At 43.1% G+C, this 122678-nt stretch overlaps 2 protein-coding genes across 4 annotated transcripts; one reads left to right on the forward strand and one right to left on the reverse strand.

The window, feature by feature from the left end:
• The first annotated feature begins 1733 nt into the window (after nt 1–1733).
• Nucleotides 1734–83419, forward strand: EIF2AK4 (eukaryotic translation initiation factor 2 alpha kinase 4). 3 transcript variants are annotated; one of them, XR_010793215.1, is made up of 40 exons: nt 1734–2043; nt 8611–8714; nt 10254–10356; nt 11140–11313; nt 11855–11935; nt 13252–13400; nt 14211–14323; nt 14420–14577; nt 16284–16819; nt 16924–17033; nt 20780–20937; nt 24358–24785; nt 26529–26592; nt 26734–26832; nt 28322–28444; nt 28827–28931; nt 34844–34904; nt 37750–37829; nt 38007–38108; nt 41570–41620; nt 43418–43654; nt 44019–44094; nt 46211–46332; nt 49109–49158; nt 51043–51211; nt 54111–54227; nt 56469–56534; nt 59972–60148; nt 62263–62397; nt 65497–65607; nt 67147–67269; nt 69017–69103; nt 70714–70826; nt 74133–74188; nt 75755–75852; nt 78761–78829; nt 79738–79782; nt 81799–81914; nt 82882–83016; nt 83259–83419. XR_010793215.1 is itself a non-coding variant. In XM_066608419.1 (39 exons), the coding sequence occupies exons 1-39, from the start codon at nt 1843–1845 to the stop codon at nt 82937–82939; spliced, it is 5025 nt and encodes a 1674-aa protein (XP_066464516.1). In that variant the 5' UTR covers nt 1734–1842; the 3' UTR covers nt 82940–83419. The 3 variants fall into 3 exon arrangements, 2 of the variants coding, with proteins under 2 accessions (XP_066464516.1, XP_066464517.1); XM_066608419.1 differs by having other exon boundaries at nt 82882–83419; XM_066608420.1 differs by lacking the exon at nt 56469–56534 and having other exon boundaries at nt 82882–83419.
• A 6938-nt stretch (nt 83420–90357) lies between these two features.
• On the reverse strand, nt 90358–115769 carry FNTB (farnesyltransferase, CAAX box, subunit beta). Its single transcript, XM_066608421.1, has 12 exons — nt 115617–115769; nt 112495–112559; nt 105328–105400; nt 103707–103798; nt 102371–102517; nt 100453–100536; nt 100058–100144; nt 99677–99806; nt 94939–95071; nt 93821–93932; nt 93372–93486; nt 90358–90699 (listed from the first exon to the last, which is right to left on the reverse strand). The coding sequence occupies exons 1-12, from the start codon at nt 115716–115718 to the stop codon at nt 90592–90594; spliced, it is 1248 nt and encodes a 415-aa protein (XP_066464518.1). The 5' UTR covers nt 115719–115769; the 3' UTR covers nt 90358–90591.
• Nucleotides 115770–122678: the final 6909 nt, after the last annotated feature.

The following is a 122678-nucleotide window of genomic DNA, read 5'->3' on the forward strand; positions in this document are numbered from 1 at the left end:
GCTGCCATTTCTGTGTAGCAAACTGTAAGTGAGGCCAGCCTCTGAAAGGACTTTAGGTTGTGCACACTGATAGAAACCGATGATAACTTGCCTGCTGGTCTTGGGGTATTATCTGGCATTTGGTGAGGAGATTGAGCTGTAAACAATTTTTGGGTTGTTGCTCAAGCTCCTCAGGGTTACAAGGATATTGGAGGAGCATATCCCTGTTGCTGGATTGAGATACCCTACATAGAGGAAGTTGAAGCGGGAAGGCGCGCTCACCGCTAAGGAAAACTATGTTCCATAAATTTATATTTTTATTAGAATGCCCTAGTAGTAATCACATACTATTACACCGAAGCTTCTGCTACATTATAGTCAATAGCATTTAGTGTCTAAATAAGTGATAGTGACTATCCAGTTGTTTAATCGCTGTTATTGGATCATTTACTTTTATCGCTGTTTTCTCAAATAAATATATTATACTTTGGTTACTCTGTCTGCTGCATCCTATCCTGAGCCTTGTGCCGCCAAACCCCGACCCATGAGACAGAGCAATAACATTCTGTTCTACTGGCTACGGTAACACAGTACCAAACTTTTTGCTTTTTAAAGAGTACCTGTGCTTTCACTTCGGAGGGCCCCCGCTCTGTCCGCCATTTTCGGCTCCTTCAGACAACTGAAGATGGTTCCATATATAAGTGCTATATGGGGCTCTCTTCAGCTGCAGGAAGGAGCTGAAAATGGAGTGAATGGCTCTGAAGTTAAAATACAGGTACTCTTAAGGCCTTATTCACACGAGCGTTTTATCGCAGCTATTTCGCCATGATAAAACGTCGTGCAAAAATCACGACTATCTGAGGCATTGGATTTCAACGCATTTGTTCAGATGGGTAATGTAAAGTAAGCGCATGCGCTGCCGATTCTACACGCGCCTGGAAAAGATAGGTCTTCTGGCTGCGATCAGCCGATTAGGTCAGTTGAAGGATTTCTCCCTGGCCGATGGATTTCAGGGCTGTGGCATATATACGCCGAACGGCAAGCAAACGCGAGATTTAGCCACGACTTGGTTGCAGCCTTCTCTTGTACATGCGCTTTTTGGCCGCGATGCAGCTGGCCAGAAAACACGACGCCTGAGTTAATGAAGCCTCAAGAAGCCATGGCATGGTATGATAATCCACAGTAGTGCACCCCCAGATGTATCCTCGAAGTGCCAAATAACACAAAGCAACGTGAAAATAGGACAGATTTTAATACAATTAAAAAAACTGTATATAAAAGCCTTTTACGATTATCGTTAAAAAAAAGTGAATGTGAGTAACAATCGTTTAGTCTAATTGCAGCCATTGACAAATGATAAATCATTCAATGTTTGTTTATTTTGTGCGGACATATTAATCATCGTTGGCTCGTTCAGCTGCTTATACAGCAAGTGTGAGTGACTTCTCGTCTGAACGCACCAACGATGTATCTGCTGTATAAACAGGCTGCACGAGCGAACTCTGACATCGTTCACTCCTTCAACAATATATCATTTGGTGTAGACGGCCCCTTGGCTAGTAACTGACTCCTCTACAATATCTCTTCACAGTTATCACACAGTGAACATCACTATCTAACTGAACATGACACAACTGTCCTGGTCCCTCAGCAGTACCTCCACCTATTCCCATTTCAAATATGGCGGCCGCAGCCTCGCTCCTCTTCTGCGAGCCCACGTCATACATTACACCATACACTGCCCGTAACAAACATGGCGGAAATGAATCGGTGAACGTGTGGGCCGTGCCCTCTGCAGGCTGTAGTGGGTTGGTCGCTGCTGAGCAGTCGGTGGGATGAGGAACACGATGTGTCCTGTGTAGTATGGCATGTAGTCGTGGCGATGCGGGACTTTCTGCTGACCTGGCCACCTCGGGTAGCCTGCCCGGCACTCGGGATCAGCGGCGCCCCCTGCAGGCAGACCTGATGGAAACCCATTCTTCTCGGCAGGAGAACGAGCTGCAGGTCCTGGAGGCCATCTATGGGGAGGACTTCACTGATCTGCGACAATCTGCTGCGTGGAAGGTAGAAACTGAGAAGTGTGACACGTGGTGGGAAACGTCAGCACCTGCTGCAGGACTTTAGGAGCGGTTGTCCATAGCAACCAATCGGCGAGCAGCTTGTTTGTTCTTGAGCAGGTTACAAAGTGAAAGAAGTCACGTGATTGGTTGCTATGAGCAACTGTTTCTCATGTGCACTAGTGGAATAGTAAAATGTCACACAAGCTTTGTATTCCCTTCTGTAAAATGCCCATGTGAATAGCTGAATAGGCTGTAACAGGTCTGTCCTCTGCTGTCTATGGAATTCACAGACTGAAAATACACGTCTGAATGGGCCCTAAGCCATGCAGTAAATGTACATTAGGGCTCATTCACATGGCCGTATTTGCGCTATGTAATAATGCAACTCCAAACGCCAACTCTCCGCGCGGATACACTTCCCGCCTGGTGCTGCTACACAGTAAACCGCAATAGAAACAACGCCGGCACTTCCAGAATCAAAGTAGCATTTTATTAAAATTTCATGACTAAAACTGCTCGCAAAATTGCGCTCTTAATAAGCAGTGCTGTATCCCCATGGATTTGCATTAAGGTATTCAGACGAGCGTATTTTTAACGCGGCTTTCAGTTAAAACATGGCTATTTCAAGCAGTGTGTCTGGTTTGCTGCGCGAATGAATATGCCCCACAGGTGGCAAAAGTACAATACGCACGCAAAAAAGCATTCGTATCACAAAAGCGCAGCGCTGAGGCGAGCACAAATGCACATGCGCTCGTGTGAAGTCGGCCTTGGCCTGCATACACACACGTGTTGTGTCCGGCCAGTTGGGTCATGCCTGAGGCGGACAGAACTGCTGATGGTTTTGTGCATCGATCCAGAGTCAATAGCTGCTGTTGTTTTGCTGCCTGCTGCAGAATAGTCTCTGTGCTGTCCGATGTCGCACCCAAGATTCTCGGACGCTACTTGCACTCACCTCTGCGAATAACGCTCATGGCCAGTCACGCAGGCGTTTTCTTACAGCGTTTTCACGCCCGCTAAAAACGCTGCCTCCATTTATTTCAATGGGGCTCCTCAGACAAGCATTTTAGCGAAGCTTTTCTAATGCGCGCTTGGTCCCGCTTTTATGACAGCGCTAAACGCCCCAGCTACACCACCAGGGAAAGAAAAGAAAAGCAATAATCACCTAGCAGGCGCCGTCCGGGTCGCATATTAACATCAACACTTCTGCCCTAATCACCAATCAGGTTGCTGGAATTGTGAATTAGAACCAATCAGATTGCTGGAATTGCTGAGTAGGGCAGAAGTGTTGATGATGTTAACCCCTTAATGACGCTGCCTCTTTTTTTTCCATTTTCATCCCCCCCCCTCCTTCCTTAAAAAAATCATAACTCCTTTATTTATCCATCGGCGTCGCTGTATGAGGGCTTGTTTTTTGCGGGACGAGTTGTAGTTTTTAATGGTACTGTTTAATGTTCCATATAATGTACTAACAAACTTTTAAAAAAATTCTAAGTGCAGTAAAATGAAAAAAAAACGACATTCTGCCATCTTTCAGTGCGTCTTGTTTCTGCGGCGCCCAAACTGAAACAAAAGCGACATAACTATATTCTATGGGTCAGTACAATTACTGCGATACCAAACTTGTATAGTTTTTTATTTTTTTTTATTTTTTACTGTACTACTCTTTTTTTTTTTTTCCAAAGACATTTAATTATTTTCTGCCGTCATCTTGTGCGCGCAATAACTTTTTAATTTTTCCGTCGACGTAGTTGAGCGAGGGCTTATTTTTTGCGGGATGTCCTGTAGTTTCCGTTAGTACTAATTTGGAATACATACGACTTTTTGCTCGCTTTTTATTGCATTTTTTCTGGGAGACAGGGTGACTGAAAAAGTTCATTTCTGGCATTCTTTATTTATTTTTTTTTCGGACGAGGTTCACCGTCCGGGGTAAATAATGTGCTACTTTGATAGAGCGGACTTTTACGGACGCGGCGATACCAGATATGTATTTTTATTTTATTATTTAGATTTTTTAAATTATTGATATGGCAAAAGGGAGGTGATTTAAACTTTTATTACTTTTTTTTTACAACTAAAAAAACTTTACTGATCCTTTTTTTTTTTTTACTTTACATTCAAGTCCCCCTGGGGGATTACAATATGCGATGCTTTGATCGCTCCTGCAGTATGACGTAATGCTACAGCATTACGTCATACTGCAATTTCACAGGCAGCCTATCAAGCCACCCCACGGGGATAGCTTGATAGGCAGTCTCTCAGAAGGCCCCCGGCTGCCATGACACCTGCAGGGCTTCCCCGATCTTTGACCTGGCCTGACGGGTCACTCAGTGTATCAAACTAACATTTTAAGGGTCAAAGTGTGGTGCAAGAAAAAACTCAGGAACCGTTAGCTGTAGGAACCTAAAACTTTGGGAAATTTCTAGTGATACCGTGGGTGTGCAATACACAAATTTTTGAACAAAATCTGACATCTGAAGGTGGGGAGCGTTGGACCGTTTGACATGGAATGACTGTAGGCCTTTTTTTATTAAATGTGGCAGACAGGAAATAGAGATATCACATTGTAATGTCTGTCATGGGTGCTGCACCTCCAGCCTCAAAGTAACAGAATTTCTAATGCAGCTTCCATTTTCTTTTTAGTTTTGTAGAATTATAGGAGTCACTTTGTCACTGTAATTCTCGTATATGTGTGTCTTTTTTTTTTTTTTTAAAGGGTTTTCTAGGATTTAGAGGGGTTGTACCAGAATTACAAATAATTCATTCAGATTCAGGATAGAGGATAACTTGTGGATCAGTGGGGGGTCCCTAGCTGTTCTCTCCAATGGGGGCCCTGTGATGCCCTTGGTCCTCACTGCGAGGGTACTGCACTCCCTGCAGTGAGGAAGAGACTGAATAAAGTGCTCATCACGTGAGACACTCACCGATCAGCATGTTTTTCCCTATCTTGTGGATGGTCAATGGCTTGAGATTCTGCTGCAACCCCTTTAAATATTGAAGACTTATCCTGAGGATAAGTTGTCTATATCAGATTGGTGGTGGTCCAACTCCTGGCACCAGTCAGCTGTGGCGCTCTGATAAGCGCTGCAGTCGTCCTCCGCGTGTGACGTCACGTTCATCAGTCACACACCCTTTCTACAATGTAGTCCCATTCATAGGGTAGAGATGCAATGCCAGGCCAGCTGCTATACAATAAATGGTGCTGTGCATGGCATGCAGTGGAGCCGCCGCAGTAGCATTCACTCAAGCACAATGACCCCTTCAAAGACTTGAGCAGCCACAGTGCCAGGAGTCAGACCCCGGTAACCTGATATGGGTGACTTATCCTAAGGATAGCTAATCAATATTAAACTCTTTGAAAACCCCCTTTAAGGCTGGGTTAACACTGGGCAGATTCCGGCCAAAAATCTCACGGTTTGACCGCAGTGAAAAACCGTGAGATTTCCGCCCGGAATCCGCTGCTTCAAAACCCGTGGCACCTAGCCGCAGGTTTTGAAGCGGCTTGGCCGCATGCTCTTCCGCTGCGGCCGGTGCTCCCATAGGGAAGAGTGCGGCCGCAGTGGAAGAAAAAAAAATGAACATGCTGCAGCTGTGAATCCACCCCAAGGATCCAGGTGAGATATGCTCTTTGTAGAAGGCAGTGCAGGATGTGACGCCTTATAGTGGTAGGGCCACAGTGCTAACCACTGAGCCATTTTGATTAAAGAGGCAGAATCGCCACCACCACCCTGGTCTGAACAGCATAACGGAAAAGAATAAACTAGTGTGAAAAGGCCCATTATTTGGTACAATGTATCAGTTTGGAGACCAAGCTAGTTAGCTCACAGAGCATTGTCTACACTGGATACAATTGTATCCATTTCTCAGCTGAGAGCAGGACTTGCGGCCTTTGAATGGAAACAAGTATTCTCATTCACTGCCAACAAACCAAGGCTCCGTTCACATGTGCTTCGCAGGGTTTTTCGCAGACTTCATTAGATTTTTCAGTAAGAATAGAGAATGCAAGCAGCACTGTTTTTCTCAAAGCAATGGAAGCCACAATAGAGTCTAATGGACTCCGTTGTAAGTTAATGGAGGCTGCCGGGCATCAGTGGTATGCGTCATACACCACTTGGCTGCGGTTACTGTTATTAGTGGAAACCATAACACGGATGTAAGCAGAACCTATTATCTTGAATACTATGGTGACCTGAAACACAAAATGTGCTAGAAAGTTACAAAACTCTATAAACTGATAAAGATCTATTAATATAAACCAAAATCCCCTTTAAAGCTTATCCACATTTTTCAGCATAAGCTACCATGAGTGTACATGAGGCATATCAGAATTTCTGACTGTCAATGGAAGCTGTCCGACCAACCCACAGCCCTTCCATAAATTGACATTGTGGAAAGGTCACAGATTCCACATCAATGCTAGGCGATAAGGTGGGAAAAGCAGGGGTTTAAGAAAAAAATCTGTACTGTGAATGTCCGACGGCCAGACCATCCGCAGTACAGAAGACCGCCTGCACAGGAAAAGAAATGCCAGGTACGCAGGGGTCACCGGCCGAGTACAGGGTCAGATTCCGGTGTGGGGGATCTTGCATCCGGAATCCGACCCAGTCATGTGTAGCCAGCCTATATCTAGATAGTAGATAGTAGTTGGTGGGAGGAGCCTGATGTGTTCTATATGCTTCACAGAGTAAATGCAGATTCTGCTTCCTAAGGCCTCTCTAACACAAACATATGGTCACTGCGTATATGCCCGCAGTTTTTGCATGTGAAATACGCAATACCAATCTCCAATACACCTTAAATATGCCTGTCACACACAGTGTGAGAAATGTGTGCTCAAAAAAAAAAAAATGGCGGCATGCACTATTGTGGTGCTTATTACGCGTGCATACATGCCAAGATAGTGTGTGAGGGTTATTGGCATGCAGCAAGTACGCGTGTCATTGCGTACTTGCTGCATGCTCGTGCTTGAGAGATGCGCTTGAGGCAACTTACTCCCCTCAGAAAGAGGCCTATCTCTCTGTAACACACATGCACAGACATAATAGCATCAAGAAAGAGATGTACTGAGCAGTGTAGATGTGATACCAGTAGCTATGAGAAAGAAAACAATCACTAATTACTACAACCGTATCTGTGAGGCTCCCTGTTCTTCCAGCAGCTTATCACTCCCCATCCTCTGCCCATAGACTTCTGTGGGCAGCATGAGTCATTTCCCTCTTTCACTCCCTGTTTTCCATCTTCTTATTGCTGTTAGTAGAGACAGATTACATGACAACAGGCAGTGGACAGCACATCAAAGGGAGATCCCTAGTGGTGAGCACTTGAGATGGATTTTTCTCTGCAGAAACTTTAATTTTATGTAAATATGGTTAATTGCCTGTTGGGGCACATAAATTGTTCCTCTTTGTAAGGTTAAAAGCTAGCTTGCAAACATGGGGCTACAGACAGGTGCACCACCTTTAAGATTATTTTTTGACAAATTAGCATTTTTATCCAAGATGGATTGGACTTTGGCATCTCTTTACAGCGCGTAGTGAAATCTTTCTTTGCTACATGGGAGAGTTTCATTCAGATCAGGGACAAACTCGAGAACTGTTTCTATTTAGCGGCCTGGTTTTCAGAACAAATATTAGTGGGAGATTCGCCTCTTTGACGATGCTCTTCTGAGACACCTTGGGGAGATTCGCATCAATATCTAGAGGCGTGGAAGCAGGTCTGACTTTGTTTTTATTTCTGTTCTAGTTGTTTTTGCTTGCTTTTATTTGTGTTTTTGCTATGGTCTTGTTAGTTGGAACGGCAATCTATAATTAGATCCATTGGTGAACTAATCTATCTATAGCCTTTCAACTGACTAGGTCGTCAGCATTATCTTGGATTATAACTACAATGGGTTCAGCGAACCACTAAAGAAAACAATGGACTACAGTGTTACAGAGCGCAACTAAACTCGACAGAAAAATGTGGGTGAACACTGCCACTACTTTGTTATATGCTATAAAAGGTTAATAAATACATATTAAAAGAAATGCATAGTGAATTGCACGTTTGCTAGTTATCACATTGGTTATCAAAAAAGCACATGTAATTGGAAATGTCATTGAGCATTCCTGTGTGGGTGAATTATTTTACCAATGTCCTAATTTAGTTGAAGCGTTGCTTTCACAGTAATGTCTTCTGAATTATAACACTAAGGATTTATTTTACGGTCAAAGTAGCTAAGCGAAAGGGACTTTCATAGCAGATTAATTACAAGGCGAGTACTGTAGTAAATTATCGGTAATTATGAACTTATCCTAATTTTATGGACTCTATACTCTCTGAATGACACACCTTGACAGATTTTATGTGTAAAGGTTGCTCAAAGGGTACGTTCTTGTGTGGCGTACATGCTGCTGAATTTCTCCGCAGACTATCTGCAGCATTTATAGTATGAGCCATATGTTAACAAATCTCATCCACGTGGTGCAGAAAAAGGGCACGGAATTGAGATACTGTGCGGATTTGAAATTGTATATAAGCATTAGTGATCTGATCTTGGGTATGTTCTTACTATTGTTGTTTTCGTTTTTTGTAGATCAAGCAGCCGCCTGAAGTTAACCTCTCGTTACGCCCTCAAGGCAATGAGTTTCATGTCCAATTGGACCTTTGGGTGAAATGTCCGCAGACGTACCCTGATGTGTAAGTATTTCTACACCAGTTTTCTAGTACGCTTCAAAATCTAAATGCACAAGTTAGGCCTCCCTCACACAGGCATTGCTGCAGCGCTTTGTCACGTTTTACTTTACTTACATTGATGAGGAACATTAAATTCCCAAAAATAGAACATGCACAGCTCGAAAATCGTGGCGCTGAAAAGCACTGCAATCGAGCAGCTGTCTGAGCAATCTCATTGAAAATAATGGGAGCGTTGTACCATGATTAGCAGGGTGCTGAAAGCGTCGTGCTAATCACGGTAAATCGTCCCTGTGTGTGGGGGGGCCTTACTTGTAGACAGTGATAGCTTGCCCTAGTAATAATAGATTATTCACTGGGGTTTCAGCATGGGAAAACCCCATTTAAGGCCAAGGATACAGGTTTTGGATCTGCCTGCCATTTCAAATACTGCACCAAATTCAGCTTTTTTTATGCAGATTTCGATGCAGAAATGCAGCAGATTTGTCACTTTGTATTCCAAAAATTGATATGTTGCAGATTTTAAATCCGCACCATGTGTCAGTTTTTCTGCAATGTGTGGATGAGATTTCTGGAAATCTATTCCAAACGGCTTGTACTATAAAATGCTTTGGAATTTTCTCATGAAAATCTACTGTAGAAAATTTTCAGCATTTACAGTACGTGTAGTCATACCCTAAACAGCATAACCCCTTACTGACGGGGCTTATTTTGGACCTAAGGACACAACGACTTTTTTTGGACTTTCATCTCCAGTTTTCAAAAGCCGTGGCTTTTTTATTTTTCTGTCGACACGACCGTATGAGGACTTGTTTTTTGCATGTGAGCTGTAGCCTTTAATGGTACCATTTTTGGGGTATATATAATAAAAGTTTTATAATGCACTATTTTTTTGGAGGGCGTGGATAAGAAACATCTCAATTTTTTTTTTTTTTTTTGCTGCAAAACTATACAAATTATATATCAAAACGTACAAAACAAAATGAGGAACCCCTTCCCATATTTAGCATAAATATACTGATTTACAAAAATACAACTATAAATTAAAAAGAAAAATCTTTTTTTTCCCTAGCTTTTTACCCCCAATAAAACAAAAACAAAAACAGGGAAAAAAATAAGTGAAGAAAGATATAAAAAATAGCGCTATGCGTCACGGGCAAAAAAAACACTGCAAAAATAATTTTGGTAGCTAAAGAAAAAAAAATTGTAAAACCACCACATGGGTAAAATCCATAAATATTGTCTGGTCCTTTATGACCAAAACAGCCTGATCCTTAAGGGGTAAAAGGAGTGCTCTGAAAAATGACTTATAACATCTGTAGGGTATGCCATAAATGTCTGACAGGTGTGGTTTCCATCTATGGGTTTCCTACCTAGTCGACATTTATGGAAGTTCTAAAAACAGCTGGGCCGTACCCTGAAAGCCAGAATAAGGATCGTTCCACAACTGATTTGTTGTCAAGGTCTCATAACTATCACATGGTCTGGCAGAAAATAATTGACTTGATATTAAATTATGGCTAAAAACCTGTTTTCATATTACAGGCCACCCGAATTAAAGCTGAAAAATGTGAAGGGTTTGTCAAATGAAAATGTGAATTCCTTAACGTGCAGTTTAGAGGAAATTGCCAAAACACTTTGTGGAGAGGTAAGAAACTGTTCTAAATGTCCTTACCTTCTTGCACTGTCTGCACAGATCAGGAAGTAGGACAACCTGCTGAATTATTTAGGAATACTGGGACAGATTTAGTAATACTGTCTAATAGAAAGTGCAGACTTAGGCCGCCTGCACACGAGCGGGTCGATCCGGCAGCGAGAATTCTCGCCGCGGGACCCGACCCGAGAGCCTGCAGGGACGAGCGCGTGCTCTCCCGCGCCTGGCGGCCCCAGCTCTTTCATGTGTCGGATGCGGCGCAGCCGGCGCATGCGCAGACCGGAGCTGGCGGCCGGGTGAGTGCGTGCCCTGCACAAAAATAGGACATGTCGCGGTTTGTTTGCCGCGCGAGATTTCGCGCGGCCAAACCGCGGCCGTCTGCATAGGAGTGCGTATTGTAATGCACTCCTATGCAAACTTTCAGTGGCGGAAATCCCGCGGCAGGATTTTCGCCTGTGTGCAGGCGGCCTTAGGCTGACAAACTTATAGAAAACAACTCATCAGATTTGTCACAGTTGACCGTGCAGGATGACAAATGTGACGCATTTTTGTATAACTTTTTATTCTATCTATTAGTTGGCTTAGTTTACCCCAGGTCTTGCACCATATTTTTGGCAGTGACCGTACGCACAAAGCCACATCCATTTTCTAGGCTTGACAAAATTATTGTGTAAAAGTGTCTAAAATACCAAATAAATGTGTAATTATTCTTTTACTGTTCAACTGAACCTATATTGTGGCCACTCACAGTTAACCCTTTCTTTGTCTTCTGTCTAGGTGATGATTTATCAGCTTGCGGGCCATGTGGAATCTTTCCTAACAGAACATAACCACCCGCCTCCCAGATCATTTCATGAAGAGATGTTAAAGAACCTAAAGATACAGCAGGAGAAAATCGCTTTGGAAGAAGAAAAAAGAATTGAAGAGCAAAAGAAGAAAGAGGAGCAGACTGTAAGCCAGTGAAAGTGAATGTCATGTCTAAAAGTGCATTTAGATACAAAGATGATTGCTCAAAAGATGGCTTTTGAGCGATCATTTTTGCATAAACTACTACTGGGTACTAATGACTATTAGTACCAATTGGTAGCACGTGAACCCTTAGGAGCTGTAATCAGGGAACAGACCACCCACTGTTCTCTGAGTAAATTCCCTTTGTTCTGCCAATGTGCTGACAGCTGAGACAATGTAATCAGCTGTTCTCAGCATTCCCCGGGCAGAGCACAGCGTGTGGTCCGTCTTATCAGTTGTTCTGCTGAACAATGGATTTCAGGCCTTAAGGGGTGATGTGTTATAGACAACCTTTTTTAAAATGGCTTACTACAGTTTTGCTCCTTCATTGAGTACTCATTATGGATGTTAGCTGTCAAATGCTACATTATTATCAAAGCTATTGATGCTTTGGTAGATCACATCCAAGATCCATTGTTTCCTTTTGTCTGTCCTAACTAGTCGTGCTATAATCTGTTTTTCTTTCTTTCTTTTTTTTTGACAGAGGCGTGAAATTCTTGATGAAATCAGGAGGAGGGAAGAAGAGAAAAAGGAGGAGAAAAAAAGGAAAGAGATTGAAAAGCAGGTAAGCTTTTGAACATGATGTAAAATTGAAAGAACTTGACAGCATACTTAGGGCCTCCTTACACATTAGGGAAAGCCAGCTGATTCTGCCAAATATGGTATGTGTATGGGAACCCCCCAGCTTTCCCTGACAGCTTACGTAGAACAAAAGGATCGGGCACATTGAATTTCAACATCTGATCCTTTTGTTTCTTCTTGAGACAAGCTTCCATCAGAGCTATTTGGCATTGGTTTTCTCTAGGGGGAACAAAAGGATCTGGTCGCGTCTTTTTTTTCCCCATTGTTCCTGAAGAAACTAAACCAAGCATTCATGTGTATGGAAATACCTTGTGAAAGAGCTGTTGGTCAAGCAAGGTTTCGGACAGCAGTTATTGAAGGTGTGTGAGCACCATTAGTGCAGTAAAAATGGGGAATCTGCATTGAAGTCAAGTTCTGATGTCTTCCTTGCAGTTCATGAAAAAGGTAGCAGCCAGCAGCCCTCACTTTGTAGGCAATATATATTGCTGACTCAGGTGTTGAATTTGTCAACAGGTTACAGGGGGCAAATACACTGATTTGTTTTCTCCACATCCTCCTCCTCTAACTGGCGATACCTCTTGCTTACCTTGGGAATCGCAGATAATGCTACTCCCATATACTTCTATACCTAATTTAAGGCCCATTTAAATACAACGATAATCGCTCAAAAGATGTCGCTCGAGCGACTTGAGCGATCATCGTTGTGTCATTTACAGCACAAGATGATCGTTCAAGATAAGCGATCACCTTGCGCTGCCAGCTAAGGATGCAGAAGACAAGCTGGGACACCCCGCTTGTCTTCTGCATCCAGCTGTTCCCCGCTCCGGGCGCCCGGCTGTTATACAGCCAAGCGCTCCAAGCTGGAGAATGCAGAAGACACGCAAAGTTCCCCGCTTGTCTTCCGCATCCAGATGTTTTCTGCACGGAGCACCTGGCTGTTATACAGCTAAGCGCTCCGTGCTGGGTATTGAGAACAGAGCTGGACCGCTCTGTTCTTCATACCCAGCCTGTTATCGGGGAGCCGGATACAGCTGAAACAATAGTATCAGCTGTATCCCGCTGTGAATCCCTGATAAGGCTCATTGTCGTCTTTTAGCATGCTGAAAGACAACGATGAGCGACGGGAGAACAAAGACTGCCTGATGTCAGTGCAGTTACACACAACAATTATCCCTGAAAAGACGGCTTTTGAGAGAATTTTGAGCAATAATCATTGTGTCTAAATGGGCCTTTACACTTTATCAATATTATGAATTAGAAGGATCCTTAATTTAATTAAATTACTTTTGTTTGTTGTAGGAACGGCTTGAAAGTGCCAATCTAACTTGCCAGGAAAGTTCGGCCAAGACTGTTAATAATGCAGGTCCTAAGACACTAACAACTAACGGATGTCTTGCTGATCATGGAGGAAATAACAGGACTCGCACTACGTCAATTGGCCGATCCAAGTACTATGTTTTTTCCTTATTCTGCCAAGCTAAATTAACCTTTTTATCCACACACACTACAGTTTTTGGTACAATTTGTATAGCGCATATTAAAACTATTCACTTTTATGGGAGTCACGAAAATGCTTAGTTTCCACTATATGGAGTTTGTATGTTCTCCCTGTGTTTGCGTGGATTTCCTCCAGGTGCTCCAGCTTTCTCCCACATTCCAAAAATATACTAATCGGTTAATATAGTGTGACCCACCTCCATGACGACAGGGCCCAGTGTGAGTGATGAGTCTGTGTACAGCACTGTAGAATATGTATGTACTATATACTGTAAATGAGTAAAATACATATGCCATAGTGGAATCCCATGGTGGCCAGTGGGTCAGAGCAGTCAGGTCAGAGGGTCGGAGCAGTGGAACGGACGAAGGCCCTGAAATAGAAGTACCTGTTTTATGTAAACTTTGGAGCTGTTATGCTACTACTCACCTTTCCAGCTAGGGGGTTCTACCTGAGCATGGCAGGTTCCTCTATTGGGCCGCACGATGTAAGTCGACTCGTTGCTCACTGCTTCCTGTTGGCTATGCCTCTACTGAGACACTATACAATAGATTTAGGTTTTGGTAACTTCAGTAATAGTACATTTAATTGAAGCTGTGATGTCCTCCATATACAGTACATGATCTTAGTCATTCCTGCTACCCAGAGTTGTCTACATGTTGCTACTTGATTACTGTATACATATAGCCGAATTAAGTAATGTAAGGTACAAGACAGGCTGTCATTATGTTGTGTTTTTTCCTTTTTGTTTTTTTTAATGAAGACGAGACCGACAGTATTCTGTGTGCAGTGATGAAAGTGCATCAAATTACGAAGTGCTGACATTTGATATCGGTTGTAGCGGTCCGTTAGTCGTACACAGGGGGAAGTGCCTAGGTGAGTTACAGTGGACCAATGCAAACTGTGTTTTCTGAACCTATGATTGATGCAATCAGTAGTGTTACTTATACTGTACTAATGTGTTACATACAGGAAAGGATGAGCAGCTGGGCAAATCCATTTATAATGGCTTAGAAATGGTATCTGGACAGTTTGTGGTGGTTTATGAATGGGTTCTACAGTGGCAAAAGAAGATGGGCAAGTTTCTTACCAACCAGGAAAGCGAAAAGGTTGACAAATGTAAAAAACAGGTAATCGGGATCTTTACTGCTCTACAGAGGCTTCACAGCTCTCTGGCTTCTTCTTTGTTTGATAGCCAAAGCCAGACGTAGATCCAGAAGTAGAAGTCCTTCCGTTATGTTTACCATAATTCTTCAATCAATGTCTCGATTTGGATCCAGAAACTGCATGAAAATTTCCACTTTTTGGCATTTTGGCACAGTGACTTTTTCTGGCAAAAAAGCTGCTGCAAGTCAATAGAAATATGAAACGCTCTAAAAACATTTTTTTTTTTTTTTTGGAGTTTCCTCATAGGCATCTCTGTATGAAAAAAATAGTAGTACAAAAAAAGCAGGCATCATTCAAATAACAGTTTGCAATTTCTCTACTTTTTTGCACTCAAAAATGCCAGAAAAAAGACCATCTGTGGGTATATGTCAATTATTGGCGAGGTTTCTGCACCCTCATGCAGATCTGTGGCAAAATTCCAAGGCTCAGCTTCAGAGTTCTTCTGTGGATTAAACTGTCAGATGCACAGTAGAAACATCTGATGTGGAACTGATCATTTAAGGGCCATTCGTTTACAGTTTGTTGGTTGCTCACTATGAACCAGCGTGGAAATCCTCACTGTATCGCTGATGTCTCGCTGAGTTTAAATGCTCCCCTCTCAGCGGTTCACATTGAATGTGAAGTGCTGAGCGAGAAGCCAGCGGTCATCTGTCTAAACGCTCTGCAAGAGTGCCAATAACCTACGGGTGAGGATAGCGCTTGTGCAGTTGTTTAGCCGACTGTTGTCCCGTCTAAGGGCTCATTCAGACGAGCATGTTTATGTGCGTACATACCTCCTCACATAACCGTGTGTCTATTAGAACCATTGGTTTCCTATGGTGTGTTCACCTGTCTGTATTTTACAGGCGTGCAAACGCGCGCACCTGCCAAACATAAGACATGCGTGCACCATAGGTCCATGGTGCGTGTCAATATTCTCCTCGGGGAGTCCCGTTGTCACTGAACACTGCGACAGCACTGTCACAGTGTTCAGTGACAAAGGGACTCTCCGTGGGGAGTAAAGTACCCCCTTTGAAAGCTGTGGCAGAGGATCGCGAAGCCCTCCCATTGTTTTCAATGGGGATGCCGCTGCTAGCGGCCCTGTTGAAAGCAATAGGATGCTGGCACCCCCGCAGAGATTTTCGGGGAAGGGCTTTAAATATAAGCTCCTCCCTGAAAAATCATTCCTAGTTGTAGTAAAAATTAAAGAAAATGTATATACTTCTCCTCCGCTGCCGGGACTCAGGCACATTTAGCTGCTTGGGTCCCGTCACTGTAAATCTCCTGAGGAAGAACCCTGAGAGGTTGGAAAGCTCGCTATAACATCATGTATTTTTGTTGGCCATTAAAAGGTATCCTATCTACAAGATTACTTGGTTTCTCTTGCTGGGAACAATGGCACTTTGACATCTTCAAAGAGACACTCTTAGGAACTTGTCACTGTGTCTCTTCAAAACTTTGAATTTGCAGTGATAGTTGACAGTGCAGTCCAATTGCTAGGCCATCCATACAAAAGCCAGATCTGCATTCATAAGTGGCATATAGCTGCTTCCCCAAATTATCCGTCCTGTCTGACGCTGCGGCTTTCAGCGATGACAAATTTTTCCGAGAGATAGCACTAATACTAGTTCCTGACAGTCACTTAATGTCTGTAGATTTTCAAATTAATCCTGTTTTGTTTCACTAATAGGTTCAAGGTACAGAGACAGAGTTTAATTCCCTGACCAAACTGAGTCATCCAAATATTGTACATTATCTCGCCATGCGAGTTAAAGAGAATGAGGATTCCATTTCTGTCGGAATCGTAGCGGAGCACGTGAATGGTTCTAAGCTTTCCAGCTTCCTTGATCAGGAAGTTCCAGTTCCTATGGATCAGCTCAGACGCTATGCAACTCAGCTTCTATATGCTCTGGACTATCTGCATAGTAATTCCGTGGTGCACAAAGCGCTATGTGCTTCTAGTGTACTGGTGACCAGTGATGGGAGAGTCAAGCTAACGGACTACGGGCTTTCTAAGCGGCTTGCAGATATCTGCAAGGAGGATGTTTTTGAGCAAACCAAAGTCCGTTTCAGTGAAGATGCTTTACCAAGCAAAACTGGCAAGAAGGGAGATATATGGAAGCTTGGACTCTTGCTGCTGTCACTGAGTCAGCGGAAGGTAACCAAAGAATATCCCGTCAAGGTACCTAGTGACCTGCCTGCCGATTTTCAGGATTTTTTGAAAAAGTAAGTGGGGTTTAAATTGATGAACTCCCAGCCCTTCAAAATTATACTTCCCTAAGGTCCTCTGAATCTTGATGGAATCTCAATTTCTTTTTTACTCACATCAGCTGTGTTTGCTTGGAAGACAAGGAGCGCTGGAGTACTCAGCAGTTACTGGGGCATGGCTTCATCAATCCTCCTCCACAAAAATGCCCCATGAGTGAAGAAAGTCCAGAAGGTGAGGACATCGGGAACTTATGGTTTAAAAGGATTTGTTTTATAATCTTGCATAACTGTTTTAACCCCTTAACAACTTATAACACATATGTTCGGAGGTGGTATGAAGCTATGTTTCTGATGGTAATGCAGTGATCACAGTTAGCTCTGATTGTGGCTGTTTAACTACTTAAGGGCTTATTCAGACGAACGTATATCTGCCGGGTATTCACGCCGCCGATTCACGGCGTCCCTCTCTGCAGGGGAAGGAGGCTGGAAGAGCTGGGAGCAGTGCTCTGAGCTCCCGCCCCCTCTCTGCCTCCTCTCCGCCCCTCGGCAGTATTTGCAATGAGAGGAGGCGGGGCAGGGCACCTCTAAGTTCCAGGACTTGGCTCTGCCCCATCCAGCCCCCTCCCATTGCAGATAGTGCCAAGGGGCGGGAGCTCAGTGCACTGCTTCTGGCTCTTCCAGCCTCCCTCCCTGCAGAGAGGGACGCCGTATATCGGCTGGCGTGAATACCTGGCTGATATACGGTTGTCTGAATAAGCCCTAAAGGGAATCTGTCAGCTTGTACTTGCTCTCCAAACTGCAAGCTTCATGTTATGGAGCAGGAGGAGCAGATTGTATATAGTTTTATGGGGAAAGATTCAGTAGAACATGTATTTTATTCATTTATATCTCTGCACATTTTTGAACAGTCTAATGGGCGGAGCCATCAGTGATTGACCACTACTTCTGTATAGTCATACACAGATTGTTGTCAATCACTGATGGCTCCACCCACTGGACTGTTCAGCTCAGAATGAGCAGAGATATAAATGAATAAAACACAAGTTATATTCAAGTTGAATCTTTCCCCATGAGACTATATACAATCTGCTCTGCTCCTCCCGCTCTATAACATCATGCCTGCAGTTTGGACAGCTTATTTGAGCTGACCTATTTCCTTTCAATACTGCAGTTATTGCTGACTGCAACATCTAAGCAGCTAACTGGAGGGAGGGCTCCCTCTGGCTCCCCCTCGCTTACCCTGCAACGCAATAACAGGTGCCCATAGGTTGGCTTGACAACCCAGGGCTCGTACCCTAACCTTTAATTGACTGCTAGTAAATATGCAATAAGTAGCAATACTGAAGTATTGCAGTGTATTGTACAGGTGATCAAACAATCGTGTCCCCTGTGCCTACAAAAAATAAACAGAAAAATAAAGTTTAATAAAGACTAAATAAAAATATTAACTTAAAAAAAACAAAACCTTTTTCCCAGTTTTCAGGTGAAAAAAAATGATAAAAAATTAACATAATTAGTATCACTGAGCCCAAAAATTTTGGACTTAATCATCACGTACGGTAAACGGCATGGAAGAAAAAATACGCAATGTCAAGAGAGGAAGTTATGATTTCTTGAAATTAGGGAGAAAAAAAATACATAAGGGGGGGGAAAGTAGCTGGTTGTAATGAAAGGAAAGAAAAAAATTGAATATAAATTCTACAGCATGATTGTGTAGCTGTGCTTTAGATAAACTCTCTTGATTAGACTGGATGCACTTTGTAATTTTTTCCTTTCTCAAAATAGTTAAAGGGGTTGTCTCGCGGCAGCAAGTGGGGTTATACACTTCTGTATGGCCATATTAATGCACTTTGTAATGTACATCGTGCATTAAATATGAGCCATACAGAAGTTATTCACTTACCTGCTCCGTTGCTGGCGTCCCCGTCTCCATGGCTCCATCTAATTTCAGCGTCTAATCGCCCGATTAGACGCGCTTGCGCAGAAGGATCTTCTCCCTTCTGGTCGGTCCGGGCACGAGCGGCGTTCTGGCCCCGCCCCCTTCTACACGTCATCGCGTAGCTCCGCCCCGTCACGTGTGCCGATTCCAGCCAATCAGGAGGCTGGAATCGGCAATGGAACGCAAGGAAGGAGAAGAAAATCCACGGTGCACCGTGGGAGAAGACCAGCGGCGCCATCTTTAAAAGAAGAAGCTGCAGAACGCTGATGCAGGTAAGCGCAATGCTATTTTTAAAAACTAACCAATGCTTTCTTTTTAACAGAGCAGAATGTGGGGGTAAAGTGAAAAAAAAAATTTCAATTTCGCCGCGGGACAACCCCTTTAAACTACCCTAATTTTGGGTCAAGAAATGTGAATATGACATTAGACTTTTTGTTTTTAAGATACTAATCTCAAATCTAAATACTAAAAATACGCTTTGAAGTTCTTTCTTTTCTCAAAATAACTAAACTACCCTAATTTTGGGTCGAGGAAAATTAATGTGACATTAGATTTTGTTTAGTAGGCCTAAGGGTGCCTTCACACGAGCGTGTTTATGTGCGTACAGTTGTGCGCACAAAAACACGCTCCTATTAGAAACATTGGTTCCCTATGGTGTGTTAACATGTTCGTGTTTATAGGCGTGCAAACGCACGTACCTGCAAAACATAGGACATGTGTGCACCATAGTTCCGTGGTGCGCTTCAATATTCACCAGCGGGGAGTCCCCTTGTCAGTGAACACTGTGACAATACTGTCACAGTGTTCAGTGACAAGGGGACTCCCCGCGGGTAGTAAAGAATTCCCTGTCACAGCTGTGGCAGAGGATTTCTTCGTCTCCGCGGGAGGTAAAGAAACCCCCGCCACAGCTGTCACAGCTGTGGCAGAGGATTTCTTCATCCCTGCAGGGAGTAAAGAATCCCTTGCCACAACTGTCACGGCTCTGACAGATGACCGCGATGTTCTCCCATTGCTTTCAATGGGACCAGCACTTCTGCAGTCCCATTGAAAGAAGTGGGCTGCTGGCAAGCACTGCAGGGATTTTCGGGAAAGGACTTTAAAAATAAGCCCTTCCCTGAAAACCATCCCTAGAATGTGTTAAAAATTTTAAAATCTCATAGTCTCCTCTCTTCAGCTGCCGGGACTCGTGTGCGTCTAGCCTGTCTTCTCCCTGCAATGCTCTGAAACTCTTTCAGCAGGTGGGGATTGAAAATGTATCTGATTGGCTGAGCGCTCAGCCAATTACAGGCAGCTCTCAGCCATTCATTAAATGATAGCTGAGTCCTGCCTGTGATTGGTCACAACACTCAGCCAATCACAGGCAGCACCTGGCCATTCATAGAATTCAATGAATTCCATTCACATGGCAGTGGCAGAGAGGCGAGTGTGTATATGTGTAATATATGTATCATTTTTTTTTACACCAACAGGGATGATTTTCAGGGAAGGGCTTATATTTGAAGCTCTTCCCTGAAAAATCACTGCAGGGGTTTGCCAGCAGCCCTTTGCTTGCAATGGGGCCGTCGGCAGAAGCCGCGGCCCCATTGAAAGCAATGGGCACCTACCTGCATTCATGCGTGTTTGTGTGCGCACCTATGTACGGCACACGCTCGTGTGAAGCCACCCTAACTCTGGTTTTATACATACACTAACTTCGAATCACGTAAACGCATTCTCTTTGCTAGTCACCTGTACTCCTTTTTTTGGGATTTATGATTGGAGTAATTCGACATTTCTGAGCAGAAAATGTCACTTCATCACACGTAACCAAACTTTTCAGAAGATTTTTTACAATTATTTGGCATCCTGGATTCTAACCTGAAACTTCGAGAAAAAGAAACAAGTTTGAGAACACTTAATTGCTTTTTAAAATTGTAATATATACTTATCAATTCTAAGATTTAAGCATTAAGGTATCTGATTTATATTGTAGTAATTCAACTATTCTACTATATACACTGTAGTTCTGGGATAATGAACATGTTGCTTTTTCCCCCTAGATTACACAGGTGTCGATTGCACAGAGACTGTGATCCCCAGCACTTCCATAGCAAATGCTGCATTCCATATAGAATCCCAGAGGCAGCTCTCTCGCTACTTCAGTGAGTTTGAAGAATTACAGATGCTCGGAAGAGGAGCATTCGGAGCAGTTATTAAGGTAATACGTCTGTTTTAATTTGTGTCGAAGTGAAAATTCATTTTTAAACCTCTCTTTGGTCTGTAGGCTGGCAAGATATGAAAATATTCCAATTCATATATGTTAGGTTCTTGACTATTCCTTCGATCACCAATAAAATCTGCATTTTATCATCCTTTCAGATGGGACTATTGTTGGGCTTAAAGGGGTTGTCTCGCGAAATCAAGTGGGGTTATACACTTCTGTATGGCCATATTAATGCACTTTGTAATATACATCGTGCATTAAATATGAGCCATACAGAAGTTATTCACTTACCTGCTCCGTTGCTAGCGTCCTCGTCTCCATGGTTCCGTCTAAATTCGCTGGCAGCTTGCTTTTTTAGACGCGCTTGCGCAGTCCGGTCTTCTCCTTTCAGCACGAGCCGCTTCAGTGTGCTCGCCGCTACAGCTCTTCTGCGCATGCGCAGACGAGCTGTCACTGCTCGGGAGCGCGCTGGAGCGGCCATTCTGTACCATCCTCTGTTAGAGGAAAGTGCAGAGCCGCCCAGCTGTCCCGAGAAGCCGCCCATTGTCCCGCCGTCCTGCCGCCCAGGTAAGTGATGGGCCGTGGGGGCTGCAGCTGTGCTGGGGCCGGGGGGGGTCTGTCGCTGTGCCGGGGGGGGTCTGTCGCTGTGCCGGGGGGGGGGGTCTGTCGCTGTGCCGGGGGGGGGGTCTGTCGCTGTGCCGGGGGGGGGGTCTGTCGCTGTGCCGGGGGGGGGGTCCTGTCGCTGTGCCGGGGGGGGGGCTGTCGCTGTGCCCGGGGGGTTTGGGGCTGCGCCGGTTACCTGCTGCCCGGCGGTGGGTGACTGTGTGCCGTGGTCGGCCGCGTTCAATCCAGGGGTCCGGTCGGCGGCTGCGGGGCGTCTGGTTGTCAGGGAGACACAGCTGGTAGCGTCTCGGGAGCGCGCACGTCGGGCTACAGCAAGCGATGGGAAAAGAGCTGGCGGCCATCTTGGGAAAATTTTTATAAGTTGCTGAAACGCTGGAACGGTAAGTACAAACCAGCTAGAAAAGTCATTTACAGGGGGGCTTAGTAATGTATGCTTAATTAGGGGGACTGGGCAAAAAATAAAATTCACTGCTTCCTCGAGACAACCCCTTTAAGCGCCCAGCAGTCGTCCCAGCAATGATTACTCCTTTGCTTTCACACTGGACTGATAATTGCTCAGTGAATGAAGGTGGAGCGGGCTGGAGATCTCTCGCGGCCGCCTGCCTCTATTAACAGTAAACAGACAGTCGTTCATAGATGAATGAACGTCTGTTTACTTAAGCCAATCATCATTTGATTTTTCTGCCTGCATAGACTGAACGATGAATGATAAGTGAACAAATTATCTTTTTATCTGCTCATGCAGAGTTGTCCCGTGTAAATGAGGCATTAGTAAACTAGAGCAATTTGTATAGAAATCCGGGTGAGTATTAAGGCCCTTATACACTGAACATTTGTCATTCAGATTATCGCTGAATCATGAAAAACTGCATCATTCAGTGTAAATGTTGCCAGCGATTAGATGACAATAATAAAAGATAATTCGTTCACTTATCATTCGTCATATAGCATTTAGACAGGCAGATCATCGCTAGCATTTGCTCACTTGTTGCTAACTCCTCGCTCTGTGCTTCACATTCTTTGCGGAGCGGGGAGCGTTTAGAAGCAGCAAGAAGTCACTATTATTGCATTTTTTTGGGGGGTTAAATCAATTTTATTAAGTTTTCAAATAAACATTCACGGTGCGGTACATCAATAATAAATACTCAGTTCTGTCTGCTTTTTTTTTTGAAGATGAGCCATTGCATTAAAATGACATTCAAAACTAACATATAGATAATCCTCCGCTATCTATAATTTTTTTTTTTTGTACTAATTTTGCGTGATGATAGTCACATGTAAATGGCGCTTAAGGTAGTCTAGGAAATGAAGAAAATAGCCGCTGTCTGCAGCCTGGGTGGAACCCATCCTAGAATCTAACTAGAACAGGTTAATGAGATATGAGGTGCAGGGGTGGAGCCGCAGATGGGGGAAGAGTTTAACACCACATTTGTTCCTGTCAGGTTGATGGGAATGAACGGTGTTGTTATGCTCCACCCCCATCCATGGGTCCTGGTATCATCTATACTTGGAGAGATCATTTAACCCCTTAGTGACCAAGCTTTTGTTTTTTTTTCAATTTCAGTTTTTTTTCCTCCCTCCTTTTGAAAAATCGGAACTCCTTTATTTATCCATAGATGAAGCTTTACGAGGACTTGTCTTTTGCGCTTCGAGTTGTGTTTTTTAATGGTACTATTTAATGTACCATACGATGTACTGATAAACGTAAAAAAAATTGTAAGTGGCAAAAATTAAAAAAAATTAAATTCCACCATCTTTCGGTGTGTCTTCTTTCTACAGTGCACAAACCGCAACAAAAATGATATGATAACTTTATTCTATGGGTCAGTACAAATCCTACGATACCAAACATATAGGTTTTTGATTTGCTGTACTACTTGTAATTTTTTTTTAAAGATTTTTTTTCAACTATTTTCTGCCACTATCTTTTGAATTCAATAACTTTTTTATTTTTCCGTTGACGTAGTTCTGCAAGGGCTACCATTTTGTAAATACATTTGACTTTTTGATCGCTTTTTATTGCATTCTTTTTTGAAAATAGGGTGACCAAAAAAAGCGCATTTATGGTGTTCTTTATTTTTCCAGACAACGTTCACCATGCGGGTTATATAATGCATTACTTTAATAGATCAGACTTTTAGAAAAGCAGCAATACCAAATATGTATTTTGGTTTTATTATTTTGATTATTTTATTATAAATATGGCAAAAGAGGTTTTTTAAAAACTTACTTTATTTTTTTTTATAATGAATAAAACTATTGATTTTTATCTTTAATTTTTTTGATCCCCGCAGGGGACCACAGTTTGCGATGCTTTGATCACTCCTGCAGTATGATGTAATGCCATAGCATTATATCATACTGCAATCTGACAGTCTATCAAGCCACCCCACGGGAATAGCTTGATAGGTATCCTGCCATGACAGCCCTGGGGCCTTTCAGAAGGCCCTGGCTGCCATAACAGCCGCACGGCTCTCTGCGATCTCATCACGGGGGGTACGGGTTAACAGCCCCGATCGGCTGCTTGGCTAGTCGAAGATGTTGCCCACGGGTGTCAGCTGTAAGAAACAGCTGGCGCCCGCGATATATGGAGAGAGATAGCCGAGCGATCTCTCTCTATACATGTCCTACAATGGCAGGACGCAAAAACACTATAGGGTTAAAGTCTTCTTCGCTCTTTGACAACACTTTTTAGAGTGGATCTAATTAACCATCTATTTCATTTTACTTTCAGTGAACCAATCTTGCTTTAGCATACAGAAGTCACAGTTTTCCATATTTGTGTTTTAGGTTCAGAACAAGCTTGATGGCTGCTATTATGCTGTAAAACGAGTTCAGATTAATCCCGCCAGCAAACAGTTCAGGAGAATTAAAGGTGAGGTGACGCTGCTGTCCCGACTCAACCATGAAAATATAGTGAGGTACTACAATGCTTGGATTGAGAAGCATGAAATTCCATCTTCTAATACTCCTAAACATGCAACGACAGTAGATAAGAAAGTGGTAGTGAAGCCGGAGCAGGTGGTGAAAAATGAGTTTGGCCTTGCTGATGATGTAGAGACCAATGCTCCGGCCCCCATAATGACCAGCTCAGTGGAGTGGAGCACATCTTGCGAACGATCGTCAAGTGCGCACTGCAAGAATTCTGATCAGGATTCAAGTGATGAAGATGAGGATGACGATGATGATGAAGAAGGGGTTTTTTCTCCATCATTCTTGTAAGTTGATAAGCAAATATTAAAATGATTAGTTGTCATTGCTTTCAGGGGAATTCCAATGTTTAACTGTTACGGTACAGTATTACTAGGTAGGGGATCTGATCTCTCTGTTCCACAGCTGTGATTTGTGGGAAAACCTGGTATTAAGTGTTCACCACTTCTGCCATGCCACCACAAGGGCAGTTGGGCATTACACAGTATCCATTCACATATCAGCTGTGGGTTTTGTAATACAAGGCAGGACAGACCTTCCAGAGTGAAAGATGTTATTAAGCAACCTCCTTTCTTAATTCGGGTATATAAAATGTGTTTTCTTAAACTGGGCAATCCCTCAAGGTCCTAAGTAAATAGTAGATCAAACTTGGAGCTGATTTAAAGGTGCTTTTGCGTGGACCGATTATTGGGTCTGAATGTTCCACTGAATGCTTATTTATTCGGGAATCAGGCTGACAAACAAGCGAACGCTTGGTCATCCGCTGATCATTCAATTTCAGCAAGTATAAAAAGGCTCGCTGATTGGCGGGCGTTACATCTCGCAGGGAGAGACTCAGCCGACCTATGGGGACAATGATCATAGTAGCGATTGTTCTCCCCATAAGCCAATTCTCGGTCTATATGAAAGAAAACAATGTGAAACGATCAACTTGTGTCGATTGGCACACTCCTTACATCAGGTGGAAAACTCAGTTTATCTAAAAAGCTTAAGTGGGCCAGAAATAAGATGATTTATTGGATATATCGCTGAAAGGTGGCTGGTATTACATGTATAGACTTATTAACTGCTGGGATCAGCTATCATGAACATGATATGGATCATTGACGTGACATTGTGGGCCTACAAACATAGTGTCCCATAAATAATTCACCCAGATGTCTACATTTATGATATTTGTGTGTATTTGAATAAATCAGGCAGTTATCAGCGCTTTCAGTCTGATCCGCTGTGGATTACTAGCTAGGTTCCCTCCGTTTAGAATGCTAATTCATCCCATGGCAACCATTGTCATGTGAAAATATTGTGGATTGACACCATGGCAATCGAGAAATTCTAAGGTCCCTCAAATAATAAAAAAAGTAAGTACAGAATTAAGAATTAGTGTATCTTGACGCCACCAGGAAGTCCTGGGGGATTAAAGATTGACGTGGTTGACGCCCCCTGTAGCTGATTGGCTGCTGAGCTGCTTGTGCTGCAGGTCCTGAAATGGCCACAAAGGATGAACTGCAGCAAGTGTCTTCTCCGGGGTGCTGGTAATAGGGCAGCTCAGAGCTGCAAGTGGCTTCCCTGGCGGTGCTAGAAGGGCAGCGCGGGAGACGCCAGAAGTGCATTTACATTTCCCCTGCAGTGTGATTTGCCGGCAGCCGTGGGGCACAAGTGCGCGCGTAATACAAGAAGTAATACAAGATAACGTAAGTTGCTATAGGAGTCTGAAGTAGCTGCTGGAGTCTGTAAAACACTTTGTGTTGAGAATAAGAGTTTCGTCAAACTTGACGTGTAAAAATGACTGCTAAAATGAATTGAAGCCCTTTCCCAGGTGATACAAGTGCTGCTCTTCCCCGCACACATGGAGAGCGATATAATACATACAACACTCACTGTACTGCAGACACACTTTCAAAATGGACACATTTCCAAAACTAAACCCTGGTTGTAATTGTGATTACTTTATAGTGTGTAGATGACTGATTTATACTGCTATTAACTCAGACAATTGGATTTTCACTATCGTTTTTCTTATTGAACAGGCCGGGAACGGACTCTGATAGTGAGATTGTCTTTGAAAATGAGGATGACAGCGGTCCTAATCAGGTAATGACTGCATTCTGGCCCATATACATGTAATGATGATCGCTCAAAACTTGTTCAAACAAACGAATTAGAACCATAATGGTTCAGTGTAAATGCAAAAAAATCACTATTCGTTTGCGGTTGTTTATCACTGATTTTCAGGATGAACAGGATGAAGAGCGTGCTGTGGATAAGTCAGAAGGGCTCAAGGAATCCCCATCTGAACTACCCATTCAGACTGTGCATTACCTCTATATACAGGTATGCTTGTGCAGTTCTTGGTTTATATATTGTATCTATTATAAAATCTGTCAGAATAAACAAACATACAATTCCACTACATCTGAGCTGACATTTGGTATCCACATTTTTTCTCTTTAAGGCCTCCTTCCCACGAGCGTGACGGGCTCCGCAGCGTAATATTCCGCTGCGAAGCCCGTCACGGCGCCCCCCAGAGCCCCTATACTTACCTGCGGGAGATAGCGTGAAATCGCTTCCCCGCCCACCGCCGCCGCGTCACCGCCCGTCACCGCCCACCGCCGCGCGTCACCGGCCGTGTCACGTGACGCGGCCGGCCGTGTCACGTGACGCGGCCGTGCGCGTCATTTGGCGTCATATGACGCGCGGCGGTGGGCGGGAAAGCGTTTTTTCACGCTATCTCCCGCTGGTGACAGCGGGAGATAGCGTGAACGGACGGCTTCCATTGACTGCAATGGAAGCCGTCAGTGCGTACAGCCCGTCCTCACCCGCAGAAAATAGAGCATGCTGCGGGTGAGGACGGGAGAAATCGCGGTGCGTAATTCCGCGGTGGAATTACGCATCGTGAGCATTGTGCTATTAGGTTCAATAGAACCTAATAGCTGCGGGCAACGCAGCGGATTTTCGCCGCGAATTACGTGGCGGAAATCCGTTCGTGGGAAGGAGGCCTAATAGACTAGCAGACATTGCAGTGCTACTTGTAGATTTAGAACTTGTGCATTATTGCTGGGCAATCCGCCAAACTGATATTACGTCATTAATAGGTTGCTAGCCTGCATGGTACACTACATGTATCAGAATGGTCTAGCACACTGTATCTACTACTCTGTGTAGGAGTGTACACCAAGCAGCCACCCCTCTCTATATTAGGAGGCTGTGTGAGTGGCTGTCTCATTGGTGTCCTCTACAGGTGTAATTGGTTCCCTCATTTGGCAGTTTGGCTGCCTGCATGCTGAGGTCTGTGCAGACAATTGCCCTCCTATATCAGTAATTATCTGTCCGTTTTCAGTGATTGTTTGTTTTTATATTTCCCTTTCTGTGATACATTTATATTGGTGTAGGAACTCTCAAAAAGCAAGGAGCCTTGACGATTGGCTTGTGAGCTCAAGTATTTTGGCCATTATTGCTGGGCTTAGTTCACACTTGTGTTGTCTTTCTGTTTTCTTGTTGCGTTATGGAAACAGGAAAACAGAATTCCAGCCAGGAATGGATCTGGTCTGTCCTGGAAAAGAGCAATACCTGACTGACTCCATTGAGTATAATTGGGGCTGTTGGGCTTCCATAAAGCTGCCTGGCATTGTCTTGGATGCTGCACTGTTCCGTCTAGAGTATTGTTACAGGTTTGCGAATGATGCTCTGAACATAGTGTCTGACACAGATGTGGACAGAGCCTTACCCTGAACTGGAGGCCATCTTGTATTATGAACTGCATTGCTTACTAGTAAACTTCATATTTTTTGGCTCAAAAATGTTTGTTTTCCACTGTTTTCAGATGGAATATTGTGAGAAAAGTACTTTACGAGACACAATAGATCAAGGATTATATCTGGATAGCAATCGCCTTTGGAGACTGTTTAGAGAGATATTGGATGGATTGGCATACATTCATGAGCAGGTATGTATAATTCTACAATGTAATGTTAGTGTGTAAGGGGTAAAGCCACCAAATCTGTAATTCTGGCATGTTTATTATTTATTTTTTTTCACTGCATTTTCTGAGCAGTATAAATCATATATTAGAATATATAATCATAATATATTAGAATTCTTAGATCTTTTCCATCGGCTTCCGCCCTGGACTCAAGAAAGGAGAAAAAAAAACATTAAAAAATTGCAAGTGTGATTCCAGCCTTAAAGGGAAATGGCTATTGGCTCAGTCAACATCCGGCTGGCATCTGTCTTGGGTGTGGGAGTGTGTGGCCTACTTTATTACATTTACATGATGGTTATTAGACTTGGCAGTGATGCCAGTAAATACTTACTGCTTTGACTTGCAGGGGATGATACACAGGGACTTAAAGCCCGTTAATATTTTCTTGGATTCAGAGGATCATGTAAAGATTGGAGATTTTGGCCTGGCTACAGATCACCCAGCCTATAAAGTAAGTGGTTATACATCGGCAACTCTAACGCTGGACATTATGGTGTTATTACACTGATTGCATTTACAGATGAGTAAAACCATTAGGAGAGATTTCTGAATTATAGGTGCTCTGAGTTGGGAAACTGGTGCAAAGTGTGGTAGATTTTTGAAAAATGCATATTTGGTATATCGTTTGTGTATGTTTATTTGCTGCAACTTAGTAAACGCTTCTCCACATTATATTATGTCTGGTGTACATACACACCAAAAAATAACACATCGTAAATGAAAAATTGGCATTTTATGACTCCTGCCCCTTTTTCTAGACACTTTTACTCTGTAATGGTAGGTGGAAAAGTGCCTAAAACAGAATTAATTTGGTTAAAATCATATTCTTCATTAAAAGGGTTTTTGGAGTTGAGTTTCATTTCTGGTGTTTGTAATGGAAAACCCCATTTAACTGTTTCATGACGCGGCCCCTTTTCTCGTCCATATCATTGGGGGACCCAGCCAGACCATGGGATATAGCCACTGCCACTAGGAGGCGACACTAAGCAAAAGTGTTAGCTCCTCCCACCAGGCTATATCACCCCTGCAGGCACTCAGCTAATTAGTTTTTAGCTTAATGTCTGCAAGGAGGCAGACAGGTCAGGTACAGGAGGACTTTATGGCGGGCATACGGGGAGTCCGGGCTTTTCCTTGGCTTTCCTGTACTCCCGGGGAGGGCGCAGGCAGATGGTGTCTCCACCACTCTGCGGCGCCCTATCCAGCGAAGAAAAGGTGGAACGACCCTGCCTATGTGCATTGGCGTCGTTGGCCCGCCAGCAATAGGGTTCCCCCCTCTGGAGCAGCGCCCCTCTCGGACGGCGAGCGCATGGGGGAACACTGCTGGAACGCAGATGGAGAGAAGGGAGCGTATCCGGGAGAAGGGAACGGAACTTCAAGCCTCCCTCCAAGTCTGCGGTCGGCTGCCAGGAACCCCTTCAGAGGACCCCCACCACCTTGGAAGGTCCTGGGGAAAGGAGTTCAGGTGCATTCACTCCTTCTCTTTACCTATCTCCCCCTCTCTCCTCTGCCTAGTTCAGTGCATATGGGGTTATGCCCTCCCCCTCTCCCCCCTCCCCCCTTCCCCCCCTCTCCCCCTCCCCCCTCCCTCCTCCCCCTCTCCCCCCCCCTCCCCGCGCAAAAGGCGGAGATCCCGCAGCTCTGAAGGGGTTTTTTCTCACAGGTCTTGTCAGTACAGAAGGTCGTCCAGATCTTCTAGGTCGCAACAATCTAGAGAGTCTTTTCACGCTCCTCTTGGTTCCAGGGAAGCATCCCGGACGTATCATAGGTCCAGGGAAGCTTCTAAGCGGTCTCGGCATACAGGGAGGCCGGTTAGATCGGATCCCTCACTGGCCTCATGCTCCTCAACACCTCAAGCTGCAGACCAAGATCAGCCTCCGCAAGGTTTTTCGGGGGGTAGTAGCGGTCTGGAGGAGAAGGAAGCGTCCGCAGTGTCATCACTGTCAGACAAGAGATTGTTTGGCCCAAAACTCGACGATATAATTAGGGATGTTACGGACGCAAGAATGGCGCCACCTAGGAAGGAATCCGTTTTTCATTCCTTTCGGCAGGTTACATCCCGGCCCACATCAGGACACAGTCTAAGAGGGCCCCAGCAGAGCAGAGGAAGAATCCTGCCGTTAAGGCCAGGCCAGCCTGGTGAGCTCGCTCCAAGGCACCTAGGGGCGCAAGGACGGGAGTATCAGTTTGAGGGTCTTTCCCCACCCGCTATTCACAGGGTGGGGGGCAGGCTCTTAGGGTTCCAGAATGTATGGTTAGCCCGCGTGACAGACGCCTGGGTACAGGAGGTCGTCTCACGTGGGTACGCCATCGAATTTGCAACATGTCCACGGGAGCATTTTATCAGATCCAGGATACCGAAGGACCCAGGAAAGGCAACACAGCTGCGCCAGGCAATAAAACAACTGTTGGCGCAGGGAGTAGTGGTGCCGGTGCCGGGGTGTCAGCACGGAAGGGGTTTTTATTCGAATCTCTTCATAGTTCCCAAGAAGGATGGCAGAGTCAGACCTTTCCTCGACTTACGAAGGCTAAATCATTACGTCAAAGCAAGACATTTCAGGATGGAGTCCCTCAAGTCGGTAATAGCGTCTATGGAACCGGGGGAGTTCCTGGCGTCAGTGGATATCAGGGATGCGTACCTGCATATTCCAATTCGCGACTCTCACCAGCAGTTTTTACGCTTCAAGGTCCAGGGGAGCCATTACCAATTTGTAGCGCTGCCGTTCGGGCTCTCGACAGCCCCTAGAGTCTTTACAAAGGTGCTGGCAGCGGTAATGGCACTACTCCATACAAGGGGGGTGATAGCCATCCCTTACCTGGACGACATACTGGTGAAGGTTCCAGACCAGGAAGGCAATCTAGAGAGCCTGAGACTCACACTTCAGACTTTGGAGAAATTCGGTTGGGTCATAAACCACGAGAAATCCTGTCTAGTACCAACCCAACAGTTGGAATTTCTGGGGATGGTGTTCAACACCAAGAAGCACCAGATTCGCCTGCCGCAAGCGAAAGCAGTAACACTGGTCAACAAGGTGCGCCCGCTACTTCAGGGGAGGCAAACGACCATTAGGTATTGCATGAGAGTACTGGGCAGGATGGTAGCCTCCTTCGAGGCCATACCAGTCGCACAGTTTCATTCCAGGGAGTTCCAGCATTTCATTCTGGCACACTGGAACAGGTCGCAGTGGATGGTAGACCAGCGAATCTCCATAACACCAAAGGTTCGCCTTGCCCTGAGATGGTGGACGAGTCTCAGGAGAATCCAAGGGGGTCGGTCACTGTTTTCAGGACAGTGGAGGATACTGACCACGGACACCAGTTGTTACGGCTGGGGCGGAACTTTGGAGGGACACTCCACCCATGGGAGGTGGTCACAAGACGAGGCAAGGCTACCGATAAACGTCCTGGAGCTGCGAGCCATCCGGCGAGCACTGCAGTTTTTCCATCCACGGCTCAACAGAAAGGATGTGAAAGTCCAGACAGACAATGCCAGGGCAGTGGCATACGTCAACCGGCAGGGGGGCACAAGAAGTGCGAGAACAATGACGGAGGTATCCGGCATACTCAGTTGGGCGGAGAAACATCAACAGTCCATATCGGCAGTTCACATCCCGGGGGTAGAAAACTGGGTAGCGTATTTTCTCAGTCGAAAGACAGTGGACCCCGGTGAATGGCAGCTGCATCCGGAGGTCTTTCAAGCGATACGTCAGCGCTGGGGCACCCCGGACGTGGATATGATGGCTTCCAGACTAAATTACAGGGTTCTCCCTTTCGTGGCACGCTCAAGAGATCCTCAGGCGGTAGCAGTGGACGCCCTACTGGTCTCGTGGGCAGGGTTCAGACTACCATACGTGTTTCCTCCTCTTCCACTCATTCCGAGGATATTGAAGAAGATCAAGAGGGAAGGAGGACCAGCAATCCTGGTCGCTCCGGATTGGCCAAGACTAGCATGGTATCCAGACATAATCGAAATGTTGGCCGACGCTCCTTGACCACTCCCAGAACGGGAGGACCTACTATCACAAGGACCAATCTTCCACCCGAATCCAAAGTCATTTCGTTTGACGGCCTGGCCTTTGAGACCACGACATTGAAAACAAAAAAAAACGGGTATTCTCGGAAGCAGTTATCCGAACTATGGTCCAAGCCAGGAAGCCGACATCATTGAGAATTTATTATCGCGTATGGAGACGCTTTTTTCAGCTGGTGTGAAGACCGCCATATACATCTCATGCGTTTTTTCACTAGCAAACATTCCGGATAACGGCCCACTCTACAAGGGTGGTGGGAGCTTCCTGGGCGGTTCAGCATGGAGCCTCAGCATTACAGGTATGTAGGGCAGCCACTTGGCGTCCCTGCATACATTTGCAAAATTCTATACGGTCCATACATATGCGTCAGCGGACGCTGCCCTGGGTAGAAGGGTTCTACAGGCGGCAGCCCCCTGACTACTGGGACCTTTTTTTCTGGGAATTCCCACCCTTTTATTTCCAGGACTGCTTTTGTACGTCCCATGGTCTGGCTGTGACCCCAATGATACGGATGAGAAACGAATGGTATAACTTACCGTAAAATCTCTTTCTCGTCACGTTCATTGGGGGACACAGCACCCTCCCAAGGATTAATTTCTTTGTAGCAGGGCGGAGCCCTTTGGTCTCGGGTCACAGATGACGAGATATATATCCAGAAGACTGGCATGTCTTTCCTTGGTTTATGTTAAAGTGTAAATAATGTTGTGTACTCCCACTGGCTGTTCCTACTGCTTGCATACAAACTAATTAGCTGAGTGCCTGCAGGGGTGATATAGCCTGGTGGGAGGAGCTAACACTTTTGCTTAGTGTCGCCTCCTAGTGGCAGTGGCTATATCCCATGGTCTGGCTGTGTCCCCCTATGAACGTGACGAGAAAGAGATTTTACGGTAAGTTATACCAAAAATATTTGTTTTTGTTCCATTTTCCTTTTTTCCTCCCCCCTTTAAAAAAAAATCGTAACTCCTTTATTTATCCATCTACGTCGCTGTATGAGGGCTTGTTTTTTGTAGGATGAGTTGTAGTTTTTAATGGTGCTATTTAAAGTACCATAAAATGTACTGAAAAACTTAAAAAAAATTTTAAGTGGAGTAAAATGAAAAAAAAAAAGAAGACATTTCGCTATCTTGCAAAGCATCATTGTTTCTACGGCGCACAAACTGCAGAAAAAATGGCATGATAACTTTATTCTGTGGGTCAGTGCAATTGCTACGATACCAAACTTGTATAGTTTTTTTTTTTTGTTTACTGTATTCCTTTTTTTTTTTTTTTTTTCAAAGACGTTTAATTTTTTTAAATTATTTTCTGCGGTCATTTTGTGCACGCAATAACTTTTTTTATTTTTCAGTCGACATGGTTGAGCAAAGGCTCATTTTTTGCGGGATGTCCTGTAGTTTCTGATAGTACCAATGTGAAATACATACGACTTTTTGATTGCTTTTTATTGCGTTTTTTTCTGGGAGACAGGGTAACTAAAAAAGTGCATTTCTGGTGTTCTTTATTTTTTTTTTCTGACGACGTTCACCGTGCGGGGAAAATAATGCACTACTTTGATAGATCAGACTTTTATGGACACGGCACTACTAAATATGTATTTTTATTTTATGATTTAGTTTTTTTTATTATAGATTTGGCAAAAGGGGGGTGATTCAAACTTTTATTACATTTTTTTTTTTTTTTTTTTTAACAATTAAAAAACTTGATCTAAAATCTTTATTTAACTTTACTTTTAGGGCCCCCTTGGGGACTACAACATGCAATGCTTTGATCGCTCCTGCAGTATGATGTAATGCTACAGCATTACGTCATACTGCAATTTGACAGGCATCCTATCAATCCACCCCACGGGGTTGGCTTAATAGGCAGTCACCTAAGGCAGCCCTGGGGCCTTTCAGAAGTCCCCCGGCTACCATGACACCTGCACGGCTCCCCCGACCTCACTGCAGTCCTCTCATAGGCAGTCACCTAAGGCAGCCCTGGGACCTTTCAGAAGTCCCCCGGCTACCATGACACCTGCACTGCTCCCCCGACCTCACTGCGGTGGGGGCGTACAGAACCCCCGAACATCGTTCAGGAGATTTAAATGACGGTCAGAATTGACAGCGGCATTTAAAGGGTTAATAGCCGCAATCAGCCCCACAGCCGATTGCAGCTATTGCCCGCGGGTGTCAGCTGTAATAAACAGCTGACGCCCGCACTGTATGAAGAGAGGTCGCCCCGCAACCTCTCTGCATACATACCCTGATGCTCCAGAACGTAAATGTACGTCCTAGAGCGGGCAGGGGATAATTGTGCAGTTGGTGTTTTAGACTTCTGAAATCTTTTATTTTTCTTTTAGACTGAATCAACACAAGATGAAGACCAAGGTCGTGGTGATTTTGCTAAGGTTGACCCTGAAGGTAAGTTCCTGGTTCCTATGGGCAAACCTTCCATGTTTCATTAGGATCAGTTTTAGACGTGTGAAAATATAATTCACAGAGGCAGAGGGATATAGAAGAAAGGCTTTCTCAAAATATTCACTGGGTATATCCCTTAAAATATCACTTTTATTAATCAATAAATATAAAATGATTGGGCCTCACAAAAAACAGACAAACTGGAACTAACAAACACAGAGCAAGAATTTTAAACCCTGGAAAAGGACCAGAGAAAATATATGCAATTGACACCTCTATTACAATGCAGAAGTATCCTGCAACGTGAGACACTCTAATGCACTCTTTTTCAGTCACCATTGGGGATGGATGTCACCCAAAGATTAGAGGACCATATTAGGATGCGTCCTTCACAAAAAGATGAAAGGAGGATGATCGTTCCATCAAGGTTAGTGGTTTACGGAACACCTCCAATGGTGACGTACATTCGGGCTCCTATTGTGTCTCATCAACAAGGATCAGAATTATTAGAGGTGAAATGACAAGAGGCCACCAGGCCTATGTCTTCTTAGTACACAAACCCTCTTAAATAAGAGATAAAATCTGGTTCTTGACCAGGTAACTGCCCTATCTGGATAATAGCACCGGGCTAAAGATGCTGAAACAGTAGGACACCAGCAGCAGCCTATGATAGGTCCTTGTCCATGATGAAAAAAGAACTGTATATAGTTTCGTTTAGAATGGACAAACCACAAGCAAAGCTTCTGCTGATGCCCCCCGAGAAAAAATACACACACGTGGCTGATAGATTATCAACCACAGGTTATCAATCAATGAAGAATCAAATTCTGCTAGAAATAACCAGAGAACCACCATTAAGGTACTGATGCGTTCTCATGCAGAATATAGCTTCAATAACCATTCAGGACGAGATTCAGAAAAACCTTCTGAGAGAATTATTAATGCAGAAATGGTTCGTACTGGTTTAACGCGTTTCTGTCATACACAGACTCATCAGGAACCGTAATCTATGATGGTGTCATCAGACACGAAATTGTCCTTGGTAGTTATAACGTTTCTCTAATCTATGATACAAAGGTGCCATACACTGAAAATAATGCTGTTATCAGGCAATGAATATGAAACCCTGAACTTCCCTAAGTAGTTAAGTCCTCCTAGATGAGAAAAGGAGGAATTCGCTCCTCTAGATAAACCTAACCAGATTAAAAGGGACACTAAATAGAAGATAGCGCGTCCCAAATAACCCCCAAAATTGATTAAACCCCTAAAAAAGGGGAGTTTTGGGATAGAAATGACAAACTGGGAACAATATCCACAGAAAACCAGCAACCCCACGATATGTGGAGAAAGCTTCTAACAAAAAGGTAAACCCTAATCCGGTAGGAGACAGAGCAAAAAGTTGGAAGGAAAGAGTGAGAACAGCAGCTCCTGTCTTTCCCTCCTGTCTACCATCAAGACAGGAGCTGCTGTTCTCACTCTTTCCTTCCAACTTTTTGCTCTGTCTCCTACCGGATTAGGGTTTACCTTTTTGTTAGAAGCTTTCTCCACATATCGTGGGGTTGCTGGTTTTCTGTGGATATTGTTCCCAGTTTGTCATTTCTATCCCAAAACTCCCCTTTTTTAGGGGTTTAATCAATTTTGGGGGTTATTTGGGACGCGCTATCTTCTATTTAGTGTCCCTTTTAATCTGGTTAGGTTTATCTAGAGGAGCGAATTCCTCCTTTTCTCATCTAGGAGGACTTAACTACTTAGGGAAGTTCAGGGTTTCATATTCATTGCCTGATAACAGCATTATTTTCAGTGTATGGCACCTTTGTATCATAGATTAGAGAAACGTTATAACTACCAAGGACAATTTCGTGTCTGATGACACCATCATAGATTACGGTTCCTGATGAGTCTGTGTATGACAGAAACGCGTTGAACCAGTACGAACCATTTCTGCATTAATAATTCTCTCAGAAGGTTTTTCTGAATCTCGTCCTGAATGGTTATTGAAGCTATATTCTGCATGAGAACGCATCAGTACCTTAATGGTGGTTCTCTGGTTATTTCTAGCAGAATTTGATTCTTCATTGATTGATAACCTGTGGTTGATAATCTATCAGCCACGTGTGTGTATTTTTTCTCGGGGGGCATCAGCAGAAGCTTTGCTTGTGGTTTGTCCATTCTAAACGAAACTATATACAGTTCTTTTTTCATCACGGACAAGGACCTATCATAGGCTGCTGCTGGTGTCCTACTGTTTCAGCATCTTTAGCCCGGTGCTATTATCCAGATAGGGCAGTTACCTGGTCAAGAACCAGATTTTATCTCTTATTTAAGAGGGTTTGTGTACTAAGAAGACATAGGCCTGGTGGCCTCTTGTCATTTCACCTCTAATAATTCTGATCCTTGTTGATGAGACACAATAGGAGCCCGAATGTACGTCACCATTGGAGGTGTTCCGTAAACCACTTACCTTGATGGAACGATCATCCTCCTTTCATCTTTTTGTGAAGGACGCATCCTAATATGGTCCTCTAATCTTTGGGTGACATCCATCCCCAATGGTGACTGAAAAAGAGTGCATTAGAGTGTCTCACGTTGCAGGATACTTCTGCATTGTAATAGAGGTGTCAATTGCATATATTTTCTCTGGTCCTTTTCCAGGGTTTAAAATTCTTGCTCTGTGTTTGTTAGTTCCAGTTTGTCTGTTTTTTGTGAGGCCCAATCATTTTATATTTATTGATTAATAAAAGTGATATTTTAAGGGATATACCCAGTGAACAGTTTTAGACGTGCGCTGCCACTATATATATTTTTCTGTAACATTTTATCATTAATCCGTCCTAACCTTTTTCTTCAGAGAAACTCACAGGCATGGTGGGCACAGCTTTGTATGTGAGTCCAGAAGTCCAGGGGAACACCAAAGCTTCCTATAATCAGGTAATAGACATCTGAACGCTTGAATGCCCCTGAACTGACAGCAGTGGAAGAAGAATGGGGGCTAACGGAATCAATCTCTGTCTACATATGCGTGTTTAGCACTTGGAAATGTGCAGCTCTGGCTATTGCAATATTTACTATTACGGTATTTCTAACAATGGTATTTTCTTTTTTTAGAAAGTTGATCTGTTCAGTTTGGGGATAATCTTGTTTGAGATGTCTTACATACCTATGGACACGAGCTCTGAAAGGATTTCTGTATTGAGCATGCTAAGACAGGTATCTTAAATTATGGATATAATATTAGGTTTCACGTGGCTGCTGTGTGATAAATATTACACATCTATATATATAAAGACGAAAGCCCTCACTGACTCACTGACTGACTGACTCGCCAAAAGTTCTCCAACTTCCCGATGTCGTAGAAACATGAAATTTGGCACACGCATAGATTATCTCCAAAATAGGAAAAGTAATTGGGTCCCAACTCGATTATTCAATTCTAGCGCAAAAGAATTGGCGTCGAAATTTTACATACGTAATCTAAATCTGTCACTTTCCAATGTCATAGAGACTTAAAATTTGGCCCGAGCATTGATTATGTCATAAATGGGAAAAGTTAATGGGTCCCAACACAATTATTCAATTCTATGCGCAAAAGAATTAGCGTCCAAATTTTACGTACGGAATCTAATTATCTCACTTTCCGGTGTCATAGAAACGTGAAATTTGGCACGAGCATGGATTATGTCATAAATAGGAAACGCTAATGGGTCCCAATTTAATTATTCAATTCTAAGCGCAAAAGAATTGGTGTCCAAAATTTTACGTACAGAATCTAATTTTCTCACTTCCCAATGTAATAGAAACATGAAATTTGGCACGGGCATTGATTATGTCATAAATAGGAAAAGTTAATGTGTCCCAACTCGATTATTCAATTCTATGCGCAAAAGAATTAGCGTCCAAATTTTACGTGCGGAATGTAATTTTTTCACTTTCCGATGTCATAGAAACGGGAAATTTGGCACGAGCATTGATTGTCATAAATAGGAAACGCTAATGGGTCCCAACTCCATTATTCAATTCTATGCGCAAAAGAATTAGCGTCCAAATTTTACGTGCGGAATGTAATTTTTTCACTTTCCGATGTCATAGAAACGGGAAATTTGGCACGAGCATTGATTATGTCATAAATAGGAAAAGTTAATGGGTCCCAACTCGATTATTTAATTCTAGTGCAAAAGAATTGGTGTCAAAATTTTACGTGCGGAATGTAATTTTTTCACTTTCCGATGTCATAGAAACGGGAAATTTGGCACGAGCATTGATTATGTCATAAATAGGAAACGCTAATGGGTCCCAACTCCATTATTCAATTCTATGCGCAAAAGAATTCGCGTCCAAATTTTACGTGCGGAATGTAATTTTTTCACTTTCCGATGTCATAGAAACGGGAAATTTGGCACGAGCATTGATTATGTCATAAATAGGAAACGCTAATGGGTCCCAACTCCATTATTCAATTCTATGCGCAAAAGAATTAGCGTCCAAATTTTACGTGCGGAATGTAATTTTTTCACTTTCCGATGTCATAGAAACGGGAAATTTGGCACGAGCATTGATTATGTCATAAATAGGAAACGCTAATGGGTCCCAACTCCATTATTCAATTCTATGCGCAAAAGAATTAGTGTCCAAATTTTACGTACGGAATGTAATTTTTTCACTTTCCGGTGTCATAGAAACAGGAAATTTTGGCACGAGCATTGATTATGTCATAAATAGGAAAAGCTAATGGGTCCCAATTTAATTATTCAATTCTAAGCGCAAAAGAATTGGTGTCCAAAATTTTACGTGCAGAATCTAATTTTCTCACTTCCCAATGTAATAGAAACATGAAATTTGGCACGGGCATTGATTATGTCATAAATAGGAAAAGTTAATGTGTCCCAACTCGATTATTCAATTCTATGCGCAAAAGAATTAGCGTCCAAATTTTACGTGCGGAATGTAATTTTTTCACTTTCCGATGTCATAGAAACGGGAAATTTGGCACGAGCATTGATTGTCATAAATAGGAAACGCTAATGGGTCCCAACTCCATTATTCAATTCTATGCGCAAAAGAATTAGCGTCCAAATTTTACGTGCGGAATGTAATTTTTTCACTTTCCGATGTCATAGAAACGGGAAATTTGGCACGAGCATTGATTATGTCATAAATAGGAAAAGTTAATGGGCCCCAACTCGATTATTTAATTCTAGTGCAAAAGAATTGGTGTCAAAATTTTACGTGCGGAATGTAATTTTTTCACTTTCCGATGTCATAGAAACGTGAAATTTGGCACGAGCATTGATTATGTCATAAATAGGAAACGCTAATGGGTCCCAACTCCATTATTCAATTCTATGCGCAAAAGAATTAGCGTCCAAATTTTACGTGCGGAATGTAATTTTTTCACTTTCCGATGTCATAGAAACGGGAAATTTGGCACGAGCATTGATTATGTCATAAATAGGAAACGCTAATGGGTCCCAACTCCATTATTCAATTCTATGCGCAAAAGAATTAGTGTCCAAATTTTACGTACGGAATGTAATTTTTTCACTTTCCGGTGTCATAGAAACAGGAAATTTTGGCACGAGCATTGATTATGTCATAAATAGGAAAAGCTAATGGGTCCCAATTTAATTATTCAATTCTAAGCGCAAAAGAATTGGTGTCCAAAATTTTACGTACAGAATCTAATTTTCTCACTTCCCAATGTAATAGAAACATGAAATTTGGCACGGGCATTGATTATGTCATAAATAGGAAAAGTTAATGTGTCCCAACTCGATTATTCAATTCTATGCGCAAAAGAATTAGCGTCCAAATTTTACGTGCGGAATGTAATTTTTTCACTTTCCGATGTCATAGAAACGGGAAATTTGGCACGAGCATTGATTATGTCATAAATAGGAAAAGTTAATGGGTCTCAACTTGATTATTCAATTCTATGCGCAAAAGAATTAGTGTCCAAATTTTATGTACGTAATCTAATTCTCTCACTTCCTGATGTCATTTTATATAAAGTAAACGTCACATGGTTACCTCCACGTGGTGTTTCCTGGGTAACGCAGAGAATTATGCAAAATGGTGAACATATGTTTTTCTGGTATCTGTAAAGTAACCACGACTTCATAAGATTTTCCGTGTGAACACCAGATAAACACCAGTACCAAATTAACTTGGGCGAAGCCGGGTATATCAGCTAGTATCTACATATACGGAAGAATAGGAAGGTAACACAGTGTACAAGGCAGAACATGGTTCTAATCAGGTTTATACACTACACATTATAGAACTTTATGAACAGATTTTTCCCTTACATAGTACTTGTCTATTGATGATTTATCATCGGATCAGATTGATTGGGTCTGATTCTGAGCATCCCCACTATCAGCTTTTAGATGGGGCTATGGCACTCAATACGAGCAGAGAAATCAAATAATCAGAAATTTGTAGTGAAAACCAGTTACAAAAAGTCTTCATTTCCAAAAACACATTGATTAAAAAAAATAGCTTTAAGATTAGTAAAATGAAGTACTAGTAATTAAAGGTGTTCATCTGTTTATGTAGATTTATATAAACCACATAAAATGGTGTTCAAATATGAGCCTAAATGCTATTGTATAGTGCGGAGTATGGTTATTGAAAAGAAAAAAAAAAGTTTTTCATATTTTCTTTTCTTTCAGCCTTCCATAGTATTTCCAAATGATTTTGAGAAGCCAGAAACTGAGAAGCAGGTACAGTATTCTTGTTCTATTGATAGTGTAGCATTTTAAGATCACCCATATAATTAAAGCTGATAAATGAAGCTGTTGTTTGCGGAGACAATGATACCTGGCAAGGAGCGGGATAGACTAGTCATCAAGTGAAGAGTCTATTCTTGAAATTGATCTGTTGGAAGCAGAAAAATTGGACAGATGTGAAGATCTGAGGAACTTTGATGAGGGCAAAATTGTGATGGCTGCACGACTGGTCAGAGCATCACCAAAACAGCAAGTCTTGTGGGGTGTTCCTATTATGTAGCAGTTAGTACCTACCAAAAGTTGTGCAACAAGGACAACCAGTGAATAAGCCAATGGGGTTATGGGCATCCAAGATTTATTGATTTGCACAGAGAGTGAAGGCTAGGCTTTCTGGTCCGATTCAAACAGAAGAGCTAGTATAGGACAAATTGCTAAATAAAAAAAGTTAAATCACACACAGTTCATCAGAGCTGGCTGTGTATGGGACTGCGTCATGGACTGGTCAGAGTGCCCATGCTGACCCTATCCATCGTTGAAAGTGCATACGATGCACACATGAGTACCAGAACTTGACCATAGAGCAGTGGAAGAAGGTGGCCTGGTACGATGAATCATGTTTTCTTTTACATTATGTGGATAGCTGTGTGTGTGAGCATCGCTTACCTGGGGAAAAACTGTCACCAGGATACACTATAGGAAGAAGATGAGCAGGCGGAGGCAGTTTGATACTTTGGGCAATGTTATTCTGGGGTAAACCTAGGGTCCTTACATTCATTTGGATGTGAATTTGATGTTTACCACCTACCTGAACATTGTTCCAGACCTAGTACACCCCTTCGGAGCAGCAGTATTCCCTAATGGCAGTGGCCTGATCAGGATAATGCGCTCCGCCACACTGTAAAGATTGATCTGGTCCAAATATCTTTGAGAAGTGCTGGAAAACAAAGTCGGATCTTTGGAGGCCCCAACTTGTAAATTATATGATTTAAAGCGGTGTTTCTCAACTCCAGTCCTCAGGCACCTCCAACAGGTCATGTTGCACAGGTGATATAGTAATTGTCGGTGCCTCAGACATTGCCACATGTGTTCTTACTATAGGAAACCCTGAAAACGGGACCTGTCAGGGGTCCCTGAGGATTGGAGTTGAGAAACACTGATTTAAAGGATCTAGTACTAATATTTTGGAGCCAGATGCCACAATTCCCCTTCAGAGGTCTTATGGAGTCCATGGCTCGATGTGTCAGAGCTGTTCTGGCGGCTCAAAGGGAGGACCCTACACAATGTTATGGCTGATCATTGTATACTGCTAGCAGATGCTGCTTATTTCTGACACATCAACTATGGTTATAGCCATATAATCAAATTTTATAAAGTCTGCTGTGCAGCTCTTTTATAGTTTATTTATTTATTTATTAAGCAAACCTAGAGTTTTGGGATAAAATTCTGCCTTGGACAGGAGTGGCATGGGGGTATATTACATGTGATTGTTCTCTGTGACCCTTCAATCCGCCAGTTTTAGGCCCTGCTTGCAGCTATCTAATATTGCTGCAGTACTGCTCTCTGATTGACCAGTGCTGATTTACATGAGCAGCTCTGGCCATTCGAAGAGCAAGTATAGTACATTGGTAGTCCTACCACCATTAATGCACTGGATAACTGAAAACAGGACCCGAGAACCTTCAGAGAAGTAGAACTGCAGGCAGTATACCCTCTTCCCCATATGGTCTAAGGACAGAATTGTGCTCTTAAACCAGAAGGTGTCTTTAATAAGACATATTCTGTACTTTTCAGAGAAAAGTCATTACCTGGCTGCTGAACCATGATCCAGCAACCCGGCCCACAGCAATGGAGCTTCTGAAGTGTGACCTCTTACCACCACCACAACTAGAAGAGTCGGAGCTCCATGAAGTTCTCCATCACACCTTAGCCAATATAGATGGAAAAGCATACCGCACAATGATCAGTCAGATACTCTCTCAGCGCATTTCACCTGCTATGGATTACACATACGATAGTGACATATTTAAGGTACCGGTGTAATCTTTATATTCATGCATTTTCTTTACTCGCTTGTCAAATGCCATAGTTTTCCAGGTGTCCCCCAGTGTGCTCTGGGTTCACTTGTCGTCTACCAGCCAAAGCCTAGGCAGGAAGCTCATCTTTGTTGTATTTCTCTTTTAAAATGTAAGTTCTTTTTATGACATCTGTTGATAGGGAAATGTGTTTGTCCATTTTATATTAGTTTGTGACTTAGATTTAATTAATATTATATAACTTGTGATGGGTCAGCTTGTCAAACTTTGCAGCACAGAAAAACACATTAACTACAGAGCCATTAGCAAATTATTACCAGAAGCAATCTTTCATTTAGGATTATCTCATTATTTTTCAGGGTAGTTTCTCTGTCCGATCAGCTAGAATACATCATCATGTTTGTGAGACAGTCTGCCGTGTATTTAAAAGACATGGTAAGTTCAAAACCCTATGGAGTTCACTTTACTAATTCTCCAACAATTGGGGACCTTGAAAAGTTGGAGAATAAAGACTTGAAGTGGCTGCTTCTAACCCTTCCACCATCAAAGACATACAGATTTGTCGGTGGTGTAAAATTTGAATATGCTCTAATGGGGATGAAGAAATGCACCTACTTCTCCAAACCAAGGGTTTAGCTTTTGATACCAATCCATTTTCTAGTTGTACCCAATTATGCATTTCAGCATGCTGTGTTAATGTAGGATCCAACTTATGCAATAGTTTTAAAAAAATTCCACATAATTCAGTATTTCATACTGGGGTTAAATTAGATTTGACTGGGAAGTTTCTGGCCTTTCTGGGATAAATTTCTCAACTACTGCAGCTTTGTATAATTACTGTAAAACTATTAAAATTGCTACAACTACAACCCTACAAAATTGCAAGCAGTGAGGAGTTTTCATTTGTGATTGTTCTCAGCAAGATAAACCAAGTAATCTTGTAGATAGGATACCTTTTAATGGCTAACAAAAATACATGATGTTATAGCGAGCTTTTGAACCTAATTCGGATTCAGCCTCAGGCTTATGGAATAGAGCTGAAGAAACATGCATTTATATATACATATGACAAGGCACAGACATGGTGTGATTAATTTGCACTTAAAAAAATACCAGAACAGTATGAGTAGAGAAGTAAATACGTAATTAGTAAATATTAGTAATTAACCCCTTCATGACGCGGCCCCCTTTTTTTTTTCTTTTCAATTTTCGTTTTTTCCTCCCCCTTTAAAAAAATCGTAACTCCTTTATTTATCCATCGACGTCGCTGTTTGAGGGCTTCTTGTTTGTGGGACGAGTTGTAGTTTTCAATGGCGCTATTTAAAGTACCATATAATGTACTGAAAAACTAAAAAAATTCTAAGTGGAGTAAAATGGAAAAAAAACGACATTCCGCCATCTTTCAGTGCGTCTTGTTTCTACGGTGCACAAACTGCAACAAAACCGACATGATAACTTTATTCTATGGGTTGGTACAATTACTACAATACCAAACTTGTATAGTTTTTTGTTTTTACTATACTACTCTTTTTTTTTTTTTTTTTTTTTTTTCTTTTTTCAAAGACATTTAATTTTTTTCAATTATTTTCTGCTGTCATCTTGTGCACGCAATAACTTTTAAATTTGAGTGAGGGCTCATTTTTTGCGGGATGTCCAGAAGTTTCCGTTAGTACTAATTTGGAATACATACGACTTTTTGATTGCTTTTTATTGCGGTTTTTTTCTGGGAGACAGGGTGACTGAAAAAGTGCATTTCTGGCGTTCTTTATTTTTTTTTTTTCTTCGGACGGCGTTCACCGTGTGGGGTAAATAATGCACTACTTCGATAGATTGGACTTTTATGGATGTGGCGATACCAGATGTATTTTTATTTTATTATTTCGATTTTTTAATTATAGATATGGCAAAAGGGAGGGGATTTAAACTTGTATAACTTTTTTTTCTACAACTAAAAAAAACTTTACGGATCTTTTTTTTTTTTTACTTTACATTCAAGTCCCCCTGGGGGACTACAATATGCGATGCTTTGATCGCTCCTGCAGTATGACGTAATGCCATCATTACATCATACTGCAATTTCACAGGTAGCCTATCAAGCCACCCCCTGCGGATAGCTTGATAGGCAGTCGCTCAAGGCAGCCCTGGGGCCTTTCAGAAGGCCCCCGGCTGCCATGACACCTGCACGGCTCCCCCGATCTCACCGCGGAGGGGCCGTGCGGGACCCCCGAACATCGTTCGGGGCATTTATAGGGTTAATAGCCGCAAACTGCCAATCGCAGCTATTGCCTGCGGGTGTCAGCTGTAATAAACAACTGACGCCTGCGCTGTATGAGGAGAGGTCGCCCCGTGACCTCTCTTCATACATACCCCGACGCTCCAGGACGTAAATGTACACCCTGGAGCGGGAAGGGGTTAATACTAATTAAGTATTTACTTCTCTACTGATCCTACTCATAAGAATGACATTTACTGTAGCCACTGTATGAAAAATACCCAAGTGTTAAGTGAAGTGGTACTATAGTCACATTATCCCCTTGTGACTCTGGTTTAGGAGCTGTAAAATTACATACGCCATTGTTAATGCCTCGAAGCAAGATGGTATCAGAAAGTGGTGAATCTGCGTGTTTCATGGACCACAGTGGCATGCTGGTGACACTGCCATATAATCTCAGGGTAAGTATTGGGTTAGCATTACTGTAATCTGCATCTCATTCAGCACATTTTTAGATTTACACATATTGATTGATCTCTTCGTTATCACTTAAAGGGGTTGTCCTGCAGATAAAGTAAAAAAAAATTTCTGCAGAGGCCACCTGCAAATCAAAGTGCTTAAGTTACATTAAAAGCTATTTAAATAGCACTTTCCACTTACCTGCAGCAGCTTTTTCTTTACTTTGTAAAAATTCTTTTTAAAGATGGCGCCGCGGGTCTTCTCCCATGGTGCACCGCGGGTCTTCTCCCATGGTGCACCACTGTATATGCTCCGACATGCGCGCTCCCGATGACGTCGGTGCCTTTCGCCCAGCAGCGGCAGGCAGACACTCACTCCGCTGGTATCTGAAACCAGGAAGTGAGTGTACTGCGCATGCGCCGACCGGCGACCGTGTGTCCCCTGCAAGGCTTCCAGAAAGAGCGCGGTCCCGGCTGAAGAAAGAACTACTGCACATGCGCGGATGAGAAGAGGCTCGTTCCCGTGCTGACGAGAGCTGCTGTCGGCCCGACAAGAAGAATAGAAGAGTTCTTGTCGTAACCAGGGACGACCGAGGAGCAACACGGGGGGGGGGAGTCCAAAACTTCTGTTTGCATCATTTTCCATGCACAATGTATATTACAAAGTGCATGGAAATGGGCAAACAGAAGTAATGAGATTCAATGTTAATGGCCGGACAACCCCTTTAATGTAAACCTATCCGATCTCTAATTGTTTCTGGACTGTGGGCACTATAGTACAGCGAACGATAAGCTGATTTCAGCAGTCTGTCACTTATAGTGATTACGTCAGGAGTTTTAGAAAACTTAAGGCCCATTTACACGCAAAGGCAATCTTTCAAACGATTAAAAGTTTGAAAGTTTTAGCAATCATTTTGCATAAAGTGTTAATGGACAGTAATGTACACTAACACTTTATTATCTTCATTTGTGTGTAAAAGGGTGTGGGCTGGGCTCTGCACACAGCTGCATTGTTCTCACAAGGGCTGCCAGCAGACTACAATGTAATCTCCCGACTCCTGCTGAGAACACAGTGTGCAGTCTGTTGAGAGATACTTTATCTCTCTGCAGCTGAATGATGGATTTTAAGCTCACCTTAAAATCATCATTCAGATGAAAAGTGCACGATGGCCACGTTTACATGCAATGATTATCACTCATCTGTGGTCATTTGAACGAATTTTGAGCGATAATCGTTGTGTGTAAATGGGCCTTTAGATTTAAATTCTTACAGCAAGCCGCAAAGATACTTCCCGTGCAACTCACTTAATATTCATATATTTGCTGTTCATCCCGCCTCTGTAACTCTTGCTGCTGATTGATCTTTCGGCATTACTGTGCATACAGTAGAGACCTGTCAATCAGTGGCAGAGGGGTAGGGTTGAGCAGTGAATACATGAATATTAAAGGAGTTGTGCAGGACTGTCACTATTGATGAACTATCCTCAGGATAGGCCATCAGTAGTTAATTGGTGAGGATCTGAGGCTCAGGATCCCTGTAGAACAGCTGATCACCTGGCCCCCTGTCAGTGCGGATAACACTGTCTGTATTGCAGCTTCCTGGTTAGGTACTACTGACACATCTCCCACTGAATTCAATAGGAATTCTGCCTGTCGTACCAAACCAGGCCGCTGCAATGTTGACAGAGCCATCTACTTCCAGTGCTGTCCATACTAACAACGTTGAGCAGGTGATGGGCAGGGATTTCAAGTGTGAATTCCTGTCGATCAACTATTGATGTTCTTTCCAATAGTAAATGTCCCGGACAACCTCTTTAATGAACCAACCAGACTATCTCTGTGACTTGCTGCTAACTTTGGAATATAAGTTTTCTAACACTTGAAGTGATTGCTATAAATGAAACCAGCGTGTCTGTCACTATGCTGTAGTGTCTGTAGCCTGGGAACCACTGGCGTAACTATAGGGGATTGCACCCAGTTGCACCCGGGCCTAGGAGCCTTAGGGGACCCATAAGGCCTCTCTTTTTCATATAAGGAGCCAAGTACTATGAATAAAGTATTATAGTTGGGGGCCCTGTTACAGGTTTTGCATTAGGGGTAAAGGAGCTTCAAGTTACGCCTCTGCGTTAAGGGGTTAAGAGAAGTTAGGGGGCCCCCAAGATAAACTTTTGCACCCGGGCCTTTAGCTACGCCCCTGTGGGGAACCTTTAGGCACCTAATGGGTTCCCATTAAAGAGTTGTCTTATGGATATTAAATTGCTTAGATCATGCAAAACATTTTAATCTATTGTCAACTTAAAAAAAAAAAATATATATATATATCTGTTTCTAGATATTGTAGATATTGCTGTTACATACTTGTTGCGACAAGCCCTGATGATCATCTTCTGATTGCCTCTCCTTCTACAAATGTGTGAGAGTGATTTCTGATATTGTGCAGACCTGCCAATAACAATTGGCACTGTGAAAAAAAAGTTGCTTTACAGTGGTACTGGACACATTTGGCAGACATACTGAAAATAGAATCATAAAAACACCAGGGGGCGCCATAACGAATGTGCAAGTGATACCTACACATAGAAGCATTGGTTTTAATGATACCCACTGAAAAAATGTGATGACGTGTGACCTAACAGAGTCAATGAATCTTTATTTGTGGGACAACCTTTTTAATTGACTTGTATAGAAAACCTATTGTCTTATGCAATCTGATAGGAAAATGTTATATTTAATCGCAGTGCAACCTCTTTATTACTCCTTATTTTTCTGTCTCTTCTAGATTCCATTTGCACGATTTATTGCACGAAACAACATAACCAACTTGAAAAGGTGACACTTTATATCAATTTATAAAGCCAAAATCGTCACAATCTGTCTTGTTTCATACCAGTTCTCATGTCTAAGAAGCCATTGCCCACAGCAGCCAATTCTATTCCAACGTGGTGGCAGCATAGGGGCTCAGTGGTTAGCACTGTTGCCTTGCCATACTGGCGTCCTGATGCAAATTCAACCAAGGACGAGATCTTCATGCATTTGTACGTTCTCCTCATGTTTTATGTGGGTTTCCTCCCACACTCAAAAAAAAATACTAGTAGGTGAATTTCATAAAAAAAAAAAAATATATATAAATCACTTCAAAATAGCATCAGTTGTTCAGTGTACACTTGCACACAGTTTTTGAAGGAACTCTCAGGAAGGTTGTTCCAAACATCTTGGAGAACTAAGCACAGATCTTCTGTGGATGTCTACTTGCTCAAATCCTTCTGTCATTTATGCAATCCCAGAAAGACTGGATGATGTTGAGATCAGGGCGCTGTGGGGCCATATCATCACTTCCAGGACTCCTTGTTCTTTCTTAGGCCGGGCTCACAAGGGCATATGTTTACCATGTATTACGCAGGCTCTACGCCCGTGTGATACATGTAACTCGCAGGCAATCGTTTGCATTGCTGTACCCAGTTCCAATCACATTAGCTTGTTAGAATCGCAAAATTAACAAGCACAGAAAAGAAAGCAGCATGTTCTATTTAGCCGCATACATACGCGAGATAGAGCCCATTGTTCTCTATGGTTATTAAAATAAAGGGGCAAATGGTAGCGTGTTTTCGGCAGCATTAAACGCACGCCGATTTTATTTTTTTTGGGGGGGGGGGTGTGTTTGAAAAATAAGCCCTAGCTACACTACATGAAAAAAGGCGATACCTAGCAGGCACCGTCCGGGTCCCTTCCACTGTTCTCCAGTGCTCCGGGCAGGCTTTCGTGCGGCTGTCAGCACCCACAAAGCATCTTTTGCTGCTCTGATAGGCTGAGTGGCCGTGCTCGAGAACCAATCAGAGCCAGCGCTCGATGAACCAATGAATGAATGGCTGTGATTGGTTCATTGATTTTGGTTTTCAAACCCTGTTACCAGCAAGAGATGTTTTGTCGGCGCTGACAACTGCATGGAAGCCTGCCCTGAGCTCCGGAGAGCAGTGGGAGGGACTCGGACGGCGCCTGCTAGGTGAGTAAACGCAGCCAAAATGCATGCCAACCCTGCTGAAACCGCAGTAAATGCAGCATTTTTGCAAATGCCTGTGCGAGGGAGGCCTAAAACATAGGTCTGGATGGCCAACTTCCAAAAGCTTATATGGAAATGAATAAGCCAGCACCACCAAAACCCTACTAAAACCTAATCTATAGCCACCCCTTTTGACATGTTTCATCTTGCGGCGTCCTCAGGGGGAGCAACAACCAGGGCTATAGTGGGCCTCTTAAATAGAAGAGAGGCAGAACATTCTTTCGAGTAGCCAATCCAGACTAGAGACAAGACAGCAACAAATAAGCGAGAAAATCTTGACAGACAGCGAATGGAGCTATAGTTTGACCAATCATTTTATGCTTACGGCTGTGTGAGCCCTGCCTTACGCTGAAGATCATTCTTAATGACTTTGGCTGTAAGTTTGTTGCAGAATAAATTTGGAGCCAATCAGATGCCTTTTATTTTTCCCAAAAGTTCTCTTTACAGCACTTTCCCCACACCTGCCTAACACTTTTACACAGCACTGTATATATTTATAAGTAATGTGTTGCATCAGTGGGCACATAGATATTTGACAGGTTGCTTCCTAATGCAGATGTAGGTAACAATCTCCTGGCTGAATGCATTTAGCTATCCTGATCTGACATAGGTTATAGCTTTTAATGTTGAGCCTTAATTGATGTTTATATTTACAGATACTGTATCGAACGAGTATTTAGGCCTCGAAAACTGAACCGCTGTCATCCAAAGGAGCTTACAGAATGTGCATTTGATGTGATCACCTCATCTAGTAATAGTTACTTGCCAGTCACAGAGACTATGTATACTATATATGAGATTATTCAGGAGTTTCCTGTTTTACAGGTATGTCTTATAATTAGAAAATCTGCTCTTATTAAGAGCATTCTATCTATCTAATAATTAGAGCATCAGCAGGGTATCACTAGTGGCATTCATTGGGTCTGAGTTGACCTAGGTAGGCATTTAAATTGATAAAATACATGGTTCTCTTGGTTAGCACCGCCTACCCCACTGATTGTCAGCTTTCTCACTATGAACAGTAATGGGGAGAAAGCTGTCAATCAGTGTTCGGAGGGTGGGGATAGGTGGAGAAAGCCCCACACTTCATAAATATCCTGGACTACTTCCTCCCAGCATTATGTGAACATAGCTACTAGCAAAATATTTTTCTGTTTGGCACAACGAAGCATTCTGCATAAACGAATGTGCTTTAAGCCATGAATGATCCCATGGAAAACTGTGAGATAATTTCCAGTATCAGTCTCTCTATGGAGTTTTACTACCACACTGGAGGGAAATAAATAGTGGCTGGCCAGAAATGTAGGGACCTGGCTCAAGTTCCTCAGAAAATGTTTAACAAGTACAGTAAAGTAGAGCAGACATATCGCTGAAATCAGTGTGCCTGTCACTACTTTATCCTGCCCTTAGAGACAGCAGCATAAAGGTGGTAACAATTCACTTTAACTTTCAAACATGATCACCACTAATAGCAATAGCAGCCATTACTACTCCAAATTTTCCAAATGGCAGATCTGCAGTTTTTTCCCTACAGATACATGGGTATATACGTGTATGACTGGGCATGCTAGTCCATCCTGTCACACTCAATAACGGTGTGTTGCGATAATTTGGTCATTCCCACAAACCACCATACTATTATCGTCACTGAAAGCCAGCTGTGATAGCTTACATCCAGCTGCAACGGCCAGGATAAGAGGCAACACCATGTGGGGTGTCAACTAAAAGAAAGGACAACCCTTGTGACATCATTACATGGCTCAATGGTAATTTTAACTTGTATCCTATCAATTACATTTAGAATATTTCTCTCCTTTTTTTTTTTTTTTTTGCTCTCCCTCATCATATTCTGCAATAGCAATGCTTTTGCTGGGCATTATAATGGATGAAAGTCCTTATAGTACATTGCAGAGTTGAACAGTAGTCCTAAGGTGACCAGACAACGTGATATAAGCGGGACAATCCCGCTTCGGGACCCTGTGTCCTGCTTTCCAGCGGGACAGCCATTTGTCCCACTCTTGTCTCGCTTTCGGGATGTTCGGTCACCATTGTAGTGATTACCGTCCGGGGTGCCGCAGCTCCCCGGACGGTAATTGCTGTGCTGCGCTGTGGGCTGGATACACACACTGACGACAGTGTGTGCATCCGGGATCTTCGTCCCCTCCTCCTCTCACCTTTCCTCTTTGGTTCCTCAAGAGAAGGGGGAGGAGGCATTGCTGTAGGCAGACACACTGGCAGCAGCGCTGAGAGGAGCTGCAGTGCTGTGAAGACCAGGACGAGGGTACGTATATTAGTCTTAGGCAAATCGCTAATACCATGAGGCTTCTGTGGGGGGTCACTACTATTGCTACGGCTTCCGTGAAGGGTCGCTATTATTGCTGGGGCTGGTATAGGGGGGCACTAATACTATTGGGCTACTGTGGGACTCACTATTGTTGCTGGGGCTGGTATAGGGGTGCCCTAATACTATTCTGGCTACTGAGGGGGTTACTATTATTGCTGGGGCTGGTATAGGGGAGCACTAATACTATTGAGGCTACTGTAGGTTACTATTATTGCTGGGGCTAGTATAAGGGAACGCTAATACTATTGGGACTACTGTGGGGTTTACTATTATTGCTGAGGATGGTATAGGGGGCACTATTACTACTGAGTCCACTCTGCATGTGGCAGAATAGCTCACGCTGGCTTAGCGTTTGTTTACATGTGGCAGAAATGCTGCGGAATGTCTGCAGCAAATTCTGCTTCTAAAAAGAAACTGTTTAAATCTGTACCATAGGTGCAGATTTTGACTGTAAATCAGTTGCATATCCACAGCTGATTTCATACTATGCGGCGCTCCCCCTCACCGCTTCCGAAGGCTTCCCGCAGTCAGCACTCCCCGGCTTCCGGTTCCCAGTGGCCTGGTCAGGTATGGAGCTGCTGGGAGCGCTGATAGCGTGAAGCCTTCGTAGGAGGTGAGGGGGAGCGTCTCATAGTATGAAATCAGCTGCAGATATGTAGCCGATTTCCAGTCAAAATCCGCACCAATGGTACAGATTCTGACTTTTTTGGATGCAGAAATGCTGCAGAATTTGCTCCCTGTGTTTTTTTTTGTTTTTTTTAAAATTGGCTTTGTACTTTTTATAACGACTGAGGTAAAATCGTACGTCGTGATAAGCCCCGCCCCTGACCACACCCCTTTGCCCTGCTTTGACTCTGGGGATATCTCGTAACCTTAGTAGTCCTTTGACTCTGGCCTGCAGTGAGGTTAGTCTTGAGCCAGGCTCACCTTTCTGTGATGTCCTAATGCAGTATGTGGCCGTCTTATTAAAAAAGCCCTGCTAACAGGATTTATAGTTACTAATGTCTTTTAACTAGACATACTCTTTAAGGATATGGAGTATTTCGGTGTGGAATTGGTACAAGACTTCATTAACATTTTACAACTGACATAAATTTGATTCCCATTAATATCTCTTTTTAAGACTCGCACGCATTAAGATGTTCCCTGTAGATCTGGGCTCCATTAAGATTCATTGCAGTATATAAACAGTAATCCTCCTTGGGATTAATCAGTTACTGGCCGTGGCTCACGGACATCATCGAGGCCATCCCAGAAGTGGAGATCAGTTGATTTTTGCGGCTTTTGATGCCGTTCTACTATTTGACAGAACTGTAAGTGATTATGACAGTTGGGTTTCAGGCTTGCATATTGTGCTAATTCTGACAATATCTTTTATAGGAGAGAAACTACAGTATTTATGTAAACCATACATCTTTATTAAAGGCCATTTTACTCCATTGTGGTGTGCCAGAAGACAAACTTATGCAAGTGTACAACATTCTTTACGATGCAATGGTAAGCATTTTTGAAAAATGTTTTATTGATAATACGTTTACTGATAAAACACTGATCTTAGACTTCTTAATTTTTTTTCATGTATTTAGGATACTAGTTTGATGCGATGCTCGCTACATGAGCATAAAATGGGTTCATTCACATTTGCAAGGTTTGCCTGCATGGCCCCGCGTTGCGATGCTATGCAGGGGAAAAAACGCTGCATGTCCTTTATTTTTGTGATATCGCCCATTGTTTTTAATAGGGTCGGCGGCAGCGCCGGCCCCATTGAGAACATTGCGACCCCCCCCCCCCCCCCCGCCTCGGCTGTGACAGCCGTGATGGCTGATTCTTTCAGCCTCGCAGGGATGCGAGACTGTTTTCGTGTGAAAATGCCTTGCATTCAGGGGTCTCCACATAGATTGTGAGGGCGATAGCAGCCCATGATTCACTGCCTAATATAGCCCTCACCCCTGTGAAAGGAGCCCCGACTCTCCCTAGCGGTGCTGTTGGCTGAAGCACAACAGCGCCGCTAGACTTAACATAGTAAATTTGACCTGGCCTGATGGGTCACTCAATATATCAAACTGAAATTTCATGATTTTACGGCGGTGGTGAGGATGTCGCAAATCTAATGACTTAAAAATCATCTGCCAAAGGTCACACGCAGGGGTCAAAGTATAGTACAAGAAAAAGCCAATAGGCTTTTTTTATATTAGTTGTACAGTATAACAAAAAAAGAAAAGTTATTGTAAAACAACCAGTAGGGGGCAATATCCAACTAGATTGTGTACTACTGTGATAAAACTATAGCATTTTTTGAAAGCCACCAGAGGGGTTTTGTTGTGTGTATATAAAGCTCATGTAAACTGATTTGTCTAAGTATGGTTGTCTTTTATGTATGTTATACTATTTTAGGTGGGTATACACTCAGCATGTTATTTAGGCTCCTTTCACACTTGTGTTTTGGCTTTGTTTTTCTACTGTGTTGCAGAATCAAACAGACCCCATTGACTGTAATACTGCTTGGTTTCTGTCCGTCTTTTTTACTTGGCAAAATAGTGCAGCATGCTGCGCTATTTTGTCCAGGGGTTTTGTGGCAATCGGTGACAGAGGCTTTAGACGCCGACGTAAAGGGAGTGTTACAGCACAGAAAAAGTGTGCTATGGTATATATTATGGCTCCTAATAAGTGTTATGTATACTAGTACCAGTGTTTCTGGTGGCCACTTACTAATATAATACAGTGAAAGGGATTGGAGTTGGTCACAGGTCCTAAACCAGCAGAGCCGGACAGCAGCCGTGTGCTCACAAGGCCTGTGATGATATCACCATCCTATGATCAGTCACTGGGAGTCTGAGCTCTGCCCCTGATCACATGACAGTGAGCATCATAGGTCCTGTAAGCACATGGCTGCTGTCAAGCTCTGCATGTTTTAGGACCTGTGAGGATGTCACCGTCATGTGATCAGGGGTGGAGCTCAGAGTCGGTGACACATGACGGTGACATCATCACATGAAACTCACACAGTCATTCACAGACAGGTAGCCATTCGTATTTTGATGCGAGCAGTTCGGGGAAGCAGCACATTAAACAAAGGAAAATCCCTCTCTTTTATTGGATGCACCTTATTTTTTATATAGACCTTAGAAATCAGCATATATGATGCTTCAGTCATGCGCAGCAGTAATCCCTGTTATGTACAAAAATATACATTTATGTGGTTTTAATTGCTATCACGTACATAAAATAATATTGTTCATTGTTCTCTTAGCAACTGGTTAAAGGTGTTTTCGTTACGGCTCATAATGGGTTCTGTTTTACATAAGAAGGGTCCAGCCACTTCTACATTTCTGCACGGTTGTAGGAGAGTTCCTCTGTTTAACTTTCAGATTCTTTCTCTAACATTTGCTATAGTAAACCACAACCTGTAAACTACTGATCAGGCCTACAGACTTTTAACTTACATTCCAGGGCAAAGATATAATCTACAATAAAAAATGAATTCTCATTCCGTACTGATTAATTTATAAATGGATACAAGATTGCCAGATAGAAGATAGAAATATAAAACAATTATTGGCTTGCATTCCGATTGCTCGATCAACAGCCTCTAATCAAGTAAATGGAGCTGAACTGTAATACTAGACACAGCCCATTTTAACAGATATGATGCGGCTTCTGCAAAACACAGCAGACATTTTTCTAGTCTGAACAACCTATTTTACATTCTGGTACTCATCTTCGCTTTATCGTCTTCAGATTGAGAAACTTACTAAAAGGGAAGTGGAAGCCAAGTTTTGTAACCTCTCACTTTCAGAAAACAATGTAAGTACAGTATATCACATGATATCCTGCTATAGGTGCTTAGCCATAAACTGGCCATACACATTAGACAAATGTTTGCAGATTCTGCTGATCTCGAGTTGTTTGCAGAGCCCAGTGTGTGTTTTAAACACATGCCCAGCTGTATAAACATCTTCCAACACATTTCTTTGTTCTCTTCCTGGCTAGTATAAACATGCCGCGGGCAAAACCTCCTGTGGTCTATTGAAAGATGAGTGAAATTCATTTAAATGGAATGTATTTGCTCAGTCTTTCGGCGACTGAACGATGGATTTTAGGTGAACTGAAATCCATCGTTCAAACAAAAACTGCACGCTGCCCTTGTTTACATGTAACGATTATCGCTCACTTTCATCCGTTTCGTCAGTTTTGAGCGACAATCATTGCGTGTAAAATGGCCTTAATATAGGCCATTTTCATCCCTATTAGAGCAGATTCAAGTAATTTTACACTAATGACTAATTTGTTTCAAAATCTGCATTTTTTTCTTTGCAAATTTTGGCTTGCAAAGGGTGAAATCCACAGCATGTCGTCTTCTGGGTCTGCATGTCAACTTACTAATTTTGCGGCTGATTTGTCCATGGCATATAATCATACATGCTTATGGGGCTCCTCATTGTGAAATTTCCAGCACATTTTAATAATAAGTTGTGAAGTTAATAAATGCAAGATTAACGTCAGCGCTATCTTCAAGCTTGATAAGAGCTCATCTGTAGGACCGAAACGCCACTTTGTATGTTGTGTTTTGCGTTTATTCTGGTACATTGTGAATCCATCTATACTAGTCCATCTGGGACAGCTCTTGCACCCACTTAAGAAACTGGCGGACATACCATATATACTCGAGTATAAGCCTAGTTTTTCAGCACATTTTTTTTATGCTGAAAAAGCCCCCCCTTGAGTGAGGTAAGAAAAAAAAAATCAATTAATACTTGCATAGCTTAAGATGTCCCGCCAGTCAAGAGGTCAAAATTGATGTAAGTGAATACCTATAGGGCACAGGTGTCAAACACAAGGCCCGCGGGCCGAATCCGGCCCGCCGCCTCATTTTCTGTGGCCCGCCGGCTATGCAGTAAGTTCCCTCACTCCTCCGTGCTGCTGTCAGTAGGCAGTCTGCTCTCGGCTTGTTCTGTCTACTGCAGACAGTAATAGAGGAGTGCCGATAGCAGACTGACAACGGCCGCGGAGGAGGGAAGGGGGAGTGCAGAGAACATGATCTCTGCAGCAAGGAGAGCATCGCTGAGGAGGAGCAGCTGCAGGGTGAGAGCCTTGTGTGTGTGTATATATGTGTGTGTGTGTCATATATATATATATAATGTGTGTGTGTGTATATATGTGTGTGTGTCATATATATATATATAATGTGTTTGTGTGTATATATGTGTGTGTGTGTCTATATATATATATATATATATATATGTGTGTGTATATACGTGTGTGTGTGTATATATGTGTGTGTGTGTGTCTATATATATATATATATATATATATATATATATATATATATATGTGTGTGTGTGTGTATATGTATGTATGTGTATATATGTGTGTGTGTGTGTGTGTATATATATGTATGTGTGTGTGTGTGTCATATATATATATATATATATATATATATATATATATATATATATATATATATATATATATATATAATGTGTGTGTCTGTATGTATGTATGTATGTATGTGTGTGTGTCTGTATATATGTGTGTGTGTCTGTATATATGTGTGTGTGTCTGTATATATGTGTGTGTGTCTGTACGTATACGCGCAGAATGGTGTGTGGGTGTATGCGCAGAATGGTGTGCGTCTGTGCGGGTGTATGCGCAGAATGTTGTGCGTCTGTGCGGGTGTATGCGCAGAATGTTGTGCGTCTGTGCGCGCAGAATGGCGTGCGTCTGTGCGGGTGTATGCGCAGAATGGCGTGCGCCTGTGTGCGCAGAATGGCGTGCGCCTGTGTGAGCGCAGAATGGCGTGCGTCTGTGTGAGCGCAGAATGGCGTGCGTCTGTGTGAGCGCAGAATGGCGTGCGTCTGTGTGTGCGCAGAATGGCGTGCGTCTGTGTGTGCGCAGAATGGCGTGCGTCTGTGTGTGCGCAGAATGGCGTGCGTCTGTGTGTGCGCAGAATGGCGTGCGTCTGTGTGTGCGCAGAATGGCGTGCGTCTGTGTGTGCGCAGAATGGCGTGCGTCTGTGTGTGCGCAGAATGGCGTGCGGGTGTGTGCGCAGAGTGGCGTGCGGGTGTGTGCGCAGAGTGGCCTGCGTCTGTAAGCGCAGAATGGCGTGCGTCTGTAAGCGCAGAATGGCGTGCGTCTGTAAGCGCAGAATGGCGTGCGTCTGTATGCGCAGAATGGCGTGCGCGTGTATGCGCAGAATGGCGTGCGCGTGTATGCGCAGAATGCCGTGCGCGTGTATGCGCAGAATGGCGTGCGTCACTGGCCACTATGGGGAACCTTATTACCAATCGGGCCACTGTGGGGTTTACTTTTACTTTACTGTCTTACAATTAGAATCGGCCCTTTGAAGGTAGCCATAAGGCTGATGTGGCCCTCGGTGAAAATGAGTTTGACACCCCTGCTATAGGGGATAATCACCTGAAATTTATTTTACCTCCAATCTTGCTCCTTGGCTGCTCTTTAGCTCCTCTCCATCAAGACAGAGCTGTGATTGTAGTTTAGCTACAGCGCTTAATCTGTAGTAGTCTTGGACACACCCCCTGGCTCCTCATTGGTTCAGCTTGCCTCCTCTACACCCTGAACCAATGATTATAGAGAGCGTGTCGAAGACTTCAGATTAAGCACTGTAGATAAATGTTAGTCACTATTCTGGCCTAATGGAGAAAAGCTGAAAAGGAGCCAAGGAACAAGATGTGAGATAAAGCAATTAGCAAGTGAACATTCCCCACAGGTACTGAATTGTATACCAATTTTGGCCTTGTAACTGGAAGGTCACTTTAAAAAAACATTGCTGGAATAAAGGATTTTAATATGCAAAATTCTCTCTTTTTAAAGTAAAAGACCACTTGTGGTAGAACATCTGTTTTAACCCTTTCCAATCCACTGTCTGACGTCTAAAAATATTCTGATTGAAGGCTGTACAGCTCTGATGTCAGAAGACGTCCGGCAGGGTATTCTTACTGTAGATTAGTGGCCGCTCTGTTGTCAGCGGCCTCTCCAGCATGTCACATACTGCAGTACTGGTTCTAGCCAGCAGGTGGTGCCATTGTATAATGGCAGAAAGAGAAAGCCCCCTAGGAAACCCTGAATCCAAAATTGGATTGCAAAGGGTTAATGGTAAACCTTCTGTAATAACAATTTATGGAATGGGATGTTTTGCACTGATGTTTTGTATCTTGCAATTTTATATGCTGTATATATGTATGTTTTAAAAATGTAAGTGATTCCCTCTGTAATATTTTCAGTTTCAGTTGGTTCGCCTTTATAAGTATATTGAACAGAAAGGAGAGCTTCAAGAGCTGGGAGCCATGATGGCCACCCTGACAAAGCAGAAATCAGCAGTTGGGGTATTGGCCAAGCAAGGTCTTAAAGACTTGGAGGAAATTATTGGATTAGTCAAGAAGATGAACATTAAGCTTCAGGTAAGAACTGTAATTTGATAGATATATATCTCACTGTATCTTTTCCCAAGTTACTGTGCATTCTTTTTTTGTATATAGCAGGAGCTATTGCGCTGCGGAATATGTTGGCACTATACAAATAAAGATTATTATTATTATTATTATTGCTATTCAGCGTCTTGCACAAGACAACTGATAGGTCTGTTGACTTCAGTGTAGCCTTTTATTGTCAGATTTAATAGGGTAAGGCCTGTCTCACACGAGCGGATATGAATAGCAGATTCTGAGTTTGCCATCCATGCATGTAATATGCGGGCATTGAAAGGCATCGAAGTTTCGCTCACACTTGCAAGTAGGAATTGCGGATTCTGTGAGTGGAAGAAAAACCGCAGCATGGTCTATTTTACGATGGATTCTGCGCATATGGGCTCCATTGCTCTCTATGGATGCTTTCGATCTGCAGTGCATACGCAATTAACATTGCTTATGGATGTGGATTTGTACGCAAGTTACTAGAAGACCAGATATAAATAGAATAAAAGCAGGAATTTGTGGGAAGACAATGCAGGACGGTCTGGGGAGCAGCACACCATCCAGACTGCTGTCTGCAACCTCCACTTATTCCTCTAAAGTGTATTTTTTTTTTTTTATGGTTTTTTACTACTTTCGAAATAAGTAGTATAAAAGCAGCCAAGCTAAGAGAGCAGTATCCCACCCTGAAGGCTCTCAGAACAGGTCTTACCACGACAGCACAAGAGAATGTTGCCTGAGCACTAGAAGGATGTTTCAAGCGGGTTGGGTTACTTTCTGATGTCATGCGCTGATTTGCGATTCTTCTTCTGTACGGATGATACGCAGTATATCTGTGCGGAAAACAATATGCAATTCGCTTCCATGGTCATTTACAGGTCTTCTGCTTCAGATATCTGCACGTGGAATTCAACCTACTAATGTGGGCCTGGCCTCAGTGTGAGGCGCAGTCTTCACACATTTTGGTATTATGCCTGATAAATGCTGATATTTTTCAATGTTTGTTTCTGAACTTCTAGATTATCATGTACTTTCCTACTAATTCAGCATAGAGACTGTTTGCCCAGTGCCAGATTATTATGATTTTCAGATTATTGGGTTTTAGATAGTGATGAGCGATTGCTAGAATAGTTGTGTCGGGAGTGATCGGCCTTATTTTCCAATCATTTGGAATTTGCACAACCTGTACAGATTCCCAGTAAAGTCAATGGAATTAAAAATCGGGCTCACTAATTTGCCCTTCAGAAAGCCCCTGATGCAGCCAAATTTGGCGGCTGCCTTGGAGTGTTCGGTTCCTAGGTTTAAATCTTATCAAGGGCAACCTCTTCATGGACTCTTTTGAACCTAGAACTTCAGCACTGCAAAGTAGAAGTCCTAACACCTGAGCCACCACGCTTGATCTTTCTTTTCCAGAGAAGGAGAAGAATAAGCACAAAGAGAACCTAAAAACTCCATACAGATGTTGTCCTTAGTCAGATTTGAAAGAAGAAAGAACAAGTGTGGTGGCTTAGTTGTTGCCACTGCCGTTTTGCAGTGCTGGAGATCTAGGTTCATATCTGACCAAGAGCAACATCTGTATGGAGTTTTTCAGAGTCCATACATGTTGACCTTGATGAGATTTGAACCTAGGATCCTAGCACTGCAAGGCAACAGTGCTAACCACCCCTGTTCCTCCCTCTTTATTCTATTTTTTTTCCTCCTTCTTTCTCTTTATTCTCCTTCCTCTCTCTTCACCTCCTCCTCCGATTTTGCAGTGATTTTCCTGAAAAATCATGTCGGCTTGACCCAATCCAATTTAGCGCAAATCAGCCTGATTCTCCCGCCTAGCCCATCATGACGAACAACCCTAGTCCTAGATTATGTTATTTGTATTCAGTATGTCCACTATATAATTTTTTCATCATAACATTTCACTAACCAATTGACCTGTGATTAATAATCTGCACAGCTGAAAAGAGAAATGGATGTAAGCGTCCCTTCTGAGGATGACTCAGACCCCTGGAACAAGACACTAGGGATATTCGTGAAGTGTCTTGACGTTGGCAGCTGTTTATGTAAAGTTTATTACATGTCACGATACTTAAACACGTGTACTTGCTCTATAGGTGGTTGTGAATTTCGGTCTTGTCTATAAGATGCAGCAGCACAACGGGATCGTTTTTCAGTTTGTTGCATTCATCAAACGCCGACAGAGAACCGTTCCGGAGATCCTCGCAGCTGGGGGCAGATATGACCATCTGGTACGTCTTGAGTATAATGGAGGGTTTAAAGCAGGACTGGGCAGTGTGTCCAGCTGTGGAGGAAATAATCCCTTGTCTTACACCATGCACGTTGTGAGAACATGTGCTTGTTATCTGCTGATACATTCACTATCCATATCTCATCTCTAACGCCGAAAAGAGGAACCGCTCTATTTATTATGCAGAGCTGTGTTAATCCTGTTTATGGAGTCAATAAATGACACTTGAATATTTCCATGTTATCTATTCATCCCTCTCACCACCTACCTGCTTTTTCTTATTAGTTTCCATGCAAATATTCCATTGCAAATGTATTTGCAATTCCCATTCATGACCATACTCGGGGTATCAAGTGGCCATTTAGGTGCACTGTTATATGGCTGGACCCTTCTCAAGAACCCCTATTTATTGAGCAGCACCCTCAGCAATCCATTGTTTTTAGGAAATCTGTCAGTTTGTGATCATTTTGATGGTCATCCATGTAATGTAGAGATGACAATGGTCTACCAGAACAAGACCACCTATATGCTATGGTTGTCTGCTCTAACACATGGGAGAGGAAGGTCCATTTATCAATTAGGGAATGTACAAGGGGGATGTCCCGTTTAACTTGTAATGATCATACATTTTGAGGCAGGCTGAGATGTTTGCTGAATCTTAAGTTTCAGTAGAGCCTTAAAGGGGTATTCCGGTAGGATGAAGTGATCTACTAGCCACAGGTTAGGGTAATAACTTGCTTGATCAGTTAGGGTTCCAACCACTGGGACCCACATTGATCCCAAGATCAGGGATCCAGTGGGTCCCCACATGAATGAAGCAGAGATTGTACATGCGCGCCGCCTTTTCGCTCATTTTAATGACCCCACTGGGAATTGCCAAGTTCAAGTACTTGGCAATCTCCGGTGCTCTTGTTAAAATGAATGGAGTGGCGATGCACATTCTTTTAAGGACCAACTGAACCCCTATTCTCCAGTTTGGTGAGGTTCCCATTGGACAGACCCCTACAGATCAGTTATCTATTCCCTTATACCAGAATACACCTTTAAATCTCGCATAGAATGAAAATCTGAAATTATTTTTCTCCTTTGCATGTAATTTGTTCCCCCTGGAGATAAGCAGTTGCTAGAGCTTTCTGGCAGCGTCTTACTTTACCAACCTCTGCCCATTGAAAGCCCTTGACTGCTCAGACAAACCCTGCGTTCATGAGTATGAGGGAGTTGGAGAAATAGATGTTGACTGACAGCTACTGAAGATGTATGGACACCTTTGAGTTTTTGTACATGTGGGAGTCCTGTGCACATGTACATGTATGTAAGTTATCCTTTTTCTGCTCCAATGGGTCCAGCTACCCATATACATAAATATTTGGATGGTTTGGTACCACAGTTAGCATGGAGGTTATGGGTTTGAAACTATTTGCATACATTTGCCTGTTTTCTCATTTGTCCACACTTCATATACTTGGGTGGCTTTCATAGTTATAGTATGTAAATCCGTGAGATAAGACTTTGAGCCACTCCAGGAACAGAGACTAATGAGAGCTGCAGACTATATTAATGCTGTATGATTAGGAGTAATGAATTCTAAGGGTATTTCTGTATATGTAAAGGAATGGTATATTTCTTTAGAATGGCTACTTGTAATGTACAATCTTACTTTCAAAATGCAACCAAGGCAATTTCATACCTGTCCATCACAAGGCATATAAACCAGTGATATTTCTTTCTGTCTTTGATGGTTCATCTACTATATTTGGCTGACACATGATGATCTCTGTTTTCGAAGTTTTGTTTTTGTATCTTGTTCTTAAAGGGCTCCAAATCTGCTTTAGTCTTTGAGAGAATATCAATTCTTAGCGTGTTGTGTAACGGACATAAGACTCTAATGTGCACTTTTTGGGGAGTTTGGTCTGTGCCTTTATTAGGGGGGGCGTCTTGAATGATTAGCAGGGAATAGCTAACCCCAACCCTCAGCATGCTTTTAAGCTGTTTGACATGAGGCTCATACTGTCTGCTTATGACATAATGATGTGTCCTTTTTAATCTTGAAATGATCACTTTGGCGAAAACACACTTTTCCATCCATGCCCCTTCCACCTGATTGCCTATCACACTCTGGAGGTCTATTTTATATATTGCAGTTACTTCTATGCAGTGCAGCCTCCTGTCTGATATATATCTGGCACCCTCTGCCATTTGTCCTTGCTTTCTCTTTCTTTATTTTGTGCAATCAACCCATAATACATCAGCCCATCATCAGCTAGAGCATATACCATCTCTGCCTGCTGGGAGGACACTGTTATATTTACCTAAATAAGTTGTAGACCATAAGTATATGCTCAGGAGCCTGAACTAGACACTGATAGAAATGTGTGTCTCATTCTAAAGAGCTTGTGTGCTAGGATCCATCACAACGTTATGCTGTCTTAAGAGAAGACTAATTTGAGAACACACAATCCCAAGTAAATTTTAAGCTGGTCATAATTGAGATCACATGACCACCTGAGGAGAAAGAGGCCAAAATAGAAAGGTATAACTAAGAAAGTTATTATTAGGTGATTTATATATACTGGGGAAATAGCTACATTATGAGCGAAGAAGAAATTCTCCCGAGTGGCTCTTGAAAGTATGTGTCAATGAGGGGATCTAGCATTACATAAAAGTAGCTCATATAGAACTCAGATACACTTTTGAATATATTATTAAAGGGGTATACCACCTTTATATGAATAGATAGCAGTCCTCCACCATTTACTTGAATGAAGCTGTGCTGCAATTTCCATTGCACAGCAGGTAGGTAGGTTACTGCTCTTTAGGGAAGTACTGTGAAAGGAACCCCGCGGTACATCAGCCCCTTCATTCTGTGGCTCAATGAGGGTTCCAGATGTTGGGCCTCCACTGATTATAAAGTGATGGCGTATCTCAGTAATAAGCCATCACTTTATGAAATAGAAATAATCCTCTAATTTTACTTTTTATAGCACTTTAATCAATGTTACAAAAGTTGATATTCGTGGTTATACTTGCAGATAGGTTATCCTACTGATGTTGGGAATGACGGACTTGTGACAGATCTGTAAACGCTGTATTCTGTATTCAGATTTCACAGTTTAAAGGCCCTCAGACTGGATCCTTTGTTCTGCCCTGTGCTGTCGGCGTTAGCATAGCCATAGATAAGATCTCTGCCGCACTTTCCAGCGCTGATGAAAATGTAAGTTTATGTAAAGTTTTTCTCATCCACACATGTTGATCAGTGTGTATATGTGTGTAAATATGTGTGTATGTATATATATATATATATATATATATATATATATATATATATAATCATTTTGTCAAAGCTCCAGCTTTATAGTCCTGTAAATATTATGGTAAATGCATTAATAGAAATTTATTATCAAATTAGAATCTCTCTCATTCAATAATGACCTTCTCCTGGAAAATATAGGGGTGCTGTGGTTCCCCTATTGGCCAATTAACAGCATGACTGCAAGTCCATTGCTCTACTATAGACTCTGCTGTAAATGGCGGCTGGTAGTCCTCTGTCTGGAAGTTCCACACATCACTGTGCAAATTCTTCTATAGCTAAATGGGATTTAATTGGAAAATAACTCTGGAAAATTGGCCAAAAATTCCCCCAACAATAGCAGCTGATATGGTCATGCTTCATTCAATGCAGTAACAAAAAGATTCTTACATAGAAGCATTGTTTGTAGGGGAGAATTTGTCCATATTGGAGGTACCATGCAGCAGCTCTGCTGTGTGCACAATGCCTTATTCACACTGTTTTATAGTTCTGTGTTTGAGCAAGACGGGATCCCAGAGACCACATCTTTCAGTTCCACCATAGATTATGTATACTGGCCATCTTCTTTGAGAAGACCACTCTTTCAATGCAATTTTTTGGGTGGTTGCCTCATGATGGTTTCACTGTATATAGCTTTTAAAAGGAGCTGTAGCAAGACAGCCTGAAAGTAGATCACATCCTACACAAGGTCTCACGTGTAGTCCCATGTACAAAATGTTGACCAGGTGGAATTAAGGGTTAGAGAGCACACAGCATAATACATCTGAGTAAAGGAGTAGTCTTGGGCTGAATTCACATGAGCATATATAAAACTTATCCATGTTGTATCTGCAAAAACTTGAGTGCAAATAGGACTAAAATAATTCATGCTGCTTTGTTTTTTCTCACCTTGACCATGTCTTAGGGGAACCCCTTCCCCCATGAGATGAATTGGCGTATTGACTAGCATGGGTCCCTGTGTTGTGAATGTGTTCACGTTAATTTAGTCCTTGGGAAAACAACTCTTTCCCTAAAGATGATCGATGGGTTGGGTCCACTAGAGCAGGAGACACACTTAGTGGCTCTCCCCTGTGCTTGTAAGGGGGAGGAGGTTGGTATAGCCAACTGAAGAACCCTCCTATTTGATTCCCTTGTGCCTAATTAGGACATATGGGCATATGTTGTTTTTAAATTAACCGCATTAAATGTTTGGAAGAAAATCAGAATCAAAATAAAATCCTAGTCAAATATTTAAACTCTGCAACTTTCCCTCTTACTTTAACCTCAGCCAACGGATCCCGACGCGCCCTGCAGCTTCTAAATGGTTACATATACGTTTGAAAATATCATTTCTGTTAGCGAGGACCTTTGTATTCATGATGATGTAAAGATTAGGCTTTAGTTGAAGCGCTGTCATCCTTTCTACCAGTCTACTACAGGTATCTATGTCCTTTCTAATTCCAGGTGAGCAGGTGTGACCTTTTGGTTGTGAGCGCTGGCCAGATGTCCGTGAACAGGGCTATTGGCATCATTCAGAAGCTCTGGACTGCCGGCATCACAGCTGAGATTATGTATGATTGGTCTGAGGTAAGTAGCAGTGGGAGGTGAATATTCGTGTAAAACTAGTCTATGCAAGTAGGATTATGTTAGGATTATTTCCAGTTAATTTAAGGAACAGATTACGAGCTTGATTTGTCCTTTTACATGTTTTAATTTTTAAAAAATCTTTTTATTGAATTTTGTCAAGAAATACAGAAATATTCAATCGCTGATGCAAAAAATGTAACATAACATATGCTGAATCACAAAGCATCAGTATAGAAAGGAAAAATGCAAAACATAATACGGGTCTAGGGAAGACAAGGTAGGGGTATGCAGGGATGAGGAGGGCAGGTAAATCGAAGCCTAACTTAATATGTTACCAAGAAATTGTTTCCTAGAAAAAGGCAAACTGTGTAGAAGACATGTATTGAAAAGGTCAAATACAAGAGGTACAACTTACTTTGGATACAGTTTGGTCTGCATAAATTCTTTAGCAGTAAAAGCCATACTAGTCTGAACTGTTAGACTATGTAATCAATGGCTGCCTGGTAGCTAAAAAGCATATTCAGCTGTGTTCAACCCAACTCGGGATCTATGCCATCTTAGGCTTCTTTCCCACAAACGTATATCAGCCAGCCATTTTCACGGCCGGCTGATATAAGCTGTGATCTAATGCATTGGATTCCAATGCATCAGATCACATAGCTGTATTCTTGAGAGGTAAAAGCGGCCGGCCGGCCAATATAGTGCCAGGCGTTTTTACGTTGGGCCCAAAAGGTAGTCCTGGAATTATCTTTGGGGCCGGAATACGTCGGCCGCTGCATGGGCTCCTATGGCAGCGGCCGCAGGTGGGAAAGAATTTAGCAGCGTGGCTGCTAAACACCCTCCCTCTGCTCTCCTTTCCTGTGCTAGCTCACCTGTCCTCTCCTCCCTGCTGGCTCTCTGCAATGGGAGGGTGCAGGATGGGGGTAGAGCTAAGCGTCCCGTCCCGCCTCCTCCCATTGCTGGCTGTGGACAAGGGGTGGGGCATGGGTGGAGCCCTCTCCCCGCTCCTTGTCCATAGCCAGCAATGGGACTCCTCCCAGGCAGGACGGGACGTCGCTCAGCTCTGTACCACCCCGTCCCCTCCCATTGCAAAGAATAAGCAGGGAGGAGAGGAGGTGAGCGTGCGATAGGGAGGTAAAAGGGGCAGCGGCATGGTAGTTTCGGCGCATATGCGCTGGGACCCATGCCGTCTGAACAGGCACACACACGTTTGATTTGTGCGCCCGTTCACCAATTTTATCTCTCCCAACATAGCGTATATCGTCCGACCGTGAAAACGGTGGCCAATATACGCTTGTGGGAAAGAAGCCTTATAGATATAGTTAACTTGTTGTGTTATTGAAGGTGGGGAGAGCTGAAGAATCACAATTTGCCCTCCTTCTTTTGACTTAAAGTTCTTAAAGTCCATAATTTACAAAAAAAATATGCCCAAAGGGCAAGAAACAAATATATTCCAGGTGGCTTGGCACCATCAGGTTTGCTAGGCAGATGTTTGTATTTTTTATTCCTCTGCCTCTTAGTATTTTAAGGAATCATCTGGTTTTATAAACCTGTGTGTTTTTAGAAAAGCCTAAATCTCCCTCTCCAAGGACACACATACACTTCTGGAGGCTTGGGCATCCTACTTCATGCATTAGGCTTACCAGTTTGACAATATCTTTTGCGTTTCCCTCTTTACTATAGAGAAATAAGTAGAGTTCTGCTCCCCAGAACACTTAGTCTGCTACAACTCTTCTCCCCCTTGTAGTCGCAGGATGAGCTCCAGGAACATTGCAGATTGTCTGGGATTCCTTTTGCTGCCATTGTCTCTGATAAAGAAGGAAGTCACGTCAAGGTAAATAAAGTAATCTATATGTGTATGTGCAAATACATTACATTATTGTGGGATACTGATCACTGTTCCCGGTATCATTTATCGGACATGTAGGAATTAGATCTCAACGTAACAAGTTTGCCGTATTTGACCATCAGCTAGGCTAAAGGTGCTTTTACACCTAACTATTTAGCGTTGGAACGAGCAAAAGATGTCACCATTCACACATGCATGAAATGAACAATAAGCGAACAAATTATCTTTCACTTCGATCGTTGGCCGAGTTTATACTTATTTTTCGTACATTTTCGCTCATTTAAATGATGTCGTTAACAATAATCGTTCCATGTAAAAGGGCCTTAAGCCTCAAGCATTTTAGTTCTAAAGAACATTATAGATCTTAAAAGTAAACTCTAAAACTAAAAGTTTATCCATCTGTTCCATTAACCCTTTCCAATCCACTGTCTGACGTCTAAAGACATTCTGATTGAAGCCTGTACAACTCCGATCTCGAAAGACGTCCGGCAGGGTATTCTTACTGTAGTTTACTGGCCGCTCTGTGGTCGGGGGCCTCTCCGGCATGTCACATACTGCAGTACTGGCTCTTGCCAGCAGATGGCGCCATTGTATAATGGCAGAAAGAGAAAGCCCCCTAGGAAACCCTAAATCCAAAATTGGATTGCAAAGGGTTAAAGGTGTTGCCCCATGAAAACAAATCCTGTGCATAGGTGCTAGCTATTTAATCTGAGGGAGTCAGACTGCTGTGTCCCCATTCGTCCCGCCCCACCGAGAATAGGGTCTCATATACCCTTGAATCAATGGTGCATTGGTCGAGCTTGCATCCTGATATTCCATTCATTGCAGTGGGACTGTTGCAGATAAGAGTGCTTGAACATTACTATCTCCGGTAGTTTAATTGAAATTAATAGAGCAGCAGTGCGTATGTTCAACCACTGCAACATTCATTCTGGGATATTTGCAACCGCAATTCTCATGCTCCGTAGGGGTCCCAGTAGTTGAATCCCCACAGATCAGATAGTTATTCCTATGCTATGACTAGGGGATAATTTGTTTTTAGAGAAGAACCCATTTAAGGAATTCCATATGTATTTTTATTTCTTGCTGCCTTCATTTCCATATATCATACTGAGGCCATTGTATAGCAATAGTCTGACTCAGCCTTCCATGACATGCTTTTTGTTCTTAAGTCTATGGGGATCTATGTGTCATTTATTTATCTGCCTTAACTACCTCGCTGTCTTCCCTGGAGACGGTGATGCTACTGGATTTCACGGTGAAGTGGCAGGGATTAATAGCAAAGAATAGAGGAACAGAAAACCATGTGAAATCCTACATTCAAGATGATGTCTGACCATAAGCAGGCAAAAGGCTGAACTGCAGGGAAGTACAATGTACAGTACATAAAAGGATAGGCAATCCGGTGGAGGAGGACTTCTTTCATGTGGAGAAATAGTTCGGGGTTAACTTCTTGTCTGGAACATAATGCTGAAGATAAATGGGACTTGATGGAAAGTTTGCGTTACTTTCCATAATGATTGAGTCCTCGGCTGTTCTCACACGGGCTCAGCTGAATACATGTTTACATGGCTGGTTTCTTTGGCTCCTAACAGCTGAAAGCATTTGAGAAGGAGCGTCAGACTGAGAAGAGGATCTTGGAGTCCGATCTTGTGGATCACCTGTTACAAAAGCTCCGACTCAGAGGGCAGGAAGAGAGAAATACCAGGTACACATGCAGTATGTCCCATATGTGGACTCTGGCCAGAAGGGTTAAGGTTTATTCACCTGTTGAGATTATAACTAGAGATGAGCGAACCTACTCGTTTCGAGTAATTACTCGATCGAGCACCGCGATTTTCGAGTACTTCCGTACTCGGGTGAAAAGATTCGGAGGGGGGCGGGGGGAGGCGTGGCGGAGCGGGGGGTAGCAGCGGGGAACAGGGGGGAGCCCTCTTTCTCCCCCTCTCCCCCCCACTCCCCGCTGCAACCCCCCACTCACCCATGGCGCCCCCCGAATCTTTTCGCCTGAGTACGGAAGTACTCGAAAATCGCGGCGCTCGGGCGAAAAAGGGGCGTGGCCGAGTAGGTTCGCTCATCTCTAATTATAACATATTGTTGTTTCTTTCTGCAATATTCACAATTGGGATAAAACTGCTACGTCTGGCTAAAATAGCTAAAACTGAGTAATATGTGCACTCACTATACCCCCGCCATCACGCTGAAGATCAGGTAGAGAGAGATCTTTATAGTTTCTGTCATTTGTCAGTTTTACTCGAGAGAAATCCTGTCTGTGGAGCTCAGCTGATGAGAATCACTCTGAGCAAGAGGGAAAAAGAGAAAAATGGGGTGCTGCTTTATCCTTAAGATGTTTGTAGGTGTTAGAGAGTAATTATCTCCAAACTCCCTTTCATTCCACTGCAGTAAGCCAACAAACAGTCTGTGCTCTGCATTGTACTGCATCCCCCAGATGCCTACACGCCGACAGCTAGCACATCAGGACTCGGATGCTTCATTATCACACAGAATATAGAGGTTTACTGCGTTCAGAGATCAGAATGACATCCCTGGAATCTGTCTCTTTGCACTTATCCACACGTTACTGTAGATCAAGAAAGATTTTCATGGTGACCGATTTAAAAGGGAAAGCCAACTCTTAATATGAAATGTCAATGATGCATGGGAAAAGTCACATTGGTAAAGTCTGATCTTGGACCACTGCTGACTTTTGGAGAATAGCACTGTAGCAGGAGACTTAAAGTTGTTGTCTCACGGCAGCAAGTGGGGTTATACACTTCTGTATGGCCATATTAATGCACTTTGTAATGTACATCGTGCATTAAATATGAGCCATACAGAAGTTATTCACTTACCCCTCCGGTGCTGGCGTCCCCGTCTCCATGGCTCCGTCTAATTTCGCTGGCTTCTTACTTTTTTTAGACGCGCTTGCGCTGTGCGGTCTTCTGCCTGGTAAGCTGGTCACCGCATCGTCATCGTAGCTCCGCCCCATCACGTGTGCCGATTCCAGCCAATCAGGAGCTGGAATCGGCAATGGAACGCACAAAGCCCATGGTGCACCATGGGAGAAGAACCGCGGTGCACCATGGGAGAAAACCGCAGTGCATCCCTGGGAAAGGACCGGCGGCCATCTTAGGCAGAAGATTTTTAAAACTTCACATTTCAGCACATCGGTGAGTAGAAAGCGGCCTAAAAACCGCTTTAAATTGCTATTTTATACCAGGGGGGTGACGGGGAATGGGGTAAAGTAAAATTTTGATGTTTGCCGCGAGACAACCCCTTTAAGGTCTGAAAAGGGCTTCACTGAGTGTCTATTTTCTTTCTAAAATATAACTTTTATTGGATCAAAATAAAATAAAACCAGCCTACGGCTATAGGAAGTAAACAAACACAAAAAAAGAGGACACAAGCGTCCAAAAAGTACTGCGCTTGTATCTACAGTAACAGCATAAATGATTGGCTCAATAGCCAATATATGCTGCGCTCGATGAACCAATGCAATTGCTGATTACTTCATAGAGTGCTGCATTGATTGGATGAGCAACAGTCGAAGAACCAATTACAACCATCGCGTTGTAAACGCGAGATTTATGAATCCTGTAACCAGGAAATGAATGCTGTATGAGTGGCTGAGAACTGCAGGAACTGCGCCAGAGCTCTGGGGGGAACTGAACCAAGCCTACTGGGTAATGTATTCCTTTTTTTTTTTAAATGTAGTGTAACTGTGGCTTATGTTTCAAGCCTCCCCAAAAAATCAGGCTACAGCTTTCGGGGAAACACTGTAATATCCTTAAATATATTAGTCTTGACGGTCCTTTCTTAATTGGAAATATTCACCCCCTTCATAATATCCTCTATATAATATATAGCTTCCTCTGAAAGCTGGAATAAAGTAATTAAACACTTGTATGCATCCCAAGATGTTGCCAAAAAAAACTACAGCTCACCCTGCAAAAAAAAAAAAAGTTCTCACACATCCATATGGGAGTAGGACGATACAAAGCAAAATATGAAGGTAGTGGTCAAAAAGTGGAGGAATCTTGGAAGAATATTATTTGCAATTGGTTTATGCATTGATTGCTGTATGTAGAGCATCTGAAAACTGTGTTCGCTGAGTGGTCTCCTGTTCCCACATAGCTGTGCAGCAGGGATGTGGTATTATGGCGACTGAGTCTATAGTAGTATACTAGTAATTATTAGGAAATTATAGTACCAGTGTTTCTGGTGGCGCAATGCGCCAGACAGCTGTGCTACATCGATTATGATCCCCACACATCTCACACACAACTCTACTACATCCATCCTGACCGCACACATTACACACAGCTCTACTACATCCATCCTGACCCCATACATGACGCGCACAGCTCTGCTACATGGTACATCCATTATGATCCCCACACATCACACACAGCTCTACTACATCCATCTTAATTCCCACACAGCTCTACTACATCATACACAGCTCTGCTACAGTCATCTTGCCTCCACACTGAACACACACAGCTCTGCTACATCCTAATTCTCACACACACACAGAGCTTTGCTATTCCACACATCATCAGACTCCTGGATACAGTAATCTACCCTGGTCATGTGATTCCTGATCACATGACAGTGACACCATCACAGGTCCTGGTAAAAGCTGCTGTCGGTTTATCCAGTACACAGTACTTTCTGCCAAGCAGCACAATGTCTCCTCCCACAGCAGTGACGTTAACACAGGTCCTTCAGCTCACCGGATCTCTGTGGTAGGGAAGGTTGGTGTCTTCTGTCGGGACCGCTGAGTTGTGTCTGAAATAATAACGACTTAGTTGTATTCTCATTTTGTTATTTTCATCCTTCCATTTTCAAGAGCCCTAACTGTGGTGTTTTTCTGTCGGTCCGGCTCTGTGTTTTATATACGTTGTAGGACCTTTGATTATGTCCCCAGGGGAGGAGCATGAGAAGCACTCACATACTAACTGACAAGTGGTCGTTAGTAGTTTGATAACCATTTTTGTTCATTTCTATTCAGGGAAGTGCTGGATACTCTCTCTGGGCAGAACCTGAAGGGATCTTTAAGCACACAGAGTAAGTACTGCGGCGCTGCAAATACATGTAGGTCATACAACTAGATAGCTACCCGCCCCATAATATGTGTTGTATAATACAGGAGTTGGAGGAAGGGAGCGTTCACCCTGCATTTTTTAATGTGTCAAACATATACTTTTAATTCTGTTAAATGTATAAAAAGTATTAGTCACAAAGGTGTACAATCTGATGCAAGTGTATACCACATTTACAGTATACGTTTGTACGTTACATGTGTACGTTTGTATACGTTGACATGTGTTTTTATGAAGAAAAGCGGGAGAATCTTGAATTTTGTCAATCATCTTCTGTTTTTAAAACCCATAGGTTTTCTAGGCGAAGAAACATTTTGCGCAGTCCAGCATACTGCATAATACATCAGGCTATAGGAAAACAGAGTAAAAACCACAACTGAACGTGTAGCTTTTTCTCGCAGGACACAATAATGTAGCCAAATATGCTACAGTGTACTGCCAAAAAAGAAGTTGAAGTGCAACCATGTGAAGTGTAGACCATACATTCATCTGTGGTTTCCTATAACATACAAGTTTTAAAGTTTCTGTGTTTTTACTTTTAACAGCATAAACCGTATGTTTATCGCATACAGAAAGTGCAGTGTGAACGCTCCCTACGTTGCTGTCAGACATTTCTAGCGGTGACTTATTCCCTTATGAAAAAACAATGGGGGGACGTCAGGACACCCCCCCCATAGACATGAGATGGTTGGGCTGACTGGCGGACATGAATGTGTATTTCGCTGGGCTGCAGGGCTACAATTATATTGGTCTTCCTGGTGAATGCCGTCTACTGTTATATTGTCTGCTGAGAACAAGGAGGCTCATTCATCTTTGATTCATTTTGCTCACACTCGGCTCACATGCTGCTCGCTGGTTTGTTCATTGTTTTCTCAGTCCCCAACACAGAAGCGATTTTATTGGGGTTGTTAGGATAAAATGTCGCCTTTTTTTATTTGTGCAGTTCTTGGTTCTTTGTCTACCCAGCAGAGATCAGATGATATGATTGTGCTGAAACTATCGCTTTTTATTCTTTAGGGCTTATTTAGCATAAAAGAAAAATAATTTTTTTTTCTATTTTCTTTTTTTTTTATATTGGCAGGAGGGGACTCTGAAAAATTTCTGCATCCTAACATTCACTCTGTTTGATACAGAATAGAGTATGGCACTAACGAGTGATGTCCATGCAGAATATGTCACAGGGTGTGCAATGCAGGCGTGTGTGAGGGGTTTCGTTTTGATCCGGATCTCTTATGGGTACTGGTATTGGCAGAAGTCAATGCCCCGACATCAGGGAAATTGTTCTCCACTGATCTGTTCCGTTCATTGTGTCCCATTCTCTAGCATCATTAGCAGTAACCCCCATGGTGATATCCACTGTACATGTGTCACTGGGGGGGAAAAAAAAAGGATTTTTTTTTTTTTAAAGGGGAGATGAAAACAAAAATGGAAAATGGTCGTGTACTCAGTGGGTTAAATATAGTTTTCTTTATTTTTTACATAATGCCGGCTGTGTGTACACTATAACTTGTGTTCTTTCTGTGGTTGACAGGCCAGTTTGAGCAGCACAGCAGTACGGTAATTCCCAGTGTCAGTGTCATCGCCCCAGAAAGGCTGTCTGCCAGTGTGAAGCGTCGTTATGAAGCTCAGGTAACGGGGGGGTGGGGGGGAGGGGAGGGGTGACTCAATCATCTAAATGTTTTGCTGTATATTTAACTTTGTGCACAGAATATCCCTCGTAAAGCAATGGGCTCAGGATGCTATAATAGAAGAGAAAACAATTACCGTTACGTTTTATTTCTAGCTTTCCAAAATAGAAAAGGGACAGAAGGTGATGGCATTCACCATATGTATAAGCTGTCACAATATCTAAAACAGACCTGCAGTATACTCATTGTGAGGTGTAGGATAAGTGTAAACTGTTTGCTTGTTGGGAGAGGCGCAGCAGAAACCTTTTGATATGAGTGCATATGTGCATGGAACTACAGGTCTCAGCCGACCTGCTAATGGGATACCCTGCATTCGCTATATACTAAACCTGCTATACAATCAGGGCGTAGGTTCCCAGCAGTGATGTGATTTTGAGAAGATGGAGTGCAGAAAATACCAAGGCTCAATGATTATATATTTTAAAGCTGAAACTCTGTGATTACATCTGGAAGAGTGATGATGTGTCACTGCGGAAAACGCTGCTTAATACATTGTGTGGCGCACTAAGTAATCCGCCCGTCCTAATTTTATAATGTGGGGACTACTTGGCAGTGCCACTTAATGCACTGCAGCTGACATGGAGAAGGTAGGGCTGGTAAGTATAATACGTACATCCCCAGACTCAGCGGGTCACCTGCTTTTAAGCCCGCTATCTTAGTAGGTGAAAGTCTCTTTAAGCCCGAGTGTAGATGGTGTACTCAGCAGCTATAATCAGAGCAGTGACCGTCACCATAAGGCTTTAGCACTGCCAGATTACTTTTTAATGTAGCTAACAGGCAGCTTGGATACCCATCCATTGCTAAGGGCCATCGCAGCAGACCTTTAACTGTCTCTCAGCTTTTGACATTATGGCTTATTAGCCTCAGCTATGTGCAAGATCAAGTTACCATAGCCAGACTGTTGGTCTGCAAGTGGAGGACATGAACTGCGGGACCTAATGGATAATACAATGTGTACCAACCAGCAGTCTCCAGGCTGTCTAGTTCTCACTTATTCGCCCTATGTGATCACATTGGTATAATAGCGCTTCTGCATTAGGCTCTGGATGTACTCTTGCTATTCTTTTTTTTTTTTTTATTGCTTCAATGCATCACCAAATGAAACAGATGATTTGGAAAGCAATCACCTACCATTTTGTGTTTACAGCCCCGATGCAGACTGACTTGGTTATTGACTATGTACTGAATAGTGCACATCTCGGGGAAAAAAGGAAAGTGACACTTTGGCTATAGCTGATCCATAGCATTATGCCTAGTACATGCCATAAGCATTGAAGGAGAAGCCCCCTGCCATGCACCATCACTTCAGTCTCTGCACTGGGCATAACACCGTGTGCCCAGCTCACAAACTGGCATAGCAGCGGTTAATAGTAGCTTGTTGCACTAATTGAGGGTACTGCAAATACTATGTATTCTTTAATATGTCTTGTCCTGCTTTAGCGCTGTGCCTCTGCCATGCAAGAGCCTCCATTCTTATCACATGGCATCTTTCTCATCTACTTATGGCCATTGTTTGAGGCATTATTTTCTGTTGAACCTTACTGCAGGTTTACATATCTAATTGTAGCATTTCATGTATGTATTCATGGATCATTGATGGGGGTAGGATAGTGAAGTGACTTTTATGGACATCAGTGCTTTCAAATGTTTTTATTCACGTTTTTCTGCTGTTCAAATAAATTTTTTTGCTATTATGTAGCACCCCCTATTCTACAACAGCGGCTATATTTCACGCCAGCTTTTGTCTTGTGCATCATACTTGTAACTAGTTTGCTGCCATGGTTGTGGGCTATGGGACGGCTTTCCTTTTACTTTCATGGCCTTTGCAAGGTGGATTTATTGGAGCAATAAAAAATATATCTAAAGTTTTAACCTAGAAAATAGAGCAGATGAATGTACTGCAGCTCACACAGATGCCAGTAGCCCCTCGGAGGAGCTGGGATGTACAACCTAAATCACAAGAATAGCAGTTCCAGCATCCAATGGGAGTAAAACTGAAGGCTTTATTGCACATCCTTAAACTCAAGTGTTCACACTTACACATCTTAAGCCATAATTTGCTACTAATCAGCATTGAAGTGAACCAAAATTCCGGTGCGTTCGTTTAGTAAATCTCGTCTTGTTCTGCCATTGGTCACAGTGGACGCTCAGACTTTACTTATAATATGATGTCTTTAACACTTTTCTATACTATTTTGACAGATCACATTTAGGTGGGTTTTCTTTTCTAAACCTGTACAATCCCTGTTCATGGGTTGTTTCTGGTATTGCAGCTCACTTCCCTTCAAACTAAGCTAGGCTGCAATACCACACTCAACCTGCAGCCAGGTGTGGCACTGGTTTTGGAGGTAAGCATATGTGTCTTTTTCGGGTTTTTTTTTTATTCTATTTTATAGAACCCGTTTAATAGGGTTGTCAAAGTATATTCTTTTTCCTGATTTGACATTGGATGTGGAGAGACAGAACTGTTGCCAGAGCAACCAAACATACCCAGCATGTATCATGTATGGTTCCCATTATAATTAATAGGGGCCAACACTATGCTTGCTAGGTGTCAAAGGTTAACCATGGCAACTGTACTGCCCAGCATGCAGTTTTGTCTCTCCATGCTTGATGTTGGATTGGGCACAAGAGTATGCCTGGGCAATCCCTTTAAGTCACACCTGACAAACGTCCTTGCAGTTCTCTCCGCTCTACTAAATGGTAGGAAGGCAGAGGATATGGGCAGCATGTTGTATGGTACAAGCTATTTGTGGGGGTAGTAAAAAAATAAATAAAGCTTCGTTCCAGTTGGGAGGAGAACATCTTATCAGCCATTGTTCATACAGTATTTTACGTTTATTTTCCAGGTTCTTGCTAAACTTCAGGCTTCTATCACAAACTTCCAACAAAGAAATACAGAAGTTGAAATCTTGGCAGTAAGTAAACAGTCTGTTATATTCACTGATGCGTTAACTATTCTTATGTGATTGTTGGCAGTAAGAAAAACCAAGTAATCTTGTAGATACGATACATTTTAATGGCTAACAAAAATACATGATGATACACATGTTATTTATACTTCCCCGGAGTTGGGCTGTTACCTCTCAGACTACTATAGCCTGGAACTACACCGTAGATAGAACGTGGCTGGAAACATGGAGATGACTTGTGCCCAAAAGAATATACTCTGATTAAACACAGTGTGTGGCCATGATTAGCTGGCCACAATCCAAGTGCTTTTCTGCACCTGTACTATGGACTCAATACTCTGACATCCTTGCTTTGGGTGTCGGCTGTGGTATGGGTGGTTTTTGTATTACAGCCATCTGATAGTAGCCTGTTTCTGTACCGCACGGAAGATGTGAGATCATATTCTCCCTTAGAAATATCAATGCTTAGCAAATATTTGTAGAATACACAGTCTGTGTCCTGCTGTACATATTTAAGGTACAGATTGGACCAGAGGCATAACTTGAAGCATCTGGGCCCCAATGCAAAATCTGTAACAGGGCCCCCAACTATAATGCTTTATTCATAGTACTGGGCTCCCTATATGGAAAAGATGAGCCTTATAGGCCCCCTAAGGCTCCTGGGCCCGGGTGCAACCGCATCCCCTATAGTTACGCCCCTGGATTGGACCTTTGACAATCAAGTATTACAGATCTATACTACATGTATCCTTAGTACTGTTGTGAAGCCTTAATAAACAAACCCAATCAATCTCTGTCGCAGCTCCCTCCTTTGGCCTCCATTACATGCATATACCCTTTTACACCATTTATATAGTGCTTGTCTGTATTAGGCTGCAGTTTTTCTATTTTTAAGGCACACTTTATTCTTCTAGGTTGATCTACCAAAAGAAGCCATACAAAGCTTATTATCATTGGAGGTAAGTAATCGGGGGCTAGTCCATTGCATATTAAAAACAACTGTTGTTGGCTGGTAAATGTACAAGATAACCATTATAATCACACCATGAATACCAAGCATAACAAAGAAGTATTCTTCTCTCCGTATCAGGTAATAGCTTACCGTTAATAATCTACCAGCCAAAACTAATGTGAGCACTGAGACAGAGATAAGTAAGTAAAGTTATCTAGTGTGAGATTATAAAAGAGGTAACATAGTTGACCACAAATGGGAACCTTGTAAAAACAGACACCCTGATGGTTTACTTTCGGGGAAACAGAGCAGTTTTCAGCAACAGTCACGAACGCTCGAGCTTAGTCGCATAGCATGGTACATAACTCTGTGTGAACTCTTCCTTACAAAGCAAAGTTGCTTCATGGTCGTCCCAAGTCTGCTGCCTAGTAAAGGAAAAACCTCCACAGTATAAACCAAAGGATAAATCCCAGCTCATCCGCCTCTAAACTATAAAAAGCTGGTATTTATCCATTCATTGAAGAAAATGCCGGATTGTGGTCTCCATATAGAAACTGTTAAAGGGACCCCATTGTGTTCCCACAGCGTCATAAACTAACCTATGATGCTGCTAGGGGAGGCAATAGGGAGCTGGGTGATGTCCCCTCCCTTCTCTAAAGTTGGCACGTGGCATGAAGATCTGTAAGAAAGCACACGAGAAAGAGTTGGATTTTGGTGCTGCATGACGACTTTAGCACCATAACTTAGAATTTGGTACAAGCTATTTAAAGGGCATCTGCATGTCCCCACATCACCATAAACTAATATTATCACGTCCCCCCAAGATAACCTTAGCTTTTGGTATAATCCCTTACATTTTTGAATCGTTGCTATGGATAAAACAAGGCTAGCTTTTCCTGTTAGGACAATTCTGATGAGCGCAATTAAAACGCGTATTACGTGCACATAATACCCGGTGAATGGATCCAATGAACTACATTGATTTTCATTGCTCCATTCACAATTGCATATAATATGTACCTAAAAACAAAGCAGTGTGTTCTATTTTTATGCGTATTACACACAAAAGAGCGCTATGGTCACAACGCATGCTGTACATACATAATTACATTGTGTAGGTGCAGCTTTTATACACACTGTTACTAAGTGACAGGACATTAAAAAAAAAAAAAAAAAGGCTGCGCCTGTTCATGTGCGTGAGATACACTGCCATGTGCAGCGACACGGTCTCAGAGCGGTAAAACAGTGGTTTACACATACGGTCATGTGAGCACGGCCTAAGAATGGTATTTCTTATGCCAAATGTATTAAGAGACACAAACACACATTGGATAATTAAATGAAGTCAGCTACATAGGCAAGAGTATTGCTAGTGTAGAAAGAAAGTGTTCCACATTTGTGCTGCTGGTGTCTTAGGGGTATTCACACCTCGCTGATTTGCAGCAGATTTCTCTCTTTTGATCCCTTCCATTTGAAATCTGCAACATGTGAACATTTCCTGAGGATGCTTGCAGCCAGATATACAATTGTCAGTGAACAAAAACCTGTTTATGCTGCTCTCACCTGTCGCTGCTTTACTGCGGATTCCCTGCCAAAATCCGCAGTATAACTTGAGATGCTGCAGATTCTGCATTGAATTTTTCAGCTGCATGTGGATGACTTAGATCTCCTCCACATGGCGTGTATGGTAAATACTACAGATCGTCTGTACACTTCACATCCTGCGTGAAGATGGCACAAAACTGCTATCACACAACTGTTTCATCCCTGCAAAATGCAGGCAGCGCCATGTTGCTTGTGGACGGCGCCCTGGACTTGTCAGTTTAATAAATATCACAGGCGAGGTGTTTGTTAGTCGTCGGCGTCTCTCTATTTGTCTTCTGCAGGCAAGAAGTGTAGCTTTGTAACATAACCCTAAACTCCTCCTGTAAATGAATCGGCCCATGGCTTTTCTGATGCCACTTAGGTTGTAGTAAAAAAACCCTGACTACATGCTTGATTAATCCATCTACTTCCTTTATAGTTCGGAGATGAACAAACCTTTAATGCATCGGTGAAGCAGCTCATGTCTAAACTGCCAAAGCAGAGATACTTAAAGCAAATCTTTGATGAAATTTACACTATCAAGATTGAGAAACGGTAAGTATCAGTCAAGACTTCATAGCCTTAAAGGGAATCGGTCTGGTCAAACGCTGTTCAACCTGCAGGCATGATGTTATAGAGCAGGAGGAGCTGAGCAGATTGTATATAGTGTTATGGGGAAAAGCTTAGTATTTTATGTAAGCCTTTGCTTATTCTGAACAGGCCAGGGGGCGGGGCTATCAGTGATTGACAGCTACCCCTGTATGTAGCGTCATACACTGCTGCCAATCAGCGATGGCTCTACTCATTGGACTCAGAACTTAATCTCACATTAGTATTTATAAGCCAAAACCAGGAGTGGAACCTACAAAGAAAGTATGATGGAAAGATTTGCACACTGTCTGTATTTTGGACCCATTCCTGATTTTTGCAGGATACTGAGCAGAATACTGAAGTGACATGTGAATAAAGTCTTAACGCTACCTATACTGGAGCGCTGTGAGGACTTTTTCGGGCAAAAACACCTCACATCACTTCTGTAAAGAAGCAATCCTTCGGCAGCGTTACAGGATCAGCAAGTGTTTTCAATGGGATACCGCGCATCGCACTCACATGCTATGCAATGTCTTTGTCCCATTGAACGTGGAAATATATACATGGGTTGCAGGTCCTATGACTCCATTCAAAAAGAGTGTATCTCGCAACGCACAAATCTCGCATGAGTTAATCGGCCCAAGGTCATTTGCAAATAGTGAGTCGGACACTTTTTAAAATCCACCAGACACTGTGTTCATGTGTTGTCCAATGTATGGGACGCTGCAGCATGTCCTATTCTCAGACAAGAATAGTACATGTAAATGTGCTATTTTGTTTTATTTGGACTATTTGTCCAAGTAAAAACAAAACGTGAATACACCCAATCAAATCACCTGAGCACACCAATAACATACTAATAGTATATAAATTAAAGTAATCTTTTCCGGGTGGACGTTGTACTTACTCTTGGGGACTTCTCTCTTCTCAGGGTGCCGGTACTTGTGCTGTACAGTTATCGAGACGATTACTACAAGATTCTCTTTTAAGTCCTCTCCAGCCTTAGATGGATGTGCAATCTTACCTGATAGTATTCAAGCCATGAGGATCCTTGTGCCGTTACCAGGTGAACCTCACTTCTAGCACCCCTGGGACCAGCCATATTAATGACCCGCGGACCCTCTACGTGAAACCCGGACTGTAATAGGGGCATAGTGGGAGTTCATCTCTACTCAAACTGTGAATGCTTACCTCGAAATAATGTTGCGGCGCCAGATACTTTACACTCAGTTACTGCTGCATTTCTTTTCATTTTCAGAGACACAAGAATGTTCTTGTTTTTTATTGTTTTGTATACATTTCTAATAGGAAAGAAGCTCTTCTATCAATCCAGCTTTTGGGAAAAGACACGATAAATCCATAGGAACAATAGTCATCCCTTCTACTATTGATTGTAATGTCTTTTTAGTATGTACAAAAACAAGTTGTAATGGACAAGTTTCACAAAATAAATACAAAAGTCTGACAAATCAATGGTATCTGTATACAAAAACACTGAGGCCTCATGTCCACATGCGGGTCGGGTTCATGTCCATGGTATGAGGACATTACTTAGGGCTCATGTCTACGGGTGGGTTTGAATTCCAGGAGCCGCGTGGATGATCCGCAGTTCAAGCCGCCCATAGACAATCATGGGCGCCTGCCGCTTAATTAAAAGCAGGCGGGTTTGTTTTCCGGACCTTCTAGTCCGTAAAACAAATCGCAGCATGCTCAATTTTGCCGCGGATCCCGCAGGGACATCTTCTATTGAAGTCAATGGAAGACGTCCGATCTGTGGCACACCCGGAACGGTCACTCCAGGTCAAGCGGAAAGGCAGGAGCTTTAAAAAAAACAAAACAAAAAAAAGTCCACTGCGCATGTGTGGGATGGGGGGGGGGGGGGGGAGGGGGGTTTGAGGGTCATCAGTCTCCTCCATGCATGTAGGCACACATGCGTAGTGGAGTTTTGTTTTTTTAATCTCCTGAAGGTCTGGAAAACAAACCCACATACTTTACTTAAGCCTCGCGTGCTCATGATTGTCTATGGGCGGCTTGAACTCTGGATTATCCGCGGAGGTGCTGCACGCGGATCCCAGAATTCAAACGCGCCTGTGGACATGAGCCCTAAGGGTTTCAATTTCAGTCAGTGGCATCTAATAACAAAAAAAGTTACAACTTCCACATTGATGAGGGAATACATCCTGCAGTCCTATGTAAAAGCATAGAAATTTTATGGAATGATATTAGATATACACATTTCTTAATCCACCCACTAACCAATGAAATGTCCTGCTCGAACATCAATGATACAACCTCCAAGGCTTTTCCAATAAAGCAAATACTTAGGTGCGAGATATGGGATTTTGAACTCAGTCCTCACCACTTCACCTGTGTCAAACCCTATGCGAAGGAAGTGCTAAGCTGTTCTGCATTAAAGGTACAGTCACACACTACTACACATATTGCTGTGACTTGTCACCATCTCAGTGGACCCTGAAGGAACAGCTCATGGGTGATCAATAACAGCTCTAATTGTAGAGCTACTTCCCAAATTCACTTCTTTGCCATCCCAGTATTAACCAGTGACACAAACTTGCTTCCAAAAAATGCCGAATTGATGCTGAGCTATCGTAAAAGTTCCTAATATGCCCACAGCCAAGGTTTTTCACCAATATGCGATAAACGTGTAACCTATAACATTCAGACCACAACAAACACATTAATCCCATACGCTGTAGTCCACAAATGATCATACATGTGAATGGGCGATACCCATTTAACTTAATTCACATACTTAGTCATATTCATCCTGTTAGACTGAAAATATTAAAGGTCAAAAGCATCAAGAAGTCAACATTCCAATTGATAGGGTAGCGTGACAAAAACCCTGCTATTATTCATAAGTCTTTTGTAACCATGAGAAGATTTCTGTAGTTTTTTCCCCCATTGTTGGGGGGGGAAAAAATCCAATATACATATTTTAAGAGAAACACAATTGTTACACTAGGTCCCTAATGAAATTGAACATAAGATAAGACAGACATCAGCGGGATGGGAAAAAGAAGGAATTAGAGATGAGCGAGTATATTTGCTAAGGCCAACTGTGAGGGTATATGTAATGTATATATTCACACAACTACTCGAGCGAGTAGTGCCTTAGCTGAGTATCCTCCCGCTCGTCTCTAAAGATTCGGCTGGCGTCGGGGGGAGAGCGGGGAGCTCTCTCCCCCCGCTCATTGCCGCAACTCACCTGTCACCCGCGTCGGCAGCCGAATCTTTACAGACGAGCGGGAGGATACTCTGCTAAGGCACTACTCACTCGAGTAGTTAGCCTTAGCGAGTATACTTGCTCATCTCTAGAAGGAATGAAAGTGCGAATTGAGCAAGGAAACCAAGGAAGAAGATGGGGGAAAAGGCCAAGAACCCAAGGTACCCATCTATTGATGGAACCAGCAATCTTAATTTCAGCAAAGGCGATGATGAGGCATAAGTGGATTGACAGACTCTAGCGGGTTCTGGGCATAGGCAACAGGATTCCACAACTCCATCGTGAGGAAATATTGGTACCAGGAGAACCACGTTCTCTCAAAGAGCACCTCGCGATCTGAGAGTATGGCCCCTAATTTTTCATAGACTATAATCCAAGATATCGTAACCAAGTCAATACTTATTGATGCTTTCCTCCCGGAGCACGCAATTGCCATTCTAGCTGCCAGGAAGCATGAGGATATCAATCTATCAGTAGGTCTGCATAGATCAGGTAACCACGTCCGCAGGAAAGCCTCTCAGGACGATTTACGTAAGCGGAGGTTAGTGATGGTAAATATTAATAAATAAACCTGAGTCCGAAAGCGCAGAGTTTGGTGCCATTCCACCATATGTGGAATCCGATGTGCTCAAACACTTGTGACAATCTGAAGGCTTAAGTACCAACACACTAGAATTTTGTAACCCACTTCCATGATGGAAACAATAGAGTTTTTGGACAAGGCTGGCGCCATATTCTGCCATTCTGAGATGGGAACTCCTCCCTTTATTCCCCTTTGCAAGGGGTCATATATGGCAATTTACCTAAAGGAGAAGCAAAGTTCACACAAAGGCTTGATAGAGACCTACAGCTGAGTAACAGACTGTTTTGAATGTGGACATTTCAACTAAGACATTTGTTATTGGATACAGACAGCATGTTTGATCGGATGGAAGCGGAAGGTTTCTGAGACAGGAATTGAATAAACAGAACAAAAATATTCAAGCCGACTAAAGCCCAGCTTATCAAATCACATCTATGACACTTGTAAGCCCTTTGGATATCCACCCCCCAAACGTATTATCAAGGCCTGGGGAAAATTCCAGGTTTCCAAACTAGATCTAGGGTGGTGTTTCGAGTCCAAGGCGTATTTTTTTGCCAATCTATCCCATAACGTCAGACACAGAATTAGAGAGTATTAGAGCTCTATAACGAGTCACATACCAAAATACAGGATCAAAAGAGTGATGGGGCTACTACGAGTGACTCAATGTTGACCCATGCCGGCTTACTGCAATGGTAAAATTGGTGGTCAAGTGTTACAATTGGGCCCTGTGGTAATATTTACGTGCCCTACAATCAGAAGGTTTGGGGGCTTTCTATAAAAGTATGTTGAAATCCAGGGGAATTTATTGGACCAAATCAAAATAAATTTTAGTTTTTAGAGGATTTTTTTGGATGGCCCTAAAATAAAGGATTCGCAGGAGCCATGTCAGCTTGGCTGAATGGACCCTACCCAACCAGGACAAATTGTAACACGACCAGATTTTTATGTCGTGCAAGATTTGAATTTGTCAGTTAAATGAATACCCAGATACGGTAAAGGCTGGGGTCACACTGCTATAAGCATAAAACGTTGCGTGGGTCACACAGCGTTTAACCATTGTGGAGCTGTCTGTGACAGGGCCCATCTTCCTGTAGGACAGCAAAATTGTACTGTGCATAACCATGTATCTCACACACAGTCATGCCCAGTCCACATATTTTTAATTTATTTCTCGTCCCGTTGCATATGGGCATGCATATATACGCGCCTATAGAGAACAATTGGCTTTCACGCACATATGTACACAGCAAAATATAACACGCTATGGTTTTTATTACGCAATCCCAACATGCAAGTGTTAATGGAACTGTGTAAGGCAATGTAATTAATTGCCTGCGAATTACCACATCACACGGGGGTACAGCGCATGCATAATACGCGGTAATCATACGCTTGTGTAACTCACCTGAAAGTCAACGTTGCGCTTTAAGAACTTGATCATCTGTTCTGGAAAGTACAAAATTAAGAGCTGTAGCTTCAGAGCTCTTAATTTGAGGCCCGACACCGAGCCAAACATACAAAATATGGTAAAGATTAGAGGCAAACAGAGTAAGACCTTGTCTGCATCTAAGTTCTTGTCTTCCGATACGTATCCCCTTTACATTTTGATTCGCCCAAAGCAGATATGTCAAAGGGTTAACTAAAAGAGGTGGGAGGGCAACTCTACCTCATACTCCTTTCTATAGGTAGAGGGTTATATTTAATACAGCAAACCAAAGCTAGAAGATCAGCGTGGAGGGATTTAATGATGGATGGAAAATGGCCTCCAAACCCATTCTATCAAGGATAAAGAACATGTGACTCCAAGATACAGAGTTGAATGCCTTTCATAAATCTAAGCTAAGACGACACTCTTTTCCGGTACTCTATCCCAGCCAGAGGGCGCAGCAGAAATTATACCAACAGCCCTCTGGTCGGGAGCCCAACAACCAAGGATAAAGCAGACTTGGATCAGTATGGATGTACGGGCTCATAAAAGGTTAAATCTGGCTGCTAAAATTTAAGTTAAAATCTTTAGGCCGTTATTGATTAAAGAAATTGCCAACCAATTAGTGGCAATAGTGTGGTCCTTACCAGGGTTGGGTATAACTAGAACGTAGGTCCAGTTAGCTGAGAGAGGAAGACTTAAACCCTAAAAGAGTTAAACGCATTACCTATTTAATATAATCTTGGAGCTGGTGACAAATGGCATGTAGGGGACAAGAGTAGCAGCTTTTTTTTTTTTTTTATACATTTAGTTAAAGCCTGTCCTGCCCAGATAACTTGTGAAATTGAGTCTTCATCCTTTCTGCGCTGTATGGTAGACAGGCCCAGACTGTGTGTATTGCACGCAGTACCCTCCAATCCCTGGCCATGCTCTCTGATTGATAGGAGATGTAGTCCGTCATCCAAATCCTCCAGAGAACAGTCCACATCTCATGCATGTGCTGCACAACCACGGTCCAGTGCATGCACAGAAGGCAGTCATGGCGGCCCACAGTAGGGCTAGATCTGTGCAGGTATCGGGCAGGGCTTGTGCAAGATGTGGAAGTGTCTGTGATTTAAGACTAGACCATCCACAGACAATGTCTGGGGATCAGAGGGCACTGTGAGCAGCAGAGGCCAGATGGGCCCACCTACCAGACCATCCGCCATTTGTTATCATACAGCACAGGAAGGATTAAATGTCACTTTTACAAGGTGCATAAAGTTTTGCCACACGCTAACGTATAGTTCTCTACATCCCATGGTTGTCACCAGTGCCTGAAGATTAACTTCCACACTGGGGTTCAGGCAGTCACCACTTAATCGCTCTTTTCTAATAATATGTCAAATGTGCTAAATGAGAAATAAAGGTTACGTGGTTCTGTGTAGTCACATGATCATTCTTACCTGTCAGCAGCTCTGATAAGGATCATGTGATGCAGTACGTGACTAAGTTATGGAGTGTATACCACTTTGAGAGCTGCCGAGAGGGGGATTATGTGACTCTACTGGATGCAATTATGTTCACTAGTACAGCTTAGCAGGGTATCACTCAAAATTTAGGGCTTAAATCATATGGGTGTGTGCATGTAGCGCTATAGAAATTCAGGCACAAAACATCCGACAAGCCCCCTTGTGTTATCTGATGTACACAGACTACGTACATTGCGTGTCCTATTCTGGTTCGTAAAAACAGCCAGGAATAGGACAAGCCGTGATTTATCCAATTTCCACATGGACCATTGGTCTGAGTAAACAAAAAAACACAACCTTTTGAATAGCTTCATAGACTGTAATGAGTCTGTGTGCTGTCCAAGGAATCCATAGACCGCCCACAGCCAGAAAATATTCCCATATGGCCCAATGTCCACGGGTGGATCCGATTTGCGGAACCTGCGCGGGTCACCCACATAGAAGATTTGCAAATCAAGACGCACATAGGAAAGCATGAGGATTAGTTTTGCAGACCTTTTGGTCCAGAAAACAAATTGCAGCATGCTTTATTTCATTGTGGTTCCCGCACGGACAGCTTCCATTGAATTCCGTGGAAAAGCAGGAGATTTAAAAAAAAAAAAAAAAACACACCACAGCAACTCCATTGTGCATGTATGGCGGCTGGCGCTTCCACAGACAACCACAGTGAAGAAAATAGAAGACTCAGACAGGTATGCAGAAGACTTGGACAGGTAGCGCAGTGTCCTCAGCCGTGCACAGTGTCGCATTCTGCTGCAGGCTATGAATGGGCCCTTACAGCTGTCTTTCAGTGATGGCTTCTCTTAACCCGTACGATTGTTACATCATGGGAACTACAGTTAAAGGAGAAAAGGATTGTCCTAAGGAGGTCTAACAGAACAGGTTTGTATGGTTAGACAATGAGATTATTGACATATCTGCTGCATACGGACAGGTCAGCACCATTATAAAGTGCTGCACTTAGGTGAGATGGCCAATAGAGTAAAGTAAGAAGTGGAAGATGTTCACCATCTGTCTGACGGCACCTAAACCTCGCTGCTGCAGAACATGATGAATTGAGGTAATTAAGCACAAAGCTCAGATGTTGTAATACATGGATAAGGACATGAGCAATGACGTGGCCTAGGAATTAATTACGGGAATCCTTTTCCAAGGTGCCGGTAACAATTGCTTTTGGAGGTGCGGTACTGTAGTGGACGATGGTGCCAGTTTGTTGATGCTCGGTTTCTGTTCACACCACATTGGAGTTATATGTAGCAAGTTACCTGGAGAATTCTACTTCTAGACTATCTGATTAGTGTCAATTCTGGGGAATCTGACATAGTGATTTTCTAAGTAGTAAAAAAAATTGCACCTTCTAGTCATATAATCACAGAGGTTTTGACCATAGCACATAATCTGTCATTAGACCAAGCCAAGGGGGGGGGGGGGGGGGGTGCACAACAGTGTTGCTCCCCATATAGTAGTCATCTACAGTCTATGGCCAGCGTTTAGATCTCCTCTCCAATGAAGCCCAACAAGATCTGGGAATATTTACATATCACATTAATCTATACTCTTTGCTTCCCAGTATGGGAACCACACCGTTCGGATGATGCAAGTTCTGCTGAAGTAATTATAGACCAGAAACGCTCGGATTCAGAATGGCTAAAGTTTAATACATGTTAATAGAAAAAAAAAAGTCTCTTGTAAGTTTACCATGGATCAGCCACGGCATGGCTCCCTTCTCCGTTAATTCACTGTTCCTCTGCAAGCGATGTAAGTAAGACGCCTCACAGCCCTTATAGGATACAGGATGGCTTCCTCCAGGGTGTGTCTCATGGCATATACACCGCGGTAAGGGCAGGGTGATGTCTCTTGCAATAGTTATTCTAGTTTCTCTTGAATTCTTTAGCATCTGGAACTGCTTTTTGCATGAAATACACAACGGCATGGCCCACCTTATCAGGTACAATGTTATACACCGGATGTGTAGGCTTCTGAGGAGGGGAAAATACCATTCAGTAAAGAAAAACATACAAAAACACACAAAATATATCTTTTTGGTCCATTTTCAGTGGATTTAGTTTTTCTAGGAGTGCTTCTTTAGAACACATCTAGCCCCATCCCTATGCTGCCATGTGTAAGGGACTGTCAAAGTATGAAAAACTTTTTACATGGCTGGACATACAATATCAGCTCCCGTTCTCCTGGCATCAGTGCTCACATCCTGGGTGCCATTATGCCAGAAGTTCGGAATCGTGATGCTGCAGCCTCCGATTGCCTGCAACAGTCACCTGACATCCATTCTGTGCAGTCAGCAGTAGAATCATAGAATGGTAGAGTTGGAAGGGACCTCCAACCCCCTGTTCAGTGCAGGATTTACTAAATCATCCCAGACAGATGTCTTTCCAGCCTTTGTTTGAACACTTCCATTGAAGGAGAACTCACCACCCCCAGTGGTAACCTGTACCACTCATTGATCACCCTTACTGTCAGAATTCCAGCGTACGAAGTAGTACTTCACTTCTTATGCTGGGAAACAGTTTCAATATCTTCACTAGAGCAGTTTCCCAGCATAACAAGAGATGTAAGTACGGCTTCTTTTGTGATATCATCATAGGCGCTGCCATTTAAGTTTTTTAAACTCAGACAACCCCTTTAAAAGGGAGCATCGTTTGAGAAGAGGTCCGCTCTCCTTTTAACAGAACAAAAAACATTGTCATTTGTCTTATAGGGCTGATTAAAAGCAATGCGGCAGACTTCTAGTCATGAGTCCACAGTGTTCGTGATTCATGAGGGGAGCGCTGCTTCTGCCCACGTATATAGGGATTGATTGACTGCATACATAGAGACGCACAGCAGTAAATGGTGGAGAGGCACTACTGCATGAAGATACTGGACTCATTTTTTCAGAGCTCCTATTGGATTAGTTGTGTCACATGAGCTACTAAGATAACAGACCTGTTCCCATAGTATGCACCCCTTTAAGGTCGACACATACACTTAACACTTAGAAAAAAATTACACACAGTCAAAATCTAGGAAGTCACATCATTCAAAAAAAAGTTGTTTAGGATGAATTCGCCTCGGTGTTGGGGCAGTTCGGGGTTTGCTGTAGCTGGCATCTTTTTTTTTGGACCAAAAAAATAGCAAGAAACTGAATTGAAGCAAATGGAAACCTGTTTGCCTTCTGTTTTTTTAAACCCATTGAGAATGGGGAAATAAAGATGCAAATGTTTAATTCATTTTTCTCCCGTTTCATGGCTTCAAAAGTGGAAACCCTGAACTGAGCCCTAACGCAGGTGTGAATGTACTGTTATACATGTGTGTTGGGACGAACTGTGGGGAATACACAAATGCAGAAAAAAAAAAAAAAAGGAAAAAAAAAAAACTGGCACAAACTATAGGATAATTTTTGACAGCATTTGCCACCAGATCTCACACAAGTTTAACCACCACTATTCCTAAAACGACAGTATACAGAACACATCTAGATTTAGGCCCGTTTTACATGGGCCAATACATTATTAAGACTCCTGCATCATCTTGTTCGTAGTTCAGTTTCTGCAAGGAGAAAACTGAATGACAGATTGACTGCCTATTTACATGGGGCATTCACTTACGAATGACTGTTTGTTGTGAATGGAGGCGGGTGGACTAGAACAATTCCCAGCCCGCTCCGCCTTAATTCACTATCAAATGTCATTCCTGTGTAAAACCACAGGAAGGATCATCAGTGGGATGACTTGCCGGCCATCTGCACCCGATAGGTCATCATTTGTAAAAGGGCCCTTAGTTTTTCTAGAGCCAAAAAGGCAAAGGTCAACTTATGAAGCGTTTCGGTAAGTTTAGTAGGACAGCAGTAGCATCTTGGGGAGGTGGACAGTATAAAAAAAAAAAAAAAGCTGATCACATGGCCACTTAAGGCTGTTTTGTTGACAGCTTCATCACACTTAAGTGCAAAAACAAGACTGCATGCATTTATGCATAACATTAAAATTTATCACACGGTTAAGGGCCCAATTACACGGCTGTAGACGTTTTACGTGTGCCCGCCGGTGCCGTGAAAACACCTGAACAGCAAAGGGCTCGGTGCATATACGCTGGGGCAGCGTATATGCACCTTCCCCGTTCACTCTCCTCCCCTCCGGCCATTTGCAATGGAAGGGGGTGGAGTTAAGCTTCCGCCACTTGACTGCAGCCAGCAATGGGAGTGAGCGGAGCATAGCTCCTCCCATTGCAAACAGCAGCAAGGTGCGAAGGGAAGAAGAGAAGGAGGAGGGATTTTAGCAGTCACGCTGCTAAACTCCCTTCCACCTCCAGCAGCTAGCACAAGCTCCTATAGGAGTCTATGCAGCTGCCGCCGGCGGTCTCGAGCGCTTTTATGCCGCAGAAATACACCCCTGTGCACTGATGCATTGTAAGCCAATGCATCTGAGGGACAGCGTGTATCGACCGGGGGCATGAAAACCCTGTTGATATACGCCCGTGTAAAGAAGCCCAAAAGGCACAGAAAACACTACAAAAAGTATGTTGCAAATTCTGGTCTTATTCTTTTTAGGTACTTTATCTGCCCAAAATACATATTCAGATAACGAGGCTCATACCACCAATTGCCTACTAGAACGTCCCTAACCCTATTCTACAAGTAGTGCCCTGTTCTACTTACCAAAGAGTTTTCTGGTACCCCTATAACAGTTTCATGTAGAATTTCCCCACCGCCAAAATGCTGTGCTATAGATAGTCCACTCAGGCAGTAGCATGTATGATAAAAGTCTCTTGATCTACAAATATGAAAAAAGATGACAAAATGGTGAAAATCCTCTTAATGGTTTTCTTTTTTATTATAGAAATAAAGGCCAAGTTTACACTGATTAAGACCACAACCAGATAGTTTTGAATTCTGCCAATTTTGTTTCCATGTATACACAAATACATGCATTCCTGCAATAGAAAGCTACCACTAGAGGGCACAATGTGAAGACAAGTTTATATGGCTCATGTTAGAATACAGTATTGATCAGTATAAACTAGAGCATTCATGACTAATAAAAAAGTGTCATGATGGGGACAGTTCACAAATGATTAATAGTAAAACATTATACCAACAGCACTTACTTGCCAGGTTTGTCAAGTAAGCCACCACTCGGACACTGGCAGCACAATAGGATGTACTCTTGTAGAGCTTTCTGGTCAAACATCCAGTTAGTGAGGCTGAGAGCAGGATCCCCTGCAAGATTATATTACTGTTAGAAGCTATACATGCCATGTGCGCCCCTTCCTCCAGTTAGTAAGTGCACGGTGCTCCCCTCATTGGTTGTGTGTCTTCACAATACCATTACAATAACTTTGCTATTACTTAGAAGGTGGGCAGCTCTAGACCTGGCTGAATAATCAAGAACGTCTCAGGCTAACAGCCGTACATCACGTTTTATTCATTAACCTGTGCAGCTCAGTGGAGACTTGAGATCCTATGAGCGTCGCAGGACAAGCCTGTTCTTAGAAATCATCTGCAATTCATGGAGAGTTTTCTCAAGAAATATTCCTCATCCAGAAAGCAATTTCCACTGAAAACACCACCACTGAGCTGAACAGGATCCTCCCTAGAACTTCATAATCATAGGAGTCAATTTGTGGGACTGGGGTGAGAGCACGGTCCTATAGCAGTACTTGTAGGCTTTTACATGAAGGGAACCTGTCATTTCCCAACAGCCCATAAACTAAGTTATGGTGCTACTTGAGGAGCTGGGAGATCTCTAAGATGTACTTTGAACTTTCTTAGATGACAGGTTTAGACTCTAAGGCTGAGTTCACACGGGACAGATTTGCTGCGGAATTTCCGTGCGGATTGTCCACACAGAAATTCCACACATGGCTCCTAATCCTGGGATTAGCCAGCAAAGTGGACGAGATTTTGCAAAAATCTCGTTCACACGCTGTGGCCAAACCGTGTGGAAATGGCCATGCGGCGCGCAAATTAAAGACGCAGCATGTCAATTTTTTTCTTCCGCAGTGGCTGCTCTCCTCTCTATGGAGAGAGATGGCCGCAGCGGAAATGCAGGTGGCGAAGCTGCTCCAAAACCCACAGCTGTGGTTTTCTAGTGGAAATCCGTCCCGTGTGAACCCAGCCTTAATAAGCTGGGTCCCAATAACGTGGAAACTGTGCAAATAACAGGATTTCCCTGTAATAGAAAATAAACTTGTTTGAAAGAGGAAATGTACTTGTGTGTTATTACCTTCTGCATGTAACATCCTGTGAATAAGTGGCATTAAGCCAGCCTGCCAAAAGGAGTAGCAGCCGTCCACCAACTTGTTGCAGCGACCTTGAAATCCACCTTCAAATCTCATTTGTCTGAATGCAACCCATCGCTTACATAAAGAAAAGACATTTCAGTGATTCACATTCATACATTGTAACAGAAACTTCACTCATTTTCTATTTTAGTGTGATTTTTTTTTTATTATGGTGCACATAATAAAATTAACCCCTTCTGTCTGTGCCACATACATTATAATACTAATAGCATTGATCCTATGCCATAATTCCATTAGTGTGTCATCCTGCATAAAAACTGAGATTTCAATGCCCTGTTGCTATTAGATCACGGTGAAGTATACATGGGGACCTGTGCCCCTTTAGTTTTAAAAAAAAACAAAAACAATTTTAGTAATTCCGCATGATAAAAATGTGTTTTTCAATGGGTGTCAGGTGCCCAGGCATTAATATGTCACAATGTTCTCATTAACATGAAATTACGTTATCACAGAAATTAAATTACCCCACCGGCCACCAATTTCAGTTCGTTCTACCCCAGCCCTGTTTTTTGTACCTTCACTAAAAAAATAAAATCTTGCCACTTTGAGGATTATTATCCATGATCAGGAATTAAGGGATGGGAATACTTTAAAAGCTAAAATAGGGGTTCTCCTCTTGGTGCTACATCAGTGTCGTACATTACACAACGGGGACCTCTGACATAACTATGCATCAGGAAAAAAACAAAACACAGGATTCATCTTTGGATCAAGTATTGTTCATTGAACAAACTTAAATCAAAACTATGAAAAATAAGGAAGCACTATTTTTTCCTGTTCTTGATCATTTTTCCCATAAAAAAAGGACCTATAATATTAATTCACATCCACTTTAGTTTTTAAATAAGAAAGCCTACATGTCCTGCAAATAAGCAACACCACAATGGCGTAGACTAGGAAAATGGACAAAGAAAGTAGCAATCTAACATGTGAAAACTTACTTTGGCCATGTATGTTCAAAAAACTCGCATCATGAAAGGGTTAAACAATCAGCGGCACTCTACATGCCTTATTTATAAACTAACTTCTAAACATCTTATAAAGAATATTTGTACATTCTATAATAGGGCGCTGACGGCCATAAATCACAAAGGGTGGATTTACATCTGCGCTCGGGGTTTTGCTTTCATGCTTCGTTTGGGAAGCAGAAAAGGGGAATCTTCGCAACCGAACAGCACTGTCTCTCGATGGTACCGGACTGCACTGGGCAGACCCCACTGACTATAACGGGGTCCATTCACTTTCCACACAGCTAGCCGGCTCTTGGACAGAGAAAAAGCGCCGAATGCATTTTCAGCAGGATCTGCAGCAGAATCTCTGGTGAAACCGCCCAAACTGCAACCATAGAGCCCATAAAAGTAAACCGGTCTCTGGGTGTAATAGATCAATATAAACCTCTCGGGTCTATACAACTATGTTGCAAGTAGATTTTATAGACACAGTTTAGAAATGGTGCCAAGATTTATGCCATCAGGAATGTCACACCTTTAACCCCTTGAGTGGCGGGTTTCCTACCACCCTGTCGTGCCCACCAGGGAAGGTTTTTTAAAATGGTCTAATCATTTAATTTTAACTAATTTTCCAGTTGCGTTCCAAGAGCCATAACTTTTTCATTTTTCCATTGACACGGCCATATGAGGGCTTGTTTTTTGCAGGACAAGCTGTACTTTTTGATGGCATCATTTTTGGGTGTATATAATGTATTGCATAACTTTTGTAAAAAAAATTGTAGGGAGATTGAGGGAAAAAAAAAGAAATTCTGCCGTTTTTTGGATTTCATTTTTACAGCGTTCAGTGTGCAGAATAAATAACATAACATTATTCTCTGAGTCAGCACGATTCCGGCGATACCAAGTTTATACAGTTTTTATGTTTTGCTATTTTTGTACATTTAAAACATTTTTTTTCTCTTTAAGGTTTGCTTTTGTGTCGCCACATTCCCAGAGCCGTATTAATTTTTTTTTCCATTGCCGAGCTCTAGAAGGCCGTGTTTTTTGCAGGATGAACTCCAGTCTTCATTTATCTAATTTTTAGGAACATGTAAAATTTTGATAGCTTTTTATTCCATTTTTTCTAGTGGCAAGATTAACAATCTGTAATTCTGGCATGTTTATTTTTCACTGCATTATCTGAGCAGTATAAATAATGTATTAAAGTAATTCTACAGGCCAGTACGATTATGCCAATACCAAATTGTAATAGTTTTTTCTTTTTCGCGACTTTTTCACAAAAAAAAAAAATTTAAAATCACCCTCCTTTTGCCAAATCTATCATAAAAAAAATCTAAATCATAAAAGAAAACGACATACTTGGTATCGCTGCATCCATAAAAGTCCGATCTATCAAAGTAATGCATTTTTTACCCCACACAGTGTGGTCCGAAAAAAAAAAAATTAAGAACGACGAAAATGCACTTTCAGTCACCCTGCCTCCCAGAAAAAATGCAATAAAAAGCGATCAAAAAGTCGTATGTATTCCAAATTAGTACTAGCGTAAACTACAGGACATCCTGCGGAAAAATTTAAAAAGTTATTGCGCGCAGAAGATGCAGTAGAAAATAATTAAAAAAATTAAATGTCTTTGAAAAAAAAAATACAAGTACTACAGCAAAAAAAAAAAACTATACAGTTTTGGTATCGTAGTAATCGTACTGACACATAGAATAAAGTTATCATGTCGTTTTTGTTACAGTTTGTGCGCCGTAGAAACAAAACGCACTGAAAGATGGTGGAATGTAATTTTTTTCATTTTACTTCACTTAGAATTTTGTAAAAGTTTTTCAGTCCATTATATGATACATTAAATAGCACCATTGAAAAATACAACTCGTCCTGCAAAAAACAAGCCCTCATGCAGCGATGTCGATGGATAAATAAAGGAGTTATGATTTTTTAAAAGGTGGGGGGTGTTATTGAGGGGTTAAATAATGTACTAACTTCCTTCTCTGGGTCATTACGACACAGGGATACCACATGTGTAATTTTGTTTTTAATTTTTTACAAAGTAAAAGGGAGACACGTGTTTTTATTTCATAATTTACTTTCTTTTTTTGAAAAAAATTTTAAAAACTTTTTTGTCCCTTTAGGGGACCTCCACAGAGACCCATCAGGATCCCCTGATCACATTCCGGGGGTCCGATGGTGGCAGCCCTTTACATGCTGAAGTCGCATAAACCGCGGCATGTAAAGGGTTAACAGCAGAGATCTGAGGTTTTCTCCATTCTCTGCTGTGTAAGACCTGGTGCCCGGCTATCCTCTGACAACCAAGCACCAGCTCTACTTGCCACAGAGATCGGCCAGCTTCTGACAAGCCCATGGTCTCCATGGCAACCTGTAAACAAAGCAGTGCAGGAGTTTGAAAATAGAAGCGGAAGTTTCCGGCAGATCCCTAATATCTTTCTGCTTCTTTTTTTCAAAAGCCTGCACTGTTCTGTGTGGGTCTGTGCAGGCAGAGCACACTGCCACAGCTTATGCCATTGTGTTCTGCAGCTCCCATAGTTAAACATAACCTGGAAATCTTCCGGGCTATATCGCTACGGGCAGTGGAGCTCGTCCTGGAAAACTTCCGGGCGAACACATTCTAGTGACCCCAAACAGCACAGGTAATCCATCCCTTGTACACTGCTAGATGTGAAGGTGCTGATCAGCTTTATGCCTATTATGGGAATTTAATTGCTTCATGAGAATTTATTTTACTGGAAAAGAAAAAAAATAAAATATAAGATATATAGAGATACACACGTCTATATCTCTGTCTATATCTATAGCTATATCTATATCTCTCTATACACACACACACACACACACACACATCTATATCTCTGTCTATATCTATAGCTATATCTATATCTCTCTATATACACACACACATATATATCTATATCTCTGTCTATATCTATAGCTATATCTATATCTCTCTATATACACACACACACACACACACACACACACACACACACCCCTATCTACCCACATTTGTCGCTAGTTACTATTACAATTATAGCAAAAATTCAAGACAAAAAAATAAATATAAATATATATATATATATATATATATATATATATATATATAAATTCCTTCTCCCCAGTGATTGCTGTAAATTAGGATGAAGATGATCCATTTATGGGAGAATGTGAACAGCTACGACGCTATATTGTTGCAGGTGCAGCTTTACTTACATAGTGTGGCACTGCAGCACCAAGAATGCACCGTCAGAAACAATACTATGTTGAGCCCCCTCCTCTTCGCTAATTGGTGGGAGCCCTGAAATACCACACAATGATGGGCTTTGCCCATGGACAGCCCTTTAATTTAAAATCCCAGACTAATCCTTTAAAAGCTTTGGATCCTAGTAGTCAAATTTACCAATGCAGCACTAATTATGATCACAATATCTTATATCTTATAACATCAAACAACATTTTTATATATCGTGACGAAACGTCTAAAAAAATTAGAACCAACCGCGTCGGCCGCAGAATAGAAGCGCATTGATTTCATTTCTTACACTCCGCTAAGAATCAGACACTCGGCATCCGATTTGTTGTTATGGCAGCATCTATAGTTCATAGAATGAATACCCTGTGATCAGGATCTGTAGCTAATATGTATGGATTCATCCCCCTATACTACAGCACTGACAACAAAGACAACACTTACCAGCAAACTCTTCATATCCAACAGGTGGACCTTCTTCAAAATGACCAGAGCAGCCAAACCACAAAACGTATAGCCGCCATGTGCTTCCATGCCTGGTACACCTCCGATGCCGCCTTCCCAAAACTGGCACCTACAGCAAGAACAGTCACGGGGTGCTCAGTAACGCTTTAAGGCAAAGTAACAATACAAAGAAACCAACAGGCAACAAGACTTTCACTACTAATCTACATGTTCTATCCCAATAATAACAACCGTGCAGGAAAACCGTATACTGGCAACTCAGACTGACAAGAAATGTATATTATCCCTCACATTACTTAGCTTGCTAGCAGCAAAATGCAATAAAAAACAAGATGTAGGTTAATAAATCCATTTCCCTACCTGGCAATCCATTCCGCAGTGCCTTCAAAGAGCTTGGGAGTGACGATATTGGTGAGGGAAGCCACAGTGGCGGCACAATAAGCACTTCTAGAGTAGAAATAACACAAGTCATGTTGTTGGCAGTGATCCGGTCTCACCAGACAAGCGGGGTCCGCAGGACACAACATAAAAGAAGGTTTCAATTAACTAATAAAATTCCCATTTCAAATCTAGATCAATACTTTTTGGCAACACACAGCACTGCAGTTTGAGCCAAAGCCAAGAGAGGCTGTTTAGCGTTCTGAATGCCTGTGTGCTGCCCAAATAGTGTAAGTGCACTAATGATGGTGCCCCTCACATCCTCTGTGCATATTCTAGACAAACAGAACATAATGAGAAGAAATCGTAAATCTGACCTGACATCCACTTCTCCTCCCACATGCATGTTGAACGAGCCATTCGGTTGTTTTAGGGAACACAAAAATTCCAAAAGTTTTTCCCTGCCAGACAAAAAGCAGCAACATTTATGTAAAAAACTGAGAACAAAATAACTTGTCGATAAACCAGACTTTCCCACAGAGAACTGACATGAGGCTCACTGACACTTAAATTGACCCTCCGGTCTGCCTCAGGACTAAGAGGTGGCGGGTATACTATCTGCAGTTCTGCTCTGCCACCCCTCTGATGGGTTTCAGGCCCAGTTTTCATTCGCCAAAGTTGGCTGCAACCATTTTCTAACTACGTAATGTACTGCTCTCCGATTGGCTAGTACTGAATCACATGAACCGCTCTGACCAATCAAAGAGCAGCTATAGTGCATTATACCTGCTCTGATTGTTCAGAGCTGCTCAAGCAATGAGCACTAGCCAATCAGAGAACAATACCAATGCACTATGGGGATTAGGTAGTCTGAAGATTGTGTCAGCCATTTTGGATGACCGAAAATAAGACCCAGAATCAACAGATTGCAGGGACGACAGAAAAGAACAACCTAACGAAGTGTCACTTTAACCCTTCGTTTTTGAGGTTCTATCAAGAAAGAGTGCTCCAATCTCTGATTGTTATTTTATTACATTACATACATGCAGTTTAGGTGAGGGTTTTCATGTCCCGTACATTTAGGTTTATTTGAAACCACTGTATGTATCTTGCTGCCATCTCTGTACAGTAAGATAGCATTGAGAAACTGATAAAAATTAGTTTTTTTTTTAGTAATGTAGTAGAATAAGAACAAAGTTCACACCACAAGGAGGACGACCTAGATTAATTAGAAGGTTACGCGAATGAGACCACCAGAGCCACTTGGAAGTGACGGGTACTTCATTAAGGACAGCAGCCAGTGAGTAATAATATGCAGGCTTTGCAAAGTTAAGAACAAACCTGCAGCTTTAAGCCCCATTTACACACAAAGATGATCGCTCAAAATTTGTTTTTTTAAAAAATAGGATGATTGACCGTTTAAGCGATCATTTTGCATAAACTACTAATGGGTACTAATGCCCATTAGTAGCTTATTAGCTTCATTTGTATGTAAATAAGCCTCCTTTTGCTGTATGCACATAACAGCAGGTTGTTCTGTTATCTGCATACAGCACCTTTGTTCTGCCACGGGACAGCAGCTGAATATAATATTATCAGCGCTCCTGTGGAGAATCACAGCTTGCAGTCCCTGCGATCAGTTGGCCAGCCAAACGATGATTTTTATGTTGAACTAAAAATCATCATTTGGCTGAAAAGCCAACGATGGTAGCATTTACACGCAATGATTATTGCTCAAAAAACATAGCTTGAACAAATTGTGAGTGATGGGCGTAAATGGGGCTTTAGAGTCACATTCAAGAGCAATTTCCTAGAATAATGCCATTATAAGAATATACTAATGGGTTACTCCCATCTCGCCCAGTGATGGCATATCGCTAGCATTACATCACTTTGAGATCAGGGAGGTCCCAGCTCTGGGACCCCTTCAGAAATCCTTAGAATGAGGGGGCCACAGTGCTGGTACAGTACTGCATCCCCCTTAACGGTCTTGTCAGTGCTTCTATACAGCCAGCAGTTGCACAGGCTATTACTATGCAGTATGAATTTATAATCATCTACTGGGTTATAGGAAGTCAGAAGAAATCTCCAGCTTGAAATTAAATCTATTTCAGGAAAGCCATTCCATTAGAGAATTGCTATTTATGCCATGCCATTATATAGCCCATCAGCTGGTTCCAAAAAGGAATTTTATGTTTAGCTTTCTGGGGATAGTTACATTAAAAACCATGTAACAAGCTTAACAGCTAATAGCAAAAAGAGCTGTAATTGTGTCTATAGAGAAATTGTACATACCTATTAATGACATCATAGGCCTCTTCTGTACCAATGGTGCACAGAGCATTCACTGCTGCATAGGTGGGGGCAAGATGAGGCTGCTGACAGGGACCGCCACCAAAACCACCACTGGGAGCTTGGCAACGTGCTAAAAACTGGCAAACACTAGGGCAAAAGAAAAACAGCATTCATTACAGTACAAAGAAATGATAACCTTGCAAGATAGACATTTATAAAAGCAAAGTAGATGGACGCAAGGAAGATGCTCAGTGAGCGACACAACTAATTACTCTCCAGCGTCCGTGTACTGAGGAGTGGTCTTATGGCCCTTTTACAGTTGGGTACAGAACGGCACGAGCGCCGATGTCACCGCTAAGGTAGTCAGCGCTCATACGTAGCGTTTACACGGACAGACTTTACTGCTGGATTACATCTTCGCGGTCAGCACTTGAACAGATCGACAAGCCCGCGATCCAGCGACGGTTCTTATGCCAACTTATGCACACTGCACTGTTACCGCTTCATTTGAACGAATTTTGAGCCACAATCATTCCGTGTAAATGGCCCATTAGCTGCTTATCACGTTCTAGAGACAGACAGAGGCAGTCTCTCTCATAGGAGTGTGAAACAGCTTATACGACAGCTCTTCCATACACAGATAACAGCAGCCTTAGGGCTTATTTCACACAAGCATATATTGGCCGATATACATTACCATCTGATGCATTGGATTCCAATGCATTGGATCACACAGGCGTATTCCCACTGCGTAAAAGCGCCCGGCCAATATAGTGCTGGGAGTTTTTACGCTGGGCAGCCGAGATAGTCCTGGAACTATCTTTCTGCCTGCAATATGTCAGCTGCTGCATAGGCTCCTAAGGGAGCTAATGACAGCAGCCAGAGAAGGGAGGTGGGAGGGAGTTTAGCAGCGTGACTGCTACACTCCCTCCCCTTCTTTCCTCCCCTCTGGCTGTTTGCAATGAAGGGGGGTAGAATGAAGGTGGAGCTAAGCTCCGTCCCCTCCCATTGCTGGCTGCAGAAGCTTATCTCCGCCCCATCCCCTCCCATTGCAAACAGCCGGAGGGGAAGAGAGAGGTGGTGATCCGGCGAGGTAAGGGGGAGACCGCTTAGCAGAGCTAAGCGGTCTCTCCCCGCCCAACGGCATTGTGGCCTCGGCGTATATGCGCTGGGTCCTTGCCGTCTGAACGGGTGCACAAACGTTAGATTTGTGCGCCCGTTCACCCGTTTTTACCAGCATATAAATCAATTACCCTGTTTATCAGCCGATGTACCCCACACCCAGAAGTAATGCGAATAAACCAGAACCTGTTCAGAAGGACAATAAAGCACTTACCTTGATGCAACAGATTCAGGGATGGGTTCATCTAGCAAGGTAAGACTATGGACAATCCAATAACATAGCCAGGGACGGCTGGCATCTAGGCACTAGAAGACAAAAGTTTTACGAGGTGATACATAGGAGTTGGCTTTGAGCCTGCTCAATACATGCCTCTCCACATAATCTGAACCTTGGCTTGCAACTTAGGGGCCGTGTCACACGGGCTACAAAATCATTGCTACAAAACACATGTACATGAAGCCCAGGGTTTCCAATGGATTCATTCACACAAGAGATGTTTTGTGGCCTGAAAGCACCCATTGGAAACCATGAGCTTCACATACATGCATTTTGTAGCCCGTGTGAAAGAGGCCTTAAAATTAGATGTACTTTTGGGAAATGGAGCTGGGCATCATCAGCTACATTGGTGACAGTGCCACCCAATTCTGCTATCAGATTAGGGCAGCTTTTACAGGGGTGACAAAACTGCACAATTTCGCCGTGATGCGATAGCACGAGAAAACTCATAGATGTGAAGTCCATGCTTTCCAAAGGGGTTCCTTCACATTAGCGCTGTTTTCTCTGATGCCATCTTGCAAGGAAAAAAAAAAAATCATGGTAATCTCTATAGTGCCGCAATTTGTGATTCTTTTGTAGCCCATGTTTCCCTATGGAGTCTTCTATTGTCGAATTACAACGCACAAAAAAAAAACAAAAAAAAACAAACGCCTTTTTCGTGCGATGCGACTAACATTAGAAAATAAGCCCTACCACGAAATTAAGCCCTAGCTACATTCCATTAAAAAAAGGGTTAGCTAAAATGCTTGGTCTGGGTCCTCCCACTGCTCTCTGGAGCTCCACCAAGTATCCTGTAGTCCTCGTTCGCCCACATAAGATCAATTCCTGGTTGCAGGATTCATAAATCCCACAAGTCCAGGAAGCGATGGCTCCGATTGGCTGAGCAGAGCTGGATGAACCAATCAATACCGCTCTCGAAGAACCAATGCGATGGCTGTGATTGGTTCATCCAGCGCAGCATTGATTGGTTTTTTGGTCACTGCTCAGCCAATCAATGCTGCGCTGGATGAACTAATCACAGCCATCGCTTCCTGGAGGTGGGATTAATGAATCCACAACCAGGAGGTGATCTTCTGTGGACGAATGAGGACTGCAGGATGCCCGGCGGAGCTCCAGAGAGTAGCAGGAGGACCCAGACCGAGCCTTTTAGCCAAGTATGCCCCTTTTCTTTTTTTCTCCAGGGAATGCAGCTAGGGCTTATTTTAAGGGTATGGCTTTACTTTCTCACATTAAAAATCATGCGGTTATATCATGGGCAGCAGCGACGCATGATTTTTCACAAGAAAATGCATCACTGACGCTACAAAGTCAGTAACCAAGATGCGATATCTACGCAATTTTGTAGCGGCGATATCGCGGTCGCCCGTGTGAAAGAGGCCTAAAGTTTCTGGCAAGAGATAAGATCGCCAGCTACACTGGCGGAGCCCTTTATTACTTCTCTTTATGCCACATTATTACAACTGCGCACTACACTTGAAGTAATCCCTTAATATTTAGCAAGTAGAACCTACATACAGTACAGAAGTCTTTCCCTGGTATCTCACTAAGTTCTTTGTACCTCATATGATTCAGATAGCTGCTGTAAGCCTTTCCGCAGGTAGTGTGAATGGAGCTCTCTCTCTAGAACAAGTCTAAAAAGAAATACAAATGTAAGAGAACTGAAATGGGCACAAACAGAAGAACAGTAAGCCGGCAAATTCCTGTAACAGTATTGTGGAAAAGTTTTAGGCAGGTATGGAAAAAAAATAAATAAAAAACTACTACAATGTAAAGCCCCATTTACACGCAAAGAGGATTGCTCAAAAGACAGTTTGAGTGACAGTTTTGAGCGATCATTTTGCATAGCTACTAATGGGCACTAATGCCTATAAGTAGCTTATTAGCTTCATTTGCATTTAAATGACTCCCTTTGCTGTATGCAGATAACAGCAGGTAGTCTGTTATCTGCATACCGCTCCTTTGTTCTCCCATGGGACAGCAGCTGAAAACAATATTATCAGCACTTCCTCGGAGAATCACAGCACATGGTCCCTGCTATATGAACTACTTAGCATTTTCCCCAGGCCAATGCTTCTAGAAGTGGCACAACTTCGTATGTAAACTGCTGCCTGTGTAAAATGGGCACACAACATGTCTGTGTGGCATTGAGGGGCAGTATCCTGTGCAGCAGATACAATGTCTGATAATCACTTCCTGTAGATTTACTGCTACTTAAATTGTGTTTACCAATAGAAAAAGTTAATTCTAGCCCAACTTTCATGGCTAGAAATGGCCTGTGCCTTCCAGAACACATACGGTACATATTTTTGTTGCCATTTGCAGTCACTGTGTTGGGAGTTTTAATTTCCAGGGACGCCTCTATTTGCCATTTAAAACAAATATAGAGGATAAGCTGGGCAGTTATCGCTGCACATACTGCGTACATTTCCACAGTCCTACAGATGTTTCCGCACGTTGGGGGCCCACAGATGACGCCGTTGAAAAATCTTTCCTTCCACCTCTATCGGATTAAAAAATAAATGGCTTCCCTCAAAGTGATCGCGAGAACTACAACAAAGTTCGGAAGTTATTCTGCACTTCAGACCAATAGGAAGAAGTTACCTCTCAGTCAATTACCTGGGACCTACATGAAGTTAAACTTATTTTTGCCAACACTGCAGGCATTTAATGACCTGGATATGTAGGTTTTAGAAGATCAGAGGAAACATCCAAAATTAAAAACTTGCTTCCTTTCATCCAACAGCTAGGATGAAAAACATCATAGGTACCGCTCCCTCCATCCATACTGAGCCTCAATTTCCTAAAATGATTATGCTCCTAAGATTATTTTACATATTGCAAAATTCCCCAATATTTTTTTTTCGGTATAACTGATCGTTTCCTGCTTGAACCACTACAAATTTACAGCATTAACCCTTTCTAATCCAATTCCCTGCCAACCACATGCTCCCCAGCTCTTCTTTATTTTGGGTGGGAACGTGCATTATATATTTCTTGGAATTACTCAACAGAAATACATAAAAATGATCTGTCATGATGATTTTATTAGCAATTTTTTAGAAAATTAAGCACGAGTTATGAGTGTTTCACATCAGAAAGATAGTTTGTAATAATCCTTTAAATTGATGTAAAACATACATTTATATAATAAGACTTAAAGGGGTTGTCCGGCCACACAGGGTAAAAATTTTTATAATGCTGCTGCTTTCCTTTCAGTAAGGATAGTAACAGACAGCATACAGGGGCTCAAACCGGCCGGCAGATCAGCTGGAATGTCAGTTTCTTACCTTAGATTCTGATCTTCACTGCAGCTTTCAAAGATGGCGCCTCTCTGCGCTCTCCCTCTTCTGTGTGCGCGCTCCCGATGGTAGTAAGAGACATGCAAAGGCAGGATTTCATGGCCTCCCAAAGCTCATGTCCTAGCCCCGCCCACGACACGCCCACCTCTATTGAACTGCTCTACAGTCTCTCCCTGCCCAGGCCCCGCCCCCTGCTGCATACTATAATCAGAGGCGGTGTGGCCAGGGGAGACTGCGTTATACACTCATGTCAGGATAAAATCCTGGCATGACTGTAAACACTAGCACTGTGTATAGTGAATGGAGAGGGGCTGGGGAGAGCCCAGAGAGAACTCTCCTGCAGCCCCCCACTGCAAGGCTACCTACTGCCCCCCCACCCTGCTAAAGTGAAACAAAACATTTCCCCACACACACATGCCCTCATAGTCCCTCTCCCACAGCGACCCCCCCTCACAATGACCCCCCCCCCCACAGTGCCCCCCTAATGATCCCCCACAGTGCCACAAACAGTGCCCTCTACAGTACCCCCTACACATGCCCCCCAGTGTCACCCCTACAGTGCCCTCCAAAGTAGCCCCCCTCATTCCCCCCAACCACAGCATTCTCCAAAGTCCCCCTCAACAGTGCCCCCCCAGTATTCCCCCCCCCACAGTGCCCTCCGCAGTACCCCCCCTACACATGCCACCCCCCCCAGAGTCCCCCCCACTGCACTCCAAAGTAGCCCCCATCCACAGCGTCCCTATACAGTGCCCCCCCTGTGACCTCCCCCACAGAGCCCCCCTTTACAGTGCCCACACACAAGTACACTAACAGCACCCCCCCCCCCCCCCCCCCCCCCCCGGTACTTCTGACAGTCGGGTCTCCTGGACATCACACACACACACACACACACACACACACCACTGCCCCCCCCCCCCCCCTCCCGGGACTTCTGACAGCCACTTGCACACACACATCCATCCATCCATCCATCCATCCATCCATCCATCCTCCTCCTCCCCCCTCCCTCCCTCCTCCTCCTCCCCCCCCCCCCCCCCACGAGAGCCCGCCCCTCCTCTCATTCTTACCTTGGAGTTGAAGAGCCAGCAGACATGCCTCCCCTGCAGGCAGCTTCCCAGGCTGAAGTTCTTCTGCACATGCGCAGAGCTGTGCTGGAGAGGCGCGTCCCCGGTTGTCCCGACAAGAAGAGGAGAAGAGACTTGTCGGAACCAGGAACCATGGCAACCGAGGAGCAACACAGGGGGGGGGCAGCCAAGAGGTAAGTGAATAACTTCTGTTTGCCTAATTTACAATGCACAATGTATATTACAAAGTGCATTGTATTGGGCAAACAGAAGTAATGAGACCTAATGTTTATGGCCGGACAACCCCTTTAATTTCTAATTTCTCTAATGATATCTCTAATACAGTGCCATGCAGAGGCATCCTATAACTGCATACAATGTATATAGCACGTTTCTAACACTATGCAGGACAGTGCACTGTCCTGCATAGTATAACAGGTACATATGCAGAAGAGCCTCCGATATCGGAGCTCTGTCCTGCATAGTGTTAAACAAGTGTCAGATTGGAAAGGGTTAAAACAAACCTAGAGACTACAGGAAAAGATTTCAACCTAGTCTAATTTTTTTTGCCTGCACATCACCAGTAACCAAATGCGGATGTCGCCGCTTTAAGCATATAAGACACGGAGTTCAATGAAGAATATATTGAACATAGCTTAGTAGTACATATCCCATTCTGACTCGTATGTTCAAGACTTTAAAGGGGTTCTCCAGGAAATACAAACTTGCAGCTTTATATATAAGCCCTCGAAGTGGGTGGAGGTCCGGTTTCAAGACTAGATAGGCCTCCAAGCAACTAACAGCATCTTCCCGGAGTACACTTGTCAACCCACTCACAGCCGTCACCTCCCAGGAGCGCCTGCCATCAAAAGTATAAGTAAAGGTATGACACTGCAAGCCTCTTCAGACCTCTGCTGCCCCTCAGCCTGGCACTTACAGAGATAGGTGGCAGCATTCCCTCTCTAGCCTTTCCTGGCAAAAGACAGGACTGTCAGTAGCCAGCATCCCTAGGAGGACCAACAGTCCTGGTGACTCTGGAGGCATGTCCTATAACTAAAAGTCAGACCTCTGGCCGAATTCACTACAGGGGAGTCAGCAGCATTAGGAGAATGAGTTAAAGGGAACCGGTCATCAAGGTTTTACAATCCAATCCACGATGAACCATTAACAGTGCCGCTAATTGGATTTCCTTGTTGTTATTTAGTGTTGCCATATGTGCCCCAGTACCTTTGCAATTAATTTTTGAAGTTTTTCCGCACGGTATTACAGTAAGCTGAAAATATATTTTTTTCCTCTGCGCTGTGCCAGGCCAGGCCCACCCCGGTTTAGATTGGCATGCATACGGATTTACTTTTTGCTATAATCTAGCGCAAGCGCCATTGCAAACCCTGCCCACCTCAGCTGTCCCACACTTGCTGTGACTTCAATGGCGCACTGCGCATGTGCTTTGAGGGTCCCTACTCAGTCACCTGACCTCGGACGTAGAGGGAATAACGATCCTCAAGGCACGTTCACAAGACGCCAATCAAGTCACAGCAAGTAAAGGAGAGCTGAGGTGCGGGCAGGGTTTGCTATGGCACCTGCGCAGGATTACAGCAAAAATAGGAAATCCGTATGCAAGCCAATCAAAAACAGGAGCTGCCTGGCGCGGCACTGCAGGAATAATCTGACTCTTTACAGCTCATTATAATACAGCGCAGAAAAAAAAAGTGTAAAAACAGATTTGTAATCCACTCCCTGCTACATTTTACAAACTAAAGGCCCATTTAGACAGAAGATTATCGCTCAAAAGATGTCGCTTAAGCAACTTTTGAGCGATGATTGTTGTGTCATTTGCAGCACAAGATGAGCGATCACCTTGTGCTGCTGGCCGAGGATGCAGAAGACAAGCGGGGTGTCCCTGCTTGTCTCCTGCATCCAGCTGTTTCCCGCTCTGAGTGCCCGGCTGTTATACAGCCAAGTGCTCGGAGCAGAGAATGCAGAAGACAAGCTGTTCCCCGCTTGGAGAAGAGAATGCAGAAGACAAGTGAGGTGTCCCCGTTGTCTTCTGCATGGAGCGCCCGACTGTTATACAGCCGAGCGCTCCGTGGGGGGTATGGAGGGCAGAGCTGGACCGCTCTGTTCTTCATATGCCACCTGTCAAACAATAGTATCAGCTGTATACCGCTGTGAATCCCTGATAAGGCTCATCAGTGTCTTTTAGCATGCTGAAATGCAACGATGAGCGACGAGATAACGAAAACTGCACAATGTAAGTGCATTTACACACAAGGATTATCACTCGAAAGACGGTTTTTGAGCGAATTTTGAGCGATAATCGTTGTGTCGAAATGGGCTTTAAATAGTGATAAGGAATTCTCATTGGCACCACTGTTAAAGACTGTAAAAGCTTGATGACAGGTTCCCTTTAATGTCCCTGCCTCCTTCTGATAAGCACTAAGCTCATAATATTGTCCTTGCACAAGTCCATTAGCAGAGATGTTCATAAACTCACATCCAACCAGCAAAATAATGTGGATGAGCTTGGCACAAGAACGGTGCCATCAAATCTGGCAGGAAAAAGGTAGAAAGAAAAATGGCCCCAGCGCTCGCTGGAGAAAAATTCCACGAGTTGATTACGACATCATGTTCAGGTTCGGAAAAAATGCATAGGTTTTTTGGAACATTAAAACCAAGAAACCCCCCCAAAAAAAGAGCTATCTTTTGGACGTAAAAGACATAATAAAGAAAACGTCCAAGATCGATACTGATCTTGAAGTGTTACTGTATGATACAATTTCACATTCCCTACCGGATAGTGGATTTTTTTTTTTTTTTTTTTGTTGTTTGTGTGTCCATAAGGTTTTTAAGCAATATTTATTAAAAGTTAATTTTTATGAATTTATATTTTTGGGTCCTAAAAGTGAGCTCAATATGTATGGAAATAACTAGTTTATTTTGCAACGCGTTTCAGCCACTATACGTGGCCTTTTTCAAGCCAAAAAAGGGGCTGGGGCCATTTTTCTTTCTACCTTTTTCCTGAATTTATTGGGTCTCCTCCTTGGGGCACTCAAGGAACCCTGCAGCTCTCCCAATCTGTGGATGTGGAGGAAGAATTTTCATCAAAAATTTTAAGGCGATCTTGGACCGAGAGGTGCTGGCAGGGCCTGTCTTGGAATAAGACCCTGCGCAGTACCGGGTAAGTCCTCATTTAATATCTTATATCTCACTATGTATGACCGCAGGAGCGCTACGCTGACCTCTGTATATATCAAATCTGGCAGAGTATGTAAAGGCCAAGTGTGCAGGGAGACAAAGTTTCCGAGGGCTTCAGACAACTTACATTAGGCCCTTTGTTGGATGCCACAGAAGCCAAATTAAAAGCCTGTAATATTTACTGGGTAGGATTATACTTTTATACCGTTTACATAACGCCCAATCTATCGCCCCCCTGACTTTTTCCATGACCCAAATAGTTTTCTTCACTTCTTTTTATTGACAGGGAAAGGCACTCCAATCCAGTCTAGCCACATCACCAGCGTCTAATAACTAGCTGTCCCAAATAGGATATTCAACATTTGGCAGCTCCCTCAGTAATGACTCTACAACTGTATATAAAAACAGAGTTTGGATACAAAATTTCTTCCCAGGGAAAGTCACTGCATGTTTAACCCTGAACGATTCTCCTGGTCCTGACGGGTTTTCAAATTATTGCAAAAAGTTTGACTCTTCTCTCCCCTTATTTGGCAAATCTCTTCAGCACAGCTGCTGCAGCAGGCTTCCTGACTAGAGAGATGCAAACTGCCACCATTATTCGCCTTTCCTGAGTGGGGTAAATCCCTAGCTGCATAAAGTGTTAATGGCCATTATACACTTTATCATCTTCATTTGCATGGTAAAAGGGTCCCCAGGAGCGGTTTACAAAACCCAGCATGTGATTAATCCCACACCCAGCTGTGCAAGCAGCTGCATTGTTCAGATTACAATGTTATCTGCGCCTCCCATGAAGATAACAGCATGCGGTCTATTGAGAGACACTTTATCTCCAATAGCTGAAGGATGGATTTTAAGTTCACCTTAAAATCATTGTTCAAGCGAAAAGCGCACGGTACCCGCGTTTACATGTGATGATTATCGCTCATTTTCAGTAGTTCGAACGAATTTTGAGCAATAATCATAAGTGTAAATGGACCTTTGCACACCTGGTTCTTACGATTAGGTGCTTTTGAAAGCCTTATCCGTTTCTGGCTTTGGATGTGGAGAAGGCATTCAATAGGGACACCAAGGCAATCCAGACTATTACCGTTACATGTGATGCTACAGGCTTTAGAAGTACGACCATTTGATTTTCTATGCTGAAAACATTGAAATTGCAATACTCACTGAATGGCTTCTTGGTGGTTTTTGACAGCAGTGAATATGGCGCCTACTGAACTCTCAACTTTTTTCTGTAAAAAAAAAAAAAAATTTAAAAATTATAAAAAATATAAATAAATATATAAAATATTTCCATTTTAGATAAAGGCTTATAGACATAAAATAGTATTTATGAGATATCTATGACGGAATACCTGATGCAAGTCTCATTTGTTGGGAGAATGGGGGGGGGGGGGGGTCAACAGACCTCTATTCGTTGATTCCCTATAGACTAAAGAATGTTGTCATCTTTTTGCACTGAGAGCACATAAGGTAGTGCCTGTGAGACCGATTACAGGGATATGTCAACTGTGTAGAAAACGCCTCGCATCCGCGGGTACATCGCATGTTTGGTGAGCTCAATATCAGAGTTTCACAGCCAGATATCACACGCGCCCCTTAAGGAGGTTTTCTGAAGCTCCAATATTGATGAGCTATCCTTAGAACTGGTGGGGGTCCACTGCTTTGGATGCCCACCTATCAGCTGTTTGAAGGTATCGAGGTGCTCAGGCGAGTGTCACGACCTCTTCTAAGGCCAGTGAAGTCACATTTAAATGTCGCATGGCCTAGGAGCAGCTCCGTCATATCCAAATGAGTGGGACTGAGCTGCAATACCAGGCACAGCCACTATGAAATATTCGGTGTTGCGCCTGGTACGCAGTGAAGAGGCCGCAGTATGCAGGACAGTACCATGGCCTCTTCAAATAGCGGATCCAAGGAGAGAAATTAGTATTAGGGTCCCAGAAAATCCCCCTTAACAACTGTAAAGAAATAAGCAAAGTGGGGAGAAGTGCAACCTGAAATACAGTTCATGTAGCATATGATACGATCATGATAATATTGCACAACCTGGATATTTTAAGGGTCTGTTCACATGAGGCGGAAATGCTGTGAAATGCCCGCTGGGTAAAATTCAATGCCAACTTCCGCAGTACCTCCACATAAAAACTTGCATGAAAATCGTGTGGCTATGACCAGGAATCAGCTGCTATCTGCAACTGATTTTAGTAGCTGCATCGCTCCCCCTCATCTCAGAATAGACAGCGCCCCCCGGAGGTCACTAGAGGCTGCCTGCAGCAGATTCCTGCTCAAAATCCGCACCTACGGAACGGATTTTGCTGCAGGTTTTTATGCAGAAATGCTGCGAAATTTGCAGCTGAATTTTCATCAGCATTTCCGCCCCGTGTGAACGGACCCCTCTTGTGCAAAAAATGGCGTGCACCACTTCAGGGAAGTAGCGATCCTCCGCTGTGGCTGTGTAACCACTTAGATGCAGAGTTCATCACTGACCACGGCATCTAATAAGTTAAAAAGCCAGGACTGGAGTTGTATAACACAGCCAGCACCCGCTGCACGGTCGCAGCTCCTGTGGGCATGTCGGCAGCAAGACAGACCCCATTACAGTCAACAAGGGCCATCCGATGCAGTTCAGCTCTGTCCTAGGATGGATCCGTTCCCAGCAAAGATGCTGCTGATTACATGCGATCAAATTGAATTACTAAGTATCCTTAAAGTTGACTGCAGACCATTACAGCCGCTGACTCCTCCGCTGGTTTTTCTTATCTGCCCCGTGTCAGTCGCCGATGTGATGTTTGATTGACAACGGGCAATGGAGACGTCTCACACGAAAACAGACTAACAGAAGCCACTATGGGAAAATGGAGCCGACGGGGCGAGAAGAAAACCAGAACAGCAGAGCAACCAGCAAGAAGCCATGGAGCCTGCCTGCTTGTAACATGTCCCCTTTAAAAAAGTTTATTGGCACATTTTGAAAGTTCTTCTAGATCCTTCACAGCCATTGTATCCTGTGACCCTTAAAAGTAGGTGACAGACCCCTTTAACAAACATTCTTCAAACCTAAGATACTATCCAAAGAACATCTTTCTATTGAAGTCTGTGCCTTTCTAACACTAACGATTATACACTCATTCATTTCTGGAACAAACGGCAGTAAAGAACCAGCCTGTAACTTACATTACACCATCCTACCAAAAGCAATCAGACACCTGAGGGTGAATCAAAAGTATTCGTTATTTCCAGATGTTCCTACATAGTGGGGCTCCTTTGGCCATAATGACACTGGATACTCTCTCCATGGTATACTTTCTACTAACATCTGATACACTTCAGCTGGTTTTTCCCTTTATTCATCCTGCAAACGTTCTCTCAAAGAAGATGGGCGCTGTTCATCTTTCCTGACCTGAGGTTCCAGTTCGTCTTAAAGATGTTCAGTAGGGTTCAGGTCGGGATTCTGTACAGCCGGCCCAATCGTGGAACATCCATATGCTCAAACCAATGTAAAACCGTGTTGGATTTGTGACGAGGCGCGTTGTCTTGTTGGAAGTCTTGCTGACCATTCCCACAGTATGGCCTCATTGCTGGCAGCACATTACTGTCTACCATGTCAGGGTCCACCTCTGTTCATGGCTCTTGCCACCAAAACCAACGGACCAAAACCATGCCACAGAATATATCCCCAGAACATAACAGAACCTCGCTGTACTTAAACGTTGGCACAACACACTCGGGCAAAAGGCTGTTCTGCAGCCTCCTCCACACCCAGGGATCTAAAGATGGAGCAGCGGGATTCATCACTCCATAGAACGTTCTTCCATTGCTCAACTACCCAGCGATGACCATTCCTGCACCACTGTAGATGGGGCCGATGCATCTTCTTCGAGAGACCTTACCAGACATTTGCAGGATGAATGGAGGGAAATATCAGTTGAAGTACATCAGACATTAGTAGAAAGTATACCACAGAGAGTATCCAAAGTCATTAGGGTCAAAAGGAGCCCCACTTAGTAACATATGGAAATAAATACTACAAGTGATTCTTGCTCAGGAGCCCAGTTACTTTTGGTGGGACAGTGAACACCCATTATTTTGCATTTGGCAGAAAAACAAAGAAAAAAAAAAAGTGTATTATCCTCCTTGCCCAGCGGCGCCACTACTCCTGCAGCACCCGGCACAGTCCGGCTGACCCCCGCACACAGCGCACACCTGTGACAACACGAGTGCCATAAAGTTGCACAGAGCCTATGTACGGCGGCATGCTATGACTGACCGGCCGCGTGCAGCGCCCCCACCTGTTCCACGGAGGTCTCCGTTCTCGTGCCGTCATCCCTTAGCCGCTCGGCCCCGTGCTCATCCCTCGTACACCGCAGCGCTGCTTCCCTGGACTCCGCCATAACCGGCACACTACACGCCTACTATCGGCAACACTGTCAGCTACGGAGGCCCAGCAGGGTACGAACAAGTCAGAAAGCGACACACAGGCACGCCCATCTGTCAGGCGGCGTTAGCTCAGAGCGCCATCTGCCGGACAGATGGAACAGTTACCTGTGGTAGAACCTCAGCGCTTTCCCCGTTCTGTGGTGTCAGGCGCAGCCGCTACATTATGGGGAAGGCAGATAAAGAGTCACATTTATTACACAGGCTTTCTAGTATAATAACTACATGGAATAAAACTTTGTTGCCCATAGCAACCCATCACAACACAGCTTTCATTCCTCATAGCCTGAAAAATGAAAGCTGCTACTGTATGTAAATGGTTGCTACGGGCAACAAAAGACCATTTTTCTTTTAAGATGTGTTCGTACGAGGCGAACATGCTGCAGCAGAAAATTCTGTGGTAAAATCCGCAATATTTCCACATCAAGGACCAGATTTTGACTTATGGCTTATTCACATGGGCGAGCGCGATGTCAGACCGATATCGCACTTGTTAACGCGCATTTTTCACGACGACACAATGCTTCTGTAAAATTGTGATCCTCGCACACATTTCATGCGTGTCACATGCGATGGCTATTAAGCTCCCGTCGAAAACAAAACACTGACCAAAACACGCTTGTCTCAATGCGGCCTGGCTCTCACCATTACCTTTTTTATACACGTTTTCAGAAGGGTGGTGTCACACATCGCAGTTATCGAGAAAAAAAACAAAACGTGTTTCTTTCCAGGCTGGAGACCCCTGAGGCCAGTGATTGGCTGCAGCACATGTGCGTACAGATATGTTTCCGCAGTTTGTCAATAAAGGCTGGTAGAGAGAACAGGATCACCAATGCTGGAACCCCAGGGGTGTGTGCAAATAATTTTTAAAAAATTTTAACCATTCCATACATTCCATGTTTTTTTCTATAATTCATGCAAATAAGGCAGATGGAACAATACCTCTGCAGCGCCACCTAGTGGATGGCTGCATTCCTGCAAATCAATCTGACTTTATAACTAGTCTTATCAATGATTGGGAATAGGAAGCCAAGCCAGAGAACTCAGTAACCTCCCACTGGATACGTCAGCAGTAGTTGATTGACGGGGGTCCGTAGCTCGGGAACCCAGTCTATCTGCTTATCGTCCGGTCCGCTGCCCAGAGCAGTGGGCTGGATGTTGTCATAAGCGGACAGGGAAGGAAGTGCGGACACAGACTTCACTCCCACTGAAATCAATGGGAGAGCCGCGCTGCTCCTCCACTTCCTTGCTCCTCTCCTGGACAGGACTGAAAGTGGAGGAGCAGCGCGGCTCTCCCATTGATTTCAGTGGGAGTGAAGTCTGTGTCCGCACTTCCTTCCTTCCTAATGCCCCCAGAACAGTTGACAGCACTACGGGTTCTTGGTAGCGGTCAGGGGTAGGTGCATGGAAATCCCCAGTATTATAACTGCCATATAAGTCCACTTTAGGCACCAAAGTAAACACGGGGGACCATATTGGTGTGTGCTATTACACCATGGTCTATCTCTTCTATAGAGGGAGTATCCTTTCCTAAAGAGGATGATGAGAATATCTTGCTACACAACCAGCAAGCAGGCAGAATATTTAATTCATAAATCCCACTACCTGATCGGTATCATAATTATCTCGCCTATCAGCAATGGACTTCTGGCTCAGGATAGGTCATCAATAGTTGATCAGTAGTGGTCCGCCTCTCAGGATTCCCGGTGATCAGTTGATATTAGGCCAGCTGTCAGTGCAGACATAGCCGGAAGCTAACAGATCTGTCCATGTTACAGCCACTCAGATTGGCAATTGCAGGTACATCTCTCAGAATTCAATGGGAGCTGTGCCAGCGTTCACCAATCTGGGCTACTGCAATGCAAATGGAGCTGTCAGCTTCGGGCTCTGATCCCATTGACAGCTGGCCAAATATCAGCTGATCACCGGGAGTCCTGACTGCCAGACCCCAGTAGTCAACTATTGCTGACCTATTCTGAGGCTAGGTCATAAGGAAAACTGCTTTAATACTCGGAACATACAACATTTGTGTACTGTATACTTCATGCATCCTGCTTTAGTGTAACCTGATTCTGTACCATATTACGAAGGGTCCTTTTACACAGAACAGTTATGCTGGGTTAACACAGGGCGGAATTGCTGTAGAATTTCCGCGCGGAAAGTCCGCACGGCAATTCCGCTCACAGCTCCTAATCCCAGGATTAGCCAGCAAATTGGACGAGATTTTGCAAAAATCTCGTCCACACGCTGCACGAAAACTGACATGCAGCGCAGAATTCAATTCCGCAGCATGTCAAATCTTTTCTCTTTTCCGCAGCCGCCTCTCTTCTCTCTATGGGGAGAGAAAGCTACAGCGGAATGCCGACGGCGAAACTGCTCCAAGCTGCGCTTTTCCAGCAGAATTCTCACGGTTTTTCAGTGTGGCCATTCCGTGAGAGTTCTGCTTAAATTCCGTCCTATGTGACCCCAGCCTTAATCATTGGAACAAGCAAACAAATTGTTTGCTTTCAAACAACATTTACATGGGCTGATAATCATTTACATTTTTTTTGTCATTTTTGCCATCATAGCTCATTCAGTCCATCGTTGGTCCGTCAGGGGAATCTGGAAATGGTTTGCGAATGACTGGCCAACTATGAACAACGATTCTTATGCCTGCATAAAATGAATAATAAGCGAACAGATTATCGTCCATCATTCAATCATTGTGTTTGTACTGAACAATCGTTCATTTTTGCACAATTCAACGAGTTTTTGAACAATAGCATAAAAGAGCCCTAAGACTATTGTATATCGTATATGTTTTCACTTTACTCCCTGATGAACCATAGGGAAACACCTCGGCAGTCTGATATATTAGTTGGAGAATGGGATATAATTTGAATATATCAGCTTGCCGACTGGTCTGTTGAGCGTCACATCTATTGTGCATTGTCTATCCATATGGTTACTAGGTCAGATCAAGCTTGTACCCCTGTGTCCTACTGGTTTTTACCCCTTGTAAGTTGGTCTAGGTCAGGGCAAGGAAGAGTAGCGAATTTTCAGATTTTGCTTGCAGATACCTTTGAAATCTTTGATCTCGTCATGGATTCTATGTCAGCTATAGAAACATGTTGCCTGGGAGATAAGTGACTAATAGACTAGTATAAAGGTCAGTCTATTTTTATGTATTTGATCCGCGTATTTTATTAAACTTTGCTCTAATATAATTTATTTCCTGTAATAACTTTGTACATTTGCATCTCGTTTTTTTATTTTCAGTTACTCTTTCAGTTCCAGGCTTCATTACTTGGGAGGATAGTACTGCATACAATGGTTTGTCACCTCTATCTATATATGACACATTTACATTATCACTTGCTCAGGCTTGAAGTTCTTTCCACGGTTTCTCCTAGTGCGTTACTGAGCTGATGAAAGCTAGAACTGGAGTATACCGTACTAAACCTGCTGTTTGTAAGCATCCAAGATATCTGTGAATAATTCAGATATACTGCACTAAAAATTAAGTAGATAAAATGCAGCAGCAAGCCGCATGAAAATATGCCGGTGCATTTAATATTAATCACCGTTTTTTTCCACTGCTTGCTTTCAGACAAACCACTGTTCATATAGGACTTGTTTCACAAATGACAGGGATGCTGCTTAGAAGCCCAACACTATTACGTAATGCTGAGAGCCATGTCCAGTGCCGCACCCAGCTCTGGAGGGCTACCGGGACTTGTACAATAAGTAGTGGATGTCATGGATGTTTAATGATTTCCACTGACAACTAAAGGTCACATCTTGTCTTACAATGGTGCTGAAGACAGACCCTTGGGCAAAAAATGTCCCCCTTAATAACAGTGTCATAAAATGTATGACTAAATAGAACCAGCCCTACATATCGGATCATTATTGATTAGACTGCTCCTACAATATATGGGTGCTGCCTGACTGTCCTCCAGGATCTGCATGATCAGGCGAATTATATTTTAAAATGTTCCCCAGAAGTGAAAGAAGGAGCTAGTAATGTCTGGCACGGGCTTATCCCCTCTCCCTGTGACTTTTGGCTTACTTCTAGCTATCAGTTCAGACAGAGTATTGAAAGTCTGAATAAAAAGAATGGAGTTCCTTAAAGGAGCTGTGCCACGTTATAAAGTTATCCCCTATCCTTGAAGAACAACTAAGAGCAATGTACTCTCTTTCTCCCTCCATACGCAGTACAGAATCTTGTACCAAAACTGGAGGGTCACTTTAAGGAGAGTGCCCAATTTCAGCAATGAAAAAAACAAAACAAAAACAAGCAATGCTGGCCAATAGCATAAAACAATCAAAAAAGCATTACTTGTTAGATCGTGCGCTGTGCAGCAAGTTCTTGCTACTAGGATTTGTTCACCCAACCACAACAGTGACATCACCTTGACAGCAGGTGTCCGCTGAAGTCCCTGGTATATCTAATGGGCAAGTGTTCTTGTTTTATGCAGTTGGCCAACATGGTCTGGTTTTAGGCTGAAACCGGTCAACCCTTTTTAAAAAGAACGTGTCATGTGCTAGAAAACAGTCAGTCATGATGGGTGGGTGGGGTAGCAGTTGTTGAAGAATAAGCTAGACTCATCACTGATTGCACGCTCCTGGATAAGGTCTCCTTGATACAGGGACCTACATGCGCAAAAATCACGAGCATAACAATTTGTGGTTATTAGGACCAATGGTTTCCTACAGGAATGTTCAGATGTTTTTTACGCGTCTAAAATTCCTTCATCTGAACATCCCCATAGGAAACCATGGGTTCTAAAAGCCACAAGTTTTTTATGCACGTGATTTTTGCATGTGTGGTCCACCTATTAGAAGACTCCTACTGAACACTGATGAAGGGCAAATACGCTGAAACAGCTGTCTGTACATGGAGTCTAGCTTTGCATTTAATTCCAAGTCATTGTTACAAGGCTTGTATAAAGAGTCTAACTTTGGCTTGAAGGAATGCTGCCTTCCAATAGGTGGCACTGTGGAGGTGTTGTTCTATTTCCCTTATTTGCATATTACCCAGAGGAGCATGAAGTGCCTTTTGAGCCTCCTCACTCACTATCTAGGTGCTCTCCCTAGGGAGAAAAGATAACGTTTCTGACCCCCATTACTTTATAACACCCTGAGAGTAGCATATAGCATGCCAGGTTCCCTTTTAGGGCCTTTTACATGGGTCGATAATTTGTTGAACAATCATTGTCCATGTTGAGTGATCCAATAATGAACGTAAATTCACTCATTTGTCGCCAATCGCTTCTTTTAACCCTTTCCAATCCGATTTTGAACTCAGAGTTTCCTAAAGGCTTTCTCTTTTTGCTGTTATACAACGGTGCCATCTGCTGGCTAAAGCCAGTGTGTGCGCGCCAGAGAGGCTCCGACACCAGAGTGGCTGGCAATAGACTGCAAGAATACCCTGTCGGACGTCTTCTGATATTGGAGCTGTACAAGTTTCAATCAGAATGTATGAAGACATCAGACAATGGATTGGAAAGGGTTAAGCTTAGCATTGGCCCAGTAAGGGCCCTTTTATTCAGAACAATTATAGTTCAAAAGTTGGTAATCATTCATTGTAAACTCGGCCAACGATTAAATAACGAACAATTTGTTTGCTTAGTGTTTGTCATTTATTTTAGGCTGGATTCACACGAACGTATATTGGCTCGGTTTTCACGCCGAGCCGATATACGTCGTCCTCATCTGCAGGGGGGGGGGAGGATGGAAGAGCCAGAAGCAGGAACTGAGCTCCCGCCCCCTCTCTGCCTCCTCTCCACCCCTCTGCACTATTTGCAATGGGGAGAGGCGGGGTGGGGCGGGGCTAATTCTCGCCACATAGCCCCGCCCCCATCCCGCCTCCTTTCATTGCAAATAGTGCAGAGGGGTGGAAAGCTCCGTTCCTGCTCCTGGCTCTTCCATCCCCCCCCCTGCAGATGAGGACAACGTGAAAACCAAGCCGATATACGTTCGTCTGAATCCAGCCTTATGCAGACATAACAATGATCTTACAGCTGTCCGCAAGTCATTACATTTAAAAAGTAATAATGTAGTCATTGCCATTCATTTGTACAGTCCCCTGAATGACCAACGATTGAGTCAACAAGCGAATGATAAAGTAATGTAAGCTATTATCTGCATGTGTAAACATAGTTTGCTTGTTTGAAGGTTTTCTCGCTATGTGTAAAAGAACACTTAGGTCGCTTTCACACAACAAAGAAAATCGTGCAAGATTTGTGTGTTGTGAGACGTAGAAATCTCGCACAAATATGAACCCCATTCTTTTCCCATTCAAAATCGTGGCATGTCCTATCTTTGGGCGTTTCATTTGAACGCATTGCCCATTGTTTTAAATTGGGCCGGCAAAAGCATTGCACAGAGTGTAAGGGGCATGTGAATGTGATGCAAGGTTTCTCATTGAAAATGGGAAACACTTACCTATCCTCTGCTGTGGCTGTCCCTGATACAAAACACGCGAGGATCACTACTATTGACACAAAAATGCCTTGCATCCGGGGGGGGGGGGGGAATTTAAAAAATAAATAAAAATCGCACATTCCCGAGTGCAATATCGCATTCACTCATGTGTAATTAGCCTTAGGGCTTATTCAGACGACCGTATATGGGCCGCGTATTCACGCCGGCCGATATACGGCGTCCCTCTCTGCAGGGGAGGAGGCTTGAAGAGGCAGGAGCAGTGCACTGAGCTCACACCCCCTCTCTACCTCCTCTCCTCCCCTTGGCACTATTTGCAATGGGAGAGGGCGGGACGGAGCGGAGCCAACTCCCGAGACTTAGCCCCACCCTGTCCTGCCTCCTCGCATTGCAAATGGTGCCGAGGGGTGGAGAGGAGGCGGGAGCTCGGTGCACTGCTCCCGGCTCTTTCAGCCTCCTCCCTCTACATAGAGAGACGCTGTATATCG

The sequence above is a fragment of the Eleutherodactylus coqui genome, chromosome 6 (genome assembly GCF_035609145.1).
Source record: "Eleutherodactylus coqui strain aEleCoq1 chromosome 6, aEleCoq1.hap1, whole genome shotgun sequence".
Classification (NCBI taxonomy): domain Eukaryota; kingdom Metazoa; phylum Chordata; class Amphibia; order Anura; family Eleutherodactylidae; genus Eleutherodactylus; species Eleutherodactylus coqui.

What these genes read in the sequence shown, in the direction of transcription:
- FNTB (XM_066608421.1), bottom strand. Translation starts at nt 115,718, where the DNA reads ATGGCGGAGTCCAGGGAAGCAGCGCTGCGGTGTACGAGGGATGAGCAC. An exon ending in AACCACCAAGAAGCCATTCA is followed by an intron (nt 105,401 to 112,494) that starts GTGAGTATTGCA and finishes ATTTCTTTTTAG; the next exon opens with ACTTGTTCTAGAGAGAGAGC. An exon ending in GGAGGAGAAGTGGATGTCAG is followed by an intron (nt 100,145 to 100,452) that starts GTCAGATTTACG and finishes TTTCTACTCTAG; the next exon opens with AAGTGCTTATTGTGCCGCCA.
- EIF2AK4 (XM_066608419.1), top strand. Translation starts at nt 1,843, where the DNA reads ATGGCATGTAGTCGTGGCGATGCGGGACTTTCTGCTGACCTGGCCACC. An exon ending in GGAAAGAGATTGAAAAGCAG is followed by an intron (nt 11,936 to 13,251) that starts GTAAGCTTTTGA and finishes TGTTTGTTGTAG; the next exon opens with GAACGGCTTGAAAGTGCCAA. An exon ending in CAGGAAGAGAGAAATACCAG is followed by an intron (nt 70,827 to 74,132) that starts GTACACATGCAG and finishes ATTTCTATTCAG; the next exon opens with GGAAGTGCTGGATACTCTCT.